Raw genomic sequence first — 144179 nt, 5'->3', positions numbered from 1 at the left:
TGATGATGATGATTTCTGTTTCTGGGTGCTGAGAAGTTTCTAAGTTCACCCTGGCATTTGTTCTTTGGACCACTCAACCCTGAAGATCATTGCTCATAATCAGAATTAAATTCCCTTCTCCTACCTCTTTTTACCAGCCCACATCATTCTTCCACCTTCCAATGCTGCCTCCATCGTTCAAAATAAATGGGAGTAGATGCAGATCAAACTGTGAAGAACTATTCAGTCAACAAATATTTAGATCAGCAGCATGTTAGATGATGAGAGAGCCAACAGTTTTTGTCTTTCAGGAGCTTTCAGTCTTAATTGAAGGGTTAAAATTAAGAAGTCCACAATTAAACGATGATTCAAGAAAATTAAAATGCAGTGCTGATTATATGGCACACGTAATTAAAGAATAAATCAATAATGTAATGCTTAAGATGTGATAATAAAATAACAACCACTAATATTTCTGAGCCCATGCTATGTATCAGATGCTTTTCTAAGTGCTTTATGTGCATGATTTAAGTTAATTTAATTTAATTTGCACAGAAGTTCTCTAAGGTAGTTACTATTGGTATCTGCCTTTTCAGAAGAGTGCTAAAGCTCAAACAAGTAGCTTGCTCAAGGTTACACAGCTGGTAAACAGAGGAAGGGGGGACACAAACTACGAGTAAATGAGTTCAGAGGAGGCAGGCAGTGTCAACGCAAGTAGATGATTGTCACTAATTCTAGTCTTTTTCCAGAGTTCCCCACTAGGTGAAACAACCCTTGTTAACCCTCAAAAAGACAAACCAACAATTAACCCACCTACCAACCCATCTACCCTTCAGTGTCTTCTCATTGCTCTTTGGAGAAAGGATAAAGACAAAACCACTCAGCATGGTCTACAAGGCTCTGCATGGCCCCACCCACTAACCTCTCCAAAAACTCTTTCACTTGTCCTTCCTTCCCCACTGGCCTTTTTCAGTCCCTAAGCTCCTGCCTGCCACAGGGCCTTTGCATATGCTGTTTTCTCTACCTTCTGCTGTCTTTACTTATGCAACTTCTATTCATCCTTCAGATCCTCAAGCATACCCTTCAGGGAAGACTTGCCTGACATCACTGACTAGGTCACATCCTCCTATTAGAAGCAATCATTGCATGCTGCATTTCTACTTTATAACATTTGTCACAATATTATATTTGTCTGGCTATTTGGTATCTATTTCTTTTGCTAGATTATAAGCACGAGAGGTGAGACTGAATCTGTTTTTATTCATCATTGTATTTTCAGCACCAAGCGACATGCCTAGCACATAATAGGCACTCAATGAATATTTGTGGAATGAATTGAAAGTTGAGTTAAGGAAGACTCCACAGAGGATCTAGGACCTGGAAGGGTGTAAAGACAGAAAAGAGTTGGAGAGGTGAGGGGAAGCGTTCAAGATAGGGGAACTAGTGAGGCAACTTATAAGTGATCTTGCAGTGTAAACAAGCTGAAAACAAGCAAACAGAACCCCAAAGTGGCAGTCCATAGACCCATAAAAATGGTGTCAATGCCTGTTCGGCTCGATTAGCCTCTCCCATACTTTTGGAGTTAAAGGCATTGCTAGAAGCATCTCCATGTATAGAGAACCACTCACTACGTTATGGCTTTGCTCAGGATTGCACACATTCTTCTCCCCCACCCCTTCTGAAATGTATGGACAACTCCTCAATCAAAATATAGAGGCTGGTTTTAGGATCCAGAATGTTCTAGTTCTCCAGTTTTCCCACTTCTCAGCCAGTCCCCGAGTAGTTGCTGCCTGCATGGTAAAGTAGTTTCTACACATGGCATATTTATGTGTAGAGGCAGCAGAAGGATAAGTGGTGCTCTCTAGCTGGTAGAATTGTGTCCCCCCAAAACATATTTTCAAGTTCTAACCCCTGGTACCTGTGAATATGACCTTATTTGGAAATAGGGTCTTTGCAGATGTGATCAAGTCAATGAGGTCATAATGGATTAGGGTGGGCCTTAACCCAATGACTAGTGTCCCTATAAGAGAAAAATTGGGGCACAGAGACAGAAGATACACAAGGGGAAGGCCACATGATGACGGAGGCCAGGACTGGAGTGATGCATCTATGAGAAAATGAGCACCAAGGATTGCTGGCTACCACCAGAAGGTAGGAAGAAACAAGGAAAGACCCTCCCTTAGAGCCTTCAGGGAGAGCGGGCCCTGCTGACACCTTGATTTAGAACTTCTAGCCTCCAGAACTGTGAGAGAATAAATTTGTGTTGTGTTAAGCCATCCAGGTTTGTGGTAATTCATTATAGCAGCCATAGGAAACGAATCCAATCCTCTCTGGAGGCAAGTCAACCCTCAAAGCTCAAAAAAATAATTTAGGATACAAATAAGGAAACCCTGAATCTATTCACCAAGTTTCTGTAGATCAGACAAGCAAAAGTTAAGTGCAGTGGCAAAGTAGAATGCTAGAAATGGCAGACACTCTTGACATTGGAGTCTACATCTATTTCAGGAGGATCACTACATACAGACACCCATATAGTTGGATTAAATAGCACATATTCAAGGAGGTAGGAGGTGGGTTTAGCTGAAATTATATCTAGCTTGATAAAGTGTGGAGGTAGAACAGTGGTGACAAAGCCATATGAAATCACTGAGGATAACTGGAACATTCTGGGATCTGTCTACAAACTCTAGGGTTGCTGTCAGTCAGGGTAAACTTGGGCACCTAAATCCATGCCCACTTCTTTGTGCCACTGTCAGAGACAGAGCCCCGGTACAAAGGTCTTACCAAGAATTATCCTCATTGTGTTTTTCTGTAGAAGGAGGGAAAGAGTACATACTTATTCTTTTTTCCATATAGAGTATAAATTTGTTTTCCTTTCATGTGTAGGCAGTTCCAGCTTCTCAGCTCCAAATTCACCCTTCAGTACTTGCTGTGTGATAGTAGACTGGGCTCTAAGCATTTCTTCTATATGGTGAGAATGATGTTAAGTTGTGTCAGTAGAGGGCAAAGGAGGCAACTTGCAGAGGAAATCGTAGGCTTCTTTTTCTGCTTCTGGGGCATTGTGTTTTTCCCTTCTTGCTCTTGCTGCCCGGATGGTCAGTGGTGCCGGTCTGTGAACATCATGGTGCTCTGCCGCAGCTGGGTGCCCAGAACGTGCAGTCTCTTGGAGACCCGACAGGCCCAGTGACCGCTTTCCTGTGGCCCTCCCTACGCAGTTCTGCACACTCCAGGCCTGCAGGAGTGCCCCAACTTCCTCTGCACACCTACCCCCGAGCCTCAGCTTGTCTGTACCCTGGACAGTTGTTTCCTTCCTGCCCAGTGATTGTGGACCAGCTCTGGCCTGGGCAGCCCAGTGAACTTCCCCATTATCCAGTAGGCTGCAAGCACGTCTTCTCCAATGAGATCTGAAGCCCAGCCTTTGGGAGGGGGCCTCCCCTCCAAGTTTGTCTTTCCTTGGGTATTCTCCCTCAGCCCTAAAGTACCCTTTAGAGTTCTCTTCACATCTTCTGGTTAGTCTCCTATCATAGCTTCATAATTCTTTACATTAAACTTTCCCTGTTTAAATGACTGTGTGGTTTCTGCCTCCTGATTGGACCCAGACTAATATAGGTAAATTCCCTCTTTGACTCCTGGAGAGTCTTTGTCTCCTGATGTCTGATTTGATCTCCCGGATTGGGATTCCTGTCATCCATGAACTGTAAATATTCAGTTATGGCTTGAAGGGATCTACATGCCTAGCACTCATCTGCTCTGGTTAGCGGATAGTTATCTTGGCTATAGTGCCTTCACCAGCTTATCTTACCTTTCAAAGGTTATTCACATATTTGTGTAATGATTGGAAGATAAACTCTGTGTGGCAGTGAGAGTCTTCTCTCTAGCAAGTTAAAGCAAGCGACACTTTTCCTTTCTGGAAAAGATCATCCCTGAGTCCGTGGCACAAGTAATATTAAACTTAGTATTGAATGCTAGAGAGTGGTGTCAATTAAAAGTAACTATATTGCCTGTATCATAGGGTGGTTATTAGAAGTAAATGAGGGGCCGGCCCAGTGGCGCAAGCAGTTAAGTGCACGTGCTCTGCTGCGGCCGCCCAGGATGGGTTCGCTGGTTCAGATCCCAGGTGTGCACCGTCGCACTGCTTATCGAGCCATGCTGTGGTGGCGTCCCATATAAAGTAGAGGAAGATGGGCACAGATGTTAGCTCAGGGCCAGTCTTCCTCGGGGGAAAAAAAAAAGAGGAGGATTGGCATCAGATGTTAGCTCAGGGCTGATCTTCCTCACAAAAAAAAAATTAAAAAAAAAAAAGAAATAAATGAGATATTCTAGGTAAATTCTCAGACTAGCTCTGGCACTTTGTAAATGCTCAGTTATTGTGAGTTCTCCTTTTCATTCATTCATTTGTTCAACTCATAAGCAGCTACCAGGTACAAGGTGACATTATCAGCATAGGGATATGAGGATGAACAAGATTCATTTCCTGCCCTCAGAGTGTCCAGTCCAGTCTCCTGTTTAGTATACATCAAAGTATAAGAAATAATCCCCCTTTTCATTCTCTCCCATGGATATAGGCTTTCAATTAAGTGAAATATAATTAATGATTTAGTCATAAAATGTACACGTTTACATGTTTACAGGGAATTTTCTGCTGTGTTAGTTTGACGTGAACTTTGACAATCTCAGGTTATTGTTAGGCCATATTCTTTTTCTGTAATTAATTATAAATATAATCACATGTGATATATATGTTATATTTAGAATGTTACCAGATAGTAGGCTATATGATAAACATTACAAACAGTACTTAACGTAATCCTTACAATTATCTTCTAAGCTTTATTATTCCCATTTTATAGATGATGAAGGTGATGCTCAGAGAGTTTGAGAAATTTTCCTTAAGTCACTCAAAAAGCAAGCACAGGGCCAGGATTCAGACAACCCTATCTGACTCAAAAGCCCATGCTTTTATCAAGCACACCATACTGCTTTCTTTTGCTGATTTTCAGCTTGGTTGTGCTAAGGACTGGATTGTCATTCCTTCCTCCTTCACCCACCACCCAAACTCATCACACCATGTTGTACTTGCTTATTTGTTTGACCATCTTTGCCGTAGACTAACACTTCCTTGAGGGCAGACACAATCTATTGTTCACCACTGTATCCCCATTGTTCTGGTAATCTATTACTGCTTAACAAAACCACCCTAAAGATTAGTGGCTTGAAATAACAAATCACAGGTCAGTGGGTTGACTGGGCTCCTCTTGGGGTCCCTCATCCAGTTGCAGTCAGGTGGTGGCTAAGGCTGGTGTTATCTGAGGGCTCAACCAAGCTGGACATCCAAGATAGTTGCTGTATCACATATCTGGTGCATGGCCTTGGATGGCTGGAACAGCTGTGTTGGCTGGGCATCTCTCTATCTCCACATAGTTTTCTATGTGGACCTTGGCTTCCTCACAGCATGAGATACTTCTTACATAGTGTCTGATTTGCCCAGAGTGAGTGTTCCAAGAGATTTGGGTGGAAGCTGCCAGGCTTTTTATGACCTAGGCCCAGAAGTTACTCAGCATCACATCTACCATATTCTGTTGTGAGTCACAGGCCAGCTGAGATTCAATATGTGAGGGAACTAAGCCAGGGCGTGAGTATCGCGAGGCATCATTCATTGGGGGCCATCTTTGGAGACTAACTGCTGTGGAGGGGAGAGGGCAGTCTGGGGAGGGAAAGCTCAGAGGAGGAGATATATACATAGTGACTCTCAGACAAAGAGTAGAAGTTAGCCAAGTGAAAAAAGGGTGGGAAAGAGAAAGGAGGAGAGAGGGAATGGTCTTCCAGGCAGAGAGAACCCCCTGTACAAAGACTTGGAGATAAGAAGAGGAGGTGATAAGCATGGTGCATTCAGGTTCTATACCATTTACTTCCAGGTGACTCTGGATAATTATTTAACCTTTCTGTATCTCAATTTCCTCATCTGTGAGATGCAGATAATCATAGTTATTATTTGGTAGCGTTGTAAAGATTAAATTTACAACAATTTAATTAGTTAATGCATGAAGAGTTCTTTAGAACAATATCTGGTACATAGAAAACACTCAATAAGTGTTGGTTATCATTAGTATTATATAGGGAAACACAGGTAGTTAAATATGTCTGGAACATAGGACTCCAGATGGGGAAAGGTGAGATAGGAGTCTGGAATGGTAAGCAAGGGCCAGAGCATGACTTTGTATAGTTATACAAAGGTGTTTGAATTTTATCCTAGAGTAAATGAAGAGACGTTGCAGATTTTAAGGAGGGGAAAGTTGACCAGCTTTGGGATTTTAGAAGGATCTCTATCGTAAAGGTCTCCAGAGTGGGGACTACTTAGGGGAGGAGAAAACCTAGAGACAGGGATCAGTTAGAAGCTGTTGTGGTCCAGGAGAGGACGTAGTAGCCTGGCCTAAGGTTATGGTAATGGGGATGGAGACGGGTGGACCTGCTGAAGGTCACAGTGCTGGTTAGTGAGAGAGCAGAGACTGGAGCTGCTAATTACATAGAAATTTCCTGCCAGGAAATTAACCTTTTTTGCTTGTTTATTTAGGCATGAGTTTAATATGTACTATTTGATGGAAACAGATAAGTAGCTATAAGTAACTGGACAGGGATGGTTTAGCTGGGAGGTCCGGTTTCCATTTCCGTTGCTTATGCCTGCAACTGCTAATAATAAATAGATGTGCCCCCCCAGGAATCACTGCACCCAAGGGAAACTGAGCAAGGTAAGCGATTTTCTTTGAAGGAGAGTTTTTTTTTCTCTAGCTCTATTGGAAGGTTCACACCCCATCTTCGCATAACTGCCTCATTTGTTCTCCTTTGGGTCAGACTGGGAGTGTTTATTTGCTTTTTCTGGTTTATTTGGCCTGTAAAACACTAGTAAGATCTGATTGGTTACTCTTTTGGGACATCCTTGGCCTTTCAAGCTGTGTTTCTCCAACGTTCTCTGTGGAGGCAGGTTGGTCATGAAGCCCACAGTTCTTAGCAGGTCTGGGAACAGCTGAGAACAGGTGATTCCAGTGGCTGCTACTTGGAAGAGTAGCCTCCTGAGAAGAGACATCTGAAGCAGCAAGGGTGGCTGCTGGGACCATGGGCAAAGAATGAGCCTGGGGGTATTCTCATCCACTGATTTAGGGGACCCTGAAGGTCTAAGATTACATTCTAAATGACCCCTATTAGGATTCACTCTAACCTCTTCTCTTGTCCATGAACACTCCATGCGGTTCCTGATTCCATATGAGGCCTTGATTGGTAGAGTCCTACACGTTCTTCAAGGCACAGTTCAGGTCCCACCTCTGTGGGAGCGTCTCCTCACTATTCCAGCCCTTGTGAGTCACCCCCTCACCACCGCCACCACCTCTTTGAAGAACCACAGAGGAAGGGTAGGCATCATATAACTCAGCACTTACTCACATGCTGTGTATATTGTTCTCCCAACAGGATGCTACTCTTAGCATCTCCCAGCTTTACTGGAAGCCCTCTGAGGGCTGATGGCTTTCTCTCCTTTTCCCCCTCAACACCTCTCAGAGTTTTCAGGCAACCTCTGTTGATTGACAGATCTAGAAATTTGGAAGATGTTTTAGCCCTAATTTACAGATTGAGAAGCTGAGGAGGAAAGTGTTAAGTCACCGACCAGTGCAAGGTGGTGAAGGTTGGCATTTATTCAGGAGCTAAGCAGGAACAGTCTCCAGTTAAACATTTCTCATACATTTGTTGTTTAATCTTTCCAACAACCCTAAGAGGTAGGTCCTATGATCCACATTTTATTGCTGAGGAAACTGAAGCTTACAGGTTTTAAACAACGCCACAGCACTTATGTGCCAAACCCACACAGAACTAAAACCCAGACAGTCTTACTCCTAGCTGCTTCTCCTTTTCAGCACTTCTTGCATTGTAGCACCTGTTTACCTACCTGTCTCCTCTACAAATTAGACTATTACCTTTTATAAGGGCACGCTATGCTTTTGTTTTTATTTTAATCTTGGTAAGCCCAGGGCCTCGCACAGAACCTGATGCCTAGTTGGCATTCAGTAAATGATTGTTAACTAAATGTTAAATGAATAAAAAGCCAATGATAAAGCTTACTTTCAGTTCAAGTCAGCATTGCCTCCCTGTGAAGATCAGAGTGACCTGCCGCCTTTCAGGGTAGGATCTCACAGGAGCCCTGACTCCTCTCAAAGTGATACCGTCAGACACCTTGTGTGAGGAGAAATCTCACTTCTGGGTTTCCTTTGAAACCCCTGTGGGAGGAGCTTGGGGAGTGCAGGGGGCCTTCAGACCTGTTGAGCTGGGCCTCCCTTCTGCCTTTCCTCTGCGGCACAGAGATCTAGTTTCAATCCACAGAAACCCTTGGAGAGAGTGACCATCAACCTAAACCTACAGTGGTGATGAAAAGCCCAGTCTCTGGCCAGAGAGACTTGGAGTTGGTCCTGGCTCTCCTCCTAGCCAGGTTTGTGGTCTTGGGCCAGTTATTTAACCTTATTAAGTCTCAGCTTCCTCCCTGTAAAGTGGGGATACAAATAATGCCTGCCTCCTGCGGTGGTTGTGAGGATTAAATGAGAAAAGCGTGCGTGGCCTTCATCACAGCGCGCAGTGGATGGCAGCTATGGTTATTGGCTGTTTAAAGGCTTGAGAGAGGAATGTGGAAGAGTCACAATAATAACAACATTGGACCCTGTAGGGTGCTTTGCCAATCACTCTTCACACACCGTGTCTCAGGCCTCTGTGTTCCCTTCTCAAAGGGCCTTCTGAAGGCAACACTGTCAGACAGTGGGGATTTATTTTCCAGGCCTTTCCGTTTTCCCTCCTCAGTTTCCTGGTGGGGTGCCTCCTCTGTACATACCCGTAGGTCAGGCTCCCAGGGGGAGATCAGTGGAACAGCTGGACAGGGCAAAGGAAGAAGCCAAGTGAGGTGATACGGTGTGATCTCAGGTGATGTCGCGCAGAGGGCAGCGACCTCCACCGGGTCTACGTGGAAGTGGGGAGTGGGAGGAAGAAGACCTGAAACAAGGGATTGGAGCTTTCCCACGCCTGCCCCACGTACCTGCAGTGGTCAGGGGTCAGCCAGGCTTTGGTTCAGGGCAATGGAGAGGCATCAATTCCCAGATGCTGCTGGCTCTTCAGGTGCAGGCAGAGTGGGCTCCAAAGGGGGAAGATATCTAGCAACTATTAGGAGAGGAGAATTGGATTATAATTTACACACAAGGTATGAATAATAATAACCTAATGACCAGATTAATATGTTAGCATTTCATGGCACATTAGCGTTTCAAAGTAAGACTCTTATTGATGCTCATGGTCCGTCCTCAGGTGGATGACAGGGTTCTGGCAGGACATTTGAGGGTTAGATGGGCCTTCCTGACCTAGCCCCTGTCAAAGGCTGGCTTTCGTTTAGCCAGAGAGTTCAAGTTTATAAGACTTGAACTTGTCTTATGAAGTGCCTGAGCTCAGGAGCCCTTGCTCCTAAAGTGCCCTCCACCCCAGCTGGAATGTTTGCAATGCAAATCATCTTTCTCACTCTGGAGAAAGGGGCAGGGGGCACACCCTGTGGGTGCTTTGACTGTTCATTACTGCAGAGTTGAAGCCTGGCAAGTCAATGCTTAACATGCATAGGTGTTGGATTTGTATTTGTTGAGTGAATGCATGCAGGAATGAACGGAATCCTCTAGATTGACAGCATGTGTTAAGTGTCTTTGTTATATCTGGTCTTAACTTATTCTTTAGTTCACAAGTCATTTCTACTGTGAAATCTTTCCTGCCTTCTTTATCCCTCCAGGAGAAATTGCCCTTTTTCTTTTGAATTCCCAGTTTATTTACTTCTTTGCTTTAAGAACTCACTGTATTGAGTTAACTCACTGTGTTTAACTCACTGTATTGTAATCATCTGGTTCTATGTCTGTTCCTCCTATTAGGTTGTGAGGGCCTTAAGGACAGAACCTACTTTACTTATGTCCTTAACTCCAGAGCCTGGTTCCAGGTAGGATAATAAGTGTTGATTGAATGCATGAATGAATGAACCAGATGACTAAGCCAGATGTCTGTTGTCTTAAATTACAATATGAATATATGTATTTAATTGTTTATCTTGATGACTCCTTTCTTCAAGGCATATCTAGCCAAGGAAACAAACTAAATAGTTGACTTATAAGGAGTAACAGTAAGTGAACACCAAATGGACAGGCTGAATAAGAGATTGTTCAGTTCCTGGGCCTTCCAACTTAGTCAAGTGTCTTAGGTAGAGTAGGTTAGACAACCACTCCTTTTGCTTGAGTCTCGATTGATGCTACATGACCAGAGGAGAGAGTGAAGGTGGGTAGAGGGGCCTTCTGTTCTGCACAGTCACGGCATGCCTCCATGACAGATGGTAACAGAGAGAGGGGACTTCATTTTTGTATGTGTTTATGTATTAGTTCTGTTTTTGTATTCATTCTTTTTACAAAGTATCTTAACATCTGGGGGCTTATATCTGTAAATCAGTCATCCTTAACCTCTAGTGAGTTGATGAACCTTGAAAGTCTCAGAAACGTAGGAAACTTCTCCCCTGAATGTGGAGAGACATTCATGAACTTTCTGTAGTTTCAGTTCAAGGGCCTCCTTTGTGTAGAGATCTTTGTGTTGCAAGATTAGTACAAGGTCCTCACACAGTAGGTGCTTAATACGTGCCATTGTGTTGAATTGAACTGAGTAATGGTACTTGCCAACGGAAACAGTCTTGCAAAAGAGGAATGAACACCTGATAACATGCTTCAAGGTCTTATAGGAAGGCACCTCCTGTCTACCAAACGAAACCAACCCATGTGTTTCCTTCCTTACCTGGCTCACTAATACTTTTATATTACAACGACAGACTCACGCTTTGGCATAGGTCCAGTCTCCACTAAAGTGCCCCATGGTTAACCCGGTGAACCTTATCTGTCCTATATTCCTAGCCATAAATGTGTTTATCAGCTTCTTCCTGGGAGGGGAGAGTGATTGAGATAATGGATATAAAGCAAGTAATGCAGTACCTGGAATAAGAAAGTGCTCAACAGATGTTAGCTTAAAACAGAAAAAGACAAAAGAGCAGATTAGAAGTGGGAAGGTATTCAGAAGACAGAGGAGATATGGGACAGGATATGGAATTAGTGGGAGTGGGGAGGGTGCAGGAGACCCAGGACTGAGAGCAGCCCCCTCCCAGCTTGTTCTAGACTAGGGTGGCCCTGCCTGCTAGAAGCCCTTAAGGTTACAGGTGAGCTGGAACCCAAGAAATGAGGTTAAGTCCCTGACTAATACCAAGTAAAGATACAGCCATTTGACAGTTCATAGATGAGTCTTAGAATGTGTAGAAATACAATAATAGCACCAAATACAGATCATGGAAAACAAGCTGTGAATGGAGACATTTGCTAAGAGATGCCACCCTGGCTCCAGTGAAGTCAATTTGTCAGCTCTTTTCACTGCGGAAAGAGAAATTAAGGGAGGAGCCGCAGCTCCTGTCAAACCTAAATGTCTGAAAAGCAGCCTGTTTAAGGCCCCAGGGCAACACCAGCTGCAAATGAGCTCAGCTGGGCGAGGCCGCAGGGAGGCCACAGCAGAGCTTGCCCGGGAAAACGTGGCAGAGAGCACAGCCTTTACTGTCAGCCACACGCCTGGCCAAGGGCAGAGGGACGCGGCGGGAGAATGGCCTGACCCTGGAGTTAGGGGCTGGGCTGTGTGGGCACTGCACCACTTCCTGAAGGTTCAACAATGTGCAGGCCACTCACCTCTGAGCCTCAGTTTCCTCATTTGTAAAATCAGGATAATAGCTTCTGCTTTGAAGAGTTTCTGTAAAGATACTCTAAAAAAATGAGACAAAGAAAACATAAATGCTGTGGAAACTGTAAAAACTCTGGATGCCAGTTGCTGTTATCATGAAAAAGAAACTAAACTGGTTGTATTAGTCAGCTCGGGCTGCCATAACAAAATACCACAGACTGGGCGGCTTAAACAATAGAAATTTATTTCTCACAGGTCTGGAGGCTAGAAGTCTGAGATCAAGGTGCTGGTAAGGTAGTTTCATTCTGGGGCCCCTTCTCTTGGCTCACAGGTGGCCGCCATCTCGCTGTGGGCTCACATAGCCTCTTTTCTGTGCAGAGAGAGAGGGAGCTCAGGCAAGCTCTCTGGTGTCTCTTCTTTTGAGGGCACTAATCCCATCATGAGGGCCTCACCCTCATGACCTCATCTAACCCTAATCACCTCCCAAAGGCCCCACCTCCAAATATCATCACATTTGAGAGTTAGGGCTTCAACATATGAATTTTGGGGGGACACAAACATCCAATCTATAACACTGGTTAAAAAGAAACTATTCCTTCTTGTGAATATTCCATGATGTGTTTTAGTGTTTTGATGAGAGAAAAAAATCTTTGGTAGTAAGCAAGTAGGCTTTAAATAATATGCCCAGATAGGGAAATGCTTATTCCCTGGGCTGATCCTCCATTTCTCAGCCAGGCCTTTGTTGGTGTATCACCACTGTACCTTTATGTCACTTGTGGCAGCATCCTTTTAAAACCGAGAGCCAGGGAAAACCTGATCTACACTTGCAAGCAAAATGTGAAGGGATATAGGTTAATAGTGGTTCTAACCTTTTATCCCTCCATGGATACCTTCGAGAATGTGATAAAAGCTATGAACATTTTCTCAAGGAAAATGCACATATAGTTCTGACAATAAAGAGGAGTTCTCAACTTGAAATCCATCTTTAGATCCCTGGTGCATGTGGTTTATGGACCTCGGGTTACAAACCCCCGCACTATAGAAAACGGGACATTGGTGGTCCTTGAGAATATCAAGGAAGTTTCTTCCATTTTTTTGTGGGTGGGAGTAAAAATGCAGGATTAAAAAAATGCAGGATGTAGAAGGGTTTGCTATCTAAGTTGTTATCCTTAAATAAGTCATGAAGTAGGATTTAGGGTGATATAACAGCTGGATGCCTGGAACAGGAGTCTGGAGACCTGGGGTCTGGGGTCTGGGGTCTGGGTTCTGACTTCTCAATTAACTCGATTTGGGACCTAAGACACGTCCCTTGGTCTCTCTGAACTTCAGTCCTCTCATTCGTCAAGTTATTCCCACCTAGAGCTACTATTTACTGATGCTCTATCATGGGCCAGACACACTATGCTAAGTGTTCCCCTCATCCCAAACATTACTAATAGTTCAACATTGCAAAGCATACACACACACACAGTATTGTTGTTATTTTGTGGGAAGAGAGCCATACTTCTTTACAATGGGAAAATAAAATTTCCATAGGTCTCAATTCAGAAGCTCTGTCTCAGGAATCTAGGACAAGCCTTGGTTATGGGAAACTGAGTAGTCATACTGGAAATATCTGGGCCTTTCATCTTTAGGAAGATGAAGGCAGCTTGGTCTTCTCCCACTTTCCCTTAAAATCATCTTCTTTTCTCAATACTCACCTTTGTCAGTGCCTATTTACACTGTTCCCTCCCAAGGTCACACCCAACAGTTTCTTGAAAAGATGTTTCAAGCAGCTGTGGTTTGGGGTGGTACAAGAGAAATAAGGAAATGATGGCGGGCAAGTGGAAAGCCCAATAGCACTGTTGTTCTTCTCCCCACCTGCCGCAGGCTAGAGTGGTTTAGGAGCTCTCATGGCAGTGTGTCCTGGTGACGGGGCCTCGGAGTGTTTCCCGAGTGCCAGCCCAGATTCTTTCCACAGGAGTTTCACTCTGGTTTGGGTCTGTGTGGTTCTTGGAATTAGCCAGTTAATTAGTCTCCTGTGTCCACTGGAGCCATTGGCCCATCTCTGGGATAAAGCCAGAATCAAGACTCAGATGTGGCCTGGGGGCTGGAAAGCAGACTGGGGGCCCCCTCTCATTGCACCCCTTGTGGACCACTAGCCCTTTTGGCCATGTTCCTTGGGGTCCCCCACCAACACATTGAATACACTTAGCAAACCAAGGGACAGGTAACACCCACCTGCTGATTTTCCAACACAAGAGAGGAGGCTAAGGACATTTTGATGCAAAAGTGATTTATTAATTTGGATGAAGCCCTTTTATTTTATTCATTGATTCAGTTTCATCTGAAACACTACACATACCTGGCACATAGTAGGTGTTTTATACAAGTTCACTGAGAAAATGCATGGATAGTTCTCTTTAGTTCTTTTGTGCTAAAAAGGGGAGCTGGCACAAAGTAGGCCTTCAATCAATACTTGGTTCTTACCTCTTTCTTTCCTCAGGTGATTCATTCTTACTTCTGGTAACTCAGGAAGCCATGATAGAGGCTGTATTAAAGAATATATATTTTTCAAAAACCTCAGGCCAATCTGTATTGGAAAGCCAGACATTTCTCCTGCACTCAGGGGAGAACTGACTTCATTTACTGACCTTCTTGTCTTGGTAGGAATATTTTTCTGGGTCCCACTGCCTCATCAAGTAAATTTCAGACAAGTCACTTTTCTTCTTAGCCAAACCTACCACTTTAGGGACATATGGAGATCTCAGCATTTGGGAAGTTAGTTTATTTGAAAACAGTTTTAGAAGTGAAAATCTTCCATGTTTTCCTAAACTGAAAGTCTGGAGTGCTTCAATCAATGTGAGTTCAAACGTTTTCATTCTGGGCCGGCCCTGTGGTATAGTGGTTAAGTCCGGCGCACTCTGCTTCGGCGGTCAGGGTTCGTGGGTTCGGATCCTGGGAGTGGACCTACACCACTTGTCAAGCCATGCTGTGGTGGCAACCCACACACAAAACAGAGGAAGATTGGCACAGATGTTAGCTCAGGGCTAATCTTCCTCAAGCAAAAAAAAAAAAAAAAAAAGGAAGATTGGCAACAGATGTTAGCTCATAGTGACTCTTCCTCACCAAAAAAAATGTTTTCATTCCTTTTATTTTATTTTATTGGCTGGGAGATAAATGTTGTGGATTGAAGGCAGAGGAAAGAATTTGTAGCTACACTGGGAATCTAAATGAATCACTTGTGAACAACTGTGAAAAAAACCCTGTGACTTTAAACTTGTGGAAGATGGCACCATAGAGGCTAAAAACAAGATGGAAAACATTATCATTTATGCTCCTGTGATATTTTTTCCCTTTGTTTAAATGATGACTGACTTATTTTAAACCACTCTAGGGACTGACAATCTTCATGTTAATTTCTAAATCTTAATATCTGATTGTGTCACCAAGCTCCTGCTTGATCATGAAAGTATTGCAATCCATCCAACTCAGCCATGTTGGTGTAAGTGACTTGACCATGAAATAATTTCTAATTTCATGATTCTTTGGAGAATCAGCAAGAAAGCATTTCTATAATTCTATTGGGAAAAGTTGGTGGTTATGACATTTTATGGATCATTCCAGTTTCAAATATTCACCTCACAACCGAGCCCATAAGCCTTTAAAATGCTCAGAAATTTCAATATTGAGGTGTTTATATTTTTGAAATTGCCTCTTGCACTTTGCGTGTGGCATCAAAACTCTTTGGTAGTTCACACTGCTTCATTTTTTATTTTGAAAATATGGTCATTTAATTTAAAGAAGAGTTTAGTAACAAGTGCCCTAGTTTTTCTTGATAACACATATAACAAAAGGATTTTCTTTTCAATTATATCCAAAGCCTCAAGCCTTGGGATCATCCTTGACTCCTTTTCTTTCTTTCATATCTCACATTCAATTCATTAACGAGCTCTGTTGGCTTTGTCTTCAGCATGTTTTCAGAACCTAGTCACTTCTTACTTCCCCCACTGTTACATCTGCTCCAAGCAGCCTTCTCTAGCTGTGGCCTCCCTCTGGCCACTTGCTTCCAGACTCTGCCAGCCTCAAATGTCACTCCTCACAGCCAGTGGCTTCCCATCTCACCGCGAGTGAAAGCCAGAGACCTCACAGTGATTCACAAGGCCCCCTTGATGGGCACCTTCTTCCTTCGCCACTTCCTCTCTGACTTCAGCTCCTTCCACTCTCTCCCTAGCACCTTTCTCCTCAGTCACTCAGGCCTCCTTGCTGTTCTGAGAACGTGCCAAGCACAGGGCCGTGCACTCCTGTTCCTTCTTCCTGGAATGCCTTTCCTGGATATCTGCAAGGCTCGCTCCCTCACTGCCTCTGGGTCTCTGCCCAAAGGTCATGTTCTCACAGAGGGCTTCCCTGGCCAGCCCGTGGAAAATAGCATCTGTCCCCTCCAACCCCTCCTCCCTACTCTGCTTAACATGACGTATTTACTTGATTATTGTTTTCTTCCTGCCACTAAGATGTGAGCTCCATGAGGACGGAAACTTTGTCTTGTTCACTGTGGAATCCCTACCTTCTGGAAGTGTGCCTGGCACATAGAGATATGCAATACATATTTGTTGAGTGGTTAAATATCCTAGTCTCAAACTGGGGAGTGAAGAATAAACAAGTAGGAATGTGGGTAACACAGAGTCCTAAATATTCAGGTATCTCAACCACATTTCTAAAATAGCTGCTTATGCCTGGAAATCACACCAAATAATTTTGTCAGACCAGGATGTTCTCCTGAAATGCCCTCCACAGCCTCACTCTGTCATCCTTCATTTCCTTCTAATTCTACTCTGAGATTAATTTTTTAATGTTGAGCATCAATCTCTTTAATAGGCCCTTTTATTCTTTTAAAATCATTTTTATAGATGTATAATTTATATATAATAAAATACACTCATTTTTAAGGGGAGTTTTGACAAATGTATACACTGTGTAATAACCACCACAATGAAGATATAGAACATTTCCATTACCCCAAAAAAGTTCCCCTGTGACCCTCTGCAGGAAATCCTCAGCCCCCACCCCGGCCCTGGACAATCACTGATCTGCTTTCTGTCATCATAGATAAATTCTGCGTGTTCTAGAATTTTACATAACTGGAAGCATACAGTACATACTCTTTTATTCTCTTGCTTGGCATGATGTTTTTGAGATTCATCCATGTGGTTGTATGTATCGTGGTTCATTCCTTTTTATTGCTGAGTGGAATTAGGAGGCTTCTCTTTTAATAGAAAACACTCCCAGGAGGGGCCATAGGCCACCCTTTCAGTCCTTTAACACTTTAGTTTGAATGAGTTTTTATTGGTTGAGCAACACATGGAAAGTATAAGGGCCTTTGGGTACCTGGAAGTGAAGGAGAGGCCTGACAAGGGTAGGGTGCTGAGAGGGCATTTTGCCAGCCTCACCGTTTTGCTTGTCTTTCATGTACAAACTCAAGAAGCTGCCCTCCTGCCTTCAGTGCCAGAAATCCATGAGGGAGTGGATGAATATTACTGAATATCCCCTATGTGCTAGCTGGAATTCTATTTGATGCTCACGACAACATTGTGAATTAAATGTTATGATCTCACTTCTTTCAGATGAGGAAATAGACTCTGGAGCTGTTAGTAGGATTCCGGCCACATCTTCCTAACTCCAAGGTTCAGTTCGTTCAAGTTCATTCCAATATGATCCCCCCTGGCCACAGACTCCCTGCCTTGGGCTGAGCACAGCCCCCCAGAGAGAAAGAAAGAGAGAGAGAGAGAGAGATGTCAGGACAGATCCACTGGGCGCGGGCGAGTGGGGAGAGGAGACTTCAGCTGCATTGGGTTTCACGTCACTGAACCAGTCTGGGCACTTAATGGGATTCTCTAACCCAGCCTTGGGGCTACTGGCAGTGCCTCTCTGGTTTCGGCATGGTGGCTTTAGCTCATAACTTCCCTCGGAGTTAAAACCCTGAGTATGAGCACCATCTTCAAGTCAATCCCAGAAGAGGTGGGGAAGGCTAGCTGTAACCACCGCATTTTTTAATAGCCTGATAACAAGCGGTCTGAGACAGGCAGAGTTGGTGGTTGGCCAGCGTGCTGACCGCAGGCGCAGGTTCCCTGCAGACTGCATTCCGGGGCTTCAAGTGTCATCTCTCTCGAGCCGCATGTGTTTACCCTTTGCACACTCCACTTCTCTCTCTTCGACCTGGTGGGGGTGGGAAGACGAAACCAACGCCACTTCAAGATTAAGCGCCGGAGACTCCTGCTGGGCTAGGCAGGCTCTTTTTAGCATTTCACATAACCCGCTGGCCTATGCAAAGTTGTCTACAATTCAGAGGTGTATTAGTCTCCTAGGGCTGCCTTAACAAAGTACCACAAACTGGGTGGCTTAAAACAACAGAAGTTTATTCTTTCACAGTTCTGGAGGCTAGAAGTCCAAGACCAAGGTATTGGCAGGGTTATGCGTCATCTGAAACCTCTAAAGAAGAATCCTTCCTCGCCTCTTCCTAGCTTCTGGTGGTTGCCATCAGTCCTTGGTGTTCCTTGGCTCGTGGCAACATAACTCCAGTCTCGGCCTCTCTTCCCATGGCCTTGTCTGAGTCTCTGTCCTCTTCTTGCAAGGACATCAGTCATTGGATTTAAGGCCACTGCAGTAGCTGTCCATCTTACACATCTCATGTTCGTCCCCTGCTTCATGCTTCACTGCCCTTCTGCTGCCAAGATGAGCCTGGGACTCCACACTCAGTCTGACTGCTGTCAACTTGTCTAGCGCCATCTCCTACTGCCCACACTTTGTGCTCACACTGTATTAATGGGCGGGGCTGTGACATACTTCTGTCCCTTTGCAAATCCTGTCCCCTCTGTCTGGAGTGCCCTCCCCATTCCTCACCCTTCTGGCCTCTCCATCTGAAAAACTCTTCCTCATCCTGTAAGCCTCCCTGCTTGGTGAGGGCTACCCTGAATGCTGTGGGGAATGTTGACCGTGGCGTTTGGTGCCCAGCTGTGGTCCTTGTGTGTTCTTCTGGCCTAACATCTAACGCATGGATTGCTTTTGTTTTATTAGTGTCCATCTCTCCACCAGACTAAGCTCCTTAAAGGCAGTTTTGAGTCCCCAGCGCAGTTTACAGATCTAGACAGAAGATCATCCACAGCTGCTGAATGGCTGAGTAAACATGGAAATGCCCTTCAGGGGATAAAGACCGAGTAGCATCTTTTCATCCTTGTATTATATTTCCTACAATGCCTGGTGTGTAGTTGGCTCTCAGATGCTTCCTGTATGGTTTAGCGATTGAATGGAAAAGCCACTATTGGCAGGAATGTGGCGGGAGCAGTGGTTCACTGTTACTAGCAGTCCCATTAGTGTAATGACCTGAGGAAATAAAATTCTCCTGTGCTGTTCTCCTACTCACTCAGGGCTTCTTAAATGAGATTCAGTTGACGCCAGGGAGGGGGACAAGTGGCACCTTCCATCTTGCTAGTGAAGGGAGAGGAAAGGGGATCCCCTGGCCTGAGGTTCTGTAGCCCCAAATTCTGAGGTAGCGTTGGTAAAGGGCTCAGCCCCAGGACATTGGTAGAGCCGTCTGTGTTCCCAGTTCATTCCTGCAATCAAGAGTGGGGATCATGGTGGTGTTGGGCAGTGGGGGTTGGTAAGGGAGATGTCGCAGGGACTGGGTTCTGGGACTCCCAGACTGAGGCTGACCCAGGCCCTTCTTCATGGAAAAGGAGCCCCTTGCTGGCCTTGTAGCAGAATGAAGGTCCTCTCCAGCGTCAGCCCAGCTCTCTCTGCGGGGAACAAGGCACCTTTATTGTGCGGCTCTCTCTTCTCATCTCCTCATTTTCAGTCATGTGAGCTTCCCTTCTGTGTCCCTCAACAATGCTACTTGTCACTTGAAGCCAGGTAACACTCAAAGGAGGCTAACTAGAGTGGGAGTCATCCCTGGCTCTCCAAACTCCCTTTATACTATTTCTTCCACTGATTTCCAAGGCCTTCATCCTTGTTCTCCGGACCATTTTAGCAGGACAAGAGACCCAGCAAATGAATTATTTCATCTACTGGCCCCCTTCCTGGTCCCCTCGGGGAGTGTCTCAAAATTACTCAGCTATTCCACCCTCCGCAGCCTCTCTCCTTCCCCCATCCCAGACAGCCAGACCCTGCAGGGATGCGGGGGCAGGACTGGGACTAGGAGAGGCAGCAAAGTGCCCAGGGCTCCCAATTTAAGGCGGCGCTCCCTCTCAGGGCTGTTGTAAGTGCCTCCTTAAATTTTGTGCTCTGAGTGTCTCACCGCAGTCCTAGCTTGGTGCTGGGCTGGCGTCTTGATAAAGGGATGGGAGGAGAAAAAGAAATTAAAAGGAGGGTGGAAGAGAGCGTGCTAAGAGGACAAGGTGGGAGATCTGAAGTCAGTGACAGTGAGGAATAAAGGCTGCAGGCAACCAAGGGCAGCGCTTGAACAAGCATCCCCGCAAAGCTCTCTCACACTCAGCCATGGACCCGCCAGACAGATGTCACCCAGAGAACAAGGAGCAACAGGAAAAACAAAACACACTCACTGCTTTCTTTTTTTGGTGAGGAGATCAGCCCTGAGCTAACATCCGCCAATCCTCCTCTTTTTTTTTTTTTTTTTTGCTGAGGAAGACGGCCCTGGGCTAACATCGGTGCCCATCTTCCTCCACTTTATATGGGACGCCGCCACAGCATGGCTTACCAAGCAGTGCGTCCAGGGCCAACATCGGTGCCCATCTTCCTCCACTTTATATGGGACGCCGCCACAGCATGGCTTACCAAGCAGTGCGTCGGTGCGCGCCCGGGATCCGAACCAGCGAACCCCGGGCCGCCGCAGTGGAGCGCACGCACTTAACCGTTTGCGCCACCAGGCCGGCCCCACTCACTGCTTTCTCATCAGGTTTCCTGAGTTTCTTCGGGGAGGGGGTGGGTAGATGGGGGAGAAACCCCCCAGGTCTCCTCCCTCTGCTTTTACCCCCTCCTCCAACTTAACATCTTTTTCTTGGTGTCACCAACTTCACCTTAGGCATGGTGAGTCAGACTCCTAAAATGCCGGAGCCGAAAGAGCCCTTAGAGATGGGGAGTCCTGAGTGGTAGCCACTAGCCACATGGGGCTTGTGAGCACTTGATATGTGACCAGTCCAAACTGACAAGTGCTGTAGGTATAAAATACACACTGGAGTTTTGAGGACACAGTTGGAAACAAAAGAATGTAAAAGAGCTCATTAATATTTTTAAAAAGATTGATTACATGTTGAAATGATAATGTTTGGGATCTCTTGGGTTAAATAAAATGTATTATTAAAATTAATTCACCTGTTTCTTTTTGCTTCTTTTAGTGTGGCTGCTAGAAAATTTAACATTACATATGTGGCTCGCATTCCTGGCTTGAATTCTAGATCTGTTGGAAAAGGCTGGTCTAGTTCAACTTCCTCCTTTAACATATGAGAAAACTGACGTCCAGAGAGGAGACCTGACTTTAGCAGATGGTACACACTAAAAAGCACTGTCATTTCCTGTTCCCACCAATCTCTCAGTTTCACCTCTACACACACACACACACACACACCCGGGAGCCCCGGGAAGGGAGCAGGTAGACTTACAGATCCCTTGTCTGTAGACTTCAAGGGAAGTGTTCCAAGGCTTAAGACATTGGGGTTTCTTGGGAGTGAAATAAAAACCTAACAAAGGTGGAGGCATTGTCTCCAGAAAGTTACGCACATTAGACTTTGGAAACTTGGGGTGTGCAGAGAAGTGAGGAGACCGCTGGGGAACCCCAGGCCTCCCCCCAATAAGTCACATGCATAGTAACACAGGCAGTTACCAGGTGCGCTGATCCTCACCTTAAAAGCACGGAGCCTCCCTCCCCCAAGGCAGTGGGGTAGAGCCTTGCCCAGGCCCTGACACAGAGGGGGCAGCCACTTAAGGATTGTTTGACCAGTAAACAAAGACAGGTTTCAGTAGGATTGGCTTGATAATGGAAGAGAAGTGGACAGTGGAGGGAGCAGGAACCAGACGCCAAAGGCAAATTCCTTCATTTAATAATTTTATCTGGCGTCCCCATTCTCATCAACTTGCATTGTCAAGGCTTGAAGAGAGGTAGTTAGGGAAGTCGCGAGATAACGCTCTCAGCCCTGGGGCAGCACTAATGATGCTCATCAGAGCACAGTTCTGACAAGCACAGCTGGGGAGCTAACCCTGGACCCTGCAAGAAAGTTTTCCTTGGCTTTTACCCAGCTTTGGCTGGGGAGCCCCGAGAAGGGAGGCCCAAGAGGGTGGCCACCTCCTCCCTCCTGGAGCCTGGCTTCCCGTCCTGCACTGGTGAGGGGAGAGTGATGGAGAGAGAGGCTAAACTAACGGGAAAAGTTGAGAAAAGCTGGCTTTTCCCATGCAGGGGAGGCAGGGTCACTTGGGGTCAGCTCTCCGTCCTATTCACACACACACACACACACACACACACACACACAGGGGTCAGCTCTCCGACCTATTCTCACACACACACACATACACACACACCCTGTGGCATTAACAGAGGAGCTTCAACCTGGCTAGCCCTTGCCCTTGTCGGACAGGAGTGCCCGGCGGGGAGGGCGGGTGTGGCTCCTACCCGGAGGTGACAGCCTGCAGCACTGATAAGGAGCGGTCCCCTCTGGCCCCTATAACCCATTGTTCTGGGACCAGCGCGCGCCTGCCTCTCCGAGGAGTCGAAGCGCTGGGCAGGGCCGAGGTGGGTCCCCTCCCCACCACCTATTTTAGAGGTGACTGTGCCGTTGACGTCAGGCGGCTTTGGGTTCATTCCTGGCTCGGGGACTCTATTTTCATAACAGCACGCAGTCCCGTGGAACTGGAATAGGCGTGTCCTCTCCCCCTGACCCTCTCCCGCCCCTTGTCCCTCCGCTCACCCCCTCGCTCGCTCCCTCCCTCCGACGACAGGCGCCTTTATAACGGCTGCACGCGGCGAGGGCGGGATCTCCGCCCGCAGGCTCCCCCGAGCAGCCTCTTACGCGCGGGAAGCAGCGCAAATTCACGGACCAAAGAGAAGGCGCCAGGGTAAGTGAGGCGCACCGAGCCCCGAGCGCGCCCGGCCTCTGCATTTAAATCCTGGGGGGAGTGCGGCGTTGGGAGGGGCGGGATACAAGAGGAGGGAAATCCTGGTCATGGGGCTACAGCTGGCTATGAGAAAAAAAGTTCCAAGAAAGAAATTCCTGTAGTTTAACTCAACTCAGAAGTTTTTTCCTCGGCTTCCCGGGGTAAGATAGAGGCGGAAAGCTCAAAGATAATCAGGATGATGGTTTCTGCTCAGACACATTGTACAAACTCTCAGTAGATGGAATCCTGGCCAGGCGAGTGAACAGTTCTGGGATCATTCTAGAGGAAAAGAGGGAGACAGATCTTGGAGGAAGGGAAGGGACTGGGGTGCAGAGGGGTGTGATGGGGTGGCCGGGCAGGAGGAGGGAGTGCTGACACCTGTTACTTTACCCTCAGATACTGAAAAGTTTCGATTTATTTTATCCTTCCACAACAAGCCTGCCGTTCTGAATTTTGGGAAGTAGGTTCTAGAAGCCACCGCTTCCCTTGAGGTGAGGTGGGGCGATCAGGTACAGCATTCCCTCCTCTGCTGTTCCTTGAGTTGCTCAGGAAACCAGGGCAGATGGAAGCTAGATAGGACTTGGGAATGGCCCCAAAGGTCTCCAAGATGGTCCCTTAAACATCCACGGGGGAAGGACGGGGTAGCACTCAGGTGAAGCCTGCTCAGGGTCGAGGAATTTGAAGGACTTTCCATGCCTGACTTCTTTCCAGGCTGCTTTCTTCCTCAGAGGGTTTGTAAACACCACACCTGTTGCAGGGTTTGGTAGAATCAGCCACTGCTGTGGGCTTGTTCTGAAGGGGAATACCTGCACCACTTCAGATACAGTGGGCCAGAACCCCACCCTCCAGGTCTGTGTGCTGGCTGCTACTAGGAGAGGGAAGGAATGAGGGGCAGGAAGGGTCAGCAGAGGTGTTACCTAGGAGACAGAAAGGCTCCTCCCAAAATGTGGAGAGGTGTATGCTCCAAGGGTAGATCAGAATGAGCAGAACTCAGAATGATCAGAACATTCCTGGGAAGAGCTCTCAACCTGGAGTCAGGAAGCCTGATTTCCATCCTGGCTCTGCAGGACCATGTAACCGTGAGGAGGCGAGGGCCTGGGCCTTGAGTTCCACCTAAAGACTCTTGTAAAGACCCCCAGCCCCTTTCCAGGATTGAGATTCTAGCCCCTCTGTATCTGCACGTGTCCCCTTTGGAGTCCTCTTTGGAGCTGGCTTCTTTGTATTCCACTCCTTCCTGGGAATTGAAGATAACAGGGTGTGAAGAAAAATTTTGACTGTGTGATTTTATTCTTCTCATTCTGGGAGTTTGTCTTCAGGTCCACTGCTATTTAAAAATCCACTGAGTGAGTTGAGGAAATGGACAGGAAATGATGTGTTGGTATAAGAGGACTTTTAAAAACAATGAATTGAATAGTATTTTCACTTGAGGGGGCTCAGATTTTCTAAGTAGTGTGGTGTGTTCGTTTCTACTTTTATCCCTATTTTTATTGCCTTGTGGTCAGGATATATAGTCTGTACATTTCTTATTTTGGAATTTTAGATTTTTTTTGTGATCTAAAATATGCTTTTTTTGTAAATGATCCATGACCACTTCAATAGAAGCAGTCCTATAGAGCAGGGGTCAGTAAACTAGGTCCTTGGCCAAAAACATCCTACAGCCTCTTTTTGTAAATAAAATTTTATCTAAACACAGCATGCTCATTTGTCTATGTATTATCTGTAGCTGCTTTCAGCTACAAATGTATGACCTGCAAAGCCTAAACTACTTATTATCTACCCTTTACAGAAAATGTTTGCTGATCACAGATAGAGAGGATCTGAATTATATGATTAATAATGGAGATCTAATAAGATATGAAGATAGAGAATATTTCAATCAAAGTATCCATAGAATATTTATAAAAAATTACCATATTATTCATTTTGTTTATTTTATCTGATAAAGAAGTGTTAAAGTCTCCCATAAATATAGTATTTCTTTTTATTTCTCTTTGTATTTCTGGTGGTTTTTGTTTTTTTGTATTTTGGTGCTATATTATTCAGTGCATAAAAGTTTATGATGGTTGTATCTTTAATGTGGCATATCCCTAATTATTATAAAGCAAGCTTTTTGGTCCATATAATACCTTTTTGCCTTGACTAAACTTGTGTGATATTAATACTTCAACTCTTAATTTTCTTACCTTGAGCAAGCTATTTAACTTTGTACCTGATACATAATGCCTGGTAAATAAACATTATCTATTATTATTGCTTTTTTTGCATTTATTTTAATTTTTTCTTCCTTTTGCTTTCAACTTTTCTGAATCCTGTTGTTTTAGGTGAGGTTCTTATATGTATAGTATAGTTTAGTTTTTTTTCAAAATAAAAAAGTAACCATTTACATTTATTGTAATAATAGTTACTTGCTGTTGTCATCTAATTTTTGGCCATGTGGTCTGCTCTCTCCATCTTCTCCCACATTAAATAGGCTATATTGTATTTTTAGATCTACTAGGCCTGAGTGGATGGCAGTGCCATTCTCAGGGATTAGAAATACAGGCTTGTAAGGAGAGATGGTAAGTTTAGCTTTGGACTTGTTGGATCAAACATGAATATGTTACCTTTATATGTTGAAATAAAATAACTTAAAGGAACGTGTGTTTGAGAGCTTTGAGATGGTATACCAGTAGAGGACTTTACTTTATCTACCTATTTTCTGGAAATTTCATTTTTTAAAATTTTAGGCCTAAGAGATTTGGAAGTTTCACTCAAAATCTTAAGTTTTTTAAGAAAATAATTTCCAGTATTTTATTTTATATTGCAGTAATTTATTTTACATTAATCTAAAATTCACATGCTTTGTTTGGAATAGAGAAAGATGGCAATACCCCCAGGGAACTACCCCAAAGTGAAAAAATTAGGATGAACACTGTTGCTATACTTGTTTAGATCTGCCTGTGGTGGTGTGATGATTTATTTTCTCTCAGTTACTACATAGAAACTCAATTCAGTGATGTTATTCAGATATTATTCATAAGCTGTTGCCATGATGCGTCACTTTTATGTCATCAGAATTCGGATGGCTACCCAGAATAGGGGATTCTGGAGATTTCCCTGTAGACATTTTCCATTTATTCTGTGGACTCCACCCTTGTCTTAGAATTCAGTCTAGATAAAACTATGAGGATTGGCATCAGCACATATTAATCTTCAAAAATTCTTCCTCCCCATTACTCACACTTGCTAATAAATAATTGCTTTGAATAAATATTCAGCAGTCAGTCTTAGTCCAGAATATTTGCTCCGCAGCCACTGTGCAGAGCACATAGTGAGGGGATACCAACAAATAGAAGGTTTGCTCTGTTTCCTTAGGAAGGTTGTTATCTGATAGGCGACTCAGCACTGATATTTATGTATAATATATAACACGTATATGGAAAAACTTGGTGCCAAGAAGTACTCAGTAAAAACTGTGAAGAGACCCACAAATTTAGAATGAGATGGGACTAATAATTTAAAAAAACCTCAAGATAGAGGTAAGTTTTGGGCCAAGTTTTGAAGAAATCTGGTAAGTGGATTGTCACTAGGAGGGGAAGGGTCTGGCTGGGAGCATAATGCATGTGCTCAGGCAAAGAGCATGATTTTGTTGGAAAAGGCCTTAGATGAGCCCAGTTCCCTTCCAGATGGAAAATACTCTCGGGAGATTTGCTGGCCTTGCATAGAGGTGGAGGGGGAGTTAGGGAGGCCTGATGAGATGGGTGGGAGGACTAGTTGGAGAAAAGCCTTGAAGCTCAATTTAAGGTTGATCTATTATAACAGACAAAAAGGGGCTAATATGCTTTTTAACTGCTGAATCCAAAGATCCCATCCCAGGCCTTCTTTTCTCTGTTCCCCTCAGAACGTTTAACTCCATCAACCTCTTTTTTTTTTGGCACCTGCTCTGTGGCTTCTGGGAAACCACCTGGGTTTGCTTCTTTTACTTAACTCGGACAATTTCTTTTTAACATCCTTTGCTGACTCCTGCTTCCATGAGATGGTGTCCCCATGCATTTGTCCTTGTCCTCTCGCTCACCATATGTGCTCCCTGTGCTATCTGGTCTCCTCTAGAGGCTTCAGATACCTCCTATGGGCCCAACCTGTGCTTATAGCCCAAACCCCTCGTGAGCCTCCGACTCGCCCGGCCAAGTGCAGAGGGTCAGTGCTACCTGGTGTCTAGGAGCCTGCGTTTTAAGAGCCATGTGGTCTTGGGCACGTTATTTACCTTCTCTGTGCCTCAGTTTCCTCAGCTGTAAGAAGAGGACATGATAATAGAGTTGTTGTGGGGATTAAATGAAACCGTGTGTGGCCCAGAGTAAGCTCTCAGGAGAACTTAGCGCTTGTTATTTCGGCACACCTCCAATTGCCTGTTCCATATGCATCTTAGGTTCAACAAAGCTGAACTTGGTATCTCTCCTCACAAGCCTGTATTTCTAAGCTCCTTTCAGTTGCCTAAGTCAGAAATCTGGGAATAACTTGGACTCCTTCATTCCCCAAGCCCTGTCTCTTCTGCCTTCCTAAAAATCTCCCACCCTTACCTGTCCATCTTTCATGGCTCATCTCCCTTGTCTCCTCTCTAAAGCTTTTTTTTTTTTTTTTTTTCTCTGTTAGGTAGAATAGGTCACTGTTTTCCATGCCCTCAGCATTCCCTGCACACTTTGTAACTCCTTATTTGTATGTAAATGTGACTCTATTGGTCCCCTCAGGGGCAGCAGCCACACTTTTGGTCTGTGTGACTTGTATACTTGACATAGTACCTGACACAAAATCTGCACTTAAATGTTTGTTGATTGACAGAAAGATTGACTGAATGTAGGACTGCTTGCTTTGGAGACTTCTTGAGAAGGTGGTTTGAATAAAGAGAGGCTGGAGTCAGGGAGAAAAGCTTCAGAGATCATAACAGTGATTTAGAGATAAAATGAAAGATTAAATTATGATCGACTACACATAAAGGGATATTCCTTCCAACTGTGTGACATTGAACATGGAACTTCCTCTCTCTAAGACTCAGTCTTCTCACCTCTCAAATGGGTTGTAGGAATATTAAATGAGATAATAGATGTAAAAGCATGTAAGTGAGAGAATACGTATAAAAACATATAATAGCATCATGCGTGGCTCACAAGAGGACTCAGTATGAGGCAGTAGCCATCGTTATTTTTATTCATAATTATATTATGACTATTGTTATTACTACTGATTGAATGTGGCAATTCAAGAATAGAGAGAAAATTAAAATGCTAGAAAATCACAAATTGTCCTGGCTGGAATGGCGTGAAGGCTCAGCTTCATCAAACGTGTAAGTTATTTCATATCATTCCCCAGGCAGTTCCTAAGAGGGAGGGATTGTCCTCTTCATTTTTAGATGACGGAGTGAGAGAAATCTCATCAGGAGGAAGTTAAGATCAGCTTTTGGCAGGGTTCGGGGCCCCAGGGGAATTCATGTTCACACCCTCTGGGAGGGCCGCATGCAGCCAGCTTGGGCCACCTTCTAGGACTAGGCATAAGCAACTCCAGACACCCTTCCCACCTTTCTGGGAACAGAGGAGTCTCGGACATTGAAAACAAGGAGCTGGGAGACCCACTAAATGCTGGCGTTTGTCCTTGCGTACCGGTCAATGCCGTGTGTTGGTCAAGGACGTCGAGGGTCAGTACTGCTCCACAACCCCGTGGCTTTGTCCTGCAGGGGAGCGTTCCCCGGCTGTCCCCATCCCTGACCTGCGCTCAGACCCTTCAGTCTCACCTCCAGCCCTGGTTTGGGGTTTGGTTAAGAGTTTGTGGCACATATTCTTTTAATGACAGGAGATGGGGCAAGAAGGAGGATGAAGGGGAGGCAGGAAGAGATGTGGAAATTGTCTACAAGGAGCTCCCCAGAGGGATGAACGGTGGAGCTGGACATGGGCGCAGACCACCTAGTTCAGCACCCGCCCTCACTTTACAGAGGAGAGGATGGAGGTTCCAGGAGGTAGTGTCCACACACATTGAGGCAGCTGACACCCCTTCCTCCTGATGGGGTGGATAAGAGAGGGCTTGGAATTGCGCCCGATAAGTGACTCGCGCTCCCTTCTGCCCTCCCTGCCTGCCTCTCCTCCCCTGGCCTCCCCTTCCCTTGTTCTTCCTTTCCCTCTTTCTGTTTTTGTCTTAACCTTTGGACACGGTCATGCTCCGACTCATTCTAGAAGGGTTTAGGGCAGCGCCAAGTGATTTCAGGGTCTCCGCTGTGGGTGCCGTTGGATTACCGGACAGCGGGTAGTTAGCTCTGTTAGTGGCTGTCATAAGAGAAGGGGGTCTCACCCTTATGACCCAAAGTCCTTTTGTCATGTCCCAGGCCAGAGGCTACGCACACTAACGCCTCACCAACTTCCTCCAAGTGCAGGGTTAGTCATCAGGGAACTGGGTGGGAGCGTATGACTGGATTCTAGCAAATTCTTCTCTGCTTCCTGGGAAAACCTCAGGATTCAGGCTCTTCTGGGAGACACCTGGAGTCACTGAGATAGCAGCAGGGTTCCAGACATGGCCCAGAGTTCCTAACCTTGGACCCAGTGCGATTTTAGATAGGCCGCGTGAGGAGGAGGATGGGAGCAAGTGGGGGTTAGAACTAAGGACAGCACACAGGGGGCTTGCGAGGAAACCAGGTACAACCCACCCCACCCTGTCACGAGCAGCCCCCCGCCCCCACAGGACTCCACTTCTCTCCATATGCTCACTCATCCACCCTGGTTAGGTCCTTACCCTGTGTCAGGCACTAGGCTAGAAGACAAACACTAGGCTGGGGAGAAACACTTAACAACTCAGTCCCCACCTTCACAGAGCCTTTGAGTCCAGAGGGAGATAAGGCTTAGCAACAGGCATTTCGGGCCGCGTGATAAGTGCTATGGTAGGAAACACAGAGGTTCTCTGGGAATTCATGGGATGTGTCTCTCACCAGATTTGGGCATCAAGGAAAGCAGCCTGGACGAAGGGACCTTTAAGTCAAATGAAGGGGGTGGCTAATGGGGGGAAGGAGGGAGGATGTTCCGCCCAGATGGGACAGCATGTTTGAAGTGAGACAGCAGGGCTTGTTTGGAGGAGTAATAAGAAGTCCACATATTGGGGACGAGGAGGAGGGTGTGGGGAGGCATGAGGTTGGAGAGGCTGGAGAGGCAGGCAGGGCCTGAGGATGCAGAGCCTTATATTTTGTGCAGGTTTATGGCTCTTTCCTCTGGCTGCAAGTAGAGAAGCTTGGAGATGCCAAGCCTGGAGACAGAGAGGTCGGGCTTCTGAAGTGGTCCAAGTAGAGATGATGGTGGGCTGACTTAGGGCGGGAGAAGTGGGCAGATTCAAGAGATATTGAAGAGGCGGAATTGATAGGCTATGGATGATGGGTTTACTAATGTGGGATAGGAATTTCTTAGGCCGTTTCCCAACACAGTGGTAGATCTGAAGTTGGCTTTTAGTGCCACTGCCTTGGGTTCCCAAATGGGGAGACCCCTGGGATGCCTCCTGCCCCACTTTCTCATCTTCTCCTTCAGGACCATCTTTCCTGCCCTCTCTACTGTGGCAGAGCACACTCGGCAGTCTGTGAATACAGTCCTTTCCTTACCACGTAGGAATTTGAGGGGATGCATAACTCTGAACAGTTAGAGCAACTCACAGGGTAGGCTGTGCTCCTCAGCGGATTTAACCCATGCTCAAAGCCAAAGGGGCAACCTAGTGCTGATGTAGTCACCCTCATTTCTAAGTGGGGGGTCCCTCCTGGCTTTAAAGTTCTTCTTGCCAGACAAAGGGGCCATATGGGGTTGTGTTAAGACCTGTGATGTTGGAGTTAGAATTCGGGTTCGAATCCTGGCCCTTCCACTTACCAGCTGTGTGACTTAGGTGAGTCAGTCACCTTGTGCCTCAATTGCTGCCATTGTAGGACAGGTCTAATAGTAATATGAGCTATATCATAAGGTGGTTGTGAAGGTTAAAGGAGTAAAGTGCATACAACCGGCCCGGACCCGTGGTGAGAATGAGTTATGAGACCTTCGCCCGCATTCAGAGCAATCAACGAGTAAATTGTTTCTTTCCACCCCTGTTTGGTCTTTGTCGGAGCGAGTCCTTTCTCGGTCAGACCCTAGTTTCTGCCCTTGACTTTGGTTACAGACGATGTCCACATAACCACTCGCCTCATTCCATGTTCTCTTTCTTGCTCCAGCCTTTAGTTTCCTCTCCGAGACTGTTTCTCTAGCTCCCGGCAGTTTACACGCTCAAATGCTGATTGCTTCCCTTTGCCTCCTCAAACCCTGCTTTCTAGAAGTCCTGGTCAGCTTGTCAGAAACCTGTCCTTCTCCCCCACTCACCTTTCTGATTCTTTTCCTCATCTGGGCCATTCCCTGGGCAACACAGCACCTTCTCAGTACAGACCTGCTTGATCATGAGTCTGGTGAGTTTTACTTTCCTCTCACTAAAATTCAGTGTACTGAGGACATTTTAGACCTGTTGTGTCATCCCTGTCATGCTGGGGAAGGGGTGGAGGAGGGCTAACAGAGGTGAATTAAGAAGGATAATTCCAAAAAAATTAGTCGCTCAGATGAAAAAATATTTACTAAGAAGTTTTTAAAAAGACAGTTATGAAAGAATTGGGAAATATGAACCCTAACTGGATACTTGATATTAAAGGATTATTGTTAATTTTTAAAGCATGGTTAAGTTAAACAGGAGTTTTATCTTTTAGAGGTACACACTGAAGTGTTTAAGCCAAAAATGATATGATGTCCGGGATTTGCTTAAAAATAATCTCGCAAGTGGGGTGGGGGAGGTAGATGAAGCAAAATTGGCTATATATTGATAATTTTTGAAATCAAGTGATGAGTACACGGGCCTCCATTATACTACTCTCTTTATTTTTGAGTACGCTTGAAAATTTCTATAATAAGAATATAAACATTTTTTGAAAAACAGTCTTTTAAAGACAGTTCAGGGGCTGTGTGTCCATCTCCCTGCACGACTGGGGGTGGGAGGTGGAGGGGAAATTGGAGGAAATTGTTTTTCTCCCCTCTACACACGCACTGCCCATGGCTCCTGCCGGTCCTGGGTCTGTGGGTGTCAGGAGGCACTGGGACACAGCCCCCTCTCGCACAGCTGCACCAGAAGGGAGGGGCCTAGAGGTCCAAGTTGGGGGCAGGAGGTCTCTGCCTTCCTGTCCCTTTGTCCAGCACTGGAACTGTCCTTGAGGCAGAAACATCATCAACCTTTGTCACTTTTAGAGTCATCAGGGTCGAAGTCCTTCATAATGATCAGGTAAGTATGATAACAACCACTTGTCAACAAACAGCATTGTTTTGAGGGGTAGGAAGGAGCAGTTGGCAGGGAGGGGCAGGGAGGATGAGAGAAAAACCTTTCCAGCTGGACACCACCCTTATGATTAATCTGGGAGGGAGTGAAGTGAAGAGGGGAAGGTGAATGAAGATGAAGTGCACAGAGCCTGGGTCCCTTCGCTTGTCCGGGCTGCCCTTGAATTAGACAGAGTTCTTCCTCCTCTGTATTCATGGCATAGACAAGGAAATGCCCTCCCCACCTCCCTTCCCCACACCACCACAGAGTGACATTTGTAGGCCAGGCATATATATCAGACTTTGGGTATTTGTATTTCAGTGGCTGGCTGTATCTGAAGCTCATTTGCCTTTCTTTTTTTTTTTTTGGTGAGGGAGATTGGCCCTGAGCTACCATCCGTTGCCACTCTTCCTCTTCTTTCTGAGAAAGATTGGCCCTGACCTAACCTCCGTGCCCATCTTCCTCTATTTTGTATGTGGGACACTGCCACAGCATGGCTTGATGAGTGGTGTGTACGTCCACGCCTGGGATCCGAACCTGCGAACCCTGGGCCGCTGAAGCAGAGTGCCTGAACTTAACTGCTGCACCACTGGGCCGGCCCCACATTTGCCTTTCTTTTTCCTCCTGTTTCTCGTTCTGCACTGCCCTGTAGAGGTGGAACATAAACCATTGTTTGCTCTGTGCTCTGCATGAGGTAGGGATGACTGGTGTAATTTCTGTGGGATAGAAGGCAGGTGACAGACCCCAGGTGAGGGAAGGCTGTGGGAAGGCTGTGGCAGTAGTGGCAGATTATGTCTGTCTGTCTGTCTCTTCTACTATGGCAGGAAACATGTCTGTTTTCCTATTTACCATTGAGTATCTAGAGTAGTGGTTAGCACATAGTGGCGCTCAGTAAATATTTGTTGAATGAATGACTCTATAATACAAAGTTTAGCTTGGAGAAGCAAATTTCATTAAAAAGTTAGGAAGATAGATTTAAGCTATATCTGGTGTTATTTTATTCTAACATCCCACACATTAATATTCTAACATATACATAATATTAATTTACATATGCATGTTTTATATTGCATATATATACATATACATATATACGTACATATACATGTACATACACACATTACATATATATAATTTCCCCCAATTGCTATGTGAATGAAGTAATTCTGGTAAGATGACTATCTCATGGAATTGAAAAGATGATTTTGCATCTTTAAGGGCAGCAGGGGTTTGAATTCCGTCTACATTGAGGAGGATGCTCATTTGCCCTCCATAGTCAGCGAGCGATGGTTCATTTTGTCTCCACTGTGCTGTTCTCTGCCTTGTGACTTGATCTTGAAGAGCCAGGATGGAAGGAGAAGGGAGGTGTTCTTTTTTTCTTGGGTTGATCACAGCACCCCATAGTGGTCGGTACACCTTAGGAAGGGCCAGAGAAATCTCGTTTATAAGCATTTACGAGTATGTGGTGAAGATATTCTGAGCTTTTTTCCTGCTCAAAAGGAAAGAGGCAGGATTCAGTGGATGTTTTATACCTTTTCCTGCTTTCCAATCCTGCCCATTCCCCTTCTTTCTGATTTCTTCCTGCACATTCTCTCCCTATTTGGCACTAGAGGAGGCCGAGATCTTTCCTGGTGCTTTTCTATGGCAGGGCCTCAGTGAGCCTCCTCTTCCTCTAACTGTGCACTCTCCCTGGACCATATTTCTCTTCTAGTCAATTCAAAACTTTTCATTGTTGGGGCCGGCCCACTGGCATAGTGGTTAAGTTTGTGAGCTCCGCTTTGGCAGCCCAGGGTTCATGAGTTTGGATCCCGGGCATGGACCTACACACTGCTCATCAAGCCATGCTGTGGTGGCATCCCATATACAAAATAGAGGAAGGCTGGCACAGATGTTAGCTCAGCGACAATCTTCCTCACCAAAAAAAGACAAAAACAAAAACCAAACTTTTCACTGTTGAGTAAGCAATCCTATAAGGAAAAGAAAACCTAAAGTAAAAAAAAAAAATTCCTTGCACATATAGCATACAACAAAACAAAAGGAATAGGGTCGTAGAAACATAAACAGTAAAATAATTCAGGAAAAAATTATAGTTTGTTGAGAAACTGTTAAAACCATAGCAATTTTGAATTTTAGCATCTTACCTGACATTGTCTTGGGAATTTGAGAACCATCCATTTTGAGGAAATGTACAAACTCCTTTTCACTCTTCCAACTTTCCAACTTATCTTCCCTTGTGTGCCCTGAATCCTTAGGAATTAGATTTCATGGGGTTTGGGAAATCAGCTGGGTCTAACATTGACATGGAGGTTGTGGGAGCAGAGAAGGCAGCAGAGCTGGGAGATGAAGGACAGCTATATAGGAAGTATGCTGCCATCCATCCAGTCAGTGTCTGATTATGCCCGAGTTGGTGAGTAGATTACCTGCTTTGTGGATCATCTATCACCAGGGAGCTCCTATTCTTTGTGGGGCTGAACTAAGAGAGTGGAATCAGGACCATAAACAGAGTTGGTTTATGGGGCTTCTGATGAGGGAGAGAAGGAGAAAGAGAGAGGGAAAATGAGAATATCTCAGATTGCATTTTAAGGCCAATTAGAACTCACTTTAGAGAGAGTACCGATAGTAATTAAGAGCATGGATCCTAGAGCCAGATAACCTGCATTCAAATCCTGCCTCTGCTATTTCCTGGCTGTATGATGTTGGGCAAGTAACATAACCTCTCTCTGCCTCAGTTTCCTCATCTGTAAAATAGGGATAATAATTTTTACCTCATAGAGTTACTATGAAATTAAACTAATTCATATATATGAAAGATTATTAGAAGAGTTTCTGATCCAAGGTAAAAATGAGTGTTAGCTATTGGTAATATTTTTTGTTGGATTCCCTGCTGTTTTTTGTGTCATCTGGGACTTGCCTCCTTCAGGTAGCTCATTAAGAGCTCACTGTGAGGGCCGGCTCCTTGGTGTAGTGGTTAAGTGCGTGCTCTCTGCTGCTGGTGGCCTGGGTTTGGATCTCGGGCGCGCACCGAGACACCGCTTGTCAGGCCCTGCTGTGGCGGTGTCCTACATAAAGAGGAGGAAGGTGGGCACAGATGTTAGCTCAGGGCCAGTCTTCCTCAGCAAAATGAGGAGGATTGGCATGGATATTAGCTCGGGGCTGATCTTCCTCACCAAAAAACAAAAGAGCTCGTTGTGACAGGGAAAACTCCTTCCTTCACTTTTTGGAATTAGTAGAGCCATCCTTACAAACCATAAGGAGGGAAAAAGTCCTTCTACTATGTGACAGCATTGCTGAAGAAGAGGATCCCGTGGCTGAAAAGTGAATGTTTGACCTTCTGTAGAGAAATCTACAATTCAGATAACTCCTCTTATCCTCCAGAGAATGGGATGCTCTCAAATAATGTCTGAAACAGGGCCAAAGATGGAAAAAATCTTGAGACTGGTAAATTATGATTAAAGTCTTAACTTTAAGCTCAGATATTTCCATGTTCACTAATTCCTAAGAAAATACTGGCCCAAAATATCAGAAACGCTGGCAAATTATTTGTGACATATTTTTTGAAATGAGGCTCTGAAACCCCTCAACAGAGCACTGGGTCCTCTGCCTTCCGGGTAAATATTAATATAGTTAAATTGCGGGGAGGGAGGTATGAGATTTGTTCCTTCCCTTCATCAGCCTTTAGAATTTGCCACAAGAGGTGAAGAAAAAAGTTAGTAGCTTTATCTAACGTAGTAAGTTGAAGAGCAAAACCCTGCCTGAACATACAAGATGTTTTGCTACTCTGCTTCGGTCCTCCGTGCCCGAGTTTGTTAGGAGATTCACACCCCTCCCCACCTTTGCTCTCATGCAGGACCAGAATGGCCACAACAACCTCCAGTGCCCCCCGTGGTTGCCGCAGCAGCCTGGACTACAGATACCACAGGCTTTGTGATTTGAGTGAAGCTTGGGGCATCGTCCTAGAAACGTTGACCGGCGTTGGGGCTGTGACCTCGGTGGCCTTCATGCTCGCTCTCGTGGTCCTCATCAGCAAGGTGCAGGACTCCAACAAGCGCAAATTGCTCCCAGTCCAGTTTCTCTTCCTCCTGGGTGTGCTGGGGATCTTCGGCCTGACCTTCGCCTTCATTATCAGACTCGACAGCAGCACGGGGCCCACACGCTTCTTCCTCTTCGGCGTCCTCTTTGCGCTCTGTTTCTCCTGCCTCCTGGCTCATGCTTGCAACTTGACAAAGCTGGTCCGCGGGAGGCAGGCCCTCTCCTTGCTGATGATGCTGGGCCTGGCTGTGGGCTTGAGCCTGGTGCAGGACATCATTGCTATCGAATACCTGGTCCTCACCATGAACAGGACCAACGTCGCCATCTTCTCTGAGCTCTCTGCTCCTCGGCGCAATGAAGACTTTGTCATGCTGCTCATCTATGTCCTCTTCTTGATGGTGCTGACCTTCCTCACATCCTGCCTCACCTTCTTTGGATCCTTCACTGGCTGGAAGAGACACGGAACCCACATCTTCTTCACCATGCTCCTCTCCATCGCCTGCTGGGTGGCATGGATCACCCTGCTCTTGATTCCTACCCCTGGCCCCCAGTGGGATGATACCATCCTCAGCACAGCCTTGGTTGCCAATGGTTGGATTTTCCTGTTGTTTTATATCATACCTGAGCTTCGCCTGCTCACAGAGCAACAGAACCCCATGGATTACCCTGTTGAGGATGCTCTTTGTAAACCTCAACTCATGAAGCAGAGCTATGGTGTGGAGAACAGAGCCTACACTCAAGAGGAAATCGCTCGAGGTACAGAGCCTGGCTGGGTGGAGAATCCCTTGTAGAAAGATGGGGGAGAATCACAGGCTATTATAACTGTAAGGAACATGCAAGGTTATCCAGGTCATACCCCTGATAGAACAGATAAGGTCCCCAAGGCTCATATCTTGCTTAAAATCACCCAGCTAGTCAGAGACACGGAGAACTAGAAGCTGGCCTCTGGAGTCTTCATCAAGTACTTTCTACCCAATACCATGTAGGTCTCTCTGAATCAAAGATGGAGCAAAGGAATGGAAAAGGAATGACTAGAAAAATGCTTAGAGGCAAGTAGGGGAGATTGTGTTTTTTTATAACAGATAACTAGGTATTCCTTCCAGAAATGTGGAGCCTTGATAGATTTGACTGCATAAAGCCAAGCCATGATTTCCTGCAGTGATCACAGAGCAGAGGAGGGAGAAAGCCCTTTGGTCATTATCCACTGGGAATCTCCATAAAGTTACTCAGGATTCTGATTTAGCCTGAAGAGCCACATTTTATTGTTGTCTCTGGGCCCATGGGAAAGAAAAGAGACAAAAGAATCAAACGATTTTGCTCTTGCCTGGAGCTGTGAGTAGTTAGGTGCTCTGCTCTTGTTCTCATAATTAAGAGAGGCTAAACTCATGGCCAGAAACTGCCCTTGCCCATAGGGATCAATTCATCGGCCTCCAGCATTGACATTGATCTCTGGGTCGAATCAGGGGAGGGGACATGGGTTTGGGATAGGAGAGAGGGGCCTCTGCCGACAATTTTCTCTGCTCTTGAGGCCCGAGGTGCAGAGCTTCCTGGTGCTTCCCCCTGCACCTGTGGTCCCTCTCCTGGGCCCTTGTGAGGCTATTCACAGCCAGAACCCAACCCCCACTGAAGCTGTGCTCTCATGAAACAAACCGAGTCACTGCATTTTCCTGCCTCCATGTCTAGGCTCAAGGAGCGTCTGTCCTGTGCCTGATGCGTCCTTCTTCCTTATTGTTGCCATTTTCCAGAGTCACTCACTCCCCAGTCTCCCTCAGTATTCTCTCCACCTGCCCATCTGTAGGACTTGAAAATGCTCTTATCAGAGTCTGTTTCATTCCCCAGTTATTTGTGTAGTGGTCGTATATTCCTTCCTGTTCAGGGTCAGCCTCAGGGCAGGAATCATTCTAGTGAATCCTTATTTTCTTCACAACATCTTACATATAGGTGTTTAGGTATTTACTGAGTAAACTGGACAGGTAAATTTGGTGGGAGAAAATGGATTGCTTTAAATTGTATTCATGATGATTGTACGTGTTTTCTCTTCTGTTCCTGAGTTTAAGTCCCTCTGATTTCCCCCAAATATACAAAAAATAATTGCTCATAAATTCTGTCCTTCCCCCACCCCCCAAATAATAATTTTTTTCCCCCTTGTTAGGCAGTTAAGGAAGTGGGTAAATCCTCAGTGAGAGTCACTCTGGGTACATCTCTGGCCAGATCTGTATCTCAAAAGACTGCTTCCAAATGTGCTTTTGAAGTGCTCCTAGGATGAGGTGAGGTTTTAGAAAGGCGTTACCCTAGTGATCATGGGCTGCTAGTTTTTCATTTATTCAATCAATATTGTGCTTACCCTGTGCCTGGGCCTGGGCTTGAGGACACAGTCTGTTCCTGCATGATTCTTACAGTTTACCAGGGAGAGAGACAATTAAACAGATAATGTGTCCTGCTTTGGTAACTGTCTCAGCTGGGGTGAGCACGGGTGGGAGCATGAAGGAAAGGACCCCAATGCTTTAATTGCTCCTCTTGTCTGTTTCAGGTCAGGAAGAGCCAGGTGACACACCCTATGCCCCTTATTCCACCCATTTTCAGCTTCAGGTAAATGATCTCTTTCTCCCTTTTCATCAGCAGTGTTAGCCTCCAGAGCATTTGTCCTTTGGGAATAGATGATGTTATGGTGCTGATAGCCCCTTGATGGCCACCTTGAAAGGATGACGTGTCTCCTTTCCTGTGATCCGCCTCATGGGGTTAGGACAGAAGACTGGAGTGCAGGGCCCAGGGAGGACGTTAGGGGGAGGGTTTAGGGGAAGGGGAAGAAAATTAGACTCCTGCCCAGATTAGAGTTGTGTTGAAATGGCCCAGAATGGGACTGAGTTTAACAATATGGTTGCTTCCTTTTTAGAATCGGACTCCCCCAAAGGATTTCTCCATTCCACGGGCCCATTATGATGTCAGCCCTTACAATGATTACAAAGGAAGGAAAGATGGCAGTTAACTGTTCTGAAGAGTGGGACTAACACAGCAAGTCAGCAGAACCAGCGGGGAATTCAAAAGGACGTGGGCTAAATCCGAGTCTTCTATGGAAGCTGTTCAAAACGTTATGGGAAGACCTTGCCTCCCTGACAGCCTCAACCACTGTTCTTCTGTTCTGGAGTTGACGGGGGCTAATTACACTCCAGTTCTTAGCAGCACTGTAGTGTTTTTCCTTTGTCCCATCCTTAGGATACTTCTTTTAAGTGGGGTCTCAGACACCTCAGGGTTAGCCTCTTACTGTTCCCTGTCATTTGACGTGTGACTAAAGCTCTGGTCATCTGACCAAATCCTGGCTCATTCAGCTTCAGGAGCCGACTCCTCCACTCAAGGCTGGTTTTGTGCAGATCACTTGGCCTAGAGCAGAACTGCACATCTGAGCAAAAATAGCCAAGGCCTGTCTCTCAGCCCTGCCCCGCCTAAAGCTACACTGGAAGCCAACTTACTGGCACCCTCCTTTCTTGCCTGGGTGGGAGATGCTAAAGGTCACTGTACATTTACTCATCTCTGTGGTGCTGCCTAACGCAGGGGCTCCATGTGTCCCCAGCACCAATTCACAGGTCACCCCTCTCTTCTCACAGCCTTCCTGAACTTGCTGTCCGTCCCCAGACCTAATCTCCCCTCTGTGCTTTACCAGGGGTTCTCCCTCTGGGCCTTACAAGTGTCAACAGGTCCAATTTCTCTTTGCCAGAAGGATTGGTGCACTGTTCTTGCTATAAATTCTTCTCCCATCCCCGTGCTCCTCCGCCTCTGTAAATAGATTCACACTGTCGTCACCTCCTGCGTTCCATAAGTGGGCATTGTCCACGAATGGGGAGTATTCCTTGTCTAATAAGTTATTCACTGTTCCTCTCCTGGAGATGCAATAAAGATGGGTGGCAGCTCCTTCACTGTGGCAGCATCAGTACCAATGGTGGGCATTAGACACAAGGGAGAGATGGCTGGCTCCCCTGTTGGCATCATGTTGGAGCTGAAGTTTAAGGTTCAGTTCCACTGAGTGTGGACTTGACCCTTCTTCATGTGTCTCTCCTTCTCCTTACATCTAAGACAAGTGTGTTTTTCCCAATTTTTGAGGTGAGCGGCAAGGGTGACAAGGAGCCAGGAAGGGTCATGGACCCTGAGGTTTTGCTCCAGGGAGGCGAGGAGTGACAGCCTTGGAATGGGGTTTGGCAGTCCTGGTGAGACCGGGAGGAGACCTCAAAGCCAGTTTCACGATTCACCTGAGGTTTAATTATAGGAAGGGATAAATCCAGATCCCTTATTTGACAGAATTGATTCATAATATCTCCTAGAAAAGACACGGTACTTAACAATTATTATGTACTTAATCCCAGAACAGCTCTGTGGGGCAGGGCATTGGGAAATTGCTCTTTGGTGAAGGAAAAAAAAGAAATCCCTGTACACAGAAACTGAATGACATTTAAAGATTTGGAGCTGAGTTAAGGGGTTACCTCCCAAGAGCCTGATGCTCTGCTTTTCATCAAAAGGAAAACCCAGTGTGGGAAGAGGTGAGGTGAGGTTGGAGGTGAATTAATGACACACTGAATGGGGGATATTCACATTCCACAAAGATTTGGTTGATTATTTCCCTCATGACTTTGCACTAGCATTAGCCTAGTTTTGTACTGAAAAGGGGGAATTACAAATAATGATTTGGATTCTTCTAGACTATTCTGGTCTTTCCCAAGAGGCCATAACCTGGTGAGATTTGTTGTGAGGAGATAATAATATAATTTCACGTATATTATCTGTCATAATGTAGGCACTCAAAAAAAATACGTATTTCCTTCCCTCTTTTCTCTCCTCCAGTCTCCAGTCTATCGACCAAGCAAAGGGGGCTGAGGGAAAGGTAAAGCCACAGAATACTCTAGATCTGCTTTCTTATTAGGGAAAAGAGTCTGCCAGACCTTTGTATCCCCATGACTGCTGTCCTCAAGTCAACCTCTTCAAAAACAGGAGGGAACATGGAAACGGCACCCATCTCTGGAAACTGGCTTCTCTTCTAAGAAATAAAGTGGCCTCCAGAGTTAGGACAAGTCGGCCGTCACCTCACTGAGTTCTTGTTCTTGCCAGGTGGTAGAAGAACGTTCCCCATTTGAACAGCCCATGTCATTCCCTGTCTTCTGTCCCCTGTCAGCCCCTGGATGCTAACCAGTCTTCTGTACATAATTAAACTCTTTGTTAAATTAGGGACATCTCAGGGGCTGGAGGCTTTGGCATCTGAGAGTCACTATGATGTTGGAGAAGAGAGTTTCAAAGCCTGTCCCGTAAGTCTACATCTCCACCTGGGCGGAAATGGAATGTGCAAATTTAGCCCAACCTGGTCCTTGAGTGATGCCAATTGATTGATGGCTGGGAACCAAAATGGCATCTCCTTTGAACTAACTGGGTGATAGTGAAATGGAGCTCAATAACCTATCTCTCATCTTTCACTGTCAGATGAGAAATAGACCGTGTCACCTCTGGGCCTCTCACTTCAGGCTGAGGAGGCGTCCACTGCTGCCATACCCCATGGTTCCACTTGATGGCGGTGAAACCTCAGGCATCAACACTCAGGGAATTGGGACCTCAAAAGCAAACATCTAAAGCTGCTTTCCTGTGAAGAGCACGAGGCGGAACTGGAGCTATTCAGTGGGCTTGAGGCAATCGCGTCCCGTTTTCAAAGGCTTGTGTGTATGAGCTGTTTGCGTCCTCCCTCCCACTGTCTTTAAAGAATTTGCTTTCCATCTCCTCTGCCAGAGTTTCGTTGCCCTGGGTTTTATTTCTGTGAAACTCTCCAAGGTATTTCCAGCCCATCAACATGCAGTCTGGCATCCTTACAGATCCTGGTCTCATATACTGCTGTTATTAATGTTCACGAGTATTTATGTGGGGAAAACATTGGCTTTTTATCAGGAAAAGTGTGCCAAACCAGAGTACAGCCTGGCCCCGGAAATGCAGCAGTAAAACCCATTCCCTCTATGCATTCTGGGTTTCCTTCCTTCATTTCTAGACTCGTCATTATTGCTGAGAACTGAACCATGCCTAAGTATTTTTTCCTTCCTTGCCCACTTCCTTCTGTGGCTACTGGGGTTTGCACAGAGCTTCTTGAGTTGGTTCCTCAGAGCCCTCATTTACAGAATAGGAAACTCAGACCTACTGGAGTTAATACAACTGGGACCAGATTTCTGGCTCTGTGCTCTTTCTACTATCAACACTTGCGTGGTCAGTTTTAGACACTTTTTTCTCTTGCTGAGGAAGATTAGCCCTGAGCTAACATCTGTGCCAATCTTCCTCTATTTTATATGTGGGTCACTGCCACAGCATGGCTGATGAGGGGTGTAGATCCATGCCTGGGATCTGAACCCGCAAACCTCGGCCCCCAAAGAGAAGCGTGCTAAACTTAACCACTACACCGCTGGGCCAGCCCCTAGACACTTTTATCCAAGGGGGTGTTTGAGTGAAGAATTAAATAAAATGACCATGGTCACCATATATTTTAAGCATGCCTGTCATTTTCCTTTGCCTCCCCAATTGCCTTTTCTTCCCCTGATTCTCCTCTAGTCATCTTCTCTCTGCATCTAAACTGTGGGGAGGGGCTGGCTGAAGATTGACATTTTCTGGTTAACCACAGGTCACTCTCTCTCCTGCAACCCCCACAAATGAGTATTTGCCTCTTGGGAAAGTAGGCCATCTAAGGAGGGATTGCAAGGCAAGGCAGAGTTCTTCATTTTCTCAGCCAGTGTGATAATCCTTCAACTTCCCTGAGTCCCATATGGAGTCAAAAACGCATACCCAGCACCTCTTCTTTTCTTGTGTATGAAGTTATAGCTCTCCTCAGGGAGGACTGCTACACCTCTAGGCAATCTCTCACTCCCTGTGCAGTTTCTGATGGCAGATTTCAGAGGCAGTCCTTGGGAAAACTTTGCAAATAATTGTTGTGTGCGTAGAGTCATCCCTTGGTATCCGCGGAGTATTGGTTCTAGGACCCCTTGCGAATACCAAAATCCGCGGATGCTCAAGTTCTTCAGTGCGCTATGCACTATGTTTACGAGCCGCGGTTGGTTGAATTCATGAATGCCAAACTCGTGGATATGAAGGTCCAACTGTAGTAACTTGAGCCGCGGGTCTCAAGCACCAGATCCACCAACGATCATCAATACAAAAGAGAGAAGATGAAACTTTAACGGAATTTGGTTACTACATGTGCAACACCAAACTGCCTAGATCCAGCTGCTTCTAGTTCAGGCCTCCTTCCATAATATGATCTAGCAATCCAGCTGAATTTTTATCAACTCAATTAAAAAGACTCTGACAAGCCCATGTACCTATGCCCTGAGTTCTGGGACCACCAGGTGGGGGCCAACACCTATCCTGTGATTATGTAAAACCACATAATTGTAGTTGAATGGAAATTAAAAAAGCATATATTGACTTTAGCATGATATCTTTTAGGAACAAGATGGAAAAAGCAGAGATAATGATAATAGAGTTAGGTGGAGTCATACGTCAAACATTCAAGAAGAGATCATTTCTTAAGCTGGAGGTCTCTAGTGGTTTCCCATAAGGCTCTGTCTTTGGAAATGTTTGGATTACATTTTTATTGACCACTTGAATAAAAATAAAGCATCTTTATCAAATTTTGCACCTGACACAAAATTAAGAAAGACTGAATAATAAAACCAGAATACAAATGTATTCCAATAGACTGGAATAAAGATGCCAAACCAAGAATTTAGTGTAATAGATGTAAATGTATTCATGCCCCCAAAATACATTACATAAATATAGGTTGGAAAGGCTTGGTTTGACTAGTTTTTATGAAAAAGACCTGGTAGTTTTAGGTGTCTGTAAGACTGATAAGGACCAGTTTTGTGGTTCAGCAGGCAAAAAGCCAACGCAATCATAGGCAGCACTGACACAATTGTGAAGTCAAGGTCAAGGCGGGCGCTGTTCCCCTAAATGAGGGGCACGTTAACAACATCAGAATATGAAATCCATTTCTGTGCCTCTCCCTGTAATGGAGGAGCTTCTAACAGAGGAGCTCTTTTTAGAACTACATGCTATACAAAACGGTTGATGGAAATGGAGATATTTCATCTGGAGAGGAGAAGACTTTGGAGGGTACCTTATCATCATCATAGCAAACATTTACTGTGAGCTTACTCTGTGCCACACTCCTTTTTAAGGACTTTCCCTGCATAATATCATTTAATATTTATAAAAACCTTATGAGTTATTATGAGTATCATCCCCCTTTTACTTAACACCTGCAGAAATGGAAGTCCCAAGGTGACATAGCTCCCAAGTGATGCGGCTGAAACTTGAAGGCAGGTGGGCTGCGTCCAGATGTCGTATGTATAACCCCACGCTGCCTCCCGACTGTCTTCAATAATGATAGCACAACAGGTGGCTCAATGGTTAGAAATTTTAGGGAGGCAGATCCCAGAGGAGCTACCTGCAAAGTGATGGGTTATCTCTTGCTGGAGGTGTTCACGCTCAGTGATGCTCTGTAGGAGGATGTGAGGAATTCTGTGTTAGGTGTGAGGCTGGACTAGATGACCTTAAGGAGTCTTAAGATTCTTAGGGTTCTGATTTTCACTTGCCAAGTTGTTGTTGCTGGTATTTGAATCTGAGAACTATGGAGGGGTTGTCAGTTTTACTGTATGGTTTTCTTCCCCCACACCTGTACCCCAACAGTTCCTTAGCCCTCAGGTGAAAATGAAAAGGCCCTTCATTGTCTGGATGTGTCCTCACTTTTCAGTCAGTGTTATTATGTTACTGGATGTCATAATTTATCCCCTGCTGGTAGTTGTATTTCACAGAGCAATTCTTCATAGTCTTACTTTAGAATGGAAGGTGCCATGTGAATAGAGTATATGCTATAGGTAACATCACTTTATTGTGGACATGGTGATCATGTAGAATCCTTTGCAAAGATACTTGAACTTTATAAAAACCAGTGTGCCCCCCTCACCTCAGATTCATGCAGTCAATGCCTGAAATATCGCCTGACTTAGTTCTTTACACAAAAGCTACCATTTTTAAGCAAAAAAAAAAAAATTAGTCCATGTTGTTCTTTGAGGGTGATTAATTGTGTAAGAAAGAACCCTATGATACATATTGCTCAGCAAAATCAAAAAGGTTCGTGGGTTGCGCTTTCTTAGCCCAAGCTTAGTCATCCAGGTTATAAGCCCATGAACTCTGTGAACACTTGGGAACCAGGAGGAGGGTCAGAGGGAGCGTCTGACTGTACTTAACTAGCTGAGAGAGAGGGGAGGAGGAGCAAGGCTGAGGTGGGAAGCAAGTGTGGGAGTGGGGGTGAGGGGATGGGGAGAGAGGGCTGATAGATAGGAGGAAGGGTTGTAAAATCAGAGCCTGGGCAAAATAATGAAGAAAAACGTATTATAAGGTGAAATGAAAGTTAAGGACTTAAGAATCAGAAATTCAGGAAAACATTTAGTTACAATGCCCAGAGCGTCACGAGCTGTCTGTGAAACTGGGCAGATGGGTTTGACCTCATCATAGAACCTCCTAGGAAGAGTGGCTAGTTTTTCCTCTAAGTTCCCAGAAGCTCCCGCATCATGAAAGAGGGGGGACGATGTGAGGAGAAGCAACCTCCAAAAGGCACAGACCCTGGCATGCGCAGAAGGTGGTCCTTTTGATTACATTGACTATCCTCCCACCCCCAACCCCCTTCAAAGGTGCTGGCTGGGTCCTCTGTTCCTTCCTTTTCCTGACACACCTGGTGGCAGTGATGCACCATATTGGCGTTAGTATATTTTCCCCAGGTCACTGGTGTGTGTGTGTGTGTGTGTATGTTTAAGATAGGCAGGAAGCTAGATATGAGCTGGGAGCAAGGTCACTCCACCAGGTGCAGTGTCCTCATTACTGGGCAGCAGCTCTTCAGACATGCAACACTCCCCCCTGATCCTGACCACGCCTCATTATACCCTCATTTGCGTTGAGGTTTTGACCTCCCTTGCTGGGGATCACTGCCACGACAGTTCCGGAGATGGCTGTGTAAGGAAAAAATCTCCCCCTCCCGACGTGAAGGTGGAGACAATGCCCTGATTGGCACACGTTCCAAGACCCTCACCCACCCCCGGACCCGACCTTCCAAAGCCACTGACCACCACAAATTTGGTGCAGTTGCTCCCCCTCGAGCCTGCCCGCCCCTCCCCTTGGGGTGTACTTTCACTTTGCTAATAAATCTTCCTCTGTTAAAACTTCTGCTGTGTGTCCGCTCTCAAATTCTTTTGTGTCTGTGGACCAAGAACCTGGGTCCCCACCGCACGGAGCTGACCGGTGCCGGTGACATACTTTCTTGGCGAGCCAGCCAGGAGAATTGCGGAAGGCAGAGGACTTGAGGAAAACCGGGATGCCCAGAACATCAACGGGTGATCTTTTCTACATCTGTCAAGTAAGTGTCTTCCCTCGGCCCTCTTAGCCTTGAGGGAAATTGTGCCTCATCAGCAGTCTGATGTCCTTTGTCTGAACTTAATGTCCTGTGGTCCATGTATTTATATTGTCTTTCTCTGTTGGTCTTATACCCGAGGCAAGGGCAGTGCCACATCACAGATCGCCTGTGCTCAGGCCTCTTTCTGCTTCTGTCTGCTAGAAACATGTCTCATCACCAGCCCCCCATCCCATGTTGTACATCTGAAATCATGCTTTCTTTGGTGTCTGTTTCCGGGGACTCTTGGGCCCTGATCTAATCCCTGCCCTGTGTCGCAGAGTCTGTTTGTCTGACGGGGACAAGAGCTGCAGTGTGTGTCAAGGGTATCTGATGGGGCCCAGGGGATGCCCCTGGCTCCGGCAGGTCAAAGAGCCTACAGTTGGGGAACTCACCCTCTCGATGATTCTAGTCCGACATCTTTCCCAGTGTTATGTTGTATACACCAACAGTGGCCAGTCGTTTGTAACTCCCCCGAGTTGGCTGTCCACCAAAACTCTTCTTGTCAAACGATATTTATAGATGTGTAGATCTGTCCTGAAGAAGGAAGACCAGGGACCCCAAGTCTAGCTGCCTTTTGTGTCCACCAGATCTTCACAAGGGCGACAGAGGAGGCTGACTGGTACACAGGCCGGGCCTTAAACTACGAGGAAATGAGGTCCCAGGGAATCCACCCAGGGACGAGGGGACTTATCAGGGGCCACAAGCTCTGGACTGTGGAAGAGCGCTCCGCACCCTCCCGGGGCCCAGGGGAGGGTCAGATGAGGGGGACGCCGAGACGTCGGGCATCCCGGGGAGGCTATTCTTAGTGGCCATGCACCCCCACACCTTGGTCGGACCAATGTGCCCTGGGTTTGAGTCCCAGGGTTACTGCACAGGCACCGGGGATGCTCCGGGCACCTGGCAGAGCAGCAGCCTCGGGCGAGGAGACTAGGACGCTAGACTCCTGGCAGCCTGGACAATTCAGATGCCCCAGGCCGGCGAGGTTCAAGCAGACCACTCCCCTCCTCTGCCACAGGTAGAGGACTCATGACTTGATGGGGAACCAACCCTCTATCCCGGCCGGGTCACCCCTGGGTCGTCTCCTGACAAAATGGAAGTCTCTCCCCACGGACAGCCTTAAGAAAAAAAAAGTGCAGTTTCTTCTGTAACACGGCTTGGCTGCAGTACTCGCTGGGAGATGGGGAATTCTGGCCCCTCAATCGCAGCCTAAACTACAACACCCTCCTCCAGCTAGACTTGTTCTGTAGACACGAGGTTAACTGACGGACTCAAACTGCTCTTCACCAAGAAACCGCCTACCAGATGAGTATTCAGTGGGAGACCTACTAACCCGGCGCCTCTTCCCCTTCAGTATTCTTCTCATGCTCTCAGTAGGACTCTTCCTGTGTTTCTGCTGCCAGTGACCCGGGACCAAACGGCCCTAGCGAGGTCCCTCCCGGGGACTGCACCTGGGCCTCTCTAAACCGTACCTCTTCCTGCACTTTCCCTGGCACCTCTGTAACAGGATACTTTAGTCTGGCTAATTAGACATACCCCGGACAGGATGAAGCCCCTAATAATTCTACTAGTTCTGGCTCCTGTTGCTGAGGGTTTATGGGAGAAAAACTCCCTTGTAAACTTCTCCAGAATCATTGCCTCAGGGGATGGCCTTTCCAACTGCTGGATCTGTCACCCACATCCACAGGTTAGGGGACCAAGACCACTATTTACCCCCTTTGGGTCTAATCTAACACTTAACCTGACCTCTGGCCTTGCCAATCCACCCCCGCTAGCCGTGCAGTTAGAGGAAACATCCCAAAACTTCCCATGCATGTACTGACCTTACCCCCCGATACAATTACTCATCCAAAAGCGTGGCCCTGCAGCTCGTCTGCCGAAACATTTCATCTCCTTGTTGTACCTACCAGGAGTCAAGCCGTTGCTACAATCTCACCTTCCATCTCTATGGTTTCAGGGCCCCGTCCACTAACTTTCCGATAACCTTCAACACCTTTAAACCGTGCTGACCAAATACCACTCATTGGTGTCCTGCCTCCCATCTATATAACGATGGAAACCAACATAAGCCGCCCCAGAACAGATGTACCGTCTGGCAGGGGAGCTTCCCAGATCCATGGCGAATCTACTGTGTGACGGGAAAGCCCTCGCAGGTGGCTTCATCTTCACAGCCCCTAAACCCAGGTTACGTGGGAGGACTTCTCTCACCCCGACATCAGGGCACCCCTCCTTGGGCATCCTCCATGAGTACTTGGTTTGATTCCTTGACCCCGTGCCAGGCTTGTGCTCTTCGTGGATATCTGTTCCTCTGTGGTCCCCGTCAAAACATGTTGCCCCATGCCAACATCCCCAGCCCTACTTTCCAGTTCCCGGGCCAAGCACTGGCATACCCCTGCATAGATAACGCCCAGTTCAGGGGACAGTGCACCTTGGGCTAGCTAAGTCCTCAGGGACTAGGAATAACTATCCACAACAATACTAATCCCAGACCCAGACGAGCAATTGGACTACTGGCAGGAGCTGGAGCTGCCCTGGGTTTGGCAGCTCCCTGGGGCAGATTTATATATCATGAGTCAACTATAAGAAACCTCACATGGGCCTTTGAAAACCTGGTTATAAAGACAGGAGAAACCCTACAAAACATCGAGGCTTCCCTAGACTCCTTAGCAAATGTTGTCATGGATAATAGACGGGCATTAGATTACCTCCTTGCTGAGCAGGGAGGCGTCTGCGCAGTGATTAACAAAACCTGCTGCACTTATGTCACTAACTCGGGACAGGTTGAAATCAACATCCAAGCAATCTATGAAGAGGCATCCTGGCTCCATCACTATAATCAGGGACCAGCCCCAATCAGATATGGTCAGCAATCAGGGGTGCCCTTCCATCCCTCACCTGGTTTCTCCCTCTCATAGGACCATTAGTTTGCATTCTACTCCTGGTTATCTTTGGACCTTATCTTTTAAATGTCTTAACTAAGTTTATTTCTTCCCACATAGAGGCCGTGAAGTTCCAAATGCTCGTTCAGCCAGATACTTTCCCTGCAGTAAAATACACCTCTCTCCAACAACATGCCTCTCTGGAGACCTCTATTCAACCCCGGCTGCACCTGCTCCAAGATTTCACCAGGATACCCAGGAAGGAGCCCCATCTATGGTGGAGACCCAATTCTAGGTTCACCCTGCTCCCAGACAGAGAGCAAGAGGATACTTGAGACCCTGGCACGTCGCCCCCTTTCAGCAGGAAGTAGCTAAAGAACAGCCTCCATGTCCCATTCCTCTGAAGGATTTCAGGGTCTCGAGACCTCTTGAGGGGGGAATGAGATAGGCAGGAAGCTACATATGAGCTGGGAGCAAGGTTGCTCCACCAGGTGCAGTGTCCTAATTGCCGGGCAGCGGCTCTGCAGACACGCAGCACTCCCCCGACCCTGACGGAGAGTAGCCCCAAGCCTCATTATACCCTTATTTGCATTGTGGTTTTGACTCCCCCCAGTGGGGGATCGCTGCCGTGGCAGTTCCGGAGACGCCTATGTAAGGAAAAAATCTCTCCCTCCTGACGTGAAGGTGGAGACAGTGCCGTGATTGGCACATGTTCCAAGACCCTCACCCACCCCGGGACCCGACCTTCCAAAGCCACTGACCACCACAAATTTGGTGCAGTTGCTCCCCCTTGAGCCTGCCCGCCCCTCCCCTTGGGGGTGTACTTTCACTTTGCTAATAAATCTTCTGTTAAAACTTCTGCTGCGTGTCCGCTCTCAAATTCTTTCGTGTCTGTGGACCAAGAACCTGGGACCCCACCGCACAGAGCTGACCGGTGCTGATGACATGTTTTGCGTTTAATTTTAAGAGAAAACTAGATGATAGGAAGAAAAATAGTTATCAATTCTGCGTAAACGATATATATACAAGTTTTCACGCTCTCTGAATATCTTTTCTGGGGGCCCGTGAATCTCTGAAATCCCTCGTACGTGTGCGAGGCGTCTGCTGGTGGCTGTGTGTGCACATGCACACCCACCTCCACACACACACATCTACCCATGTGTACACAGATCAGATGTCATTGTAAGGGACAGTCATTTCAGCAAGTGAGATGGAACAAGTATCCCTAAGCCTATACACTGTGTGTATGCATACATATTATCATGCCAAATACAAAATAGTTCCATTCGAATCAGTAGCAAAACAGAAGGTTGTTGATTGTGTAGCCAAGAAGGGATGCTTGCCCCCAACTGTCCCTTACTTAGGGTGCACCACCCATCCCTGCGACCTTGGTTTCCATCATCTTTCTCATGAACCCTTAGGGTTGTGTCACAACCAAACGCCATCACCTCACTTTCTAGTTTCCCAGATCCCTTCTTCTCTCAAGGTGTCCCTTCAGCCAGAAATGCATTCCAGTCCGAAAACCCTTCCTATACATAGTGAGGAAATTTGAGGATATAACCTATATACCTAGTTGAGGTTAATCCCAAGTAGGTTTTCACAAGACTGTTTGGTTTGGGCCTAAAGCCTTACGCAGCACCTCCCAATCATGTTCACCTATTGGGGCACTTAGAAAGTGATACAAATATTTTAAGGCACATATGGGTAAATGGATGCTGTGGCTCATTGCCAGGCTCAGCCAGTCTGGGGCTCTGGTCACCTCAACCCCTGCCTGGCTGCCCCAGTGCTGAGGCAATCCGTGTTCCGCCATCTTTGTAATCCATTTCAGGCATGCATTGCCTCTCTCCTACCTGGTTTGCCAGCCTTTCTTGGTTCTGATCTTCAAATTAGAGTTCTTAATGGTTTCAATCATTCACTTCCGAGACAAGTCTTTCCATAAGTCTCTTCCCTCAAGGGGCCCCAGCTTGACATGTCTCTCACTGGAGTCTTCCCGGAGCTCTTCCCTCCTTTCCCCTAGATTCCTCTCTTTCACAATATTTGCCTCTCAGCTCAAATCTTGCTTCCTTAGCGAGACCTCCCACAGCCAGTCAATTTAATGCTGGTCTCCCATAGTAGCTGGTCTTCAGAGTACCAGTCTGTTTTCTTCAGAATACTTTAAATTCGAAATTATATTTATTTGTTGTTTTGCTTGTCCCCCCCCCCCATTTGTATGTTTCAGGAAGACAGGAAATTGTTTAGTTTGCCCCTTTATTCCCAGGGCCCAGCACGGTGCCTGCACACATAGGAGAATTTGTTGCATGAAGGAATAAACTTTTGGGGAGAAAGGCATTCTTTTGGTTTGTCACAGGCTAATTAGGATTATGGCATCTCACTCAGAGAACACCACTGTCAGATTCCCTCTTGTCTGTTCTGGGGTCTTCAATGCCACTTATCCTTAAATAATTTTGATGAATTTCAGCTGATCAACAGTCACATTTTTTTTGTTGTTGTTGTTGTTTCCATACAAGAACACTTAAATCCAATGTGATAAAAGCTACTCACAGCCTGAGGCTTGGAGGAAAGAAAGGAAATTCTTTACTTTTTGAGCTGAGTGCATTTTATCATGTCCAAGTACTATTTCCCTGAGGCTTTTCTTTGTCAAGCTTGGGAAAGTGCTGTTTCCTAGGACAACTACAGAAGAACAAACTTCCAATATGAAAAAAGAGAAAAGCATCCCCCAGAGCAAAAATCAGAGAGCATTTTAGATGGATCCTCCCAAAGATCAATTGCAATCTTTTTTTCAAGTGCATAACTTTTCTAAACTGACTTGAATGGATGAACAAGGACCTTTCGGATTGTATAAACCAAACTGGAAATAGATGAGAGTGCCAGCAAATAGGCACAGCAAGGATTTATCTCCCTAAATTTCAAGGCAGTAAGCTGCTTCCGGCAACATTTTCTCTTCAGAAAACTGGGCAAGTGTGTCCTGGATTATGACTGGGTGGGAGCAGGCGAGGGTCAGTGTGGGTGCAGTAGACATGGGGTAGAGGTGGGCTGAACATTACATATGACAAGGGGAGAGAAGAAGATGCAAATTGGAAGCTGAACGTTTCTAGAGACAGGACCGACTCATAAAATCTTTCCATTGGTTATGCCATATCAAGCCAATCACTTTCTGCCTTCCTGGGCCGAACTGGAATAGCCTAGAAGGTCTTTGCTACAAACCAGAGCAAAGAGGAGCCTTTTCTTGTCAACAGAGCAGCACTTCCCAAACTCACACTCTCTTATGAGTCACTTGGGAGCTTGTTAAGAATGCAGAGTCCCAGGGCCCTCTTCTGGAGGTTCTGATTTAGTAGGTTGGGTTTGGGTATGAAAAGTTATATCTGTAACAAGTAGCCCAGCTGATTCTTCTGATGACGCAGGATTGGGGAAAGGCTTGGGTAGTTCGCCATGTCTGTCCTTTTGCTGATGCACCAATCTTCCAGGCAAACCCCAGCGGCTGCCTTCCTACCTTTTGAACCCAAAGCCATAGAAGATTCTCAGTACGTTCTCTTGGTTTATTTATTCAGAGCTATAGTGTGGTTCTGCATACAGTACTCAGGATCCCTCTGTGGAGGGATCCTGGTGGAGACCCCCCAGTGTTAAAGCTGGAACTGGATATGGAGGCAAAGGCATCAGGAGAGAGTCCCTTTAGGGATGGAGACGCTTCCTCCCCCACTAGGCATTCTTGGAGACCTCTCCTTATGTTCCCTGTACCATCACATTGCCCCCTCAATGTCCACCTGCACCTCTAAGCTCATTCCTGAATCTCTCTCTCTCTGTCTCTACTGGAACGCCACAGCCTTATAGTCATCTGTGCATCTCCACTTCAGACTCAACTGGTTTAAAACTCACTTGCTGTCCCTCCATCCCCATGTGTAGGGGCATTAGCCTGTCTGCCCTTTAAGAGCCATGTCCTTGAGGCTCCTTATCTGGGCTACACTCCAGCACTCCTGATGATAACAGTTCTGGGCTTGGATAACCAGCTGTTGTCTCATGGGAGAGTTAGCACAGAGACTCTCACGGTCTGAGGGAACATGAAGGCCCTCCTGGGGAGGGCTCTGGTCCTTGGAGTGCAGGTCATACGGGGACAGTCCCCCTTGGCAAGCACGCAGCCTTTGTTCCTCTGCCTACTTAAACAAGCTTCTCTCGGGGGCGGTAGCGGGTGCACATTTCCTGTCCAGCCGGCTGCCACTGGACCTTCCCTGTAAGTAACTCCCAATAAATCCATATGTCTCGTTCGCTGTCTCCAGGTCTGTTCTTCAGTCTCTCGGCAACCTATCCCCACTGCTCACCCAGCTGGGCGTGTGGCGGAACACCACGTCTGTTTCTCCTCCTCAACCCTCCTCCTGGGTTACCTGTTGTTGAAAGCGGAATCATCATCCATTTAGTTACCCAGGCCAGGATCTGACTTCTCCCTCTTCCTCACTCCTTACATCTAATCCTAAATATCTGTTTAAGACAGTGGTTTGCAACCCTGGCTGCAAAACAGAATCATCTGGAAAGATTTTAAAACATACCCATGCCTGGGCTCCACTCCCAGAAATTCTGAATTGGTCTGTGGTGAGGTCAGGCAGTGGGGAGTTTTTAAAACTTCCCAGGTGATTCTAAAGAGTAGCCGGGGTTCCCACTCCACCCCCAGTTACACCCTTCCACAGAGGCAAGGGTGAGGAGAGCGAGGTGCTGACCTCGGGCACGGAATTCAAGGGAGCTTCAAATACCGCAGTAATCAAGATAAATAATATTTGATATTATATTTTCAAAAAATCAAAATTAATGCAACAGAGGCTGTGATAAACGACACATCAAACATTCATCAAAACAGGCTGTTGTGGTTTGTGAGTTTTACAACCCCTCATTATGTCGCAACAGGGACATTGTTTCTAGGGCTGTGATTCCCAGGCTTATGTGGTTGTCACGTTCCACCCATGGGTAGATGAGGGTTGACACAGGCATGCAAACAGATCGGGCAATGAAGGGCTCTAGATTTTTTGATTGGAGAATTTTTATTGATTTTTCCATTTAGTTCAAAACACAGCAAGATGTTTTGATAAGTGTATGTAGACACGGGAAGATGTTTTGGAAAGTGTGCATAGGGGCGCACATTTTGCCTTTTGCCTCGGGCTCCAACATAGCCCTGATAATCGGACCACTCCTTTCAACGCTCATCACACCAGCCCACGTCTAGATGCCATCTTTGGGATGTAAGCCCCGTGTGAGCAGGCGAAGCCCAGCTCTCCAGCCTCATCCATTGTTTCTTCCTTTGTGCATTTATGCTGTGGCAATAATGAAAGCCTTGCAGCTCTCCGAATGTGTCTTGGCTTTCCTTGCAGCTGCACCTTTACACGGGCATTTTTTCTGTCCTGCAAATATGTGTCACTCAGTTGTACAGTTTTGTGGTTGTTCTTGTTTTTGCACTATAAAGACACCTGGCTGAGACTGTTAGTGGAGTTGGAACCCAGCCTCACTCCACTTGCCACGCCTTGTGCTCTGGCACGAGGCTGCATCTTTGCGGGGGCTGAGAGGGTATTTTCTAATTCCTCCACCTAGAGGGGGCACATTTTTCTACCTTGCACAGACTCCCTATTAGTGGCTGCTCTGAGGATCCTTCCTGGCATCCTCTGCCCCATGGGTTCCTACCTACCATGTAAGGCAGAGCTTAAGCTTTGACCTCCACTGTGAAGTCTTTCTTGCCCTTGGTCTCCAGCCATGGTGACTCTGTTCTAGGTTACCACTTCACCTTCTGCATGCTTTTATGATGGCAGCTATCTCAGTGAAGTGTAATTATGTGAGCAGCCATGGAGCCGCGTGGCTGGCAGATCAGTCTGGCATATATCAGTCAAGGACAGGGGGGTTCGTCTTTAATCTAAGGGTGTCTTTGAAGAACACTAGAATAACAAGTGGTCAAGTCAAATATTCAGAAAAGTATCTCCTTGTTTTACTTCAGGAGACCAAACAGCTGGTTCAGTGGCTATGTCAGTCAGGAAAGGCTGGGTTAGCCGAGGTAACAAACAACCCCAAGTCTTGGTGGCTCAAAATAACAAAGTTTTATTTCTTGCTCATGTGGCGTGTTCATCATAGCACCCAGATGGATGGAGCAGCCACCATTGGAAACCTTGCTTGCCACCATGGTGGAAAGAACAAAAACTCTCGATGGTCTTGCACTAACAACTGATTGCTTCTGCCTGGCATCGCCCTTGGAAATGACATCATTTCTGCTCCAACTTATCAGCCAGAATTAGTGTCATGGTTCCACCCAGCCTCAAAAGTGCAATCCTACCATGCGCCTGGAAGGCAGGAGCATTTGGAAACATTTGGCAGACAGCTCTTATGACTACCACAGTTGACACTTTCCATAAAATGGACTGATTTTCTTTATTTCTTGAATAACCACTGCTATCAGTTGTTCTGGTGTTTAGAAAAATGAGTTAACAGCAGCAGGACATGGCAATAACAACTATAGCCTAAACCCCACAGCACAGTCTTTTTTGGGAATCTTTCAGTGACATCTCCGCCCATAAATAAGAATTCTCGTAGGTCTGTGTCTGTTTTATTTTACAGATGTAGTTCAGATTATACTGTAAAAAACAGCAGAGTCACAGTGGCCCAAGTGCAGTTTTAGATAAGATTCGTAGTATCCTAGATAATATATGTATATTCCACAAATGAAATAAATTGCCTAATCCATCCAATAGATCAAATGAGATAATGGATGTAAAAGCCATTTGTAAATTGTAAAGTGCTAAAATGTAAAATGCTATTTAAAAACAAATTATTATTATCCTGAAGGACCGGTTATCTCAAAGATCCTTACATTCTAAGATCTTATCCTGCTATAGGTATCTTCTCATTTCTTTTCTGGAGATTTTCATTGCTTTTAAAACAAACCCCTAATAATAACAGAGATACAGAAAACATTCTTTTAATCTGAATCAGATATATATTCAAAACAAAAATCGACATGCTCAGTTTTTCCAGAAATAAATTGCCCTGGGAATAACGCCACTGAATTAGACATCAAGGAATTTAACCTTGAATGAATTGCAGATGAAGTCTACATGTTTCTTCTACATACAAATAAAGTCCAGGTGGGAACCACAACAAAATGTTCCCTTTGTAGCATATGCTTGAAAAAGCTCAGCCCCCTCAGTATATGCAGATGGATCCTGTTTTAGGAAGATGTGCAAATCCTTAAACTCTTAAAAACAGAATAATTAAAAAGTGAATTTCACATTAAAAAGGAATTTTAAAAGCACAATGTGCTCCCTTAATGCATCTATATCATATAAAGAACATGTTAGCGAGTTAAAAAATGTCAGTTCATAAATTGAAAGATATATGCAATGCTATAATTTATACCTTTTCTTTATCTGTGTTTTACGTCTTTTTTATGGATAGCTTCCTCTGTATCTGCTTTACAGCAAATACTCCATCCTCCTACAGTTAGTGGGCAATAACAGATGCAACTGAAATTCCTACCAGTTTAGTTTATCTCGAATGCTACGATGACACAGTTATCTCAAGAACTTGTGACTGTAATTATGTGAAAGTCCTGTTGAAATGAAAAATTATGTTTGACTCCCAAATTAAAGAATTTATGTGTAAAATAAAGTGTGACTAAATCTCAAATCAAATGTCAAACTTTTACATGTGAATGGTTTTCTCCTAGAACATATAAAAGTCAATAAAATGCTCTTGATTTTCACGTTAAAAAAAAGTCTTCCCGGAGGATTCAACACGCTGGCAGTCCTGTGTATCTTTTCTGAACCCAGACTTGATTTAACCACATACTAAATATGGTTCAAGTTCTAACAGTTCCACTATCTTTAGAAAAATCCAGAAAGATATCCAATGGCATTTCCAAAGTGCACTGGTAGTTCTTTGAGTGATGGATGAGATCAATATTAGAAATTCATTGTTGAACCTTCTCTCTGTCTCGACAGTTTGACCATCACAGTAATCCAATCGCACTGATTTTCCTGAGATGTTCTTGAAGGCAGTTCCAGGAAAGGCATTCGAATAATGTTTTAAGCAATGGCGCATCTTTGTGTCTCCTAAGGTAACCACTTTGAAGTCCTTTGAATAAATAAGTTCTGATATATATTAAAATGCAAACCTAATTCTAACTAATCTATCTTTGAAGAGCAGCAAACATGATCTCGCACGGGAGACCAGCAGCTTAAAACTGGCCTGAGTCATTAAGATTTTTTAACAACTCCAAGAAAAAGCCTTTTTTTACTCAGACGTCAAGTATGTCTTCTTGGAAGTCAAGGTCTTCATGATCACTCCCATTTAATGTTAATTGTGAAGCACCTCCCTCAAGTGCAAAATACAGAGGCTTTTGTACCAAGGAAGCAAAAATAGATTTTTCAGTTTATTTTTCATTAATTGCGGGCTTTTAAAATAGATGATTAGGCTTATTCTGAGGAAGATGCTGCAGAAGTATCTTGTGTACTATCTGAGTTTGAAGAGAAAAAGAGAATCTCATTTTGCCATAAGTTTAGTTGGGCTTGGTGTATGACAACTCTGTGTTCTGTGTCATTAGAGAAAGTTTCTGGGAAAAGGTAGATTTGGAACTAATTGTGGAAGGAGGAAAAGAATAATAAGAAGGCATGATTCTGGCTGATATGAAGTAGATATAATCCTAGGAAAAGGGAGCATTTGTTTAAAAGAAGAAAGAAGAAGGCATAATCAGTAGAAAGAATGAGGAAACTTGAGCCTGAGCAGACCACAGGTTGACATAAGGCAAGATAAGTAGAAGGCCCTTTAAGCTTATGGGGAGATCATTTTAATGTGAGAAATTTAATGTGGAGGGAAATAAATCTTATGATCTTTGAATCAGGAAAAACATCATCAGATGAAGGATATATTAAGTCTTCCTGGGCAGGTATATTACTAGCACCATGCTCTACTGGAGTGAACCAGCCATGTTACACCAGGAAGTTATTTTATAACGAAGGTTTTCATCAATACCCTTTCTTCTGGATAAATAAAATCATAAGAGTCCCATCTAAAATACTTAAGACAATAAGTGCCTTTTAAATTATGTAACCCATTATATATGAGTAAATGAGTTTAGATCTTCAAATAAAACTTGTTGAATTGAGTAATTAAGCAATATACTAATCATAAATAGTTTTATTTATTCTTTTAAGCAGTTTCTCATGGATCTCAACTTACAAGACTATTGGGGTTTATAGCTTTATGTGAATTGCTGCACAAAGTCGAAAGAAATGAAATTGTATTTTCATGAAAATATTCTATAATTTCATAAAATTATATTTTCCTGGATTGATCTCTCCTGAGTTGGTCACTCATGGTGCATGCTGTGCCTTCCCCCGCTGCCCAGAGGATAATTCCCTGCCCACAGCTTCTCACTGAGGGAGCAGACGAGTGACCAAGTTGTACCATATGACCAAGCCAGGCACAGCTGAATGGACCAGTGGTGGGTACTGGACCCAAAGAATAGTCAATCCACAGGCTGATTGAAAATTAAGAGGAAGGCCAATGCAAAAGAGCTCCCAATCAGAGAAAATGATGCTCAGCTGGACCAACCAGACTCCCTCTCAGGAATCTGAATTATGACATATAAGGAGAGAAACAGTCAGCTAGTAGTGGGTAGATGTGTGAAAATAACACAAAAGGAAATAGAGACAGTGAGGAAAGTGTCAAAGTGGCTGAGGGGGATTGTGGGGCCTGGGCAGGGGACAACAAGCTCCTCCCAGTGCCTGACAGTATTCCATCTCCATGAATCTGGCTGAGCGGCTGTATTGGGTTCCTGGAGAGAGGTTTGTCTCCCTGCTGCCATATGTAACCTTACAATACAGCTCCTTTCCTGAAACAGCCTGAATGAGACACTTGCAACCTCCCAAATCTAACTGATACATAGTTCAAAATTTGGAAAAATTGTGCTATAAACTTCAGAAGCAATTTGGTACAAAGAGGTTCTTTACCTTTACTAATTTTAGGAAACACATTTTTGGAAACAATATTAGCCATTGCATATGGCTTCAATGGGTTTATTAAAATTTGTAAGCTGTTTCAACAGAAACACCTCCTGCCTGCAAAACAAAACAACACAAAACGAAATTATGTTGAAGGTGTCGTTGTCATCATTTTTGGAATTAAAACTAGGAGGATTAGTGATGATGGTTTTCTTCCAGGGCTGAGGTAAATTTGCATGGCTTGTTGTTCCCTCTTGTTGATGCAAATAATCGATATCTAATCTATAGATAAGAAAGATAGAGTGATATTGATTGAGCCTAATGTGAGGGCTAGCCCAGAAGCACTCTCTTCCCTAGGGAAGAAAGTCCTCCAAGGAAGTGTGGTTTACAGCATGGTTATATACCATTTCAGAACAAAGAACATACATCAATCACGACAGGAATACAGTTTCTTTTCCCCCAAAGTCACAAGGAGATGTTTTGCTGCAGTTTAGCACTTACACAGCAGGTCAACTTGACCTTAGTTCTATGGGAAGAAAAGCTTATCTTCAAAGAAGTACTGGTGTCAGTGTCAGAGAGAGGGAGACATTCATCCCTGTCTTTAAAGAGTGTGCTCTTTGCTTTGGGAAAATGTTTGGGGCAGATGTACAATGCATGTTTGGTGGGCCGTAAATCAGGCTGCTCTGGGGAAAACAAGTTTTAGGCCAAATCAGATATAAACCAGAATGGCTTCCCCATATACCTCAATATGTGAAAACTTATTATTATTCTTATTATTTTCATCACTTCTAAATTACATACTTTATGTGGTTTGTTAAATAATATGCCATCTAATTGATAAGTTTGAGTCCTATGTTTAAACATTTTCTCTCAATTTTTTTTATTACCAATAAGGGCAGAAGGTGAAACTCTTTGGTCATTTACTTAGGTACTGGTTTGTACTGAGAACATCGCTTAGAGCACAGATTTCAAAAAGGAGCAGATAATTTGAGTGTAGCAGAAAACTATATGAAAATGTCGGAACATTGTGTAGAGGGTGAGCACTTGGGGACCTGGATTCTACTTGGTTCTGCTACTAACAAACCATATTATCCTGGGCAAGTCCCTTTCCTCGTCTGTAAAAGGGAGCTGTGTGTCTGAAATTCTCTCCATTGGGTTATCTCCCCAACAAAAACATAAGCTGCACCAAAGCAGCACCGTCTGCCTTGTCTGCCCAGGGCTGAGTCTGAGAATGGTTCCTGGTACCTCGCAGGTGCTCAGGAAATATTCATTGCTATTGAACAATCCATGCTGTACACTGGTCATTAAAAAGGCTCTCTTCCATTTGGAGGGCCTTAGCTATTTTTTAAAGTGCTTTCACTTAGCAGGAGCTCAACACTCCATGGCCTGAAATATCACATTTGGTTCTCAGGGGGTGCACACTCCACTTGTTAATTCGGAAAGACAGGCATGGAGAAGCCTCAAAGAGCGGGAAGAGGAGTGGGTGACAAGTTGGAAGACCTGGCCCCCTACTAACTGCTGTGTGACTTGGGGCAAGTCATCCCATGTCCCCAATGTTCTGTTTTCTCATCTGCAAGGTGAGAGGGCTGAATTAAACCCTAAGAATGCTTCTGGTGGCACACCTCTGACTCTGGTCCTGTTATATATGACAAATGGATATTAAGGACAGATGAATCCATTGGGAAGGATGTGGGGCTGCATGAAGAATGAGGGCAAGGTGATTAGCGCAGAGGCATCAGTTCATTAGAAACATCAAGACAGGCAGACTGCTTTTTGTGTGCACCAGGTAAAATCCTTTATGAGCATCAACTGCGGTGGCTCCTCCTTTGCTGTTATTGGTTCATGGAAGCAGGTCACTGACGTCAGCCATGTCTGCTGCCATACCCGCTGTCATGGGGTGCTAACCATGACATGGGAGAGAGCCTGCCAGCTTGCAAATCCATGAAATGTCCGTGTTATTTAAGTTGCTCAATTGTGGGGATCCTGATGATTCTGCTATAACTTTTATCGCAAATTCTGGGTCAATCATATTCAGGGTCCCTTTGAAAAAAAACGACTAGGGGATTCATCCAGTAGTAAGTTGCCACTGACCTCTATAATTTGTCACATTAGCATGACCCTAATTTCTTCAGACCAAGCTCTTTTGGTCCCATTAGTAAGAGGCACCAATACGTTCTAGCATTGCTAAGGAAGGGAATCTTTCAGTTACATGAATGAAGAAAGAGACACACAGTCAAGGCAGCGTGGCCAGCAAGATTGTAATTATGCTTGAAAGGCGAGTCTTCTGTTAAAGGGTCCAGATGGACGGAAAGGAGTAGGAAGCAGGGAAGGAAAGATGAGCCGATACTTGGTTGGCAGCGTGACTCTGTGGCTCCTTAGTGGCCCATCAGGGCTTCATTAGGATGGTCTTCTGGGTTTTCACTGCTCGTGCTTCCTGTGGATTTTACAATCCTGCGTCTTGTCAGGGGCTTAGCTTAGCCCGTGGGATGAAATACGCTTGTGCGGTATCAACAGTCTGGAAAGGAAGAAATGCCATCATCAACTTTCTAAACCAACACAGGGGATGATACTCTCCAGAACTATGTTTGAAATATTATCATTTCACCATCATTTAATCCTTTGTTAATAAAAAAATATTGAGCCTACTCATATCACAACTTCATTACCTTCTTCCCTCTTAGCCATTAACAAGAATCTTTTTTCCATGTTCTTGAATAGCTGATCACTGGAAATTGAAAGTAATCCAAGAAGTTCTTGGAGGGGATAATAAAGATTTTCTCGTTGTGTAAATGCCCTCTAGAGGGTTAATTACAGCAAATGATACAGCTATGTCCTGGTCTGTGTGTCATTCCGGGAAAAGGCCAAGTCTCAGAGAACAGACCAGAGGGATTAGCCTGGTTAGAGTTGCCAGTACAGTTCATTGAACAAACAGTATGCCTTTCCCTCTCGGATTTTGGTTACTTCTGACCCTCATAATACAAGAATTGTGTCCTAATGTGGTATTTTTGGCTGTCCGGATTTGTGTGCCTTCAAGCCATCACGGCACAAATGCAAGTTACCTCCAATTCTACTCTGTTTTTGTCTGAAAGGATTAGAACTGGTACACCCATCTGGGCATCCAGATGATGGTGACAGACCTAGCCCAGTTCTCGGGGCAGCCTGGACTGCTGGAGCTAGACGGTGACTCATAGAGGCAGCCAGTGTGGCTCAGGGGATGGATTTAGACAACTGATACTAAAAATGGATCTGACACTCATACATATTTACAATCCTCCATTGTCCCCAAGGCAAAAAGTGGCCCTTCAAGCTGCCTTTTCTTTCCGGGGACATTCACCTGCATCAGAATATATTATTGATGGCAGTGGCAGTGGGGATTGGCAGGGGCTTGAGCGGAGGCAAAAGGCATGACTTGTCTTTATTGCACTGCCCTGGCATGGTTTAAATCTGGATGCTCGAGCTCCACAAGCCTGTAGGGATGACCCTGCCCTGCCTCTCCTCTCTCAGGTCAGTAAAGCCATCGGAAACGAAGCCTGACAGCTCTCCTTAGGAAGAAGTGCTTGCTATGTCCCTCCTTGGTGAACGTAGACGAGCACATTTACCTGCAGCTGAATGGGGGTACCATATGAAGTTAATGCTACATCCTCCTCAGCTCCATCACTGTCTCGGGCTGAAAGCCAAAGGAGGGAAGGGCTGGGTTAGTGTCAGAGATTCACCTGGAAACAGCACATGAGGACTATGAGAAGACTCAGTGGCTTGAAAGGAGGCTCCTGACCCTTTAAAAAGGAATTCTCTGCTGAGGCTGTTTTTTAAAAAACTCTATGATTTAAAAAAGAGTGTTTTTAAACCTTATGAAGAAGGTTGCTGTAAATGGACAGTGTTTGGTGTGTTCAGGAGAAGCACATCTGTGTTAAGTAACTGAAGAGACTGAAGATTCATCAGGACTTTCTAGAGAAAGAGTGCCAGTGCTGGGTCAGGGTCTTCACTCTCCCAGCATGACCTGCGTGACCTTACGCATCTCACTGTCTTCAACAAAAAAATAAATGGCCTTAACTAGATCATCTCTCAAGTCTCTTTAGGCTTGATACTCTACCAGCTTTGATCCAATTTAAAAACTGGACATAATAAAAAAGATCCCCAATTTTATACTGTCGTAGAATAATCACACACATGGTTATTGCGCTAATGTCTGTCTCCTCAGCAAGACTGTAAGCTCTCTGAAGACAGGAGCTGTGTGTGGGCCTAAGGCCCAGATGTTTGATGGTAACAGACATAGTTGTGTCTTTTTTTGTTCACACTTAGCGGCTGTAGTGTTGGGTACGCAGACGCTGGAGCAGGACAGCTCATCTCTCTCACTTGTTAGCTGTGTGACCTAGGACCAAGTTCCTTAATCTTTTGTTGCCTTTGTTTCCTGATGGGGGTAAAAGAGGTGATGATCATAAGAGTAAATCAATTTCATAGGGATGTTTTGAAGGTTAAATCAATTAATATACAGTATAGAAGGCTCTTGGAATGAGGCATGATATATAGAAAACACTAGTGCTATCCTTTGTATATTATTATTGGTGGTGGTGCTGATGATGTAGTTATAGTTGATGCTCTGACATCCTCCTTTACTGGCATTTTTTAGAGAAGTTGGATCCTGTGAAACATGAAATGCTCTTCTTTCCTTCACAGCAGAATGAACGGAATCCTTGGTTTAACTTTGTTCCTGGTGGCATAACAGGACTTCAGCCCCTTGGTAACCATGTTCATCCAACATTCTCATCAGACCAGATCATAAATTAGAGAAGCCTAATTCCCCAGCTCTAGTTATTGTTCATGAATTTACCAAAAGGCTGAGTGTTTCTTTCTCTATATAAATCCTGCAAGCACCTCATGGTGTGAAGTCTGAGTTGAGTAGGTGAGACCTTACATTTATACGTGGAGGAGGCGGGGACATTATAATCACCATTTAAAGACAAGGGGCCTGAGCTCCTAGACGTTGAAGAGCTTAGTTTGGTCTCAAAGTTTGTTAAGAAGCAGAGCTGAGCCTCAAAGCTAGGGCACGTGAGGCCCCAGCCCGCCCTCTTTCTGCTGCCCCATGCTGCCCAATTGTCTCATGCTCCCTGAACCTTTCTGAACGTCATTGCCCTTGCCTAATCTGTCCTCAGACCAAACGAACCCTGCCCAGACTCACTGTTTTCTTCCTTACTTCATGCCAGTTCTCTCTCTGTGACCTGTAGCTCTTAAGGGTAAAAAAGAGTGGTTTTGTGGTTTGTTCCCGCAAAAGAACAAACAAAAATTATACCGCCTGGGACTAGTTAATTGGGTTGCTCCTTGTAAGGTGGGTGCCTTGAAGAAAAAAATGTTGAGAATTGTCAAAAAGGGCTATGTTCAGCAAAAGCTGATATTCGCTATAAGGAGAACAACTCGAAGGGGTTATGTTTTCAGGAACATTTTTCTCTTGGTTCACATCACATTCACCATCATTATAGTCATTGACTGATTTTTACGTTGCATAGACTCATTATTTTTGTCTTAATACCTTCAAAAAGAATCCTGCTAGGTTTGTCTGTACACATTCAATCACTGGATGGGAAAATGTCCACAATAATGTCACATTTTCAAATATACATGGGTGTTGCTTTTAGCAAACTTGAGATAATAGTATTCTAAGTAATCTAAAACAGATAAAGTAGACAATAATTAGAACAGGAGTTTTCCCTTCATAAAAAAAGATTCATGGATGGTATTCTATGTTTAAGATCTCTGCAAATTATATCATATTTAAAATTCTTAGTTAAAAGAGCAACTGATTTTAAAACTTCAATCAATATACCGCTTTTTAGGAACAGATTTATAACATAGGGCAAAGAATACTTATATCCATTTGTTTGGTGTCCTGTAGTAACATGCCTGAATGCACTTTCATTCTGCATCCAGATGTTTTTAATATCTTGGAATTAAGTCCATAAGTCACTTCAGAGAGATAAAGTCTAATCTTCTTTTGAAAGACTTCCAGGGAAATGGAGTCCTTAATCCCCTTTGCTGATCTATTTCAGTATTTACCAACTCTTGTTTTCATATTTTACCTAAATCCTTCATACTTTGGTTTGAGTCCATTTCTACCCACTGTCTTTCGTTGGAGACAGAAAGCAACAGGAGAACAGCCTCTTGGAGAGGTCTTCATACTTGTGAAATTCCCTGCTAATCTCCTCTTGTCTCACTCTTTTTTTAGCTGAATAATTCTGGTCCCACAACCCAGTGGTAAATCAAACAATTATGTGCCTGGAGTCACAGCTACAAACAGTATTAATCAGAAGAGTCACATGAAAAATGCATGCCTCGTGGACTCGCACAAAATGTCATGTTTTAGTACAGAATTTAGAGAGAGAGTCTTAAATAGTCTATGAGAAAGGCACATTAAGAACTACCATCTCAGTTTCATTGTCTTAACTTTTCCACAAAGGTCGGATGTTATAGCCGTTTAATCATCTTTGTGGTTTTCCACTGAGCCTCTCCAAGTTCCCCACACTTCTCATGAGTGGCTCCCAGAACTGGAATGGGTATTCTTGTGAGAGACTGACCGACGCTGAGTACAATGGCCTGATTGTTCTTGCTGGCCACACGTCTGTTTATACAGCACTGGGAGTGTTTCTTGAGCAAACAAAACAAAGATAGTGGTGAGCTGCTTTCCCACTGTCAGCTCACGACCTACAATAACACTTAGGATTTTTAAACTTATTTTTATTACACAATACTTGTCTGGCTTTAATCTATTTTGTGTCTATTTGTATGTTTTTTCTAGCTAGGTGTAATCCTGTACTTTCTATTGAGTTTTAATCCTTATTCTAATTTGTGATATTTGTACTTTTTCCAGGTGACCTAAATTCTGATTCTGCTCTCTAAGCTTAAGTTTCTTGTTATTCTGCCGAATTTTGGAGAGCAATCTATATGTTCTTTACTACACTATGAATTTCTTCTCACAACGTCAAACTACATTGACAATGATTATCACTGGCAGACCACATCCTGCTCAGAAAGGGATTTTCTAGCCATCCTCGAGTAATGAGGAGAGGACCAGGAAACATTGTACTTTGCAAGCCCTTGCACTTCCACTAAGACACTTAGAACAATTTAAACATTTGCCTAATCTTTTTGGGGTATGAAATATTGATCACTACAAGTCCCATTGTGTTTTGGATTATTATGAAACTCTAAGAACTTCTCTGTCTCTTTCTCTCTCTCTGACTTTCGTTTCCTGAAAACATACAACAGCAATAAAACAGACACGAGAAGTTTTCGCCTGTCTTCTGGTGAGAACTATGACAAGTAGTTTCGAGAAAGATTGACTCTGCAATTCTGCCACAAACCTAGCAATCTGATGATGCATCATCAACAAACAATGAAAAATTGTTATAGGAGGAATGTATGGTGTCAATTTCCGACTCGCAGTCAACTGAGCTGAAAAGAATTAATGATGGATCTATCTGAACAGAATTTAATTTGAATGTGTAATTAGTCATAGATTACAGCTCAAAAAAGTGTATGCACTTAAAAGGAAAGCTTCTATTAATTTTTGAGCCTGGTGAACATTATGTGTGCTATACTATATATAAAATAACATCATCTTTGCACATTAGAAATAAATTGTGAGGGCCGGCCCGGTGGCTTAGCGGTTAAGTGTGCTCGCTCCGGTACTGGTGGCCTGGGTTCGGATCCCGGGCGTGCACCGACGCACCGCTTCTCCGGCCATGCTGAGGCGGCGTCCCACATACAGCAACTAGAAGGATGTGCAACTATGACATACAACTATCTACCGGGGCTTTGGCGAAAAAAAAAAAAAGGAGGAGGATTGGCGATAGATGTTAGCTCAGAGCTGGTCTTCCTCAGCAAAAAAAAAGAGGAGGATTAGTGTGGATGTTAGCTCAGGGCTGATCTTCCTCACAGAAACAGAAACAAAAACCAAAACCAAAAAAAAAAAAAAAAAAAGAAAGAAATTGTGAGAAATCAAATGCCTATTAAAACACAAAAATTGATGTAAAACTATGAATAGTGTTTCAGAAAAGAATTAATGAGTTTTGACATATTTCCAGGTAACTGAAATAAGGCACTATTTCCCCGTGTTGTTGGGGTCCAAGCCTCCTTGTTGTCATGGATAACATATTTTATTCTTTAACAATGTATAGGCAGGTGGCTTAGTCTTATATAAAGATAAAAATCTGACCTAGAAATTATTATGAAAATGTCACATAGGCAAGTTGCTTTATTTCTACTAATGATTATGCATCTGAGCTTTTACTCAGAATTCTGATTTAATGGCTCTTCCTGTCACTTTTTGTAAACCTTGAAGGCTTTCAAGTAGTGAATGATTTGAAAAGTAGGAATCCAGAAGTTATTGAGCTTTGTGACTTTAATGAGGTGATGAGTCCTGCGAATCAGTTTATCATGCTGTTTGGACAAATTAGCTTTGAGATAAATTTAAAAAATGTCAATCACTGTTGCCAGGATTGACTTTTGCACTTGACAAGCAAAACATCTGGACCGAGCATTATATGCCCCGCCATTGCGTGGTCCAAGCTTAATTGGGGGCTGGTTAACTCATTTTCTAGTGAGTGCCTTTCTTTACCCAGCATGAGCACTCAGAGCCACACCCTCTTTATTTAGGGCCTTTGATTTATTTCTGCCTTGGCCTCTCCCCATAAATCTCTATATTTCAGAAGAACTGATTTTGCATAAGAGTTTAACCTTGATTCTGGGTCTCTTTATCCCCACGCTTGAACTATTATGTCACCCACCTAAATTCTGACCATTCCCTCATGGTTCATCCTATTGCCCTTTTTCTCTCCTGTTTCTCCCATAGGAGAGCTTCCCTTCTCCCTGAATCACTGGGGAAAGTACCTCTTGAGAGCTCCTGGTTCTCCACTCGGAAGCTGCGTTGGTAGGCTGGGACTGGGCCGGCATTGCCTTGTACAGGGCAATCCTGCTTACACGACCTGTAGAGAATGCAGAGCTCAGGTATGATGTACAGCAGCAGGAAGACCCAGGCATTGGTGACCAGGGCAATGCAGATGACAGCGTCGTCCCACTGGGGCTGCCGCTGGAGCTGTGGGTTGCCTCTCATGAGCATGGAGATCCACACCACCCAGATAACGATGGAGATGAGCACAGTGACGAAGATGAACCTTCCATGCTGCTTCCAGTTCTCACATGGGCCACAGAAAGTGGCTTTGGAGACAAAGAACGTGAGGGCCATCAGGAAGAGGACATAGATCAGGAGTACAACAAAGTCCACGTTGAGCTGATAGGGTGTCATACACACCCACATCGTACCTCTGGTCATCATGAGGGTCACGTACTCAATGGCAATGATCATCTGCAACAGGCTGACACCAATAGCAATGAACAGAATTGTTGTCCAAGAGAAGGAGACTCTACCTCGGACTAGCTTCACCAGGTTGGAGGCATGAGCCAAAAGGCATGAGAAACAGAGAGCAAAGAGAACCCCAAAGAGAAAGTAGCGTACGGCGGCAGTTTGCTGATTGAGTTGGATGATGAAGGCAAAAGCAAGGCTAAAGAGCCCCAGCACACCCAGGAGGAAGAGGAACTGGGTGGGGAGGACATTCCACTGGCTGCAGTCTTGAACCTTTCGCATGAGAAAGAGAAATGCCAAGAGTAGCATAATTGTAACCACTATGCCTATTGCCGCCAGGGACTCTAGAACAATGCCCCATGTCCCCTTGGTGTCACAGAGGAGATAATAGTCCCCAGTGGACTCAACGCAGTCTTCATACATGGTAACTTGTAGGTAGACCTCCCAAGAATGGTCTTCTGTTCCCCTGTGGAAAAAAGATGAGACAGACTTATGACTTTGCATCCACCTAAGAGAACGCCTCTTGGTTAGTCCTATGCAGGCACTATAATGTTTCTTATTCCCAAATGAAGACACCGGGACATAAAGAATGAAATAGCTCAAAACTATCAAATCCTCAAAACTATCTTAGCTCCATCCTGCTGGGAAAAGCAGAACAGTCTTCACTTGGCGGCTTCAGATAATTCGTCCATCTTCATGTCACAATTTCCACCCAGGCTTTTTGAAGCCTAAGGCAGAATCTTTTTCATAAAATGGAGTGGGTGATAATGTTTGTATGACTGATGGGATTCCAGTTATATCAGGCTCCAGAACAAAAGTTGTCAACATTAATGGATCATTTGATCGTTCAAGATACTGATACACTGCTTGAAGGAGACAGGCAGAGGATTTTTCCTAGTAATTCTAATAACTGTTCCTTCTTTTCATTCAAGTCAATCCAATGCAACATGTTATTGTTAAGTACCTATTATTTGTTCATTGAAGAATTATACAAAATGGTCCCCCAAATAACTTTTTGGACAGTTTAGCATCAAAACTGAGATTACCTAGGAAAAAATTTCACATATTCATTTGGAAAAAAGTGCCTTGCAGTTGAATACCCCTAACTCCACTCCCCTTCAGTTATTCCCAAGCCAGATGGCCTGAGTGATCCAGGTTTATAGCTGAGGGCATGGTCCTTTCATTCTGACTTACCTTCTCTGTGTCCACGCTGGAGGCTGAGGCTGTAGTGGCTGCGAGGTTGTGACTGCCAGTGAGTAAGAAGGAGACAACCTCAGCTTCTTTAATCGCTCCCCAAATGGGCGGAAGGACTGGAGGCCCTTACTCAGGTTCCTGCAGCGCCTATAAAAAGAACCGGAAGGTCAGAAAGACACACCTATTCCAATTTCTCAGCAACTTTTCTATAGAGATCTCTTTGGTGAGAATAATTATTTTTCATTCTACTGCGAACTAGGGGCACCTGGGCCTTAAGGAGGTCCTGAAGAGGGTGTGAATTTAGGAAAGACTGCTTCGGCCCCATATACTCCACTGACTTCAGGGAGCGGCCAGAGGCCCTCAGTTGGCATTCCATGAGGATGCTTCATTCTTCTGACCTACTCCCTAAAAAGCCATCTCCAGAGTCTTTCTCACATCTTGATTTTGACCATAAGCTCCCAAAGAGCATCCATTCAACAAAGGAATAGGAGTTTTACTGGGCCGTAAAAGTGACAGTGGTTGGCAAAACTGTGAATTAGGGGAAATTTGTCTTCTCTACTCTACTGCTCTCTTTTCCTCTCCTTTGGAAGTCCTCAGGCCTTGGCTGTCCATCAGATCTGGGCCTCTACTTGGACTAGCTCTTCCTGGTATTGCCGAAGGCTTTGGTATCATTTCCTTCTCTCCTTCCTCTCCTCACCCCCATCAGGATGCACTTGTTCTGGGTCTTATTCCACCAGGGCATTCCCAGGGCCCAAGACAGAAGAACTCACAATTAAACGTTACCAGCTGATATTGGTATAACATATTCCTTTTCTCCTATGGTGACATACAATCGAGCACCCTTGCAGTGTGCAGCCTATACTGACTGCGGGCCCCCTCCCCACCCCCTGTCCCCAATTTACTCCTTGGCTCTTTTCCTGGATATTTGCATTTTGACAGAGGACTTCTGAAGACCCCAAATCAAGCCCTGTTAGTCTGATTTCAAGTCACTCTGTGATTGTACCTTTCTCGTCCAATCATATTTCTTTCAGGTCCCCTGGCCCCGTGGTTTAGCCAGGTTGGTTTTCCCACTGCCTCACAAAGAACCAAGCTCCCTGCTCATCTTCGCTTAGATGTTGTCGCTGACCTGAATCGCCTTTAGCTCTATTCCCATTGATTCTGTTTCCTACCCAAACACTTTCCCTCCCTCTAAGATCTAGCTCATCTTACCTCCTCTATGAGATTTCCTGCCTTTCCTGATCTCTCTAGCCCTCATGGATCATCTCCCACCATGAACTCTACAACACATAGTGTCTTTGCTGTTCAAAATTATGGAAACCATATTTTCTGCCTATTTAATGTGCATTAATTTATTAATAAATATAATAATAAATTTATTACTTTATTTTATTTTATTTGTATTAGTCTCATCCCCTTGATTAGATTTATAGCTGCTTAGGGGTCAGGTTCCACAGTTTACGCCCCCAAAGCACCTGGCCTCAAGGAGAGCACCTCCTAGATGATGCATGGATCTTCGAATTGAAGGATTCCAACAATAGAATTCCAGGACTTGTGAAGGTATTTTTTAGCACTGTGGTTTTCCAACAGATGATTTTTAAAGGAAACCACCTACAAATAAGTCAGGACCTTAACAAACCCCAGACAAATTCTTTTTGAAGTGGTATTTTATCTTGAGAGGCTCCTTAACTGTAAAACACTATTTTTTTTTTTCTTTGAGAGAAGAATATTCTAGGGAAGAGAGTCCTCCCCTTTACTTGCTTTAGGCATAATTGTGGTCTGAAGCCGTCAAAGCTAAGGGTAAAGGGATTTTCCAGATGATGAAATGTGACATCCGTGAGAATTCACTCAGAGAGCCTAGTGAGTGGTTAAATTGGTGTCGTAGAACAACAAAGGGTTTCCCACTTAATTCTTCCAAGGGGGCTGTTTTGGTGACCCCATCCCTCGTCCCACCCCCTTCCAGCTAGTTAGTCACGGTCATTCCTCACTATTCTGAAATTGAGGTTTCTGGAGTGCTTGTCTTCTAAGGAGATTCCTCCTGACCTTCTGATGGCTTGGGGCAGGTGAATTAATGGGTTAATGACCACAAAGCCCTTTGAGCACCTTAGATAAAAGAACTTGCTTCAGGTACTAATTATTGTTATTTTAAAATCTGGGGTTATAGAATTAACACATCTACTGCTAGGCCCTAAGGAAATGAGGGCCCTCTTTGCCTACACACATCTGCATTACTCACATCTCATTTCTTTGGGCTTTTATGTGGCAACATCACGCCAAAGAGCTCAGATATGGCTTTGATGAATCAAAGTGTATTGGTTACAAGTCCATTAAAAATGGAGCTGAAACCAGTCAAGAGGCCAAATGCCTTTTGCCCAACACCTGCTTGCATTGTTTTCTTCTCCCAGAAACAGAGCTGGAGGGAATATTAGAGGACACATGATCTAACCCTTTCATTAATAATTAATATTAAGGAAGCCAGCATTATCACATGAGGAATTTAATAATGAGGAAGCAGAGGCCCAAAGACATGAAGGGGTGTACCCAAGGGGTGGAATTTTAGAGGAGACTGCCAGGTTGTCTGAGCCCTGGTCATTCTTGCTGCCATCCCAGGCTGCCTTTCCTGACACTTCCCACCTCAGGAGAACAGGCCTGAAAGAGACAAGCCCTTAGACATGACATGTGGGTCATAACCAGAAAGAAAAAGAAGATAGATTATGACAGTGCATCAGACATTCTTCATCCTGCAACTAATCCTGCAGCTGTCACGACTGGCCGTGAGAGGCCTGGCTGTGTGGGGGGGATGCGTCGGCCACCGATGAATCATTTGCACTTTTTGCTCACTGGCGTCTCCAGCGCTGGTTTCATAGGGGTGTAACCAGTGCGGTTGTTCAGGGCGCTCCACTCAGAAGTGTCCTGTGCTTGGAGTTTAATGCTCTGTGGTTACCATCTTGAAATTCTTAATAATTTTATCCTTGAATATGCGTTTTGTGAGTGGAGTCAGATGGGACAATGGGGCATGTGCCTTGGCTCATGTGCCATTCTGCCTTTCATTGCATCCCTGCCTCCCTGAGACAGGTTCTCAGCTGCCCATTTCATGCCACTCCTTGGTGCCCTGGGTTGCCTGGCTTCCCCGTTTCTGCTTCTGGCCCGTGACTGCTGCCACACTTTACTCGGGGTCACCTGTCCACCATGGGTTGGGGTGGTCGGCCCTTGGAAAGGGGGTATTGAGTTAACCACGTCCACATTTTCATTTTGCACCAGGCCCTGCAAATTATCTCGCTGGCCCTGGGCATCTCATTGATTTTCTTGTATGTGATGGTTAACTTGATCAGTATTATATCAGGATGTTAACACTGTACAGTTTAATTGTGTATTAATATAATGTGCAGTTAGTTGTGAAGAATCCCAGTGTTTAATCTGGGTCAGCATGTTGTCAACACTCTCAACCGAGTATTATTAATGAATGTTCAGGGTATTTTTTGGAAAGGAAGTTATCTGACATTTTTTTCCATTTTGTGGCTATTATAACATTTTAATTGAACTAGTATATATTGCTCTTATTTTGGGTTGCTTTATTATTATTATAAGAGAGCAGAGGATGTGAAAAATATAGAGGTATGTCCTGGTTCAACTGCTGGATCTGGAAGTATAAATATGATACTATTGAGAAAAATGTTGACTACTAAAAATTTTGATTTTATTTGAACTGCATTATAGAAAGGAAAAAGTAGATGCAGGATCTTATAATGAAGATTATTTAAATGTGATTTAATAAAATATACAAGCTTAACAAAAATGATAGACTTGACGTATAATTGGTAATAAATTTTTTGTGTGTGTGTGAGGAAGATCAGCCCTGAGCTAACATCCATGCTAATCCTCCTCTTTTTTTTGTTGCTGAGCTAACATCTATTGCCAATCCTCCTCCTTTTTTTTTTGCCCCAAAGACCCAGTAGATAGTTGTACGTCATAGTTGCACATCCTTCTAGTTGCTGTATGTGGGACGCCGCCTCAGCATGGCCGGAGAAGCAGTGCGTCAGTGCGTGCCCGGGATCCGAACCCGGGCTGCCAGTAGCGGAGCGTGCGCACTTAACCCCTAAGCCACGGGGCCGGCCCTATAATAAAGTTTTTATAGATGAAAACTTAAAATCTTTAAAATTAAAAATGCACCTGGGAAAACAACATGATATCCTGTCAATAAATCTCTCAGATATTTCCAAAGAAGAATACATAAATTTACCAATAATTTCTAAGTTGTCAGCTACTACTATTAATGAAAGAGCCTTTCAATCATCTGTTTAGTAATATATCAGGTGGCAAAAAAGAAAATGGATCACATAGCTACTAAAAATTACTTTTTCCGGATGTATGGAATGGTACATATTATTTTTGATGATACATATTATTTAAAATGATAAATCAGCTTATAAATTTAAAATTATACCTCTTAGTATACCATAATATCTCATCAAATCTGTACTATTTCAGAACAGAGAGAAGCAATGTTTTAACAGAATTATAGTCTGATATATATTTTGTGATTCAACTTGATAAAAGCACTGATATTGGAAGTTGCCAACACTTTTAGTTAGATCAGATATGAGTGACAAGACAATTTTTATAGAGGATTTTTTGTGTTGTTTAAATTTAATTTCACTCATAACTGGATTAAATATAATCTCTGAGTTGGAGATTTAATAGAGCTAGCTGTAGTTTGTTGGAGATTGTTGTCTCCAATTCTGAGTTGGAGATTGTTGATTCAATATTATTTAAACTGGAAAAATCATAAAGGAATTACAAGCTTGAACAACAAATATGACCAGAAAATATGGCAGAGTTATTGGAAATTGTTCAAAATGATTAGCAACCATTGTTTATTCATTATAAAGCTTTGGCACCTAAAGAAATTTTTCTTGAATCTCATGGATTTTTTTGAAATCAAATGAGATTCCAGTGAGCAAAACATTTAGAAATATTTTGCTCAAATGTTGGAGCTGACCATATCCGCCTACTATACATGGTGGGATTTCTGGTTGCTAAAGATAAAATACTAAGCTAAGTACGATATATAAACTCAGAAATAAGATTTAGATTTCTTGAACTGAGAAACTATCTCATTTGGCAAATATTTTTGGAAATGATATTTGGATAGTAAAAGTGCATATTTCACTGATTTTGGGGCATTCCTAACTATAATTTTGGGAGAAAACTATGATATGTTTTAACATGTCAAACACTTGAATCTCGGCTGGCCTTAGTGACTCTGCTGTAACCAATGAAACGTGGTGGAAGTGATTTGTGTGAATTCTGAGGCTAGGTCAAAATAAGCCTTGCAGCTTCTGCTTTGGTCTCTTGGGATACTTGGTTTCCAGATGCTTTCTCCTGAGACACAGCTGCTGTGCTCTGAGAATTCCAAGCTACAAAAGAGGCCACATATATGTTCTCTGGTCAACAGCACCAACTGAGCCCAGCCTTCCAGCCATTCTTGCTAAAGCACCAGACATGGGAATGGAAAAGCCATCTGGGAAATGGATCCTCCTGTTCCAGCTGTTCAACTGAATCTTCACTGAACAGAATTTATGTACATGTCTATATGCAAGAATTATTTGCATTGCTATGAGTTTTCTGGAAGTTAGTTTATTTCTACAGAGTTCTAAAATAGCCTAGTGAAAGCCAAATGCACACATCCCTATAGATCAGGTAACCCCAGAGGCACTGGCATTCCGTTGAAAGGATGTTCATTCCAAAGTCTTTACATTTTCCTTATAAATGAAATAACTCTAGCTGCTGTATGTTCCCAACATTATTGCAACACATAGAAGAGAACATTATAAAATCAGTTTGAATGAAATAAAATTAGAGGTATTGTTACATATTACTTTTCTCTCAAAGTCACAATCATTACTTTTTAGAGGAAAATCTTAAGCTGGAAAGAAAAACATTTGAATAAAAGATCTATTTGCTTTTCAAAATTCTGAATTGATAATCGAATTAAACTTGGTGAACAAAGAACAGAATAAGTGATTCCATTTAATTCTCACGCTGAAGAATGATTACAGGACATGATGTTTGTTCTTTGCATTAAGATTAAAGAAAAATTTCCAGTGCTAAATAGAGAGTATTACTATATTACCAACCACAACAACCTATTTGGGTGAACTTTTAGGGTTTTCAAGTTTGATTGGATTTAGAAAGGGAAAGACCAGGTTCAGCAGAGCACCAGAGGTGCATGTTGCTCTGTCCTCATGTCACGTCCACTGGAATGAATTTACCAACAGATAAGCACATCTGTTCATTAAATAAAAATCATGGGTAAATTTTTGTTTCTGTATTTTTTATTTTGGATTTTTATATTCTATATAAATATCAATAAAATAATATGCAATGTTAACTCTGCTTTGCTTTCACTTTATCTTTGGAAGTAATGGGAAATATCATTTCATAAAACATTTGTCTAAAGTATGTATGTGTGTGGTTGATATGTAAAATGTATTTCTGACCGTGGGTTGGGGTAAAAAAAAAAGTTTGAAAACTACTAGTCTCGTCAGTTGGGCACTGGACTCCACTCTGACTTGCGTCTGGATATCAGCTATGAACCAGCTCTCTGACCTTGGGCAAGTTTCTTGATCTCTCTGAGCTTAAATAAATGTTTCCTCTTCCCTGTGGGTGTATTTACATAAAGGAAAAACATCAATAATTTTTGTGATAATTTGGTCTGGGCTGAATTAAAGAGTTTTGAAAGCAAAGTGATGATATAAACCATATCAAAGGTTAAAGAAGACTGTTTAACCTAGGAATACGACTAATTTTAAAGGGCTTTTATACCCCAATTATCAACATGCAAACTATTATGTCAAAATCAAATGTTAGGTCTACGTATCAAAGTAGTCCATTTGTTTACTTCTAGAACTTCTCTCTAGAAATATATTATTGGCATTAATTCATTCATTTGCTTGTTTATTCTTCTAATGACTTTTTTTTGAGCATCTATTTTGTGCCACTACTGTGCTTGTGCTTGAGGTATCACAGCTAAGGAGACTTAGGGCCCATTACCTGTGTTCAAGTTGCTTACAGACCAGCGTGGGTGGAGGGGAAGCAGGAAATGAAAACACCAGGAGGTATTCAGTAGATGATCTGTGGGTACACCAGAGACGGGGTCAGAGAAGACCCGTCAGAGGAAGAGATGTCTAAGCTGAGTTAAGCTTTGTGGAATGAGGGGTAAGAGTGGCCCAGACAGAGGAAAGGGCCCGCACAACGGCCGAGGTGAGGAATGGCAAGTAGGTGGGTGTGGCGGGGGCACGAATGGGTGAGAGAGGAGGAGGAGGGTCCCAGGCTCCTGCGTTTTAAGGAGTATGGATGTCATTTTATTTATTGTATTTAACCTTTATACTGCATCGCATTTAATATAATTCATTTATTCACTTATCCAGCACTTCGTTATGGAGCATCTATAGCTGTTTCTTGTACCAAATGCTAGGGATATAGTGGCAAACAAAACAGACATGTTTCTCGCCCTCCATGAGCTTACAGTTTAGTGTGAGAGCAGCCATTACAACAGCAAATAAAAAATATATATTTTTACTGATTGTGGACGGTACTATAAAAGATGCTGTGATAAAGAATAAAGGAGTGAGTGCGCCTCTGTTAGGGTGGGTTAGGAGGGACGCTCCGAGAAGACAACATTTAAGCAGAGCCCCAGAGGGTGGGAAAGAGCGAGCCACACCCGTGCAGAGCGGGAGGAAGAGCATTCCAGGCAGAGAGGTCAAAATGAGCAGGAGCCCGAAAGTGCCAGCGAGTGTGGTGTGTGTGAGATATTGAAAGAGGGCCACTGTGTCTGCAGCAAGGAGGGGAGTAGCAAAGGATGAGAGTGGAGGAGGAGGCGGGCATCAGATGGTACAGGCACTTGAGACCCAGGGAGTGGAGTCTGATGCAACAGGAAACCACCGCACGGCATTAAGCAGGGAAGATCGATTGTGTTGTGAACAGATCAGTCTGGCTGCAGAGTGTCTAACCTACTAAGGAAGACGAGCATTTGAGAATGGATTAGAGAGGATCAGGATAGAAAGCAGGAGGCCATCTCAAGAGTCCAGGTGAGACGTGACGGCGGCTATTAGTTTCCTAGGGTCGGGTGGGGGTGATGGAGAGAGCCAGTAAGATTCAAGAGACACTTTGAAAGTGGAATCTCTGTCCGCTGGTAGTTGGGAGACAGAGATGACGGAAAACTGGGCTCCTGATACTCCCAAACCTGCTCCACTGCAGCCTTCCACATCTCAGTTTATAGTTAATCCATCCTTCTAGTGGTTCAAATAAAAAATCTTGGAGTCATCTTGACTTTTCTCTTTCTCCCACGCCCCATATTAGGTCTAACAGGAAATCCTGCTGGTTCTACCTTGAAAAGATATACAGACTGCTCACTTCTCACCGCTTCAATGTCACCATTCGTCATCTCTGGTCTGCGTTGCTGCAGCAGACTCCTAACTGGCCATCTGCTTCTGCTCTTGTCCCCCAACCCCAACCCTGTGCCTCTTACAGTATATAACCAATACAGCAGCCAGACGGATCCTTTTATTTATTTTTATTTATTTATTTTTTTGTGAGGAAGATCGGCCCTGAGCTAACATCTGCCAATCCTCCTCTTTTTTGCTGCAGAAGACTGGCCCTGGACTAACATCCATGCCCATCTTCCTCCACTTTATATGGGACGCCGCCACAGCATGGCCCGAAAAGTGGTGCATTGGTGCGCGCCCAGGATCCGAACCGGTGAACCCCGGGCCGCCGCAGCGGAGCGTGCACACTTAACTGCTTGCGCCACCGGGCCAGCCCAAGAGGGATCCTTTTAAAAGTTGAGTTTGATTATGTCACTCTTCTGCTTAAAATCCTGCAATGACCTTCTCCATTCTATACAGAGGAAAAGCCAAAGTCTTTAAAGTGGCCTCTGAGGATTTAAATGACCTTGCCCTTCTCATTACCTCTCTGACCTCATCCTTTGCTCACGCCGTTTCAGCCTCTCTGACCTGTTCCTCAGTCACACAGGCTCACCTTGTCTTAGGGACTTTGCACCGGCCATTTCCTCTGCCTAGAATGTACTTCCCCAGATATTCACATGGCTAACTCACTCACTGCTTTCAAGTCTGTGTTCTCTAGGAGGCCTTCCCTGACCACACTGGTACAAACTTCACACCACCCTCCCCACCCTGTACTCCCTAACACTGCCCATTTTCTTGTCCTGCTCTACTTTTTAATTTTGCGATAGCATTTATTACTTTCTAAAATATAATGTAATAAGTGATTTATGATGTCTTTTTTTTCTTATCTCTATCCCCTACTCTACAAGGGCAAGGTCTTTGTTTTGTTCACTGATAAATCTCATTGCCCAGAACAGCTCTTGGCAAATGGTAGGGGCTCGGTAAATATTTGTGAAATGAATGAGTGATGAGAAGGAATCGAGAACGTGTTAAGCCAGAAAGTGGAGCCAAATACCACAAACAACAAGCAGAGGCTAACGCATGGTTAACAGGGAAGACTTAGAGGCAGAGGGTCAGCACAGTGCATGTGGTCGCCCAAACTCTCACTCTGGGCCGGCCAGGGCTGGAGGCACTGTGGGTTTGTGCTCCAGGAGAGGGGCCCCACTCTTCCCCACCCACCCCTCCATTTTCTGTAAGAGAAGTTGTGAGGAGACAAGAAACACCTGGCCAACTGATCAAGTTAAAATGGGGACTTCGCAAGAGGAATGGCCTTGTTGGCAAGAGGAACGGCCTTGTTGGCAAGAGGAACATTCAGATCTCAGATGACAGCTGCCCATATAGGGGGCCTGAGTATCATCTAGCAAATAAGGGAGATTCGTCTCTTCTCAGGATGATTTCCAGTGTTTTGACTTGACCAAGTAGGTGAATGGTGGTGCTATTTGGAGAGATGAGGAAGATTGAGGGAGGAAAAGGTTTTGGGAAATGGAAGAGTCTGAACCAAGAGTTCAGTCTGGACATGCCAAGTCTGAGATATCTGTGAATTACTTGTGTGAATATACCAAGTAGGTCGTTGGATATATGCATCTGGAACTTATAGATTTATTTCTGCCTTTTTGTACTTTTTATTATGTGCCAAGTTCCTGTTGGCATCATAGACATGTACCAAGCTGGATGGCATACAGGGAGACAGGCTACCCTCTCCATCCTCATTTCCTAGCTTTCTTTCAGCAGATGAGTGAATCGGGAAACACATTCACTCATTTATTCATCTCACAATCACACACTGAGCTTTTGCTATTGTACTGGTATTCTGCTGGGTGCTGAGAGTACAAAAATGAGAAATACTAAATATCAGCACTCAAGAAAATCATTTCTAATGGGTGAGATATGCTGACAAATACTTGAGATTTATGCATTCCGAGGTATGTGTAACTTGAAGAATAAATTAATATTTCCACCACCCTTCCTACCAGAAAGAGATCTGCCAAAGAGGGTGGATCTTATCAATTCCTTATGACTCTGTACAAGTGATTATTTCAAAGGCATTTTTTTATGCCTTTGTGTCACTAAGAGAGGGACTATTCAGTGCATGTCTCTGCAATGGACCCATTTCTTACTTCCACATGCCTGAGGGTCACATTTTGAAAGGAGATGGGATGCATTAAAAAATCAAGTCAGGAAGAGAGATGGGATGGAAATGAATACTTGGGAGTCACCAGGAGACAAATGGTCACAGAACCCATGGGCGGGATCTGCATCGTCACTGATGGGCTCATCTTGGGAGAGTGTGAAGGGGGACGTGATACGGCAATACGAGGATAGAGTATATCCCCCTGGAGAACACCAACATGTAAGGGCTGGGCGTGGAGAGAGAAGCCTATGAAGGAAGTAGGAGAGTAGTCTGAGGTAGGTGCACCTGGAGAATGACAGGTCACAGATGCCAAAGGGGTAACGAAAGGGAGGAGGAGAGGTCTCAGTGTCAAATGGCACAGAGGAGCCGTCTGACCTGATAAAGACCGAAATGCACGTGCTGGACTTTGCAAATGAAGATCGATTTCAGAGCAAGTAAATGCCTATGAGTGGAGTGAACGAGAGGAAAGGAAATGAACACTTTGTGTATAAAGTCATTTGTAAGGCAATTTGTGGAGGAAATGAGAGAACTGAGATGGTACCTGGAAAGCAGGATAGGATTGAAGGAAGTTTTTTGTTGTTGTTTTAATTGGAGAGCGCAAGCATGATTATATGTCAAGAGGAAAGAGCCAGGGAAGAGGGAGAGATTGAAATCTCAAGGACGGAGTAAAATAGACTAGAAATCCTAAGCAAGTGAGAGAGATGGCCCCCAGCACACATGACAGGATTAACCTTGGATGGAAGGCGGGACACCTTATCCTCAGAGAGATGGAAGGATTCAAGGATGGTGTTCTCTAATGACCACGAAGCCTCTTCTCTTAGGAATTAAAATCGACTTCCACAACTCCCCTAGCCCCCCTCCCTTTCATAAAACACACTCTGCTCACATGGCAAGCACCCTGCATGAACCCACAACCTGGTAGCCCGTAAGGAAGAACTCTAAAATGAGAGTGGAGAGAACGCGATTACAGACATGCCTTATATACTCAGAAGTATGTCACAGACATTATTTAAGGAAGGGTAAGAGTCCTGTGTTTATATTGGTGGCATAAGAACTTCTTTTAGCTGAATTTTAATCTACAGAGGGAGAGGGAGAGAAGGCAGACAGGGCTGCTGATTTGACAGGTGGCAGATAGGTTGCTGCTGGCTATCTGGGTTGTTTCTGGAGTTTTAAGTTCATCGCGTTTGTTCATCTAAATTCCAGGCAGTGGCATATACCCTAGGGACACAGGGATTATATCATTGCCACTCTGGCTGAGCTGCAGAATACATTATACAGGAGGAGGGAGCATCCACCCAGTGTCCTCACTTGTAGAGTCACATTCTGCCTCATTTCCTTTCTTGCCAGACAAGGAAACCAGACACTGAACTGAGTGTTTAGTAGAACTTGGTCCTGGAGCTAAACTGCCTGAGTTCCAATTCCGGCTCTGTCAGGTACTGTCTGTGTAGCCTGGAACATGTTAATGAACTTCTCTGAGCTGCCCTAGTTTGTCTGTAAATGGGGTAGAGATGACAGTGCCTGTGGCTAACTCATAGGGTGGTTGTGTCCAAGAAATAAGGTCATTCCTTTAACGAGTCTGCGTAGTGCCTAGGACTTGGGGAATGCTCAATAAATGTTAGCTATCAATAGCATTTATTTTTAAAAATTCAAACTAATCTACATTAACAAGACTGAGCATCTATTGTGCACATATCCTTATGCTATGGGGTGACATGGGGACTATAAATCACAAAGGAGGAGGGGTGTAACTGGAGGGATCAGGGAGGAATTCAAAGACTCTTGAGGGGGACTGGAAGGATGGGTAGAGGACGGATAGAGAGGTTCTAGGTGTGGGGGCAGTGTGGGCAAGGCATGGATGGGGGGAAGTGGGGAGCACCTTAGGGGAACTAGCATTTATCCTGTGCTACTAGAGGATAAGGAACCCAGGAGAGAGGAAGAGGCGTGATATGAGAAGAGGCTCGCTCATTTATTAAAATATAAAAATGACTTTTTGATGAGCATCTAATTAATTCATTGCCAAGGAAAACTTAATTGAAGTTTTACCTGATGTTTGTTTATGAGCTAGCTTTACACGGGCCACACCAATTTTTGCCATACTTTCAGTCATTTCCACCTTACACGGATTGATTCTTGATTCTGCATTTGTGGATATTGCTTGGGTCTGTCTCCAAATTTCTACGGAATGATGGTTGCTATAGAAACAAAAATACGTCTAAAGAAAAATCTTACAGCTGATCAAGAAGATAAATTCAAAGGCAAAATCCATGGCATTCAACCAAATACATACCCATCGATGTGGCATGCTATGAAGCTTTAATAACTGTGCACAAGATCAAAGTAACATTACTCAAGAGTGGAGAAGCCAAATGTAAATGAAGCAGGTCTTCCTTAAACAAGGGATGACCAACTCCCTGAGCTCAGCCCAGTATTCCACTCTATTTACATCCACAATTGCCGGCGGCCCTGGAGCACTCACAGGAGCAGGAGAGTGTGGTGTTGTCCTGTGGTACACGCAGGACAAAGTTTCCTGTCTGGTGCTCATAAAACATACAAGGATATGAATGCCACAGAAAGACGGCTTCTGGCGGAAGGCAGAGCATCCTTATATATGCAGTTCCAGAGAGGCTGCCGCCTTAAGGCTCTGATCCTGAGCATTAAACCTAGAGCATAGTTTGGATATTTGTTACTGTCTTACTCTGCTGTTTTCCAACTTAATTATACAACATTCTAAAATATTGGCCATTGCTCTACTCCAGACTGTAGGGAAAGGCAGGGTGAGATGGGGCCAGAGGGTCTTTTCATCAACTTCTATTTTGGCAAAGATAGAGACAAGAGAGCTCGTGAGAGTCCGGGAAAAAGATTGCTTTACTAGTCCATAGATTGGCAATTAGAAACCTTGGTCTCTGGGTTCTGTTTTTCATTATTAAATCCAGAATGAGGATAAACATTTCATTTTCTTGCCTCCTATCCTTCTTCTCTCTTAATTCACTGTATCACCATCATCTAGTCACCCCTATATCCTCACTGTGGGGTAGGGGGCTGAAAACCACTCTCTCCTTCATCTTGACGATGCTCCACTGTTTTCGGTTTTGAAAGGGGGAGACAGGAGAGATGGAGGAAGCAGAAGACACTGGGAGGGGAGGCAGCAAAGTGCTCCTGGGCCATGCGCATTGCATCAGAAGTGAGAATGTAGAAGTAAAACCTTTAAGAGCTCCTGCAGTCTGGCCTCAGCCCATCTCTCCAGTGTCTCCCACTTCTCACCTTCCCAACTCTTGACTCCAGGTAAATATGCCCACTCACTGTCCCCTTGCAGAAAACCCTGTAGTTAGCTACCCCAAAGCCATTGTGAGTATCATTCTCTGGTGCTGCTCCCTACTATAGAGGCTGGAAAGCCAAACACACACACTTTCCCCATCTCTGTTGCAGGTATGGGTGACTCGGTGTGTCAGTTCTGGCCCATTAGATATAAAAGTGGAAATCTGCTGGGGAAACTTCTGGGAAAATTCTGTTTCCTCATACAATGGGACAGAGGCAACTGATACAGTCTTTTCTCCTCTATTCTTTTTCCTGCCTTGAACACGGATGAGATGGCAGGAGCTACACCAGCCATCTTGCAGCCATGAGGGAAAGAGCAAGGAAAGGGCAGAGATGTAAGCATTGAGCCACTCAACCTATCTCTAGATTTCTTGCTATGTGAGAAAATAAAACCTTTCTAGTTTAAACTACTTTGGTTCAGTTTTCTGTTACTTACAGCTTAATTCATTCCTAAATGATATATGACTCTGAACTAGGTGCTGGAGATATAATGGAGAACAAAGCAGGTATGGGCCTTCTTCTTATCCAATGTATAATCAAGTGTGAGAGACAGAAAAGAAGGAAATGGATAAGTCCAAATATCACAAATGGTGGTATTATGAAGGAAAACAAAAATACAATGCTATGATAGAGAACTATGGGGGGGCCTACTTTACACAGAGGGGTCATTGAAGACCCTTTTGAGGAGGAGGGGATTAAGTTAGGACCCATAGGATGAGAAGACCCAGCCATTTGAAAAAGAGGTTAAAAAAAAAAAAAAAGCGTTTCAGGCAGACATAACAGCTTGTTCAAGGGCAAAAAAGAGCTTAGTGTGTTCAAGGAAGTAAAATTCACTGTGGCTGGAGCATAGTAAGCGTCAGATTGGAAATAAACGAATTGGAGAAGTGGTCAGGGGCCAAATCACTTAAGGCCTGGCAGGTCATGAAATGGAGTTTGCGTTTTAGTCTAAGGGCAAAGCGAGAGTTTTTAAGTAAACATCCCTCTGGATGTTGTATAGAAATGGACCAAAGGGACTTGAGAGTAGAGATGTGGAGACCAGTTAGGAGGCCGCTGCAGGAGTCCAGGGAAGAAGGGTGGTGACGTGTCCTAGGATGGTACCAGCGGGGATGGACTCAAGAGCATTCAGGACTTAACACTCGCTGGTCACCCTTCCTTTCTGATTTTCCTCCTATACCACTGGCCATGTCTTTTGGATCTTTGTCAGGCTCTTTTCCTCAGTTCTTCTCTAAATATTAGGGTTCTTCTGGATTCTCACCTAGGTTCTCTTCTCTCTTTACTCCACAGCCTTTTCCTGGGAGAGTCCAGAATTCATCCACCCCAACTATATATTTTTTGAGCTCTTTTTTTTTTTTTTTAGATTTTCTTTTCTTTTTTTTTTTGTGAGGAAGATCAGCTCTGAGCTAACATCCGATGCCAATCTTCCTATTTTTGCTGAGGAAGACTGGCCCTGGGCTAACAACATCCGTGCCCATCTTCCTCTACTTTATATGGAACGCCGCCACAGCATGGCTTGACAAGCGATGCGTCGGTGCGTGCTCGGGATCCGAACCTGCGAACCCCGGGCCGCTGCAGCGAAGCGCGTGCGCTTAACCGCTACGCCACCGGGCCGGCCCCCACCCCATCTATATATTGATGACATCCACATATACATCTCCAGGTTAGGTTTCTCTTTTTAGCATCAGACTCATACTTCCAACTGTCCATGAGATAGCTTCACTTGGATGCTCCACGGGCCTAAATACACTACTCCCCAGTCACCCTGCTCCTCACCTGTTCTCCCTACTCAGATGGTGGCAGCCCCATCCACCCCTCTGCCCAAGCCAAAATCCTGGATGTTGTACTTAAGCCCTTCTCCCTTATCTTACTCACCTGTTGATCATCTCATCCTGTTGATCCTATTTCTCTCCAAACTGTCTACTTCTCCCCAACCCGCTGCCAGAATCGTGGTTTAGGCCTCCATCATCTTTTACTTAGAGTCTTGTGACTGGTCTCCCTGCCTCCAGTCACATTCCCTTCCAATCCACTTTCCACACTGAGGACAGAATTTCCCTTCTTAAACATGATGGTATCATGTTCCTGCTCAAAGCCACTCATCATTTTTCTGAGGATAAAATTCAAACTCCTTGACATGACCTAAGGCCCCTGTGGCTGCACAGTGTGTGAGCCTGGGGGACCCTCAGCCCCTCATCTGTGTGTGGGGATCACGACAGTACCTCCCTTGTAGAGTGTGTACATGGAGTACATGGGGGTGCATGTACGGCGCCCAGCATGGTGTCTGACAGCCGGTGTCGTTTCCCACTGATCTTCAGAAACAGGTATGGCCTGTCCCTCAGAAGAGACTGCTGTTCTGAATGGCCGCCATGAAGGTGAGGACATAGCTCTCATTCCTCTCTTTAGCAAACCCCACTTTATGTCCAATGAGAACCTTTCATGGTGAGGATTAAAGCTCATTTTTCTGTTTCTTCCCTCATGAGCACCCCATGGAGCCCTCACTACTCACGTAGTAGTCTGCAGATGGGTGCTGAGGTGGGTTTCTCTGGAAAACCTTTCCAGCTGTTGCAGTGAGGGCTGTTGACAGGGCCGGGCCCTGGTGCACCCTAGGGGAATCCGCATGCCTTCCCCATGCCCTGTGACCCGCCAGGCTCTTCCACACTCGCATGCTCACCCACCCACTCTGTTCCAGCTCAGCTGCTTTCCCCCCGCCCCCTCACAGCGTCGGGTCCCCTTTCCTTCTGCAGGCCAAATTGCACGTTGTTTCTTTCATTTCTATCCTTTTCAGTTAATAAAACTGGATCCCAGCTTTTTCTCATCTCATCTCATCACCCTGAATAAATCCTCCAGGCAAATTTCCAGCCTCTAGGAGTATGATGATTTTTCTCCTCAGTCTCCTTCTGTGACTCCTGGAACCCTTCGTGGACCACAGCTGCAAATACGATCCTCAGCTTATGATGGTGGAAACCCTACAACACAGTCACAGTCAATGTCTATGACTTAAGAGATGTTCAAGCACGTCATCACGTCCTCCTCCAGGGATCTTTGGGTTTACATTCTGAAGGACTCTGGAACTCTAAATATAGGATTCCTGCAACAGTAAACACCATCAGTATATTATCTACAAGACTGTAGAAGCTTGAAATAATTATACTTAGGATCGGTCTCACCTGTTTTAGTTGAAGATCTTTATTTTTGGTTTCTTTTTAGACAAAGTCCTTATAAGAATCACAGATGAAAGATCATGCACAAATTACATTTTCCCCTCAATACCAAAAAGACAGATTCAACAATTTTAAAAAATCAGTTTTTAGTGACCAGATAGCCGGGAAAATGCTCCTGGGGTGTTTCTGGTCTACCACAGAATTTTCTAAATCAATTAGAGAAATGCTGCCGATTTTCGCTGAACTATTTCCCACCATGAGAAAAAGAGCCTCAGTATATAGAATACGCTTATTTCAGATCATTGGCAGTAATTGGTTTTGAAGGAAAGTTGGTTAAGCGGGAGTTACAGTGGAAGCATTGCTCCCTCCTGCTCCCCGAGTAAGCGGACACAGAGGCACACACCCAGGAAGTTTCTGGCTCAGTGAACCACTCATGTCTTCACCAGCCAGATCTCATTGCGACGTCCATAGGGCTTCATGGGAGGGTCATACCCAGCACAGAAGTAGATGTCATTCCGGTAAGTGGCTGTGCCCTCCAGGGCGGTACGCAGCTGGGCAGCATGAGCTACATAGTCAGCTTCCTTGGCGTATCCACCAAACTGCCTGAGGGTACAAGAGCAAGGGGATGGTTAAGAAAGGACATGGTGGGGCCGGCCCCGTGACTTAGCGGTTAAGTGCGCCTGCTCTGCTACTGGTGGCCCAGGTTCGGATCCCGGGTGCACACCGACGCACCGCTTCTCCGGCCACGCTGAGGCGGCGTCCCACATACAGCAACTAGAAGGATGTGCAACTATGACATACAACTATCTACTGGGGCTTTGGGGAGAAAAAGGGGAAAAAAAAAGGAGGAGGATTGGCAATAGATGTTAACTCAGGGCCGGTCTTCCTCAGCAAAAAGAGGAGGATTGGCATGGATGATAGCTCAGGGCTGATCTTCCTCACACACACACAAAAATAAATAAATAAATAAAAGAAAGGACATGGTCTCCGAGAGGGAGGGGAAGTCACTCACCACTCTTATCATGACAAGCATCCTATAGTGGTAAGAGTGCAGATCTGTCACTTCCTAGATGGGTGGATTTGACCTCTCTGACCCTCAGATCTTTATTTGTAAAAATAGGATATGTTTTCTTTTTCCTCCAAGGTTGTTATGAGCATTAAATACAATAATGGATGTGAAAAACGCTAATGCAGAGCCTGAAACAGTAGTCATGTACTAAATGTGAGCTTTCCTTTCCTCTCTGAAATTTCCCGTAGAGATGCCTTCACGCTTTTCTCTAGCTCCCTCTACGGGCCCAGTCGCTCCTCTTCTCTGCCCCTGTCTCCAGCTGGGGAAGGAGGGGGATAAAGGGGTGTCAGGGTGGAGCTGCAGCTAACGTTCCTCCCACAGCAGAGCAGTTTTAATAAGCGAGCACATCACAGCAGTGACAAGTAGCAGCTTTGTTAAAAAACAGAGCTACCAAAGGCAGGGACCCGAGGAGGTCTTGGGAGGGCCCCTAGGCAAGCTTTTAACATGCCCCAAATAAAGAAATCACTTCTAATAAATCCCCTCTTCTGCTCAGATCATGAAAGCCGTCTTTTTCTAGTAAGTAAAGAGACTTTTCCTAAATCAGGCTTTTCTCTTGGTGGCAGAGGTGGGGACAGAGAAGCAATACAGCTTGTCTTTTTGAGATAATTATTCGCTCCTTACGTCATCTGCCTACACTCCAAAATCCATCCTGTGGCCTACCCTAAATATACCACTCCGAATCTGGGTTGCACTAAAATCTTTATTAGAGTTGAACACATCCCCATTTCTAATGAGCTTTATGACTCAAAAGTCTGTACCAGGCCAAGATTAGGCCAAATGCATTATTTTTGGTGGGGTCCTCTGAGTCAGGCTTTGCTCTTTTATAAGTGGTTAGTCATGCTCAGCAAGCATTCAGCACGTTGATTACAGGGTTATTGATGTGAAAACACCCAGGATTTCATCTCTAAGGGACTGATTACTCTAACGTCTAGACAATAGCTACAGAACACGGACAGAGCTGAGACCAATTTGGAACAGAGGGGGCTTGGTTCTTCAAGTTTACCAAAGATTATAAGGCAGATGAAGAAAGTTGAATTCTAGCTTCACTGAAGCTCAAATGAGAGGAAACTGGATAAGCAGAGAGAGAATGAACGTTAAGGAAGGATTATTCTGGCAATAAAAGCCTGCATGACACTGGAATTATTTTCAAAGAATGTCTATAGATTGAGAACCACCTGTCTGAAACAGATCAGATGCTGGATGTGGGAGCAGGTGTTGCGTGCTTTCTGCAGCCTCCTCTCATGCTGCAACACTAAACTGTTCTCTTTGAAAATGGATGACGCTGGCTCTTTAAGCTACTGGTTTTTGGAAACATTCAAAGGAGTGGTCCTCAAATATCTTCAGTCATCAGTTGGAGGCAAATGGCTGGGTATGTGCTCAAATCCTCCCTCTGCCACTCTCTAGCTCATGGTCTTGGGTAAATGCTTTAATTTCTCTAATCTGCAGGTCCTTCATCTGTTAAATAGGGATGAGAGCACCAATCTCAGAAGGCTGCTGTAAAGACTGAAGAGAAAAGACTGTGCAAACTGCTCAGCCCAGTGCCTGTCACACAGTGAGCTCACAACCAACAGGAGCTATTATTGTTCCTTTGCAGTTTGCTCAGAACAGCCATTCAATTCCTTGAGGAACATGATAGTAATCTAAGGTATTACCATGAACCCTGGAAGAGAGCCTAATAATAAAGGACTGGCTCAATGAACAATCTCACCTTCTCAATTAGGCCTACTCTCAAATCTCTATTTAACATTGTAACCCTACACCACAGCCCTGTTCTTCTTCCTTTGTCCTACTTTTTCTTTCTTTTTTTAACAGTACTTATCACCTTCTAACATACTATATAATTTATTGATTGTGCTCACTGTTTATGGTCTGAGTCCCCTAGTAGAATATAGGCCCCATGAGGGCAGGGATCTTTGTCACTTTTTGTCCACTGTTGTATCCTGTGCACCTAACACAGTGCCTGACACTTATTAGACCCTTTGGCTAAATGAACAATTCTGGGATAAACAGTTCAAGTTACTGTCTTCAGGTTGATAGATCTGCCTCCATACTCACTCATTTATATGAGATCTGAAGCACATAATAAGGGGACAGTGGTAGGAATTCAAACAGGAAAAGTGGATTGACAGGAGCCACACTGGGAAGGGCATTGAATGCCATACTAAGGACTTTGAACCTGATCCTAGACGCGAAGGTGGACTTTCAAAGGGATTTTAAGGTAAGGGCCCGACATGATCAGATTGCATTTTGGAGAGAGCCCTCTGGTGGCAGTGGAGGGATGAGGGAAACGGAGTCACTGGAGGCCAGGAACAGCCAAGTGTGAGATGACAAAGGCCTGAATAAAGGCAAATTTGAGAGGTGACTGGATGTGGAGGGGAGATCAAGGAGAGGGGAGAGTCAAAGATTTTTCAGGCTTCTAGTTAAATCTCTGGATGGAAACTGATGCCACTAACAGAAGAGGGATTCTAGGCTGAAGAGTCACTTTGGAAAGGAGGGGTGTGGAGGGTTAATAATTTGGTTTATGGGCATGTTGATAAGAAGGTGCCTCTATGAAACACACCCATGCAACAATTATTGTGTACCTAACTGTGTATTGGGTACTGTGAAAATCTCCTTAGACTTGGGAAAGAACTGGAGTCAGAGATCTTGATTTGGGAAAGAGATGGGTCTAGTGACAGATATTTGGGAGTCACCAGTGATAGGTACTGGCTATAATCACGGCAGGAAGGAGACAACGCCTTGACGGCAAGTAAACAGAGGGTCAATAGGTTGCTCTTGAGAATCCTAGTCCCCAAGTGGTGGGTAGAGGCAGAGACTTGGCAGGGGCCACTGAGAAGGAGTTGTCTGAGAAGTACAAGGAGACTGGCAGAGAGTGATACGGAGAAGGTCATCATTCGGGGATTCTTAAATTCATTACTGGAAAAAAAAAAAAAAAACCTTTTTATATTATTCCCAGGCTGACTGAGAAGCTGGTAATGAGGATACAGATTTCCCTATGGCTTCATAGGGAAACCTGTTTGAATTCCTACCACTGTCCCCTTATTATGTGCTTCAGATCTCATATAAATGAGTGAGTATGGAGGCAGTGGAAACATTCTACTAGAAAACAAGCAGAGGTGGGTGGGCTATGGAACAGACATGTGTGTTCTCTTCACTGCAAATTGAACAAACTCACCCTAACCTGGATCCGAGAACCACAGAAACAAGCCATAAAACCAAACCCTCCCAGGCCCACAGCCCTAATATGTTAAGGAAGCCCAGACCTGGCTGCCTCAGCCGTGTTCACGGACAAGCTACCTCACTCCCCCTGTTGAGCTTCCAAGCCATACACGGAGGACAACCACACAGCACCCATAGCTCCCCAGATTCACAAGCACATCTGAGTGGGGGTTAAGGATGCTCGTAAAGTGCTATGAGCTCCTCAAAGGAAAGAAATATGAGGTCTATACATTATTTTTGTAAGCCTGTTAACAAGTCTCTAAGTCTCCATCTTCAAAGAAGCCCTCCTCCAGAGCACTGTATTTTATCTCACCCAACGTCAGAGCTCAGTATTCCGAACAAAGAATTTGGTTACCATGGGAATCGTGGAAGGACACACACACTCTGGATTCCAGAAACACAAAAGGAACTGATTAAAAGGGTATGGATGAGTTGGGGGGTGGGGGTGGGAGGAGATAACACAGGCATCAGGGAGATGAGCAAGCAGTTGGAGGTTTTGGTCTAAGGAGGCAAAAAATCACTATATGTTATCTTTCAGGGAGTATCAGGTGCAGGCATGCAGTGAGGAAGAAAGAGAAATGGAATAACTCTGAGCCTGACCATCCAGCTTTGTCTAGAACTCTAACAATCAACAAGTCAACCCAAATGTGCAGAGAGTCTGCATGATTCTCTGTGCTAGGCCAAACAAGTATAAGACGGAGCTGATAATTTCACATCAACAGGAAAGAAGCTTAACACCATAAGGCATTTCATTCAGTCAGACTGAACCCTGCTTATTGAGTGGAGCGTCACTGAGCACAAAACACAAGCTAGACACCACAGAGCTGCAAAGATGACAAAGACGTCTTTCTACCCTCGTGAGGTCTAACTGTAGTGGTCAGGACAGAAACACACACAAAGATTGTACAGGGCCAAGGAAGCACTAGAATGGAGGTAGAAGGCCCAAAAAGAATGCTCTGGGGATGGGGAATAGGGAATGATTGGTGCTGACTTAGAACACAAAAACAGGCATTATGGAGGATGTGATATTAAGCAATTATTTATTGAGTGTCTCTTCTGGTAATGAACAATATGACAAAAATTCCTGTCCTCTCAGAGCTTCCAATAAGCAGAGACCGGGGAGGGGGTTTGAGAGGAGCGGGGTGGGTGTGAGTGAATGTGCAGAAGTGGATGTTTATGTGTGTGTGTGTGAGGGGGGCGCTGGGAGGTGTGGGTGGGACGCTCTGAGATCAGGTGGACACTTGGAGTGGGACTTGTTGTGGAGGCCAGTAAACGCCATGATAGGCCATTTTTACTTGGCTTCACTGCCTGGTTAAACATTTGGGGACCCAGCCCAAAGTTTACCCATCCCCCTTCTCATTTTATTATTGGCTTGGGTTTTGGTCCCAACCCTAGTGTGTGCCTGGGTCAGAGGAGGCCCGAGGCCCACAACCAGAGCCGAGAAGCAGGGAAAGTAGTGCAGTCGGTCCTGTGCTTTAGGGCTGGTGGTGATCAAAGGACAACTTAGAAGGGGCAGAGGTCGAAGAACTAGATACAAGTAGGAGGCCATGGCAATGTTCAGGCAAGAGCTGATGAAGACCATGGCAGTGCAGATGGAAGGGGAGGCACAGCTAGGAGGTGACTAGGGCCTGGCCAATAACTGATGTGGAAGGTAAAAGAGTCAGGATGACATTTCAATGGGATGGGTAGGGGGATGGAGGGGACCAGAACACAAGGGATCAGATTTGGGGAGGAAATCTGAGTTCCATTTCAGACATGTTGATTTGGGCGATACCTGAGGAGGTGTATGGGGAGCTGGAAATGTAAGGCTGGTGCTTGGGAGCAAAGGTAGCAGTAGTCATGTTGACTTGGGCCCATTCACCCAGAAATGGTGACCGAAGCCCCTTCAAGTATCAGTTTGTAAAAGACTGATGCGGGGAAATGAATGGTGATTAATTAGGGTATAGATACAGAATCTTATCATTGGCAAGGCTCTTAGAGGTGAGGTGGCTTAAAATAAACAGTCGTCAAATGGAACCGAACTTCCTACTTAGTACTAACATTACATAACACGATTGTCCCCTATCTGTCCAGATAGCACTTGAATTCCTCCAGGGCAAGGACTTCATCATCTCGTCATCTGTCCATTCTACTGGTAGACACTTTATGCCAGAATGTTTTTATTTTTGAGTATAAATACGCTTCCCTATAATTTCAATCCACAGATATCACTCCTTATCTCTGGAACAACACAATCCTGAAATATCAGGAATAAGTGAATAATGAATATGTGAGTTTTTGAATGAATGATGAATGTGTAAAGGGCCTCGCCTTAGTCTCCACAGTGAGTCTGATGAATGAAAAGACATTCAAGGGAGCTGGACAGAGGTCAGGTTGGAGAATGACTAATGAAAGGCTGACAGTTGAAGCTATGAGAGAGGGCCAAGGTCTTTAGGGAGGAGAGCAAAAAACGAGAAGTGCAGGAAAGGCATGGACGAAGACTTTCATTCATTTATTTATTCACCGACTTTTAACTGAGCACTTATTAGAGAAGAGCCAGAGGCCCTGTCCTCAAGAACATTCTAGTGAGGGAAAGGACAATAAATGAATGAACAAATAGGTATATAATGCGGGTGATGATAAGAGATGTGAAAAAAAATAAAGCAGGGTAAGGGAGTAGAGAAGGTCGGGGTGCTATTTTCGACAGAATGGTCAGGTGAGGCCCCTTGGAATTGAAGTGAGAGAGCCTGGGTGTTGAGCAGGCCAAGGAGGCAAAGCTGTATATGTCACCCTTGGCCCAAACCTCCTGGGATTACAAGTGGGTGTTGGAATTATCTAGGAACTGGGCCAAAGTTGGTCTGTAGCTCTCCTAAGCGGTAATATGGGAACACCCTAGAGGATTAGCAGCTGGACCCTTTCTTCCAAACTTCTCTTCCTCTAGGTCGAACTTCCCAAGCTGCTAGTGGCCTCAGTCAGGGCCTGGTCATTTAGAGAAAGAAACAACATCGGCAACCTTAGGTGCCTCATAGCTGACAAAGTTCTGTTATATGCATAAATTCACTGAACCCTCACGACAATGCATCATAAGTGCTATTTTATAGATGAGAAAACTGAAGCTCAGAAAACCCAGAGTTATAAAACTCATAATTATTAGAGTTGAGGTGTGATCTCAAGGGTATCTGTAGTCGCTTGACTTTTCTGTTGTTAATTCTAGTAAAACTTTATTTAAATCTCAGACGGAGGTGAAGTCAAGAAGAGAAGAATAGGCTAACATTTACTGAGTGTCCAGCTAATGTCTAGAATCGTGCAGGCATTTACAGATATCATATTTCACCCTCATAGCAATACTTTGGGTTAGGTACTCTCTCTCCCATCTTAGAGATGAGGAAACTGAGGCCTGGAGAGGCTGGGTAACATGCCACAGGTCCTGTGGCCCTTAAGCAGTAGAGCTGGGATGGGAGCACAGGTCACCATGACTATGAACTCCTCATTTCCAACTCTTTCCTTTATACCCAGACCTTTCATTAAACAGTTTTTATTTATTTATTTATTTATTTATTTATTTATTTATTCATTCATTCATTCATTCATTCATTCATTCATTCATTTAGTGTGAGGGAGATCAGCCCTGAGCTAACATCCGTGCTAATCCTCCTCTTTTTGCTGAGGAAGACTGGCTCTGAGCTAACATCTATTGCCAATCCTCCTCCTTTTTTTTTTTCCCCCCAAAGCCCCAGTAGATAGTTGTATGTAATAGTTGCACATCCTTCTAGTTGCTGTATGTAGGACGTGGCCTCAGCATGGCTGGAGAAGCGGTGCGTTGGTGCATGCCCGGGATCCAAACCCAGGCCGTCAGTAGCGGAGCGCGTGCACTTAACCGCTAAACCACGGGGCTGGCCCCCAGACCTTTCATTAAAACCATGCAAGTTTCATTAAAACCTTCCAACTTCTCCTGCTGTTGGTCTCTGTTGAACCCAGCGGTGACCTGCGCTAAGGGGGCCGAGGTCTAACCTGGGGGCCTTTACAGAACACAGAGGGAGGACAGTGGTCTGGAATGTGGGCACTCATTTAAGTGTGAGGAAAATTCTATTGCCTCTTGTGAATACTAAAAGGACTTCTGACAGTGTAATTTTTTCATAGCCTTCTATTCATTTAAAAAGCACTTATATACTGTTAATAAAGGTATAACCCTTTTGTGGACATTCTTTCACAAGGGCATAAAAAAGGAAGACTGAATTAAGGATCTGAGGTTTTCATTTTAGAATTAATTTTGTCATCTAATGCACTCACTGCGTATTTGAAATAGTACTTTTGCCGTCTACTACCTCATTAACTCGGCCTTCCACTGTAAGGTACTTTTAAATAACATTCGGCTGTGTAGTGACACCAAGTGGCTAGTTGAGGAATGACCATATGCTAACTTAGGACCATATGTTAGGTAAAAAAAAAATTCACTGAGCCAGGCTAGACACCATATTTGTCACTTTCATCTGTTTAGGTTTCAGAGAATTAAAAGGAACCTTCCATAGACCTGGCTTTAACAGTACTTTTTAAAGAGATACCCTTTCCCATCATAAGGAACCAGGGTTCCTGGGAGAAATGGCTAATTCCAGCTCTAAAGCAAGAAATGTCAAGATGTGCTTGAAACATCTTGTCTACCAGAAAGCAAGGAGGCTACTGTGGACTACTAGAGTCATGTCAAAAGGACTAAGAAACCAACTTGAGGAGTTTCCCACTGGCCAAAGATGGGGCAATTTGAGCACCAATAAGAATAATAACTGCAAAGAACTGAAACACATCCATTATGTTTAAATTCCTATGTTTATATTGTTACTCAAAAAACAGAGATCAATACTACTTCCCTTTTGAAGGATGTTACGGAATGAAATCATTATTCTGAAAACTGATAAATAAAAAGAAGGTATCAAGTTAAAGAGATGGTATCTTGATTTTTCTCTATGACTCTATCTCAGGCAAACCAAATAGTAGACGAGGGGAAGATTCTCTTTATCGAAGTATTCCAGCTAATAAATGAAGAAGAAAAAGTAGGGAACATTATTATTTTACAGCCTCTAAAGAAATAAGGCATCTAGGTAATGGTGATCTACAGTCACTAATATCACGAAAACAGAGGCAAGCAAATGTTTTGAGCCCCTGATTGAGGTACCCAACACCAGCTATGAAATATCCTTTCCCAAAACTCAAACTTGAATCTGATCATGCTTCTAGTTCCAACTATTAATTTACAGGCAATACAGGGTGCAGAGGAACCTGTTAAAATGCCACAGAAAGGCAATCAGCAAAATTCAGACTGTGGGAAAAAATAGGACAAATGATCCATAAATGGCAAGGAAAAATGAAAAGGTGTGGTTGTAAGAAAGGCTCAGATTAATAAAAGCTTAGAAGATGTACCAACCAATTGCAATGGATGGATCTTATTTGGATCTAGAGTCAAACAAACTATAAACACAAATTATGAGATAATGGGAGAAATCTGAACACTGGATATTTTATATCATTATAACATTAACGAATTGCTGTTAAAATTTTAGGAGTAATAAGATATTATGACCATATTTTTAAGGTCTTCAGTAGTCATACTAAAATATTTATGAATGAAATAATACAATGTTTTGAATTCATCTAAAAATAATCCAGGGTAGGGTACACAGGACACAAAATTGGCCTTGAGTTAATTATCATTGAAAGTGAGTGATGCATACATAGGGTTTCAATATCTTATTCTATTTTTTTACAAGTGAAAATTACCATACTAAAAAGTTAAAGACAAAAGAGCAACATTGGATGGTACCATTGGTACATACCAAATTGTACCAACTTATTCTCCTGGGTCTGGTAAAACAAATGCTAGAAACTAGTCCCTCTGCTTGAAATCTTATGTGAACTGATGTAATCATGTCAACCTCATTCTTTTTTTTTTTTTTTCTTGAGGAAGATCAGCCCTGAGCTAACATCCATGCTAATCCTCCTCTTTTTGCTGAGGAAGACCGGCTCTGAGCTAACATCTGTTGCCAATCCTCCTCCTTTCTTTTTTTCCCTAAAGCCCCAGTAGATAGTTGTGTGTCATAGTTGCACATCCTTCTAGTTGCTGTATGTGGGACGTGGCCTCAGCATGGCTGGAGAAGTGGTGCGTCGGTGCGCGCCCGGGATCCGAACCCGGGCAGCCAGTAGCGGAGCGCACACACTTAACCGCTAAGCCATGGGGCCGGCCCTGTCAACCTCATTCTTTATGAAATAAGAAGAGGCAGAGAGAAAGAATAATTACTGAAACCTACTACAGGACATAAACATTAAGTAATTTATAAAGAGTATCTTAGTAAACACTGAAGATACTCTTTAACAATAATCCTATGAGGTAGGTTATAATACCAGCACTTAACAGATGGGGAAACTAAGTCTTAAAGAGGCTAACTTCCCAAGCATCATCCTGGGATGCAAACTGAAACATATGTGTTCATTATATTATACCAGGCTGCCTCCCAAGACACAGGAAAGAGGATGGAAAAGACGGAGCAGGAACCAGCGTGAGCCAGCAGAGACACCTACGGCACAAGATTTAAGGAGGTGCTCACTCTCAGTGCCAATCCAGCAACTGGACAACTGTGAGAGTGAGTGCCTCCTTAAATTTTGCACCACAGGCGCCTCGCTTCCCCACCCTAGTCCCTGTACTAGGAAAAGATATTCTTTAATTAGAGTGTGCTTTCTCTGCAGCCTCTGCAGTGAAGGCTGGAAAGTCTGAAGGAGGACTGGAGTAGAAGAGTTGGAGGCTCCAGGGCTAGCTGCCCAGCTGCAGTACACTCACTGTCCTCTGGGAGGCCCTGTGTCACCTGGCCTAGGACGGCCCAGAGCAGCCAAGCTCACGTCAGCATTAGTATTAGCTCCAGTGACAGCTGCACCCTCAGGTGCAGAGTTGGAGCAGGCAGCCAAATACCTAAGTCTGAAGGCCTCTGAAAGTGGACAAAACTGTCCAGTCCAAGATTATCTGTACTGGATTATCTGTATATTTATTTTCCTGAAGTTGTTCTAGAGCAGAATCGCTCCCCCACCTATGGTTACTACTGGCAAAGCTCCTGGTCTCTGTCTGCACATGGTTCGGTGCCTGTCACCCAGCAGGATTCTAACAAATGGGGAGTCAGTGATGATCTAGAAGAGACCTGGTTTCTGAGGGATGGTTGAGGCCCAAAGAATAAAAACACGCAACCATCTGCACCTGTTCTTCTCTGCAGTCAAGGGAACATGGCCCCAGGTGAGGCCCTGGACACAGGACTAGAGTAATAATGGGATGCATGTGTGCTTTGCTCAAAGGACCACAGACTGAGAATAACTATGGGGTGGCCATCCAGCTCTGGCAAACACTCTTTGCCCTTCGGGCATTCAAGAGGAGTTTGGGGTAAAAATGGGGTACGCCCAGCCCTTTATGCCACCTACATATTCATGGCTTCAAACTACAGCCTGATTTAGATATTCTCCGAGGCTCCCAGAACCCTGCGGTGGCTAGTATAGGTGCTCAGCTCAAGCTGAGGGGAAAGTCGCTGTATCCAAGTCAATCTAGCAACTGGCAAAGGCATTTATTCAGATACAATGCAAATGTCTGTGTGCTGTAGGCTGAAGAAATCGAAGCGAGAAATTGTCAGGACTTACTTAATTTCTTACTTAATTCATCAACAATATACACTTAGAAAGAGAAATTAAGACTACAATCCCATTTACAATTGCATCAAAAAGAATAAAATACCTAGGAATAAATTTAACCAAGGAGGTGAAAGACCTGTACACTGAAAACTAAAGGACATTAATGAAAGAAAGTGAAGACAGAAATAAATGGAAAGATAGTCCATGCTCATGGATTGGAAACATCAATATTGTTAAAATGTCCATACTACTCAAAGCAATCTACAGATTCAGTGCAATCTCTATCAAAATTACAATGACATTTTTTGCAGAAACAGAAAAATAATTCTAAAATTTGTATGGGACCACAAAAGACCCTGCATAGCCAAAGCAATCTTGAGAAGAAGAACAAAGCTGGAGGCATCTCATTTCTTGATTTCAAAGTATATTACAAAGCTATCGTAATCAAAAACAGCATGATACTGGCATAAAAACAGACACATAGCTCAATGGAACAGAATAGAGAGCCCAGAAACAAACCCACGTATATATGGTCAACTAATTAACAACAAAGCAGCCAAGAATATACAATCGGGAAAGGACAGTCTCTTCAGTAAATGATGTTGGGCAAACTGGACAGCCACACGCAAAAGATTGAAACTGGACCACTATCTTACTTATACCATACACAAAAATCAACACAAAATGGATTAAAGATTTGAACATAAGTGAAACCGTAAAATTCCTAGAAGAAAACATAGGGCATAAGCTCCTTGACATGGGTCTTGGCAATGATTTGTTGGATTTGACACCAAAAAAGGCAACGAAAGCAAAAATAAACAAGTGGGATGACACCAAACTAAAAAGCTTCTGCACAGCAAAGGAAACCATCAACAAAATGAAAACGCAACCTAGTGAATGGGAGAAAATGTTTGTAAATCATATATCTGAAAGGGGTTAATATCCAAAATATACAAAGAACTTATACAACTCAATAGCAAAAAAGCCAAACAATCCAATTAAAAAATGGGCAGAGGATCTGAATAAAAATTTTTCCAAAGAAGATACACAACTGCCCAACAAGTACATGAAAAGGTGCTCCACACCCCTAATCATCAGGTAAATGCAAATCAAAACCACAAAGAGATAGCACCTCATGCCTGTTAAAATGGTTATCATCAAAAAGATAAGAAATAACAAGTGTTGGAGAGGATGTGGGGAAAAGGGAACCCTTGTGCACTGTTGGTGGGAAAGCAAATTGGTGTAGCCACTGTGGAAAACATTATGGAGATTCCTCAAAAAAATAAAAACAGAACTACCATATGATCCAGCAATTCCACATCTGGGTATACATCTGAAGGAAATGAGAGCACTATCTTGAAGAGATATCTGCACCCCCATGTTCATGGCAGCATTATTTACAATAGCCAAGACATGGAAACAAACTAAGTGTCTACTGACAGAGGAATGATAAAGAAAATGTGGTACATATATACAATGGAGTATTATTCAGCCATAAAAAGAAGGAAATCTTGCCACTTGCAACAACTCGGATAGACCTTGAAGGCATTATGCTAAGTGAAATAAGTCAGACAGAGAAAGACAAATACTGCATGGTCTCACTTATATGTGGAATTAAAAAAAAACTGAACTCATAGATACAGAGAACAGACTGGTGGTTGCCAGAGGCAGGGTGGTGGGGTCAGTGGGAGGTGGGAGAAATGGATGAAGGGGGTCAAAAGGTACAAACTTCCAGCTATAAAATAAATTCGTTCTAGGGATGTAATGTACAGCAAGGTGACTATAGTTAACAGTACTGTAGTATAGATTTGAAAGGTACTAAGAGAATAGATCTTAAAAGTTCTCATCTCAAGAAAAACAAATTTGTAATATGTCAGGTGACAGATGTTAACTAAACTTACTGTGGTCATCATTTCATAATATATACATATATCAAAGCATTATATTTTATACCTTAAACTAATACAATGTTATATGTCAATTATATCTCAACGAAACTGGAAAAATATAAATTTAATGCAAATTCTCACTGCAGATGATCAAGGAGTGGTTATGGAAATCAAGTGCTACCCTTGGATGCTTGAAGAATTGTCTCCTTACGTGGAAAAGACAGTGATGCTTTCTCTCTCTTCGATCTTAATGCTGTCATCACCAGGAACTGGTGGGTTGCTCTGAAACTGGTTTGGAATCCGGAACCAGACTTTTAATTTCTTCTGTAAAGAGCCATCTTCACTGGGGAACACGGCAAAGGAAATAGGTACTGTCATCCCCATCCCGATTCCTGAAAACGTAAAAACCCATAGAGTGAGATGGGTATTAGAGACAGAATTTTAAGGAAATAATCCAAAATATGGAAAAGGCTATAGGTAATAGGATATTCATAGCAGCAGAATTTATAATTGTGAAAAACTGGGAGCCATTTAATGCTCCAAACAGGAATATATCCAAGTAAATTATAGGCACAGGATATAACACAATGTAGCTATTAATAATTATGCTTAAGAAGATTATCTAGCAACAGTGGAAAATAATTATGAAATATGTAACAGAAGCAGGATATATAATTGCACAAACACTGTGATTACATTTAAAAAGCCTATTAAAAAGCCCTAAAGAAATACATTCACAAGACAACAATGATTATATCAGAAAAGATGGATTGGGGTGCTGTTTTGTTATTTTAAGATTTTCTTTAATGAGTTTTATAGTTTTTATACATATTTTCTTTGGAAAAAATGTTATGACAGTGTTAAGAAGGAAAAGATTTCTTCTTGACCACCTACTGGTTGATTTATTGTCCAAAGTCTGGTTACTCTGGTCCTGGTAAATGCTACTGAATATCAGTTTCTAACTTTCTAAATTATCAGCTTGAGAAATATCCTAAAAATTAAACATGACATCTTTTTCACCTTGCTTTCTGACCCATTTTGGGTTTGCAGTGATTCCAAAGTATAGTCCAAATTAGAGAGCTTACGAGTTAAATTTATATTTAAATATGGTTTACATGCTACAGGTACATTGAAACTTCAGGCCTACCATTTTAAAAATAGAGAGGCAGTGGCCGGCTCCGTGGCGTAGCGGTTAAGTGTGGGCGCTCCGCTGCTGGTAGCCCGGGTTCGGATCCCGGGCGCGCACCAACAACGCACTGCTTGTCAGGCCATGCTTTGGCGGCGTCCCATATAAAGTGGAGGAAGATGGGCACGGATGTTAGCCCCAGGGCCAGTCTTCCTCAGCAAAAAGAGGAGGATTGGCATGGATGTTAGCTCAGGGCTGATCTTCCTCACAAAAAAACAAACAACAACAACAAAAAAATAGAGAGGCAGCTATCAAGGATGGCAAAGTCTACCAGAGTGGAACAGCCTAAGAATTCTCAGACCCTTCATTTGCCAGAACAGAGCTAGAGACCTGCCATATCCATTGCTCACTGAGCCTTAGTACCCTGCAGAATCTGAGCTACCAGGGGGCTGACTCTAGAGATTTCCAGCCTGGGGGCGGAGGTCTCAAGTCAGAAGCTGGCCTATCTCTGTGGCTTGGCTTACTGTGAGCACAGTTCACCCAGTCAACCAATCCAAAGACACCATAAGCACTGTAGAGTTAAAAAAAAACAGAGCCTACGTCTCCACCTAGGAGAGAAGCATGAACTCAGAGATACTGAGCAGGGATACCACAAAGTGAGGGGTAGACTGGGATGAAGTTAGTGTGGTCCCCAGAGTTCTTTGCTCACGCAGCACAGCAAGCTCACGTACCACTGAAACATGTAGGGACAGGTGCCTTGTGGCCCCTCTCTTGTGTTTTCCACTGATGAAGTGAGACCACGCAAGGCTCCCCTCTGAGACCAGAGCCACATCCTTCAGGGATACTCACCCTTGTCATTGGTGCCACCCACATACTTCATGACTTTGGGCATTGCTTCCCTTAGAGCCTCATCCACAGGCTTATCCATCACTTCCACTGTAGCAAACTTCCCGCCCTCACAGGCCCTTTCCTCAAAGGAGACTTCTTCCTAGAGACAGAGAATACACAGAAATATAAAGTAGCAACCTGTGATGACTCTAGAAGCAGTAAGAATCCAGTTACAGGAGGCATAAACTGTTAAGGAACTTTCCATAATGAGCCTGGATACGGTGACAGCGTGGAAGAGACAGGCCTGAGAATAAGGGGCCATGAGAAGTAGATTCTCGGATTTCTTACCAATGTAGAGACAGCAGAAAAAACTTCATATAACCAATATTCTCAGAGACATAAGAGGAGATATTGCATCCCAAACCACCCAGAACATCCCCAGAATGCTACAAAAATAGAATGTTCAGAGATCAAAGAGCTCTTGGAAATTAAAAATATAATAGAAATGAAAAATTCAGTAGAAAGGCTGGAAGGTAAAGTTGAAGGAAATCTTCCAGAAAGTCAAATAAAAAGGCAAAGAAGTAGAAAACAGAAGAGAAAAGAAAATCAGAGGATTAAGCCAGGAAATCCAACATCTGAATATCAGGAGATTCGGAAAAAGAGAAGAAGTAAAAATGGGAAAGGAGGAAACAAAGAAATACAACAACAATCCCACAAAAGTTTAAGGCCCCAAGATTAGTCTCATTGTAGTAGTAGGGCTGCAATTCAAGAAGGATCAGAGTAGTTCGGTTCACGCTGTACTCCCAGACGTGATTCTTCTTCCCAAGTCACATCACTAAACCATACCCCTGACTCCCTGAAGGCCCTGGTGGTCTAGTGGTTAAGATCTGGTGCTGTCACCGCCGCAGACCAAGTTCACATCCCGGTCAGGGAACCACACCACCCGTCTGTCGGTTGTCCTCATGTGGAGGCTGCGTGTTGCTCTGATACTGAAAGCTCTGCCACCAGTATTTCAAATAGGAGCAGGGTCACCCATGATGGACAGGTTTCAGTGGAGCTTCCAGACTAGACAGACTAGGAAGAAGGACCTGGCTACCCACTTCTGAAAAAACTGGCCATGAAAACCCTATGATAGCGGGGGAGCACTGTCTGATGCAGCACCAGGAAGGTGAGAGGAGGGTGCAAAAAGACCCGGCAGCGCGCTGCTCTTTTGGGTTGCTAGGAATCAGAACTGACTCAACTTGACAGCACTAACAACAAACAACAACTCCCCTGAATGCTCACCTCCACTGTCACATCCGCACACATCCCTCCACCCTGGCAGTGATCCCCTGCCCCCTCACAACTCTCTGCGCTGAGTCCCTGTCCTAAGGGCGTAATCCTTTCCCACAGAGACCCACACACCTCTCCTTCCACCTCTTCCTCCTCCTTGCTGTTTGATGTCTCACGATATAATTTTGTATTCCTGAATGTGCTGAAAGGCAGTGTTTTTCATACTTTTTGAAAATTGCAATTCATAACAAGAAATACATTTTTACATCATGCCCTATCATGAACAGACACGTGATTGAAAGAAAGTTTCACAAAACAACACTTCACCCTTCTGGACGGGACGCATTCTAATACTTGCCTTTTCTTTCTGTCCTGTTTACTTCTATTCCGCTCCACTCGAGTGAATTTTATTCTATTCCACTAGAAGAGAAAAACTTGCTGTATGTTGATTTTACCATCTGGGAATGGAACCCTAGTGCAGTTTGAAAACTCTGCTGTAAAGTGTTTGTGGACAGGAATTATACCACAGAGCTTTATATGTTAGGTGCTCAATAGATATTTATTTATTGATTAAAGAGCTGCCTCTCTTACTAACAATTATGAAAAACAGGCACATGATGGAGGACCTGGCTGCCCCAGGCTGGTCAAATAGGCTTTCCTATGACACCCTAGACTGAAGAGTCTCAACTCCCAAGGGGACATAATGAATCTCTGGAGGAGGGAGGGCCTGTGGGGCTGTGAGTGGCCTGTATAGTCTGAAAAAGTACATTTAATATTATAATTTTATATTTATAACGCAAAAATACCTATTGTTTATGTAATACAAAATTAAAGGAGAGTCGTGAGAAAGGAGCCAGGGAAATCTGACAGGAAACCCTGAGTGCCAACTTCACAAACTTCCCTTCACATGGGGTAGCGGAAATTGCACCAGACTGAGAATCAAGAGGCTGCAAATCAGCCTTGACCTTGGGGCATTGTGCCTACTAATTCCGAGGACTGTGGTGAGGCCCTCCCCTTGGCGAGTCTGACGCTTCCAAAGAGCCTTCAGCGGCAAACTGTGTTACGTAACCTTGGGCCGTTTTGCTCTTTCTGGCTCTGTCTGTCACCGCAGGGACCAGACTCACCCTTCATTTGAGGTCGCACTCAGTCCTGCCACCTATAATGTTTTACATTCCAGAAATGCCACTCTGTGAATCACAGCATTTCAGCCTGAAAGAGGTTTTAAAGTTCACCCAATGACACTAATTTCACCAAAAAAGAAATGAAGAACCAGACAGACTGAGTTGCCCAAGACAGCTACGAAATGGTGGAACTGGGACCAGCACTCAAATCACCAAACTCTAGTCTAATGCTTATTGCAAGACTCTATGCTGCTATGGGGGTGAAGTGAGTACATTTTAACCTCTTTCTTTGCTATCGAGTTAGTTCTTTCTAACAGACATTTGTATGCCTGTGTCAAACTCAGAACAGGGGCATCAGAAGTCATTTAATGAAGCTCCTTCTCTTACACGTGGAGAAATCAATGACAAGCTCTCACTGGAGAAAAAGCTAGCTGGCTCTTTGTTCTTTCTTTCCTTCTTTAATTCATTCAACTGACAACTACAGAGCATCTACCACGTGCACCGTGCCAGGTGCTATGTTACAGAGATGAAAGGCATGGTCTCCGACATCCCAAGAGGCATGGTCTAGCAGAGGTAGTCAGGAAAACAGGTTATAATCTGCTGATGTGGTTAAGGGGAGAAGAGTGCCAGGGCAGTGTGGGAACACAGAACAGGACTACTTAGGTTAGTTGAGGGGCATGGGTGTGTGAGTTTACGTGTTTAGTCAGGTCAAGCTGACTTTGAGGTGCTTCTGGATCATCCAACTGGACATTTAGTCACGGATGCATTGATTCACTGAATAAACACTTATTGAAAAACTCTGCCAGGTGCAACAGATTTGGAGATTAATATGATATGGGCAGGCTAGTTGGGTGGTGAGAAGAATTACATAATTATTATAAGATGTAGCAAATTCTCTGACGGTGTAGTGAAGGCAATTCCAGCTGGCGGGTACCACAGGGGTAAAAGAGAAGAGTTGAAGAACAGTACGATGATGGTGAAGACTACACGTGGTTCATTGTGGCTGGAGAAAAGACTGTCAGGTAGGGCATGCAAGAGGAGGCCAGAGATTCCGGCAGGGATCAGATCCCTGAAGAACTCATAGGCTGTCCTAAGGAGTTGGATTTTGTAACCATTAGTCCAAGGTTGGTGATCTGACAGCAAGTCAGTTTCATCTACTCCAAATTAGTTCAACTGACTTCTGTGATCCAAATATAGGATTCAGCAAGTATGTCTGAGTCTTAAATCTGAGGGGTCCCAGAGCAGAAAAGAGTTCTGGGGAATGGTATAGGTGATCTGTACTCTCAGGCTGTTCCCCAGATAGAAAGTCCACGGCAAAGAAGGAAAGGCTGCCAAGAAAGGAATCCAGTTTGATTCAGAGATGGAAGGTCCCCATGATAAGTTTACCGTCCTTTAAGGTTCAACTCAGCTCTACCTCTTCCTCCTGAGTGGTCCCTCCTTTCTATGAACTCCAAAGGCAGGTAACTCTAGAGCTGGAAGGGCCCTTCCATACCCGTCAGTTCATCTGCCTCCTGCTATAGATGAGCAAGCTGCCATGGTGCAGTTGGACACATGGGTTTGCAGCTCAGCAGGAGACTGGCAGAGGGATGTAAACTGGGAGTCACCCCATGAGGGCTAACTAAAGCTGTGAATGAGGCTGAGATTGCCCCGGGAACACACAGAGCATTCTGCAGAAATCTAAACATATTAATCAATCTCCTCCTAAAAGCCTTCACTCACCAAGTCTTAACCTATCCCAGCTGGTCCAGGCACCACCTAGCTTTCTACCTACCTTGCCAGCTATACCAAGAGCACCTCCTCACTGGCCTTCTGCTGTTTCCTTCAATGCCATGGTCATTCCTGCCTCAGGGCCTCTGCACCTGCCTCTTCCTCTGCCTGGAGTATTCCTTTCCTGTCTCTGCCTGAAGAACCCCTATTTACCCATCAGGTCCCAACCTAAAAGTCACTTTCTCAGAGAGAATCCTAACTGAAAACAGATTCCCCATGAGACTTTTCATAGGCCCTTGTACTTTCACAACACAACAGTTACTGTCATTATAATTGAATAGTAATGTGTTTAACCTCCATCTGCAACCATAAGCCCCACGGGGGGAGGGACTGTCTGCATCATTTACCACCGTATCTGTTAGCGCGTCTTGCACGTAGTAGGCACTCTATAAGTATTTGTGGGAAAGGAGGCTGCGGAGTAAAACCTGGTTTGGTTTTACTCTAAGGACAACGAATACAATAGCCATAGCTGGGGGGAGGGATGAGAAGCTAGTCTAATTATATCTATCCTGGAGAAAAGCTAGGTCACAATGTCTTAAGTGGTTCTACAGCAGGTACCGTCTGTTTTAACAGCATCTACGTCCATAACCTCTCATTTGAGCCACTGGATCACTGTGCAAATTTAGGTTTGAGAGATGGATATCATAAAACTATTCTAGTTCTCCAGGAAGCTGAATTTAAATAGAGCTCTCTCTATTTCTGCAGAAAATAAAGCTCCTAAGTCAACACAGTTAGCACAACACATTTGATTCCTCTAATTTAATGTCTTGAGCGCGTTTCCTTGTCACATAGAACATAACAGCCCTCCTCTGCCCCATATCCTCTGCCTCATGCTCCTAATCAGTTACTAGATGAGGATTTTGGCCTGTGGCCACAAACACCAATTTTCAGTGGGAACCCTGGTCAAGTTCAAGTCCCACACAGAGATCTTGCAAGAATGCCCCTTGCTATGGGATTTGCAAGGTCCTCTAGAAGGTCAGTTCTTTTCCTTGCCACCTGACGTGGTGAGTATACCTGTTGATTTTGGAAGCCAGCTTTCTCATTATAAGAAAATATTAATAATGATAATCGACCTGAGTACTTTCCAAGTGTCAGGTATTATTTTAAACATTTTACATGGATTCATTCATTCAATCCCTCCCCCAACCCTGTGAAGAAGTTAATGTTTTCTGGGGGCCAGTTCCATGGCATAGTGGTTAAGTCCGGTGCGTTCTGCTTGGGAGCTAGGGTTCACAGGTTCAGATCCCGGGCGCAGACCTACACCACTTGTCAGTGATGCTGTGGCAGCGACCCACATACAAAATAGAGGAAGACTGGCACAGATGTTAGCTCAGGGCTAATCTTCCGCAGCAAAAAAAAAAAAGTTAGTGTTTTTATCTTCATTTTCAGATGAAACTGGAGCACAAGAGGTTAAGTAGCGTGCCCACGTTACAGTGAGCAAGTGGTGGAGCCAGGATTCAAACCTGGGCAGTCGGGTCCCAACCAATGTCCTCAGGCTGGAAACAAATCCCATAAAGACGTCGGTTATTAATATCAGTCCTGCTCTGAACATCCACAGGACCCGCCCAATCCAACACAGAGAGCTGTGTGTGCTCCTCCCTCCCCAAACAATGCAGAAGGCACCAGATAAGGTTCCCAGCAGCCTGGGCCTCCCCACCAGGTGCCTGGAATCAGTCCCGAACATCTGGTGAGCCGGAACCGAGCTCCTCGGGGCACACCGCGTGCCATCCACTTGCTCAGGAAAGCGGACAACGGCTTCCGACCCAGACTCTTTCCAGGCTGAGAGAGAGAAGTTCAGGGAGAGGCTCTTCAAAATAAAAACACCTTGAATTTGTATATTTTATAAAAAAGGGTTATAAGTATCTTTAAATATTTAATTAATTGTCACATAGGCACTGTCACTCTCATCTTACAGTTGAGGAATTTCAGGGTTCAGAGCGGTTGGGAGGTTAAGTAGCTCACCCAAAATTACCTGTAAAAGTAAGGGGAAGCTAACAGTCGCCATGCCCAACCAAATGCTAGGTATTTTGTTGAACGACTTATAATTCGTTATCTCCTTTTAACTTCAGAACACTCTTACAAGGTATGAATTACTATTTTCTCTCATGATTAGCTTCAGAGAGGTTAAGTAAGTTGCCCATGACTGCACAGCTAATAAGAGCTAAGCTGAGTTCTGACATAATGATATTACTACATTTGTAGGGTGTATTAGTTTACAAAGCATTTTCATGTTTTTTAAAAATTTAATATTCACAGTAACTCTGGGAGTGGATGGGAAGGATATTTTTATACCCATTCTACAGATGCAGAAACTTAGGTTCTTTCAGGTTAAATGATTTGCTTCAGCCTGGTAAGAATATCCCATAGGCCCCATACATATTCCCATCAAACGCTGAGGGAAGATGCTTATCAGGGAGCTTCATTTATCCTGAGAGGCAAAAGTCAGTGGCAGGTGACACTGTGTCAATAAGCATCTAATGGGAAACAGAAACTACTAGAGTATTTTGTACAAAGGCACCTTGATTCAAGGAACTGATTTCACAGATAATAAAAGAGCTGAGATGCCAAACGGGACAGTGAGGGAACCTACAGGTCAGTAAGCACCCTAGAAGAGATTATCTGTTACCTGTGCTCAGATACCTGGGTCACTGGGTGGAAGCTAGAACCATGGTGGCCTGTGTAGCAAGAGCAAGAGCCACAGAGAAGCTCTTGGTACCAGAGACCTGATAGGGTGGAGAAGGAGAGGGAGAAATACCCCGGCCCTTCCCTTTATCCCGTCCTCCTATCTCCCACTAGTGCCTCCTGCTGGCAAACTTCGCTGGGAGCCAGCTGACTCTGGAGCCTGGGAAACAGATGACAGGGGTTCCCCACTCCACACTGAGACCCAGAGAGCAGAGCAGGGAATGGGTGAGGAAGGGATCTGAGGGCAACCAGGCAGCAGACCAGCCCAGATCCCCAGCCTGCATTTGCAATTGTCATTAAGACTCTCAGCTGGCATCCCAAATGGTCCTGAACCCCAAAAGACTAAGTGAGCCCGATTCCACTGCAGAAAGGAAAGCTCTCTGGGAGCAGTCAGAAACACACGGATTCTTCAAGTGTCAGGGCCAACAGGGATCCTAAAGGCCGCCAGGCTGAGTCCACAGACTGGCATGTGCACAGGCACCATCTGGGCACAGACAGATCCTTCAATCAGCCTGCAGTGTCTACAGACATTTGTAGTCAGTTGCCAACAGTTAAAACTGACATAGTTGCCCTACTCACAGCCATAGCCTCACCCCTAACACCCCATTCCTTCCTCCCCTTCCCAGCACTGATCACCATCTGCTACATGATATATTTGACTTAATTTGTTCATTAGCCATTACAACATAAGTTCTATGAGGACAGGGATTTTTGTCAGTTTTGTTCACTGTTTATTCCTGTAGCCTATAAGAGTGTCTGGCACACAGGTGGCACTCAATAAATAGTTATTTGTTGAATGAGTTAATTTTAAATTGAGAGATTTCACATGAAGAATCTGGATTGTTGGTTTTCCTTAAAAATCTGGCAACCCTGGTTTACGTCACTGCATGGCCTCAACTGCCTGGCGTTGCCCTTTGTAGATGGGGACCCGAGCTCTCCCTGCCATGTGCCTCAGGCCCCACCTTGCCCTATAGTCTGAAACACCCAGCTTCACTCATATCCATTACCCGCCCTGCTGATTGCAGGCATTTGAACATGTCATCCTTGATCAGGGCTAAACTGCTCGGTCTACGTACAGCTGAGGAAACTGAGATATGGAAAGATGAAGTGACAGCCCTGTGGTTATAGTTGCGTGAAGAGTCCAGACTAAAGTCTTAGGTTGAGGGCTTTTCTGTGACCATCATTGTACTAAGCCCAGAACTTGGCCCCCCGGAAAACACAGTCCTTTAACAGATGAGGTACTGAGCTGGGAGCTGAGAAAACAGCCACCCAGTGCACAAAGTACCTGTCCGCAAGGAGATCATAATTTAGTGGCAGACTCCTTGTTTTCAGGGGCAGTCCAATTTGCCTGGATTAGCACTGCTCTAAACCCGGGGGGGGGGGGGGGGGGGGCGGCGGAATAGAGCAACTATGCCCTCCTCGTTCATCCTGTATTCTAGGCAACAGCTCTGGGAGTTCCATTGGCCACCAAGGCATTTTACAGCTCTGGGCCTTTGCACAGGCTCTTCTCTTTTCCACGCACTCCTACACATCCGTGAGGCCTAGCTGAAGACACTTTTCTGGGAAGGCCCCATCCTCACCCCCTGGCAGAAGGGACTGCTTCCCCTGTGCTCCCTGCCTTGCACATTTACCTCTGTGCAGCACAGATCCTGCTCTTTTATACTCAGCTCACCACTAGTTGGGCGTTTCTTAAGGACAATACTTTTCCAGTCTGTTCTGCAACCGAGGGTCTCTCAGCAAACACGTGTTCAGAATGTTTGGAATGTTTAAATGAAGGAAGGCATTCCGCAGGCGCTGTCCATCTCGCCGAGCTGGGGTTCTCTCCTCCAATCAACCTCTCCTCTCCTCTCTGTCTCCCCTCCTCCCAGCAGAGCCCTGGGCCCGGCTGCACCGGACCGCCTACTTCCCGCCTTCCTGGTCCCAGCGCCGGGCACTGGGGGCCGTGCCCACCGAGACACCGTAACGCCCATTCCCGGCCCTCCTGCCGCTCCAGCCCCTGCGGGCCTACCTTGCCCCCTTTGCTCAGGACCTGCCAGGGCCACGTCTCTACGCTCCCGAACAGCGAGTTCTTGATCATGCCCAACATGATGTGGCCGCGGCGCTCCGGACGGACCGGCGGACGTGGAAGCAGGGACGGTGGGGCGAGCAGGCCGACAGAGAAGAGCCGGGACCGGTCGGGCGAGCTGGGGGCCGGCGGGGCGCACGGGGGGCGGGCGGGGCATCTCGGGCTCCGCCCCGCGGAACGGCGCTCGGGGGGCGGGCCCGGGGCGGAATCGGCGGGTAGGGCCGCGCTCCGCCTCCGCCGGGCTGCCCGCCAGGGTTCCGGGGAGGGAGCGGGCCAGCGGACCCCAGGCCGCCGGGCATCCTCCGCCGGCCCTTCTTCCTCCTGTATTGAGTCTGACTTGCTCAAAGGGGGCCTGGAAACAGATTCTCCCCCGTTTAGGATTTAGGCAGCGGTGGTGGAGAACTGCCTAATCCCCCGGCCTGTTCTGTCCGCTGCCGAGTCCAAACTCAGGTACCGGGGCGCCAGATTTCGCAGCCTCCGAATTCTTCGCGTGCTTTTCCGGGCTCCAGCCTAAGGCTCTGACCCTGGCATCGACTGCATAGTCCAGGGTCACGGTGTTTGTAGCCCCCCGCCCCTTGAGACTGCCGACTGCCACCTCTCCACCACAGATGCCCTAGTTTGTGCCCCTCCCCCCGTCCCCGACCTCTCATCTGGGCGATTGAAAAAGCATCTTAACTAGTTTTCTACTTAACAACTTTCCTCCAGTCCATTTTAATCACAGATTCCCCGTTCATTTTCCAAAGCGCGGCTTTGCTCATTCACTTTTTCTATTCAAAACCTTCTAAGCAGTTTTGTTACCGTTTATTGAGTGCCTGCTCTTCCTGCCAAGTATTTTACGAATATTATCTCTACTCCTCTCATCACTAAACATAAATATTTTATAGTCATTTTACAAAGGAGGAACCCGAAGCTCAAAATAATTGACTTTCCCAAGGTCAAAAACCAGTGTGCATCTTTGCCAGGATTTGAATCCATGACTGTGGCGTCAGCATCCATAATGTTTTTATTGCAGCCTGTCACCCCCTTTGACAGGTCTACAGGCACCCTCTGTATGTTTCTGCTCCTGAGCCACTGATGCCTTCATGAAGACATCTTCCCGTTCTAACTCACTCCTTGAAATTTGACTTCTCTGAAAGTGCAGCTTTCACTGTATCTCCAGGAACACTGTGTGGTTCTTCTGTCTGAACTCAGGTACCATTTTGTTTATTCGAATATTCTGCCTGTATTATTCTTTATGAAAGTTTAACCCACTGGTTACTTTATCACCTGAAATTGTTAGCCTAATTTGTACAGGCTGCTCTGAACCAAGGCTCAGGGACTTTCTGCTGTGTCTGCCTCTTGAGAGAGAGGACCTTGAACCTGAGCCAGCCAGTGGGGATCGATAAAAGTGATACTGATGACCTCTAGTTTTGCAACAGATATTAACTTTATTAACTAGGCATAAAAAGATTTACTTTTTGATAAGTAAAGATTTGTTGATTGCTATGAAATAAATGGCCATTTGATTATTTTATAGTTTCTTGACTCTAAGATGCCATTGATTATGAGGCACTGTTATTTTATGTGCCACCAAGAAAGAAAACAAATGCTACCCAATAAACTGTGACATTCAATTGGTTTGAAAGCATCCAGAGACATTAAAGTGTGAAATAGCATGCAACTTACAATTCAGAAGAGCTTGTGTGTTGCCTTGTAAGAGTCCCTGAGTATGTTTCCTGCTCACAGCCATGTCTCCTTTATTACAAACTAATCTCTTAAAGGGCAAAGATCTATTTTTCTTTAGCTTTTCCCTCATTTGCCACATCCAGAGTTTGCTCAGTAAGTGTTGAATGATTAACGAAACTGTTCCTGATATTAGTTCTAATCATCTGTTTTAGTTACTGAACTAAGTAGAGTGAAATGGGCCTATTACTCAGCATGGTCAAATAGCAAAAGGATTTGGGAATCCGAAGACATTCGGTCAGAAGATCTGGATTCTAATCCCACTCTGTCCTGCTGATGCGACTAGTGTCTCTTCTGCAAATTTCCTAACCTCTGCAGGCCTCGGTTCCTACATCTGCAATGTTGGGGTAATAATGGCACCTCCCAGTGCTGTGGGGAGGATTAAAGGAGCTCAGGTACTTAAAAGCACTGCATCCACTGTTAAGGGTTGGACTCTCTCCACCCCCATTTGAGTTTGTTCTGCTACCATGAACTGAACCCAGCTGCTTCAAGAGGATTGCATGGATGCATCATTTTAAAGCACAGATTATTAAGAGTTTTCCTTTATCTAAAGACTTTGACATGTTGTGAGACTTTCCTTTGCAATTTATTAGGTATTATGAATGAATAATGTTGAGTGTGTGTGTGTACTTAGACAAAAGATATTGTATGTATTGTTTTTGCAATGGTTTTAAGAATAAAATGTTATGATGAAGCAGAATTTGGAAGGAGGGAGGTAATAGTAACTTATACTCATTGAGGGCTGGACATGAGCCAGTAAGCATCATTTGATTTATCTCATTTAACCTTGACAGTAACCCTGGGAGGAAGGTACTGTTATTTCTGCAATGTTGCCGATTAGTAAATTGGGCCATAGAGAGGCTAGGAAATCTACTTAATATCAGGCAGCTAATAATAGTGAGGGTGGGGTTCAAAGGCAGGTACTGCAGGGCCAGAGCCATGCCGCTCTTAACTCTTCTCTAAGCACCTAGGGCAGTAGGGCAGGAAATGTGACCCCGCATTCCCAAATCACCAAGTGCTGAAGAGGGTGAGAAAGAAGATGCTAGGGGACTTGACAGTTAATCAGAGCAATTGCTGCAGTTGCTTGTAGTTGTTTCCCTGGAAATGATACCCAGGAAGAGAGATTATTTCAGGAGATTGGGGGTGGGAGCTGAGGGTTGATGTCTACAGCAGAAGAACCCACTCAAAATATGGAGCTTGATGGGAGAACATTCAGAAGCAGAGTTTACCTAGCCTGAGAGCAAAGTAATGGAGGTAGTAATATTTCTGTGTAAAGCAAGACAAAGCAGAACTCTATGGACAAAGTTGTAAATCGTCTACTAAAAATTTACGAAGGGAAGAAAGCAAGAGCAGCAGCCATGGGAAGAGAGGCTGGTGAGGAGAGTGTTGAAGGAGAGAGAGGGGATTCAGCTGCTGAGGAGAGAGGAAGATTTTGAGGAAAGAGCTTTGAAAGGGAAGTTTTCTTTTTTTTTTCTTTTTCTCTGGTGAGGAAGAGTGGCCTTGAGCTAACATCTGTGGCCAATCTTCTTCTTTTTGCTTGAGGAAGATCATTGATGAACTAACGTCTGTGCCAATCTTCCTCTGTTTTGTATGTGGGACGCTGCCACAGCATGGCTTGATGAGCAGTGTGTAGGTCCGCACCCGGGGTCCGGAACTGCGAACCCTGGGCCGCCAAAGCAGAGCACGTGAATGTAACCACTACGCCATCAGGCTGCTCCATAGTTTTCTGATACATAAGATAGTTGCCTCCTCCATCTCTGCAGGAAATGTTCGTTAAACCATCATACGTTTTCAAGTTATATGAGAAGTCAGAGTCGAGACTGGCCTTAAGAGGAGATAAGATGAGCGAAGAAGATTCAATTACTTTGGGGTTACATTTGGTTGACTTTGATTTTTACCTTTATTCTAACCTTGAGTTGAAGCTCAAAAGTATAGTATACACTGAAGGTGTGCCGTTTTACACATTCTTTCCCCCTAAATAGGACAGAGTCATGGAACCTTGTTTCATTGTTGTGCATAATGGCAATCAGGCACGATGAGCCATTTCACTTTTGGTCTCCCCACTTTCAAAATGGGCTTTAATTTATTGTTTTAAAAATCAGTCACATTAAAAAATTGGCATTTTACTGAAATATTCGTGATGAGTATGCTAACAATACCACCAATAATATCAGTGCAATGAAAACAGCCCCTAACATCTTTGGTGTCTTTACTATGTGACAATTATAACTTAGTTTCCCCGAGAGAAAGTCATTCTGGAAGTGCTGGTAAAACAAATTTCTGAGCCTCAAAAGCTGAGGCTGAGAATTAGGTTCAGGACTATGGTGTCTTAGGGGAGAGATGGAAGTTGGAGAAATAGATATGAAAGTTATCAGCATCTTTGGCTAGTCACAGGCACCTTGGAAGTGATGAAGTTGCTCAGGTAGGGTATGTAGAACAAGAAAAGAGAGCCTTGGACAGGACGCTGAGGAAGGCCAACATTCAAGGGGACAGGCAGTGGGGGACAATTGCACTATGGAGAATGAAGAAAAGTGGTGACATAAGGAGGGGGGAAGTCCATGGAGCCACTGAGCCAGGAAGCCAAGAGAAGAGTGTGTTCCGAGAAGGAGTGATGGGCAGTGTCAAACGCTGCCAAGAATTCGAGTGAGAAAGGGGCTGGGAAGTGTCCATGGGATGTAGCAACGAGAATGTCTCTGACCTTGGCAAGAATGGTTACGTTGCAGTTTGGTGGGGTGCAGAAAGCCGGACTGAGTGACCCGGGGAGTGAACAGATGGTAAAGAAGTGGAGACAACACAGTTTGGTTGTTAAAAGGAGGAGGGAAATACACAGCAGCTGAATGAGGAGGTGGGGTCCTTTAGGTCTCCCCGCTTTCAGAATGGGTTTTAATTTATTTTATTTAATTAATTTATTTATTTTTGTGAGGAGGACTAGCCCTGAGCTAACATCCAATGCCAATCCTCCTCTTTTTTGCTGAGGAAGATTGGCCCTGGGCTAACATCCATGCCCATCTTCTTCTACTTTGTATGGGACGCCGCCACAGCATGGCTTAACAAGCAGTGTGTCGGTGCGCGCCTGGGATCCGAACCTGTGAAACCCCGGGCTGCCGAAGCGGAGCGTGCGCACTCAACCGCTGCGCCACCGGGCTGGCCTGGCTTTAATTTATTTTTTAAAAAATCACTCACACATTAAAAAATAGGCATTTTACTTAAATATTCATGATGAATATGCTAACAATACCACCAATAACATCTAAGGATAGAATAGGTACCATTCTTTCCCTATAGGCAAGGTGTAGGCAGCTCAAATAATGATTGGCAATAAGACATCAGAGAACAGTTGTTTGCAGTACTAACAAGGCTAGAATTTGTTGTCAAGGTAATGGGGATCCATCCCACTAAGATTTTTACATAGGGTAGCTAAACAATTGGTGTTCCTGCCTCACATTAGCAGATCACGTCTTCTGATGCACCCGAGACTCTTCTGAGTGCTAGCCCAAGAGAATGAGACTCAGAGAGGAGGGAGTTCCCTCCTCATTACCCTTTGTCCCCATCTGCACAAAGCCTGTTTCCCCAGTCAGCATTTCTCATCCAGGAGAGGCCTCCTACCAGCTGTTTGACTGTGGACGTGTTCCAAGCTTCAGGGGAAGCCCGCTCCCTGCGCACAGTAGTGACGATATTTTCTCTGCTTGCTCTTAGAACGTAGCGTAAAATCAGGACCACAGATATTTAATATTCACCAGGGAATTGCTTCTTTTCATTTTTGCTTCTAAATTACAAAATGAAAGGTCACTTCCTTGAATTTTCAACACTTTTTAAGGTCTGGTTTGTTTAGTCTTAACTTCATTTGGCACATGTTGAATGCCTCCTGTGGTCCCACGTAGGCTCAGGGGTTCTAAATGAGCAGTGAGCAAAACAGACAAAAATTCTTGCTTTCTTGGAGTTTACATTTCAGTGTGGAGACAGGCAGTAAATAAATATACGCATAAATACGTAATAGGTCAAGTGGTGTGTGTTGAGGCAGAGGTGTGTCAGTGTGTGCCATAGAGTGGTGACATTTGAACAGAGACCTGAGGAAATGAGGGCATAACTGAGGAGATAGCTCGGGGAGAGGTTTTCAAGTCAGTGAGAAGAGCACGTGCAAAGGTCCTGAGGTGGGAGAGTACCTGGTATTTGAAGCAGCGAAGAGGCTGGTGTGGCTGGAGGTGACTGAGGAAGGGAGAAGGTAGTAGCCAGAATGGCAACAGGCCTGGGCTCTAGAGCCAGACTGCCTGGGTTCAAGCCCCAGTTCCACTGCTTATAAGTTGGGTGACCTTGGATGAGCTATTTGTCCTCTCTGTGCCTCAAGGTTCTCATCTGTAAAATGAGGATAATGATAATACCTACCTCATAGGCTTATAATTAGGATGAATAATTGTAAAGCCTTTACAACAGTGCCTGGCACACAGTAGGTGCTCTATAAGTGAATCTTAAGCTAAAAAAGAAGAAAAATGACTTGAGATGGTGTGATGGTTAATTTCATGGGTCAATTTGACTGGGCCACAGGGTACAGATATTTGGTTAAACATTATCCTGGGTGTGTCTGTGAGGATGTTTCTGGATGAGATTAACATTTGAATCAGTAGACCAGTAAACCAGACAGCCCCCCACACTGTGGGTGGGCCTCATCCAATCTGGTGGAGGCTTGAATAGAACAAAAGGCAGGGGAAGGGCGAATTCGAGATCTCTGTCTGGTTTTGAGCTGGAACATTGGTCTTCTCCACTCAGGCTGGAGCTTACACCACCAGCTCTTCTGGGTCTCCAGCCTGCAGATGGCAGATGGTGGGACTTCTCAGCCTCCATAATCACATAAGCCAATTCCTTATGATAAATCTCTTTGTATATATACATACATACATATATATATATAAAATTAGATATATAATTATATTTAATATAGAGATATATCTAATATATAAGATATAGATATAAGATATATAAATATAATAAGCTATAATAAAGATAAAATAAGATAGATTATATAAAATCTATGTATGTATGTATGTATGTATGTATGTATCTATCTATCTATCTATCTATCTATCTATCTATCTAATCTGTCTCATATTGGTTCTGTTTCTCTGGAGAACCCTGACTAATACAGATGGGGCTCAGAGCAGATCATGTAGGACCTTGTAAGTCATTCATCATAAGGACTTTGGGTTTATTCTGAGCAAGATGGGAAACCACTGGAGGGTTTAAAAGGACTTCTCTTGCTGCTACGTTGTTGATCATAGACGGTAGGGCAAGGGCAGAAGCAGGGAGACCAGTTAACAGGCCCTGGAGGTAATACGGATGAGAGATGTTGATGGCGCAGACAAGGGTGGGGCTGTAGAGATGGTGAGATGTGGTTGGGTTTGGGATGAACTTGAAGGTACAGCTAATAGGATTTTGCTGGTGAAATGGAGTGTGAGGCGTTGAGGATGACTCCGAGGTATTTGGCCTGAGCAACTGGAAGAATGAAGAAGCTTGAAAATACACTATGTGGGACAGCAGCAGTCGGTTGTCTTTACGGCCCTTCCTCAGGAGGAGGTGCACATGATGAGTTTGTGTCTCCTGCACTTGTCTTTGCCTCAGATACTCACCTCTTGGTTATAATTGCTCAAATCAGGACAAATATGTCTTCCCCAATACTCATTAATTTTTAGCCACAGCATGGTCTAAATTCATACTTAGAAAATGGGCTTTTTTTCCCAAAGGAGACAGTCTGCAGAGATGACCTCAGCTCACACATTGACAACCCATTTTGCCAATGCTCAGAGCCCTTTGGTTCTGGGAGCCGCAGCTTCCCAAACATTGCTGTTTCCCCCCCATGGTTTCTGCTTCACATTTGCTAAACTAAATGGCCCATTTGATCAGTTTTACCAAACATAACAGTCTGCTCCAAAAGGGCATTCAAGCCTCTATTGAAATATACATACACACGTTTGCAGTGTTTGAAGTGAGTTTTTTGAGCTTCTACTATTCCCCATAATGGTATTGAAATATCACAGTCAAATTGCAGCCAGGGTTTAAGCTCCTTTCCACCTCAGCAGTCATAGGGAGGAGCACTTGGTTTTGGGTAGTTCAGCCCTAAGTTAATGACAAAGGAGGCCTATTTTCCCCCATTTTATACCTTTGCCTCCTGAGTTGGCAGCTCAGATATTTCCATGCCAGAAGCAGTCTTAGCCCAGGCTTTGCTGGGACTTGGGCTCATGTTTTGGAGCCCTCCTCAAGCTTTTCTCTTTGCCCAGCGTCGAGATTTTAGAGTCTGATGAGACCACAGCACAGCTACTGCCTGCAGCAGAATGAGATGATGTGCGTGCATGTGAAGAAAGTGAGGACCCAGCAGTTCAACAAAAATTGATGAGCTCTATGTGCCGGGTGCTGGGAGTAGAATAACGACCTTGCAGTACGTGGCCCGGATGCTTCACCTCCATCATGGAATTTCATGCTTGTAAGAATTGTTGAGAATTTATGATCCCTTTTCATAGATTGGAAGAGACTTAAGAGACATAGCAACCAAATGCATTGTATGGACCTTCTTTGGACCCTGATTTAAACAAACTAAAGGTTAAACATTTTTTTCTAAATAGCCCAGAAAATTGAACCGAGGAATTACTGTCAAATTTTTTGAGTATAAATTGATGTGTTTATGTTTAAAGAGGTCCTTTGATGAGGAGCAAGATATTTCCACGCTCTCAAAGTCTCTCTCCACAAAGAGTAACAATACAGTGGAGAAACTGGACAATACCTCCCCCAAATGATCAAAAGGACCACAATTAACATCACCAACAGGGGATGAAGAGAATGAATTGATTGATACTCTGAGAACAGGAAATCGCCTCTGTGGCATTCCAGCCAAAGATTTATAACCTGAATCTAACCATAAAGACATCAGAAAAACCCAAATAGAAGAAAATTCTATAAAATTCCTGGCCTGTATTCTTTTAAAATGCCAATATCTTAAAAGACAAGAAAAGGCTGAGGAATTGATCCAGATGAAAGGAGACTAAAGAGACATGACAAGTAAATGATGTCTATGATTATGGACCGACTGTGTACTAGGAAAAAAATGCTATAAAGAACATTAGTGGGATAATTTTTTAAATTGGAATAAGGACTGTATATTAGATAAATGTATCAAATGTTAAAGTTCTCAAAATTGATAACTGTATTGTGGTTGTGTAAGAGAATATCCTTGTTCTTAGGAAATAAACACTGAAGTATTAAGTGGGTGAAGGGGCATGATATATGCAACCTACTATCAAATGGTGTAGAGATAAATTATAGCATGTATATACACACACACAGCCTACTTCTTTCGCCTAATATTTTAGAATCCTCCTCCTAGCTTACTGTGCTCCAGACATGCTGGTTTTCTTTGCATTCCTAAAAATGCAAGCATGTTCTAGATCAGGGCCTTTGCACTCACTATTCCTCTCCTTGGAATATTCTTCCTCCAGAAATTCACTTAATTGGCTCCTTCTCATCATTCAGGTCTCAGATCACCTCTTCAGAGAGACTTTCCTTGACTACCCAACCTAAAGTGTTCCCTCTCTCCCAGAGCACTTATCATTATCTGAAAATATGTAGTTTATTTCTATGCTTTTTCTTTCTTTGTCTGCCTCTTTCCACTAGAATGTACATATCATAAGAGGAGGAACGTTGTTCAGGACTCTGTCCCCAGTACCTAGAATAGTGCCAGAAACATAAGCTCTTAGTGTATGTTTCTTGAATGAATGAATGAATGGGGTGGGGTGGGGTGGGAGGGGCAGGACTCTAGGAGGAAAGTTGGCAGCATGAACACAGTTATTGGAGAGACTCTGTGTGTGTGTGTGTGTGTGTGTGCGTGTGTGTGTATTAGTGTCTAGCGTTCCATTCTACACCCAATACATTTTTTTAGAAGGGAGAAGGAAAAATTTGTGTAAAATGCTTATTTGAAACTTAGAGGTTGATCATAATCAGCAATTTTGGAGAAAGAGGAATTCAAAGAGAGGAACTTTATTGACGTGTCCATGACTCGATTGTAATGTCAGCTATTTCTTTTTGATGACATAGTCTATGTTAAAATTGCAACTAGAGTGGTAAAAAGATCCAGTTCCCAGTTACATCTACATGGATGTATTGTCCTTTATTTTGGAAAATTCCCCTTCTATCTTATTCTATTTGGAACAATGTTATAATTTCCCCATTCTATTGGGATCAACACCGGGGTGTCACCTTTGGCTCTCTTCATCCTCATTTCTTTGTGCTACCTCTATTATAATACTTTTATATGTGGACCTGTACTGTGGACCCATGTTGCTCACAGTGTGCTCCTTTGTCTTCTGTATCACCTGGAGAGCCCGTTAAAGATTCCTTGGCCCTAAATCAGAATTTCTGGGAGGGGGCAACAGGGAAACTATTAAATTTCATATTTTTTGGAGTAAAATAGACATTTCAAAAATTCAAAATACACTGAAGGATATGTAGTAAAGAGTTTCCTTCTAGCCAGTTTCTCAACCACCCACTTATTTTTCTCAGAAATATGTATTGTTATATTAGTTTCAGATATATTTTTCTAGAGATTTTTTTGGGCACAGACAAGCAAATACGTGCATATATTCTTTTCCCCACTCCCTTATTACACAAATGGCAGCATATGGTACTCACGACTTCTGTACATTGTTTTTTTTTTATGTGTCTATATATCTTAGAAATCATTCCATATTGATATACGAGCAATGTCCTCATTTTTTCTGCAGCTGAAAGATTCCCATGTATGGATGTGCCATAATTTACTTAACAAGTAGCTAACCAGTGGACATTTACACTGTTTTCAATCTTTTGTTAATGAGAACAATGCTGCCATGAATAACCTCCTACATATATCATTTCCCATGGGCCAAAGGATATGTACATTTTAAGTTTTGATAAATATTGCTAAATTATCTCCCATATAGTTTGGTAAATTCACCAGTGAAAACATCTGGGCCTTGAGATTTCTTTTTTAGAAGGCTATTGATTATTGACTCAATTTCTTTAATAGAAATAGGGCTATTTTGGTTATTTATTTGGTAATCTGTGTCTTTCAAGGAATTGGTCCATTTCTTCTAAATTATCAAATTTGTGGGTGTACAGCTGCTCATGGTATTTCTTTTTTATCCTTTCAATGTCTATGAGATCGCTAGTGATGACCCCTCTTTCATTTCTGATATTGGTAATTTGTATCGTTTTTCTTTTTTTCTTAGCTTGGCTCGGGGGTTATCAATTTTATTGATCTTTCCAAAGAACCAGTCTTTGGTTTTGTTGATATCCTCTATTGTTTTTCTGTGTTCAATTTCATTGATTTCTGTTCTGATTTTTTTTTTTCCCTAGTGAAACTGATTTTTGACTTTTGGCCTCCAAAACTGTGAGAGAAGAAATTTTTATTGTTTTAAGCCATCAGGTTTGTGGTAGTTTGTTAAAGCAGCCACAGGAAACTGATACACCGACCTTCTCATAAAAGAGAAAAAATATATATACCATATTATGAATATGTATGTGTAAGAAAGAGATAGATGGGCAGAAATTCAATATGGACATATGCCTTTCCTTACCACCCATTAGGAAAGCTGTTAGCTGGCCAAAGAGATAAAGAAGTCCTGTACACTAGCCGCTTCCCTGATTCCCAATGCCCACCACAGTGCCAGGATACACCAAAGCTTGTTTTGGAGTAAATTAATGATCAGAAACAGAATTATGCATTTCTCTGACATCTTTAGCCACATTAATCTCTAAATTGAAATTTCTAACATATTAAAAGTTTAGACATAAACATAAAAAAAATGACCTTGCTGATCAAAGCGTGATCTGATGACCAGCAGCATTAGCATAACGTGGGAGCTTGTCAGAAATAGAGAAACTCAGGCTCCACCCTAGATCTACTGAATCAGAATCTCTACCTGTTAAGAAGATCCGCTGATGATCCCCATGCACATTAACATTGGAGAAGCACTGATCTGTGAGACATGGAGGAAATCTGAACTGATTGTTTGATAATATTAAGGAATACTGTTAACTTTTTGAGGTGTGATAATGACATTGGGTTAAAAGAAGTCCTTTTAGACATACATACTGAAATATTTATGGAGGAAATCATAAGATGTCTAGAATTTACTTCAAATCATTCTGGGGGTTGGGGTGAGAAGTAGATGGGAGTATACAAAGAACAAGTTTGGCCATGAAGTGATATTTTGTTTCCTTTTGTAAAATTGAGATATGATTGACATATAACGTTATATTAGTTTCAGGTTTACAACATAATGATTTGATGTTTGCATATATCACAAAATGACCACTACAATAAGTCTAGTTAACATCTGTCACCACACACGGTCATAATTGTTTCCTTGTGACGAGAACTTTTAAGATCTATTCTCTTAGCCACTTTCAAATATACAGTACAGTATTGTTAACTATAGTTACCATGCTGTACATTACATTCCCGTGATTTATTTATTTTATAAATGGAAGTTTCTACCTTTTGATCACTTTCACCTATTTCTCCCTCCTCTCCCCCCAACCTCTGGCAACCACCAATCTGTTTTCTGTATATATGAGTTTGGTTTTTTTTTTTTTTTTCCAAGATTCCACATATAAGTTAGATCATATGGTATTTGTCTTTCTCTGTCTGATTTATTTCACTTAGCATAATGCCCTCAAGGTCTATCCATGTTGTCACAAATGGCAAGATTTTCTTATTTTTTGTAGCTGAATAGTATTTCATTGTATATATATACCACATATTCTTTATCCGTTCATTCATTGATGGACACTTACATTGCTTCCGTGTGTTGACTATTGTAAATAAGGCTGCAGTGAACACGGGGGTGCATATGTCTTTTTGAGTTAGCGTTTTTGTTTCTTTTAAATAATACCCAGAAGTGAGATTGCTGAATCATATGGTAGTTCTATTTTTAATTTTTTGAGGAAGCTTCGTACTGTTTTCCATAGTAGCTGTACCAATTTACATTTCCAAAAATAGTCATAAAGATTCCTTCCCTTTTCTCTACATCCTCACCAACACTTGTTGCTTGTCTTTTTGATGCTAGCTATTCTAACAGATGTGAGATGATATCTCATTGTGTTTTTTTTAAAAAAAATTTTATTTTATTTTATTTTTTTCTTTATTGTGAAATTTTTGTTGTACATTATTGTTTGTCAGTCACCATGTAAATGCATCTCTTCACCCCTTGTGCCCACCCGCCACCCCCCCTTGCCCCTGGTAACCACCAAACAGTTCTCTGTCAGTGTGTTGGTTTGTCTTCCACTTATGAGTGAAATAATGTGGTGTTTGTCTTTTCTTTCTGGCTTATTTCGCTTAACATAATACCCTCTGAGTCCATTCATGTTGTTGCAAATGGGACAATTTTGTCTTTTTTGTGGCTGAGTAGTATTCCATTGTATATATACCACATCTTCTTTATCCAGTCATCAGTCAAGGGACACTTGGATTGCTTCCATGTCTTGGCTGTAGTGAATAATGCTGCAATGAACGTAGGGGTGCATAAGCCTCTTTGGATTGTTGATTTCAGGTTCGTTGGGTAGATATCCAGTAGTGGGATAGCTGGATTATAACGTAGTTCTATTTTTAATTTTTTGAGGAATCTCCATACTGTTTTCCATAGAGGCTGCATGAGTTTGCATTCCCACCAGCAGTGGATTAGGGTTCCCGTTTCTCCACAGCCTCTCCAGCATTTGTTGTTTTTTGTCTTGGTGGTTATAGCCATTCTAACAGGTGTAAGATGATATCTTAGTGTGGTTTTAATTTGCATTTCCCTGATGATTAGTGATGTTGAACACTTTTTCATGTACCTGTTGGCCATTTGTATGTCTTCTTTGGAAAAATGTCGATTCAGATCCTTTGCCCATTTTTTAATTGGATTTTTTTTTTTTTTGCTATTGAGTTATATGATTTCTTTGTATATTTTGGATATTAACCCCCTATCAGATATATGATTTGCAAATATTTTCTCCCATTCCATAGATTGCCTTTTTATTTTGTTGATGGTTCTGTTCTAATTTTTATTATTTCTTTTGTTCTTCTTGCTTTAGGATTAGATTTCTCTTCTTTCTCTAGTTTTCTAAGGTGGAAGCTTAGGTCATTAATTTTAGATCTTTCTGCTTTTTCAACATAGGTATTATATTTCCCTATAAACACTGTGTTTGATGCAGCAGACAAATTTTGATAAGTTGTATTTTCATTTTCATGTAGTTCAAAACATTTTAAAATTTCTCTTGAGACTTCTCTTTGACCCTATGTGTAACTTAAAAGTGTCTTGTTTAATTTCCAAATAAACAATTTCCAGCTATCATTATGGATTTTCCAGTTATCACTCTGTTGTTGATTTCTGGTTTAATTCCACTGTGGTCTGAGAAATTCCGTTGTATGATTTCTATTCTTTGAAATTTGCTAAAGTGTGTCTTATAGCCCAGAATGTGGTCTTTCTTGGTGAGTGTTCTGTGTGGGCTTGAGAAGAATGTCTATTCTGCTGTTGTTGGATGGAATAATCTATAAGTGTTAGTTAGATCAAGTGCTGTTCAGGTCAACTATATCTTTATTGATTTTCTGCCTGCTTGTTCTATCAATTACTAATAGGAAGGTGTTAAAGTCTCCAACTATAATAGTGGATTTGTCTGTTTCTCCATTCAGCTTGGACTGGGGCATGTTTAGCATTGGTATGTCTTCTTTGAGAATTGACCCTTTATCATTGTGTAGTACCTCTCTTTGTCCCTGAAAATTTTCCTTGTTCTGAAGTCTGTTTGTCTGAAATTAATATAGCTCTTCCAGCAGTCTTTTGATTAATGTTAGCATTATCTATATCTATCTATATCTATATCTATATCTATATCTATATCTATATCTATATCTATATCTAATCTATATCTGTCTATATCCATCTATCTATCTATCTTTCCATATATATATTTCTCTATCCCTTTACTTTTAATCTATCTATGTCTTTATAATTAAACTGGGTTTCTTGTCTTGTAGACAATATGTAATTGGCTCTTGTTTTTCTATCCACTCTGACAGTCTCTGTCTTTTAAGTGGCGTATTTATTTATATTTGGATGAATATGAACTATGTTCGTAACTGTTTTCTATTTGTTGCTGGAGGCCTCTTTTTCTGCCTTCTCTGGCTTTAACTGAGCATTTTATATGATTTCATTTTATCTACTCTCTTAGTTGATCAATTATACTTCTTTAAAAAATTTTTTTTTAGTGGTTGCCCTAGAATTTACAATATACGTTTTTGACTAATCTAAGTCTACTTTCAAGTAATGCTGTACTGTTTCATGTGTAGTGCAGGTACTCTCCTTAAATTGTAATAATTCAGCAACCCTGGGGGAGTTTTAGAGATAAAGAAGTGGAAAAGAAAATGATCTACTTGCTCTTTCATGGGTGGAAAGAGGTTAAAGATTCCCACTACTATTGTGTTTCTGCCTATTTCTTCCTGTATCACCAACAGGTTTGTTTTATGACTGTTGGTGCAATGTGATTTGGTGCATAGATATTCATAATTGTTACATTTTCACTGTGAGTTACATCCTTTATCATTATAAAGTGCTTTTACAGTCTTTTTAATGTTTTTTGCTCTGAACTCAACTTTGGTATTAAGATTGTAGCCTTAGCTTTCTTTTCAGTTGGATTTTCCTGATAGGCCTTTGCCATCTTTTAGTTTTAACTTTTCTGAATTTTGGGCACATGTATTTGAACTGTGGGCAAAGAACCCTACCCCTGTCTGTATGTTCTTTAATGCACTCTATATCTGAAATCACACTCTTCATATGCAGAGATGCACTCATAAACATATGATCAGTACCAGAGAAGTTTCCAAATTTATTTAAGACAGGTGAGGTTACATGTTCAAAAGTAGTATAGGGGTATCATACTCCTCTTGACCCCGCTCCTACCTAGCAACTCAAGATTCATTTTCGAATGGACAAAGCAATAGACAGTAGAATATCTCTTTGAGGTGTGCCCCTATGCAGAGCAGAGTTTTACTTTGTGATCCAATCTGAAAACTTTTTTTAAAGGTGAATTTAGTCATTTCACATTAATTACAAGATTAATATTTGATCTTCTTTTTGTCATAAAAATTTAAGTTATATTTTCTGTTTTCACAATTTGTAGCATCTTTGTTTTTGTGTATATTTCTTTTATTTATCTTTTTATTGAGGTCACATGGGTTTATAACATTATATAAATTTCAGGCGTACATCATTATATTTTGACTTTTGTATAGACTGCATCATGTTCACCACCAGAAGTCTAGTTTCCATCTGTCACCATACATATGTGCCCCTTTACCCCTTTCATGCTTCCCTCACCCCCTTCCCCTCTGGTAACCACCAGTCTGTTCTGCATATATATGTGTTTGTTTGTTTATCTTCCACATATGAGTGAAGCCATATGGTAATTGTCTTTCTCCATCTAACTTATATCACTTAGCATAATACTTCTCAAGGTCGACCCGTGTTGTCACAAATGGCAAGATTTCATCTTTTTTGTGGCTGAATAGTATTCCATTTTATATGTATACGACATCTTCTTTATCCATTCATCTGCCAATGGGCACTTAGGTTGCTTCCAAGTCTTACCTGTTGTGATTAATGCTGCAGTAAACATAGGGGTGTGTATATCTTTTCAAATTAGTGTTTTCATGTTGTGTGGCTAATACCCAGAAGTGGAATAACTGGATCATATGGTATTTCTATTTTTAATTTTTTGAGGAATCTCCGTACTGTTTTCTATAGTGGCTGCACCAGTTTACATTCCCACCAGCAGTGTACCAGCATGCCTTTTCTCCATGTCCTTTCCAATACTTGTTATTTCTTTTTAATAATAGCCATTCTTACAGGCATGAGGTGGCATCTCATTATAGTTTTGATTTGCATTTCCCTAATAATTAGTGATGTTGAACATCTTTTCATGTGCCTGTTAGCCCTCTGTACATTTTCTTTGGAAAAATGTGTTCATATCCTCTGTCCATTTTTTGATCAGCTTATTCATTTTGTTGTTTTTGAGTTGTGTGTGTTCTTTATATTTTTTGGATATTAACTGTTTATTGGATATATGATTTGCAACTATCTTCTCCCAATTGGTAGGTTGTCTTTTCATTTTGTTGATGGTTTCCTTTGCCATGCAGAAGCTTTTTAGTCTGATGTAGTCACATTTATTTATTTTTTTGTTTGTTTCCCTTGCCTGAGGAGACACGATATTCAAAAACATACTGTTAAGACCAATGTCAAAGATCGTACTGCCTATGTTTTCTTCTAGAAGTTTTATGGTTTTAGATCTTACATTCAAGTCTTTAATCTATTTTGAATTCATTTTTTGTGTAAGGTGTAAGATAATGGTCTACTTTCATTTTTTTCCATATGGCTGTCCAGTTTTCCCATAACCATTTATTGAAGAGACTTTCCTTTCTCCATTTTATGTTCTTGGCTCCTCTGTTGAAAATTAGCTGTCCATAGATGTGTGGGTTTATTTCTGGGCTTTCAATTCTGTTCCACTGATGTGTGTCTATTTTTCTGCCAGTACCATGCTGTTTTGATTACCATAGCTTTGTAGTATGTTTTGAAATCAGGGATTGTGTTACCTCCAGATTTGTTTTTTATTCTCAGGATTGCTTTGGCTATTTGGGGTCTTTTTTTGTTTTATATAAATTTCTGGATTCTTTGTTTTATTTCCGTGAAAAATGTCATTGGGATTCTGATTAGGATTGCATTGAATCTGTAGATTGCTTTAGGTAATATGGACATTTTAACTGTGTTAATTCTTCCTATCCATGAACATGGAATATCTTTCCATTTTTTTATATCTTCTTCAATTTCTTTCAACAAAGTTTTATAGTTTTCAGTGTACAGGTCTTTCACGTCCCTGGTTAAATTTATTCCTTGGTATTTTATTCTTTTTGTTGTGATTGTAAATAGGATTGTATTCTTGATTTCTCTTTCTGCTACTTTGTTGTTGGTGTATAGAAACACAACTGATTTTTGTATGTTGATTTTGTACGCTGCAAATTTACTGTATTTATTATTTCTTACAGTTTTTTGTGGATTTCTTAGGGTTTTCTGTTTATAGAATCATGTCATTTGCCAATAGAGACAGTTTTGCTTCTTTCTTTCCAATTTGGATACATTTTATTTCTTTTTTCTTGCCTAATTGCTTTGACTAGGACTTCCAATACTATGTTGAATAAGAGGGATGAGAGTGGGCATCCTTGTCTTGTTCCTGTTCTTAGAGGGATAGCTTTCAGCTTTTCACCATTGAGTATGATGTTGGCTGTGGGTTTGTCATATATGGCCTTTATTTTGTTGAGGTACTTTCCTTCTATACTCATTTTATTGAGAGTTTTTATCATAAATTGATGTTGAATCTTGTCAAATGCTTTCTCTGCATCTATTGAGATGATCATGTGATTTTTATTCTTCATTTTGTTAATGTGGTGTATCACATTGATTGATTTGCAGATGTTGAACCATCCCTGTATGCCTGGAATAAATCCCACTTGATCATGGTGTATGATCCTTTTAATGTATTGTTGTTTTGTATTTTTCTTCTGTTAATGCTAAAGTATGCGTATTTTTGTACAAGTGGTTTCCTTTATAACTATGTTATTTATAACACTCTATTTCACCTGTATTTCTTGAGATAATGCCAATTAATTCCCTACAGTGACCAATAATAAATTTAGCATGTTGGTTCTTCCACCTCTCTCCTTGAATTAATGTGCTAGAGCTTCTATAACAAAGTACCACAAACTGGATGGCTTAAACAATAGAATTTTTTTTTAAATTTTTTGTTTATTGCTGTCACATTGGTTTATAACATTGTATAAATTTCAGGTGTACATCGTTATACTTCTATTTCTGCATAGGTTACATCATGTTCACCACCCAAATACTAATTACAACGCATCGCCACACACATGTGCCGAATTATCCCTTTCGCCCTCCTCCCTCCCCCCTTCCCCTCTGGTAACCACCAATCCAATCTCTGTCTCTATGTGTTTGTTGTTGTTTTTATCTACTACTTAATGAGTGAGATCATATGGTATTTGACCTTCTCCCTCTGACTTATTTCACTTTGCATAATACCCTCAATGTCCATCCATGTTGTCACAAATGGCTGGATTTCATCGTTTATGATGGCTGAGTAGTATTCCATTGTGTATATATGCCACATCTTCTTTATCCATTCATCCCTTAATGGGCGCTTAGGTTGCTTCCAAGTCTTGACTATTGTGAATAACGCTGTGTGAACACAGGGGTGCATGTATCTTTACGCATTGGTGTTTTCAAGTTCTTTGGATAAATACCCAGCAGTGGAATAGCTGGATTGTATGGTAGTTCTATCCTTAATTTTTTGAGGAATCTCCATACTGTTTTCCATAGTAGGTGCACCAGTTTGCACTACCACCAGCAGTGTATGAGAGTTCCCTTCTCTCCACATCCTCTCCAACACTTGTTGTTTCCTGTCTTGTTAATTATAGCCATTCTGACGGGCGTGAGGTGATATCTCATTGTAGCTTTGATTTGCATTTCCCTGATAGTTAATGATGTTGAACATCTTTTCATCTGCCTGTTGGCCATCTGTATATCTTCTTTGGAGAAACATCTGTTCAGGTCTTTTGCCCATTTTTTAATTGGGTTGTTAGTTTTTTTGTTGTTGAGATGCATCAGTTCTTTATATATTTTGGAGATTAAGCCCTTATCAGATGTTAAGTTTGCAAATATCTTCTCCCCAAAACAATAGAAATTTATTGTCTCTGTTCTAGAGGCTAGAAATTCAAGATCAAGGTGTTGGCAGGGTTGGTTCCTTCTGAGGGTTGGGAGGGAAAGATCTATTCTAGGCCTCTCTTGTAGCTTCTGGAGGTCTCAGATGTTCTTTGGCAGGTAGGTAGTGTTTTCCCTGTGTCTTGATATCATCTTTCCTCTGTGTGTGTCTGTCTCTGGGTCCAAATTTCCCCCTTTTACAAGGACACACTCATATTGGATTAGAGTCCACGTAATTACTTCATCTTAACTTGACCATCTGCAAAGACCCTATTTCCAAATAAGGTCATGTTCATAGTTACTAGGCATTAGGATTTCAACATCTTTTTAGGTGGACAGCCTGTCCTCTATTTCCTTTACTGTACTTTCAGCAGCATCTACTCCTCCCTTCACTCCTTCCTTTCTGTGATAATTTTACTTTTATTTGCGTTTCTTTCTGAGGTGTCTTGAATTTGTATGTCTGCTTTTTACTTTTTTTCTATAGTGATAATTGATTCATTAGATTTGTGTAATTCATGACAAAATGTTTGGTCTAAATTTTCATCTGATCTATAGAAATATTTTTCTGGTGAGTTTTTTTTGATTTCCCTTTTTTCTGTTCCTTTTCTCCATTTTTTCCCTTGTTTTCTCTGTATGGCTCCTATGCTTGTTCCATTCTGATTATTTTAAGTGAATTGAGTTTTTACTGGATCAGATGTTCTTGGAAGGTCAGTGTGGGAAGGGGGCAAGAACATATTTCAAGTTAGGGATATTTTTAAAAACAGTTATGAGATATATGTGAGAATTCATATAGCCTTTTCCCCCTGCTCTCCAACCAGATAAAATCATTCACAATGTAAATTGTCTCTTTTCCTACCTCCTTATGGACAGGTGAGGATGATGATGATGAAAAAGAGGAGGAGGAGGAGGATGGGGTGTGCAGGAGAAGGGAATATCCTAATCCAAGGGACTCTTCTTTAAACTTACCTCCTATATTTTTTAGAATCAACCTGTGCATCCCATTCCCCACAGTTGCAAACAAATTATTTTGATTTTATACTTCAGCATATGCCCTTAACCTTGGTGAAATGACTTTGCCAACTCTTTCTGAGATCTATAGCCCTGGGTGAGCTCTCCTTCTCTGAATTTTCCTGAATCCTTGATTAATCTTCTTTGCTTTTGGTATTCTTTTGCCTACTTTGAGGTTTAGGGTTTCAACTATTTTTTATTGAATATTATGAGTATTTTATTGAATATTATGTTTGTGTTTGTGTTTCTCCTTCTCCTTGCAGTTTTTGGATAATTTTCTAAGAGACAATGGGTAAATTCTGCTTTACATCACCGTATTTAATTCAAAAGTTGGAATCTGCATTGTGAAAGCTCCTCCAGTGTTATAGTTTTAAAGATGACCACAAATTCTTTGACATTCTTCCTACTGAGAGGTGAAGTCTAATTTCCTTTCCCCTTGAATCTGGACTGGCTTTAGTCACTCACCTAGAGTAACTCACTTACAATAGAACGTGACGGAAACAACACTGCATGACTTCTGAGGTAAGTCTGAGAAGCCATGCAGCTTCCGCCTTGTTTGCTGGAACACTTGCCCTTGGAGCCCTGAGCCACCATATAAGAAAGCTGACTGCTTGAGGCTGCCATGCTGTGAGGAAGCCCAAGCCACATGGAAAGGCCACATGAAAAAACTGAGTTAATAATCCCAGTTGAGCTCAGTCTTAGTGTCATCCCAGCCCAAGTGTCAGACATGTTGGTGAAGAAGACTCCAGTTTATTCCCACCTCCAGCCATTTGGGACATCTCACGTGTTTAAATCTTTTCAATTGAGTCACCAAGACATTGCGAAGCAGGGACAAGTTATCCTCACTGTGTTCTGTCTAAATTCTTGACCCACAGAAGCCCTAAAGCATAACAAAATGACTGTTGTTTCATGCCGCTAATTTGGGGGAGGTTTATTATGCAGCAAGAGACAATCAGAATGCCTGACAATAGTTTCACACAATAGAATTTGAGAACTACTGTCTATGCGAATTTCCATTGCACTCAAGAATGTTGGTGGGGTGGCTTTGTGCTGTTTGAACCTAGCTAAGCTAGAGCTACATTTCTCAGAATTTCCTCCCCTGTGTGGTTCTAGGTTGGGGTTGGTGACAAAGAAATTTGGGCAATATTTGAAAGGTGGAAGAGAAGAAGCAGCCGTTTTTAATACTCTGAACGTCAGTGTGGGGCATCAGTTGCTATTGCAGATCAGACATGTTATAGCTGATCTGCTGGTTTGCCTTGTTGGCGTGGAGCAGAAGCCTGTAGCTCCTTCAGCTCCTGATGGACCTTTTCCTTTGGCTTTATTGAGTCCTGTGCCAGGTGCAAGTACAGCTCCATGATGAAAGATGCCAGAGATGGGGAGAGTTAGCACACCTCTGCAGCAAAACAGTGAATGAGTACTTCTGTCCATCCCACTTAAAAAAAAACAAAAAACAAAACACTTTGGTCCTCCTTACTGCTAGGGATTGAAAAGAATGCACTTGCTGGATCAGTAATGTATACCAAGTGACAGAGGCTGTGTTCTGTTACAGTGAAGGTATCGCATCTGGTATAGCAACTGTGATTGAGACTACCACTTGGTTAAGTTTATATATTTATAGTAGTAAACCAGCAGCTGTTAGAGTCAATCTTTCTTCTTTTTTTTCTTTTTTTAAGGTTAGAAAGGTAAATTAAACTAGGATATAATGGGGACAACCATCCCTGCCTCCTTTAATTCTTTGAAAGTAGTACCAATTTCTGTAATTCTTCCCAGTATGTGGTATTCCTTCTGATATACTATCATGACTGGAAGAGGAAAAAGCTGATTTCAGAGGCTTTCACTTGGCCATTTCTACCATAATGACTTTTACTCAACAGGTCAAGGAAAAAATCTGACGAGTTTTCTAGCTTTTAAGTATAATCATCCCAAGGATGCACTCAGGGACCGACAACCGCTGGTAGGTTCTTATACCCATTGTACCCACTGAGAGATGGACTTGGGCTAGGACTCCATTTAGCTCCTGGTTTTCATAAGCTTCCACTCTAACTTGGGGACTATGATGGCATTTTGGGTCCCCTGGCATTAGTATCAGCCTAGACTGTGTATCCAATAACCCTCAAAAGGTCTAGATATTCCCCTTTTCCTATGTATCTGGCAAATTCCTGCAGGTCACTTTGGGGAAGGAATGAGGAAGTGCTTATTGGATATGTTTGGAGGGTCCTTTATCAAGGATATCAAGCTTCCTCTTCAATCAGTAGGCTGTGGGTCTCTGAACTTCCCTAGATCTGGAAAATAATATTGCAAGTACCCACTGTGGTGACTGATATTAGTGTTTTCTCACTAGCTATAAATTTTTGTGTGGTTATATAAACCAAGTAATATTCTAATCTGTTGCCTGTGTATGTTGCTACTAGTCACACCATGGTCTATTAGCCATTGCCACAGATCCTGGTAGATCAAGGGACCTTGACTGTCACTCCAGCCTTCGTCTGTATTACAGTAATTATGTTCACTTTGACTCTTCAGATTAGGTGCCACCATCTTCCCTCTGCTATTCTGGAATCCCATCACCCTGGTTGATAATAGAGTCCAATTCCATGGCAGAATCTCCTGCAATCAACTGTGATATACAAAGGACAGTTACTGCTGAACTTCTCGAAGATGCTGGTGTCCAAAACCAGTGTTATCTCTGATTGCTCTTGTGATGGGAGTGCCCTTTGGGCCTTCCTGGGGAACCTAGTTAGGCAGCAGGTTTTCTGATTCATATAACAATCATTCTACCATTTATACTTTCCTGACCCTACTAACACCTTCCTCAACACTCTATCAGGGAAGTTCCAGCATTTCTGTCTCGTGGCAGACCAACATTGTGTCCAGGCTTCAAGGAGTCCTCCCAACGGTGTTTGGGGATGGACTTTAGATGTCTTTGTCAGGACAGTAAGCCGCAGTCATGAAATGGTGCTCCCATGTCGATAATTGCTCCCTTATCCTGCCTATCTTCTCCCCTCCCTGTCTAACAGCCCTAAGCTCCACTCTCATACATGCCCTGGTTCCTGCTGAAATGTGTTGGCCAGGCATTCACATTCACTGGATGTCTATACAATATGCTTCCAGAATTCTCCACTTGAGTCATGCTGTGACTTCTCCCTAGTCATTGGTTTAAATACAATTAGGGAAGATGGAGCCAGTTCTTGAGGAGGACAAGCACCATTTTGTGAAGTACCTGCCTCAGGTGAGGTCTTTCGGGGGTCTCTAATTGAATGGAGGCTCTTCTCCTTTAGCAAGGGGGAGGGAGCTGCTTTTATCAACCTGGAGGATTAAGAGGAATCGGAGTTCAAGGTTGTTAGGCCCATGCACCCAAATAGCCCCATCTTAGATCTCTGATTCTCACTATCATCCTATTAGGTCCTTGACCTTGACATGAGACCTTTGTAGGCTGTTCTTCAGTATTCTCTGAGCTCTGCTAGCCTAGCAGTTAAATCCTGGACTTGATTTTCAGCAAAGTCTGCCCCCTATGGCTACAAAGAGTAAAAACCTCTTTAAATGCTGCCATGGAGGCTTTCTCACTTCCACAGGATGTCTTGAATTGTCTGGTTAACCTGAGTTCATCTTTTTACTTTAATTTTTTTCTACAAGGTTTCTAAGGCCGTGAACAAAAGCCAGCTAACTCCATAGTCTTTATAATTACAGTCCTGTGTCACGTAACGATGAGGATACGTTCTGAGAAATGTGTTGTTAGGCGATTTTGTCATTGTGTGAACATCACAGACGGTACTTACACAAACCTAGATGGTATAGCCTACTACACACCTAGGCTATATGGTACTAAACTTATGGGACCACTGTTGTATGTGCAATTTGTCGTTGATCAGAATGTTGTTATGAAGGGCATGACATGACTGTGTCTCTTTCTTACTTATCACCAGTAATGGAGTCCTTACCAATGTCTGACTCTCAAGTGACCCAGTTTCAGAATCTCATTCTGAGGGTCTGCTTTCCAGAACTACTTCTACTACCAACTGTTTTATCCTAGGTTCTTCAAAAATGCAGAGCCTGAGACAAGGACTTGCATGATGGTCATTATTTTGGAAAATGATCCTCCAAGGAACAGAAGAAGGAAGAATGAAGGAGGAAAGGAAAAAAAAATACCCTAAGAGCACCTCAGTGAGTTGATCTCACTGTGGGGAAGTGGAAGTTAATCCCACTAGGGGCGCTCTGGGAAGTCATGTAGAGTGCGCGTAAGAGTTGTCTACTTGAAAGAGAAGAAAGGAATATTTATCACTGACTCCTGTTTTTGTCTGAGGATTGCTCCTTGGGGTATTAACTCTCTCGTATTTCCAGTTTTTAGAAAAATTATTTGGTGTTTTTGTATCCTCCAAAGGTGATCAGTGAGGGTTTTTTTTCTTTTTTAAAAAAAGTATCATTATAAACCTATGGATTTTAGCATATTTTATATGTTTCGCTCTATTGCAATCACTATTCTTATCGATAATGTTCTATCTTTGGCTATTGGGAAGCCTTTCAAATTCTTTCAATTTTGACCACTGGGAGCTCCTTCAGATTGGTTCCTGAGACCTTTCGACATGAGTACAGTAGACTTTAATAGGTTCCTTGTTTTCTAGTATGACTAGGTATTTCAGGCTTATTTCTACTCCACACAGGAAATGATCCATTTTTCCAAGGAGCCCTGGTTCCTTGTCATGAGAAATGGTATTTAGAGGTTACAGTCTGGGCATTCGGGACCCTCATTGGGTTGGTCATTGCTTCTAGGCCCTTTTCCTGGACAGAGCTAGAAATATGTATTCTTGTATGTAAAAGAAAAATACTTCATGAGTTAATACTCATATTTCCAATTCAAATAAAATATTACAGTCTGTTTACTTAACTTCTTTGATTTTATATTTGTAGTTCTTTATTCTTACTTGTTAACATACTTAATTTGCTTTAGCTTTTTCTGTGTGTGTATATAGTAGTTTCAAACATCATTAACAAATTACTTACTTGCTTCATCCAGTTATATACATGTATAATAGTTTCATACTATTGTTATTATCAACATGACTCCTGAATACAATTTAAGATTTCTTTGCAATTCTATTTTTCCTTTAGAATATATCCCACTAGGAAGGTACAGTCAAATTGCTGTATTTTGAAGTTGTTGAATTAATTCATCTCTATATAGTTAAGCCATCAATTTGATATTTTGTTTTCAGTTTTCAGGGAATGATATTTTACCATCTTGATTTAATTTTGTTTTATAATTATGTAAACCATTTACATGGTTTCTAAGTTAAAAGTATAAAACAAAATATGTTCACAGGAGTTTAGCTTCTAACCCTGTTCCCTCTAACCTGCTTCTTCCTTCCTCCCAAAAGTAGCCGTTTCTCCATTACATTTTAATTTATTCTTCCATTTTTGAGAATATATGCATTTTTAAATATTTCCTCCCTTCTTAGGTAAAAGGTAGAATACTATACACTTTATCCTGCACCTTACTTTTTTCACTTAACTATGCATCATGGAATTCACTCCATAGTGGTACATAAAACCTTATTCCTTTCTACAGCTGCATAGTTCTTTGTGTGAATTTATACAGATGTAAATTGAAGACAGCACCAATAGATTTGGAATCAGTACCTAGAAGGATAGAATTATCACTTATTGCAATGGGGGAGACTGCAAAAGGAACATGTTTTGGGGCGAATATCAGGAGTTTGGGTGAGGACACATTTTGTTTGAGAGCCTGTTAGATATCCAAGGAGAGTTATGAGTAGACAGTTTTGTCTGTATGAGTCTGGAGTTCAAGGGCGAGGTCCAGACAGGACATATAATTTGGAAGTTAATAGCTGGGGAGTATGGTGAAGGAGTGGAGGAGTAATTGTTCCAGGCTGGTCATTTCTTCCCTGTTTTCATTAACTCCTAACTCTAGCTGAGATTTTGGATGCCTGATTTTAACCTTCTGGACCCCTGTTTCACTGATTTTCCTGGTGAACAGGAAGGCAATCATTGCCTCAAAGCAGAGTAGGGAAGAGGCAAGAGGAAATGGGAACTTGTTTTCACTAACCTGTTTCTCCTTGCTAGTTTTCTGCCCCAGACTATAGCCAACCCATATCCCCCCACCCCCTTCAGATGCACTATTTCCACTTTCCAGAGGTTTCTTACTGTTGATGTCATTAGTTCCTGGAATTTGTGCTCCCTTTAAGCTTTTCCTTGTTTGATTCTGGGAAAGACAGCTAGCAATCTGTGCCAGATTTCCATCTTTGCAGGAACTAGAAATTCTGTTTGATTTTTAAAATTAAATAAGGGAAAGGAATTTTATTTTTTTAAGAGAAAAAAGATGGGGAAACTTTGGTTTGTCATCTCTTTCAAATATCCTGTGTAAACCTTCCAAAGATATTGTACCTGATTAGAGTCAAGTTGAGGAAAACAGGGATTCAACAATGCTGGGAACTGCATCCTGGGTGAGAAAATTAAAAATTGACTGCTGCTAGAAAAAAACTATTCTTTGTGAAGAAATGTTATAATATAAAAACTCTGAAATTTGACTGTGAGTAAACATGTGTAATGTCTCCTCAAGAGGTATTTCACTAGTCTATGAAAATCAAAACCACATTGACATATCACCTCACACCCATCAGAAAGGCTATAATTAACAGGACAAGAAATAACAAGTCTTGGAGAGAGTGTGGGGAAAAGGGAACCCTCATACATTGCTGGTGGGAATGCAAACTGGTGCAGCCCCTCTGGAAAACAGTATAGAGATTCCTTGGAAAATTAAAAATAGAACTGATACCAAGCAATGGGCTCACTCTGCTCACCACAATCTGAGACAATTAATCACAACAAGTTAGGGATTAAGAAAGGAAGTTTTAATTTAATTAGCCAGCATTATCAGGAAGATGGCAAACTAATGTCTCCAAAAAACCATCTTAAAAAACTACAGAATCTTGAGGTAGTTATATAGGGAAAATGGGCAGTAAGGAAGGGGTCCAGGGATGTCGATCTCCAGGCATGACAGGCTCCAAGCATTGCATTGTTCCATTCTTCTGTCAGCTGTGATGGATACCTTGTAGGTGTGTTTCCTGCCTGTGGTTAGCCTGTTCCTGGAGAGATACTCATAGAACAAAGTTTTAATTTATCAAGCTATAGGGGAGTACATACGTAAGTGGAGGCCATAAATCAGGAGAGCATGTGAATTTTTTCTTTTAGAGTACGTGCAGAGCAGTGAGTAGTCACACAGAGGAGGAGCTGGGGTCATTTAGCATAACACGATGGCCTCACTTATGCTCACTTACAGAACTACCATACAATCCAGGTAACCCACTTCTTGATATTATCTGAAAGAAACAAAAACACTAACTCGAAAAGATCTATGCACCCCCATGTTCACTGCAGCATATTTACAATAGCCAACGCATAGAAGCAACTTAAGTGTCCGTCAACAGATGAATGGATAGAGAAGATATGGTATATATACAATGGAATACTACTCAGCCACAAAAAAGATGAAATGTTGCCATTTTGACAACATGAATGGACCTGAAGAGTATTATGCTAAGTGAAATAAATCAGAGAAAGTCAAATACTATATGATTTCACTCATAAGTGGAAGATAAAAACAACAACAACAACAGCAAACACATAGATACAGAGATTAGATTGGTGGTTACCAGAGGGGAAGGGGGAAGGAAGGAGGGCAAAAGGAGTGATAGGGCACATGTGTACAGTGACAGATGGTAATTAGTCTTTGGGTGGTGAACATGATATGGTCTACACAGAAATTGAAATATAATGATGTACACCTGAAATTTATATAATGTTAAACCAATGTTACCTCAATAAAAAAAAAAGAGAGAGAGATTTCCCTAGTCTATAGTATGCAAGGAGGAAGATATCAGAGTTCACCACAGGTTATTTCATAGGAAAGTTATAATCAATGCTAAATATGATCACCATTAAAAGAAACAGGGTCGTAGATTATAAAATTAAACTAGATGATATAATTTGAGGTTAATAAACTATAAATAGATGTTATAAAAGTATTTTGGTAGAAATTAATATCTACATTTTATATAATTTCTCTTGATTGACTCTATGTCCTTAGTATATTTTCTTTTCTATTTTCTGTTCTAGTGGCAACTTTGAAATTTTTTACAAGAAATACATGCTTATTATTCACTAAGACAAGTGAATATGGAGTCAAAAGTGAAAGTTCTCCTATAATAGTCCTCTCCCTGCATGGATACAACACAACATACCTCCCAGAGATAACCACTCTTGACAGTTTTGTATTTATCTTTCCTGTCTTAGTTCATTCAAACTGCTATAACATAAATACTATAGACAGGGTGGCTTATAAACAACAGAAATTTATTTCTCACAATTCTGGAGGCTGGGAAGTCCAAGATCAAGGTGCCAGCAGATTTGGTGTCTGGTGAGAACCTGCTTCTGGGTTCATAGACGGCTGTCTACTTGCTATGTCTTCACATGGCAAAGGGTAAGGGAGCTCTCTGGGGCCTCTTTTATTAGGATACTAATCCCATTCATATGGGCTCTGCCCTCATTACCTAATCATCTCCTAAGGGCCTCACCTCCCAATACCATCACATTGGGGATTAGGTTTCAACATATGAATTTTGGGAGGACACAAACATTCAGTCCATTGCACTTTTTTATATACATTAAATGTTTTTACATGTATATACACACACACCCACAAGATCATTATATTATATATATATATATTTCTGAAACTTACGGTAGGCATGTTCCCACATCAGTACATTTAGATCTATGTTATTATTTTAAGTAGCTGAAATTCATTTTGTACATATACTAATAAATTACATTTTTATTTCATTGAAATGATACACAAAAAGATAAATTTGAAAGAATTATACCTTCTTTTATTCTTTTAAAAGTAAAACATTATAAATGTAATCTGAATGAGTAGTACCTGATCGTTGGTCCCCGCTGCATCTCTTGTTTAAGTTGCCAGTTCATGTTTTCTGCCTGCTCACTAAGAGAGAGAACAGGTCTACAGACTTATAAGGCTCAGGTGTAAAAAGCAATACATGTGTAACAGAAGCAAATAGACTCTTGCATCCCTGATCTTTAAGACTGGGGAGTGGAGGAAAATATATTCAATGATTTCTCAAACAAGAGAATAGAGATGCAACATTAAGATTAAAGTTAAAGAAAGAATTTCTAAGGGATTATATGGGATCCACAGAAAAACTTCCCACAAAAATCCTTTCTCTAAAGTGTTTTCTCTTATTTAAGGTTGGCCTAGAAAAGAAGAAAGGAACTTCATTCTTAGAAATAAGAACAAAACCTCAGGTCTTTAAGATTAATATAGAAACAAGGAGAGAGTTCTGTGGTGGGATAGGTCGAAGTAGCTCCAGGCATGTTCTCTCCTCTAAAAAAGCCTTGGTCTTTAAGCCTCTACTAGTGGAAATGGACATTTTCGGCTTGTAGAGTACGTATCTGGGGTCTTTAAAGATTTAAAGCCCATGCATTGGAAGAAAACATTTCTGAGAGGAATGAACTCCATGAAAAACCTTCTCTATAAGGAATGTGAGGCTTGATTGCTGAAGGAGAAATTAACGTTAGAGGAAACCTCTTGTATTGGGACACAAAACTTCATGTACTTAAGGCAAAGGAAAGCGAGGGAAATATTTTTGATAGAGAAAATAACTTCAAGCAAGATTTCTTAAGAACTCTGCCTGAGTATTTTAGGCATTTTAAGGATTGCCATGTGGAACGGGGATTAGTCCTTGTTCCCCATGGCTTCAGAAGGGAGAATTAGTGTTGCTGGGCCATGGTCACAGGTAGCAGGCACAAAGTTATCCAGCAGTGGATTTCTGCCACGTGCTGTGAGTGCTCAGGAGCTGATAATGTCCAAGCAGAGATGAAACGACTGAGGATTACAGAATCAATTCCTACTCAGTGGGGATTAGCTTTGCAGACCTCTGAGATCCCTTCCAACATTAAGAGCCAATGTTATTAAAAGAAACAACCACACACTCAAATCCCCTTCAGCAGGGCTGACACTGGACATGGGGGTGGGAGTGAAGCCGGGTGGCTGTGTGGTGGAGAGACTATTGGCGGGTATGGGGGACCTGGGGAAATATTTCTAGCAGGGCCTCACCAGTATAAACAGTTTGATTTAAAATGTATTGCAAAATTCATGGGCGTGTGGGGACAGGGTCAGAGAACTTCCCTAAGGAGAGAAACAGGATCTGGCAGGGGCATGAAGGCATGAAATTAAAGTTGGTAGATGAACAATATCTGAGGCAAATACATTGAGTGTGATTAAAGAAGATTTTTTTGTTTATTATTCCATTTTAAATTTTTGCCAAATTTTTTCCTTCACTTCCTCACTTAGATTAAAACTTAAGAACATGTGGTTTACCATGTACCAGGAATGGAAAGAGATGATATATCATCAATGAAATTAATATTTTAAAACCTGGATAATGATGTAACGGAAGATAGATTGAAAATTAAATTGTTATTCCACTTGGAAAGAATTACATAATATAAAGCCAAAGGGTAATGATATTCTTCAGTGTCTAATATTTCTAGCCCTACTTTCAAAGTGAAAGAGAAGATACACACAGATTTTCTCAACAAGAGAACTCGATCATAAATATTTAAGGCTGAGAAAAAAAGACGTTTGCATTATTAAAGAACAAGTTAATATTATGTGAAATGTCCTCTATCAGAAATCTACTTGTCTTGAAGACTATTACTGAAGGACAAAGTAGTTTTATGTTAATAAAATCTTTGGAATAAGACAACAGCCTTTCATGACTTTAAGGCCAAGGTGTTCAAAAGAAACCTAAAAATAAATGTTTTCCCAGGAATGAGGAAGTAGCTCTATGTACAATCTCCTGAATAAAAGAATAAAATCTCACCCCTGGAGGGCAGTAGAATGAAAACAAAGCATTTGTGATGGTAATAAGAAAATAGCTTCATGTAAATCTCTAAGAATCCTACCTAATAGTCTTTAAAGCTATTGACAAGACAAATGACAACAAAAAATTTGAGGTCTTTGACTCTAATGTAAGAGAGAATGAAGAATAAATATGTCTAATTTTATGGACGAGGAGCCCCATGCAATGTCATCTCTCTAACAAATCTTCCTTGGTTGTATTTTTAGGCTCTTCCAAAATTTGGGCAAGTGCCCTTTACCAGCTAAACCGTGCCTTGGTGCTTTTGACCTTGAGAGAAGTTTCAGACACCAAGAGCCAGAGGCCATCAGAGGATTTCCCACCATCTTTATGACCTTTGTGGCTCCCGTCCTCTGCCTGAGGATATCTTTTTTAAAAAATTATTTTATTGAAGTCATATTGGTTTATAACATTGCGCAATTTCAGATTTATATTACTATATATCAGTTTCTGTATAGACTGCATCGTGCGCACCATCAATAGTCTAGTTTTTTTTTTTATTGAGGTCATAATGGTTTATAACATTGTGTAATTTCAGGTGAACGTTATTGTTTATCAGTTTCTGTGTAGACTGCATCGTGCTCGCCACCAATAGTCTAATTTTTATCCATCAGCATTCATATGTGCCCCTTTATCCCTTTTGCCCACCCCCCAACCCTCTTCCCTTCTGGCAGCCACTAATCTGTTCACCTTATCAATGTGTTTGTTTATCTTCCACATTCCAGTGAAATAATGCAGGGTTTGTCTTTGTCTGGCTTATTTTGATTAACATCACACTCTCCAGGTCCATCCATATTGTTGCAAATGGCACAATTTGTCTTTTTTTATGGCTGAGTAGTATTCCATTGTGTGTATATATATAACATCTTCTTTATCCATTCATCAGTTAAAGGACACTTGAGTTGCTTCCACGTCTTGGCTATTGTGAATAATGCTGCAGTGAACATGG

General features: G+C 43.3%; 3 protein-coding genes across 3 annotated transcripts; 1 reads left to right on the top strand and 2 right to left on the bottom strand.

Annotated features, from left to right (window-relative positions):
* Nucleotides 1-22477: 22477 nt before the first annotated feature.
* Nucleotides 22478-40061, top strand: GPRC5A (G protein-coupled receptor class C group 5 member A). The gene is made up of 4 exons (XM_058558728.1): nucleotides 22478-22770; nucleotides 35969-36906; nucleotides 38681-38739; nucleotides 39044-40061. The coding sequence occupies exons 2-4, from the start codon at nucleotides 35976-35978 to the stop codon at nucleotides 39134-39136; spliced, it is 1083 nt and encodes a 360-aa protein (XP_058414711.1). The 5' UTR covers nucleotides 22478-22770; nucleotides 35969-35975; the 3' UTR covers nucleotides 39137-40061.
* A 22946-nt stretch (nucleotides 40062-63007) lies between these two features.
* GPRC5D (G protein-coupled receptor class C group 5 member D) lies at nucleotides 63008-70134 on the bottom strand. Its single transcript, XM_058557405.1, has 3 exons — nucleotides 69994-70134; nucleotides 68328-69265; nucleotides 63008-63114 (listed from the first exon to the last, which is right to left on the bottom strand). Exons 2-3 carry the CDS (start codon nucleotides 69220-69222, stop codon nucleotides 63008-63010), a joined length of 1002 nt encoding a protein of 333 aa, XP_058413388.1. The 5' UTR covers nucleotides 69223-69265; nucleotides 69994-70134.
* Nucleotides 70135-87062: 16928 nt separating this feature from the next.
* Nucleotides 87063-111859, bottom strand: HEBP1 (heme binding protein 1). The gene is made up of 4 exons (XM_058558727.1): nucleotides 111670-111859; nucleotides 102841-102979; nucleotides 101077-101257; nucleotides 87063-87659 (listed from the first exon to the last, which is right to left on the bottom strand). Exons 1-4 carry the CDS (start codon nucleotides 111745-111747, stop codon nucleotides 87488-87490), a joined length of 570 nt encoding a protein of 189 aa, XP_058414710.1. The 5' UTR covers nucleotides 111748-111859; the 3' UTR covers nucleotides 87063-87487.
* Nucleotides 111860-144179: the final 32320 nt, after the last annotated feature.

The sequence above is a fragment of the Diceros bicornis genome, chromosome 17 (genome assembly GCF_020826845.1).
Source record: "Diceros bicornis minor isolate mBicDic1 chromosome 17, mDicBic1.mat.cur, whole genome shotgun sequence".
NCBI classification, from domain to species: Eukaryota; Metazoa; Chordata; class Mammalia; order Perissodactyla; family Rhinocerotidae; genus Diceros; species Diceros bicornis.
This window is presented reverse-complemented; position numbering and strand designations above follow the sequence as displayed.

Excerpts from the sequence above, each read along its gene's own strand:
- GPRC5A (XM_058558728.1), top strand. The coding sequence starts at position 35,976 with ATGGCCACAACAACCTCCAGTGCCCCCCGTGGTTGCCGCAGCAGCCTG. Across the intron at positions 36,907-38,680 it reads TCAAGAGGAAATCGCTCGAG|GTCAGGAAGAGCCAGGTGAC; the intron begins GTACAGAGCCTG and ends TGTCTGTTTCAG. Across the intron at positions 38,740-39,043 it reads CCACCCATTTTCAGCTTCAG|AATCGGACTCCCCCAAAGGA; the intron begins GTAAATGATCTC and ends CTTCCTTTTTAG.
- GPRC5D (XM_058557405.1), bottom strand. The coding sequence starts at position 69,222 with ATGTATGAAGACTGCGTTGAGTCCACTGGGGACTATTATCTCCTCTGT. Across the intron at positions 63,115-68,327 it reads GAACCAGGAGCTCTCAAGAG|CCCGAGACAGTGATGGAGCT; the intron begins GTACTTTCCCCA and ends TTTGGCTTTCAG.
- HEBP1 (XM_058558727.1), bottom strand. The coding sequence starts at position 111,747 with ATGTTGGGCATGATCAAGAACTCGCTGTTCGGGAGCGTAGAGACGTGG. Across the intron at positions 102,980-111,669 it reads TCCTGAGCAAAGGGGGCAAG|GAAGAAGTCTCCTTTGAGGA; the intron begins GTAGGCCCGCAG and ends CTCTGTCTCTAG. Across the intron at positions 101,258-102,840 it reads GGGTGGCACCAATGACAAGG|GAATCGGGATGGGGATGACA; the intron begins GTGAGTATCCCT and ends TTACGTTTTCAG.